At 31.0% G+C, this 144179-nt stretch overlaps 1 protein-coding gene and 1 long non-coding RNA gene across 3 annotated transcripts; one reads left to right on the top strand and one right to left on the bottom strand.

Moving 5' to 3' along the window:
* Positions 1 to 52332: 52332 nt before the first annotated feature.
* Positions 52333 to 56674, top strand: LOC107441605 (uncharacterized). Its single transcript, XR_015433561.1, has 3 exons — positions 52333 to 52542; positions 54562 to 54844; positions 56555 to 56674. It is a non-coding gene; the product is annotated as an uncharacterized LOC107441605 (long non-coding RNA).
* A 15205-nt stretch (positions 56675 to 71879) lies between these two features.
* On the bottom strand, positions 71880 to 133153 carry LOC107451354 (cell adhesion molecule Dscam1). 2 transcript variants are annotated; one of them, XM_043053688.3, is made up of 15 exons: positions 132860 to 133153; positions 124786 to 125067; positions 116483 to 116602; positions 114839 to 115006; positions 104340 to 104487; positions 99508 to 99656; positions 96704 to 96835; positions 95070 to 95234; positions 92969 to 93039; positions 89383 to 89620; positions 86801 to 86908; positions 84081 to 84275; positions 77377 to 77556; positions 75259 to 75485; positions 71880 to 73373 (listed from the first exon to the last, which is right to left on the bottom strand). In XM_043053688.3, exons 1-15 carry the CDS (start codon positions 132915 to 132917, stop codon positions 73284 to 73286), a joined length of 2331 nt encoding a protein of 776 aa, XP_042909622.1. In that variant the 5' UTR covers positions 132918 to 133153; the 3' UTR covers positions 71880 to 73283. The 2 variants fall into 2 exon arrangements, with proteins under 2 accessions (XP_042909622.1, XP_042909623.1); XM_043053689.3 differs by having other exon boundaries at positions 84081 to 84272; positions 132860 to 133142.
* Between the last annotated feature and the right edge of the window lie 11026 nt (positions 133154 to 144179).

Here is a 144179-nt window from a genome sequence, read left to right as displayed (position 1 = left end):
AAGTATCGAAATCGGCAGAATTTTTTTAAGTACCGAAATCGTCAGAATTTTTCTAAGTACTGAAATCATCAGAATTTTTCTAAGTACTGAAAACGTCACAAATTTTCTAAGTACCGAAAACTTCTGAGTCTTTTCAAAGTACCGAAATCGACTGAATTTTTCTAAGTATCGAAATCGTCTGAATTTTTCTAAGTACCGAAAGCGTCTGAAATTTTCAAAATACCGAAAAAGTCAGAAATTTTCTAATTACCGAAATTTTCAGAATTTTTCTAAGTACCGAAATCGTCGGAATTTTTCTAAGTACCGAAATTGTCAGAATTTTTCTAAGTACCGAAATCGTCAGAAATTTTCTAAGTATCGAAAAGGTCAGAAATTTTCTAAGTTCCGAAATCATCAGAATTTTTCTAAGTACCGAAAACGTCAGAAATTTTCTAAGTACCGATAACGTCAGAAATATTCTAAGTAAAAATACTTCTGATTTTTTTCAAAGTACCGAAATCGACGGAATTTTTCTAAGTACCAAATTCAACAGAAAACTTCTGAGTCTTTTCAAAGTACCGAAAAAGGCAGAAATTTTCCAAATTCTGAAATCATCAGAATTTTTCTAAGTATCGAAAACGTCAGAAATTTTCTAAGTACTGAAAACTTCTGAGTCTTTTCAAAGTACCGAAAAAGGCAGAAATTTTCCAAGTTCCGAAATCATCAGAATTTTTCTAAGTACCGAAAACGTCAGAAATTTTCTAAGTACCGAAATCGTCTGAATTTTTCTAAGTACCGAAATCGTCTGAAATTTTCTAAGAATCGAAATCGTCTGAATTTTTCTAAGTACCGAAATCGTCAGAATTTTTCTAAGTAACGAAATCATCAGAATTTTTCTAAGTACCGAAAACGTCAGAAATTTTCTAAGTAAAAAAGCTTCTGAGTCTTTTCAAAGTACCGAAATCGACAGAATTTTTCTAAGTACCGAAAACGTCAGAATTTTTCTAAGTACCGAAATCGGCAGAATTTTTCTAAGTACCGAAATCAACAGAATTTTTCTAAGTACCGAAAACGTCAGATATTTTCTAAGTACCGAAAAGGTCAGATATTTTCTAAGTACCGATATCGTCGGAATTTTTCTAAGTACCGAAATCGACAGAATTTTTCTAAGTACCGAAAAAGGCAGAAATTTTCCAAGTTCCGAAATCATCAGAATTTTTCTAAGTACCGAAAACGTCAGAAATTTTCTAAGTACCGAAAACTTCCGAGTCTTTTCTAAGTACCGAAATCGACAGAAAGTTTCTAAGTTCCGAAAAGGTCAGAAATTTTCTAAGTACCGAAATCCTCTGAATATTTCTAAGTACCGAGAAGGTCAGAAATTTTCTAAGTACCAAAATCAACAGAATTTTTCTAAGTACCGAAATCGACAGAATTTTTCTAAGTACCGTAATCAACAGAATTTTTCTAAGTACCGAAATCGGCAGAATTTTTCTAAGTACCGAAAACTTCTGAATGTTTAATAAGTATCGAAATCGGCAGAATTTTTTTAAGTACCGAAATCGTCAGAATTTTTCTAAGTACTGAAATCATCAGAATTTTTCTAAGTACTGAAAACGTCACAAATTTTCTAAGTACCGAAGACTTCTGAATGTTTTCTAAGTACCGAAATCAACAGAATTTTTCTAAGTACCGAAATCGGCAGAATTTTTCTAAGTACAGAAAACGTCAGAAATTTTCTAAGTATCGAAAAGGTCAGAAATTTTCTAAGTTCCGAAATCATCAGAATTTTTCTAAGTACCGAAAACGTCAGAAATTTTCTAAGTACCGATAACGTCAGAAATATTCTAAGTACCGAAATCGGCAGAATTTTTCTAAGTACCGAAATCATCAGAATTTTTCTAAGTACCGAAAACAACAGAAATTTTCTAAGTACCGAAATCGGCAGAATTTTTCTAAGTACAGAAAACGTCAGAAATTTTCTAAGTATCGAAAACGTCAAAAATTTTCTAAGTACTGAAAACTTCTGAGTCTTTTCAAAGTACCGAAAAAGGCAGAAATTTTCCAAGTTCCGAAATCAACAGAATTTTTCTAAGTTCCGAAATCATCAGAATTTTTCTAAGTACCGAAAACGTCAGAAGTTTTCTAAGTAAAAATACTTCTGAGTCTTTTCAAAGTTCCGAAATCGACGGAATTTTTCTAAGTACCAAATTCAACAGAAAACTTCTGAGTCTTTTCAAAGTACCGAAAAAGGCAGAAATTTTCCAAATTCTGAAATCATCAGAATTTTTCTAAGTATCGAAAAACGTCAGAAATTTTCTAAGTACCGATAACGTCAGAAATATTCTAAGTACCGAAATCGTCTGAATTTTTCTAAGTACCGAAATCGTCAGAATTTCTCTAAGAATCGAAATCGTCAGAATCTTCTAAGTACCGAAAACGTCAGAAATTTTCTAAGTAAAAAAGCTTCTGAGTCTTTTCAAAGTACCGAAATCGACGGAATTTTTCTGAGTACCAAATTCAACTGAATATTTCTAAGTACCGAAATCGACAGAATTTTTCTAAGTACCGAAAACGTCAGAAATTTTCTAAGTACCGATAACTTCAGAAATATTCTAAGTACCGAAATCATCAGAATTTTTCTAAGTACCGAAAACGTCAGAATTTTTCTAAGTACCGAAATCGGCAGAATTTTTCTAAGTACCGAAATCAACAGAATTTTTCTAAGTACCGAAATCGTCAGATATTTTCTAAGTACCGAAAAGGTCAGATATTTTCTAAGTACCGAAATCGTCGGAATTTTTCTAAGTACCGAAATCGACAGAATTTTTCTAAGTACCGAAAACGTCAGAATTTTTCTAAGTACCGAAATCGGCAGAATTTTTCTAAGTACCGAAATCAACAGAATTTTTCTAAGTACCGAAAACGTCAGATATTTTCTAAGTACCGAAAAGGTCAGATATTTTCTAAGTACCGATATCGTCGGAATTTTTCTAAGTACCGAAATCGACAGAATTTTTCTAAGTACCGAAAAAGGCAGAAATTTTCCAAGTTCCGAAATCATCAGAATTTTTCTAAGTACCGAAAACGTCAGAAATTTTCTAAGTACCGAAAACTTCCGAGTCTTTTCTAAGTACCGAAATCGACAGAAAGTTTCTAAGTTCCGAAAAGGTCAGAAATTTTCTAAGTACCGAAATCCTCTGAATATTTCTAAGTACCGAGAAGGTCAGAAATTTTCTAAGTACCAAAATCAACAGAATTTTTCTAAGTACCGAAATCGACAGAATTTTTCTAAGTACCGTAATCAACAGAATTTTTCTAAGTACCGAAATCGGAGAATTTTTCTAAGTACCGAAAACTTCTGAATATTTCTAAGTACCGAGAAGGTCAGAAATTTTCTAAGTACCAAAATCAACAGAATTTTTCTAAGTACCGAAATCGACAGAATTTTTCTAAGTACCGTAATCAACAGAATTTTTCTAAGTACCGAAATCGGCAGAATTTTTCTAAGTACCGAAAACTTCTGAATGTTTAATAAGTATCGAAATCGGCAGAATTTTTTTAAGTACCGAAATCGTCAGAATTTTTCTAAGTACTGAAATCATCAGAATTTTTCTAAGTACTGAAAACGTCACAAATTTTCTAAGTACCGAAAACTTCTGAGTCTTTTCAAAGTACCGAAATCGACTGAATTTTTCTAAGTATCGAAATCGTCTGAATTTTTCTAAGTACCGAAAGCGTCTGAAATTTTCAAAATACCGAAAAAGTCAGAAATTTTCTAATTACCGAAATTTTCAGAATTTTTCTAAGTACCGAAATCGTCGGAATTTTTCTAAGTTCCGAAATCATCAGAATTTTTCTAAGTACCGAAAACGTCAGAAATTTTCTAAGTACCGATAACGTCAGAAATATTCTAAGTAAAAATACTTCTGATTTTTTTCAAAGTACCGAAATCGACGGAATTTTTCTAAGTACCAAATTCAACAGAAAACTTCTGAGTCTTTTCAAAGTACCGAAAAAGGCAGAAATTTTCCAAATTCTGAAATCATCAGAATTTTTCTAAGTATCGAAAACGTCAGAAATTTTCTAAGTACTGAAAACTTCTGAGTCTTTTCAAAGTACCGAAAAAGGCAGAAATTTTCCAAGTTCCGAAATCATCAGAATTTTTCTAAGTACCGAAAACGTCAGAAATTTTCTAAGTACCGATAACGTCAGAAATATTCTAAGTACCGAAATCGTCTGAATTTTTCTAAGTACCGAAATCGTCTGAAATTTTCTAAGAATCGAAATCGTCTGAATTTTTCTAAGTACCGAAATCGTCAGAATTTTTCTAAGTAACGAAATCATCAGAATTTTTCTAAGTACCGAAAACGTCAGAAATTTTCTAAGTAAAAAAGCTTCTGAGTCTTTTCAAAGTATCGAAAAGGTCAGAAATTTTCTAAGTTCCGAAATCATCAGAATTTTTCTAAGTACCGAAAACGTCAGAAATTTTCTAAGTACCGATAACGTCAGAAATATTCTAAGTACCGAAATCGGCAGAATTTTTCTAAGTACCGAAATCATCAGAATTTTTCTAAGTACCGAAAACAACAGAAATTTTCTAAGTACCGAAATCGGCAGAATTTTTCTAAGTACAGAAAACGTCAGAAATTTTCTAAGTATCGAAAACGTCAGAAATTTTCTAAGTACTGAAAACTTCTGAGTCTTTTCAAAGTACCGAAATCGACAGAAAGTTTCTAAGTTCCGAAAAGGTCAGAAATTTTCTAAGTACCGAAATCCTCTGAATATTTCTAAGTACCGAGAAGGTCAGAAATTTTCTAAGTACCAAAATCAACAGAATTTTTCTAAGTACCGAAATCGACAGAATTTTTCTAAGTACCGTAATCAACAGAATTTTTCTAAGTACCGAAATCGGCAGAATTTTTTCTAAGTACCGAAAACTTCTGAATGTTTAATAAGTATCGAAATCGGCAGAATTTTTTTAAGTACCGAAATCGTCAGAATTTTTCTAAGTACTGAAATCATCAGAATTTTTCTAAGTACTGAAAACGTCACAAATTTTCTAAGTACCGAAGACTTCTGAATGTTTTCTAAGTACCGAAATCGATAGAATTTTTCTAAATACCGAAAACGTCAGATATTTTCTAAGTACCGAAAAGGTCAGAAATTTTCTAAGTACCGAAAACAACAGAAATTTTCTAAGTACTGAAAACTTCTGAGTCTTTTCAAAGTACCGAAAAAGGCAGAAATTTTCCAAGTTCCGAAATCAACAGAATTTTTCTAAGTTCCGAAATCATCAGAATTTTTCTAAGTACCGAAAACGTCAGAAATTTTCTAAGTAAAAATACTTCTGAGTCTTTTCAAAGTACCGAAATCGACGGAATTTTTCTAAGAACCAAATTCAACAGAAAACTTCTGAGTCTTTTTAAAATACCGAAAAAGGCAGAAATTTTCCAAATTCTGAAATCATCAGAATTTTTCTAAGTATCGAAAACGTCAGAAATTTTCTAAGTACTGAAAACTTCTGAGTCTTTTCAAAGTACCGAAAAAGGCAGAAATTTTCCAAGTTCCGAAATCATCAGAATTTTTCTAAGTACCGAAAACGTCAGACATTTTCTAAGTACCGATAACGTCAGACGTATTCTAAGTACCGAAAACGTCAGAAATTTTCTAAGTATCGAAAACGTCAGATATTTTCTAAGTACCGAAAAGGTCAAAAATTTTCTAAGTACCAAAATCAACAGAATTTTTCTAAGTACCGAAATCGACAGAATTTTTCTAAGTACCGTAATCAACAGAATTTTTCTAAGTACCGAAATCGGCAGAATTTTTCTAAGTACCGAAAACTTCTGAATGTTTAATAAGTATCGAAATCGGCAGAATTTTTTTAAGTACCGAAATCGTCAGAATTTTTCTAAGTACTGAAATCATCAGAATTTTTCTAAGTACTGAAAACGTCACAAATTTTCTAAGTACCGAAAACTTCTGAGTCTTTTCAAAGTACCGAAATCGACTGAATTTTTCTAAGTATCGAAATCGTCTGAATTTTTCTAAGTACCGAAAGCGTCTGAAATTTTCAAAATACCGAAAAAGTCAGAAATTTTCTAATTACCGAAATTTTCAGAATTTTTCTAAGTACCGAAATCGTCGGAATTTTTCTAAGTACCGAAATTGTCAGAATTTTTCTAAGTACCGAAATCGTCAGAAATTTTCTAAGTATCGAAAAGGTCAGAAATTTTCTAAGTTCCGAAATCATCAGAATTTTTCTAAGTACCGAAAACGTCAGAAATTTTCTAAGTACCGATAACGTCAGAAATATTCTAAGTAAAAATACTTCTGATTTTTTTCAAAGTACCGAAATCGACGGAATTTTTCTAAGTACCAAATTCAACAGAAAACTTCTGAGTCTTTTCAAAGTACCGAAAAAGGCAGAAATTTTCCAAATTCTGAAATCATCAGAATTTTTCTAAGTATCGAAAACGTCAGAAATTTTCTAAGTACTGAAAACTTCTGAGTCTTTTCAAAGTACCGAAAAAGGCAGAAATTTTCCAAGTTCCGAAATCATCAGAATTTTTCTAAGTACCGAAAACGTCAGAAATTTTCTAAGTACCGAAATCGTCTGAATTTTTCTAAGTACCGATATCGATAGAATTTTTCTAAATACCGAAAACGTCAGATATTTTCTAAGTACCGAAAAGGTCAGAAATTTTCTAAGTACCGAAAACAACAGAAATTTTCTAAGTACTGAAAACTTCTGAGTCTTTTCAAAGTACCGAAAAAGGCAGAAATTTTCCAAGTTCCGAAATCAACAGAATTTTTCTAAGTTCCGAAATCATCAGAATTTTTCTAAGTACCGAAAACGTCAGAAATTTTCTAAGTAAAAATACTTCTGAGTCTTTTCAAAGTACCGAAATCGACGGAATTTTTCTAAGTACCAAATTCAACAGAAAACTTCTGAGTCTTTTTAAAATACCGAAAAAGGCAGAAATTTTCCAAATTCTGAAATCATCAGAATTTTTCTAAGTATCGAAAACGTCAGAAATTTTCTAAGTACTGAAAACTTCTGAGTCTTTTCAAAGTACCGAAAAAGGCAGAAATTTTCCAAGTTCCGAAATCATCAGAATTTTTCTAAGTACCGAAAACGTCAGACATTTTCTAAGTACCGATAACGTCAGACGTATTCTAAGTACCGAAAACGTCAGAAATTTTCTAAGTATCGAAAACGTCAGATATTTTCTAAGTACCGAAAAGGTCAAAAATTTTCTAAGTACCAAAATCAACAGAATTTTTCTAAGTACCGAAATCGACAGAATTTTTCTAAGTACCGTAATCAACAGAATTTTTCTAAGTACCGAAATCGGCAGAATTTTTCTAAGTACCGAAAACTTCTGAATGTTTAATAAGTATCGAAATCGGCAGAATTTTTTTAAGTACCGAAATCGTCAGAATTTTTCTAAGTACTGAAATCATCAGAATTTTTCTAAGTACTGAAAACGTCACAAATTTTCTAAGTACCGAAAACTTCTGAGTCTTTTCAAAGTACCGAAATCGACTGAATTTTTCTAAGTATCGAAATCGTCTGAATTTTTCTAAGTACCGAAAGCGTCTGAAATTTTCAAAATACCGAAAAAGTCAGAAATTTTCTAATTACCGAAATTTTCAGAATTTTTCTAAGTACCGAAATCGTCGGAATTTTTCTAAGTACCGAAATTGTCAGAATTTTTCTAAGTACCGAAATCGTCAGAAATTTTCTAAGTATCGAAAAGGTCAGAAATTTTCTAAGTTCCGAAATCATCAGAATTTTTCTAAGTACCGAAAACGTCAGAAATTTTCTAAGTACCGATAACGTCAGAAATATTCTAAGTAAAAATACTTCTGATTTTTTTCAAAGTACCGAAATCGACGGAATTTTTCTAAGTACCAAATTCAACAGAAAACTTCTGAGTCTTTTCAAAGTACCGAAAAAGGCAGAAATTTTCCAAATTCTGAAATCATCAGAATTTTTCTAAGTATCGAAAACGTCAGAAATTTTCTAAGTACTGAAAACTTCTGAGTCTTTTCAAAGTACCGAAAAAGGCAGAAATTTTCCAAGTTCCGAAATCATCAGAATTTTTCTAAGTACCGAAAACGTCAGAAATTTTCTAAGTACCGAAATCGTCTGAATTTTTCTAAGTACCGAAATCGTCTGAAATTTTCTAAGAATCGAAATCGTCTGAATTTTTCTAAGTACCGAAATCGTCAGAATTTTTCTAAGTAACGAAATCATCAGAATTTTTCTAAGTACCGAAAACGTCAGAAATTTTCTAAGTAAAAAAGCTTCTGAGTCTTTTCAAAGTACCGAAATCGACAGAATTTTTCTAAGTACCGAAAACGTCAGAATTTTTCTAAGTACCGAAATCGGCAGAATTTTTCTAAGTACCGAAATCAACAGAATTTTTCTAAGTACCGAAAACGTCAGATATTTTCTAAGTACCGAAAAGGTCAGATATTTTCTAAGTACCGATATCGTCGGAATTTTTCTAAGTACCGAAATCGACAGAATTTTTCTAAGTACCGAAAAAGGCAGAAATTTTCCAAGTTCCGAAATCATCAGAATTTTTCTAAGTACCGAAAACGTCAGAAATTTTCTAAGTACCGAAAACTTCCGAGTCTTTTCTAAGTACCGAAATCGACAGAAAGTTTCTAAGTTCCGAAAAGGTCAGAAATTTTCTAAGTACCGAAATCCTCTGAATATTTCTAAGTACCGAGAAGGTCAGAAATTTTCTAAGTACCAAAATCAACAGAATTTTTCTAAGTACCGAAATCGACAGAATTTTTCTAAGTACCGTAATCAACAGAATTTTTCTAAGTACCGAAATCGGCAGAATTTTTCTAAGTACCGAAAACTTCTGAATGTTTAATAAGTATCGAAATCGGCAGAATTTTTTTAAGTACCGAAATCGTCAGAATTTTTCTAAGTACTGAAATCATCAGAATTTTTCTAAGTACTGAAAACGTCACAAATTTTCTAAGTACCGAAGACTTCTGAATGTTTTCTAAGTACCGAAATCAACAGAATTTTTCTAAGTACCGAAATCGGCAGAATTTTTCTAAGTACAGAAAACGTCAGAAATTTTCTAAGTATCGAAAAGGTCAGAAATTTTCTAAGTTCCGAAATCATCAGAATTTTTCTAAGTACCGAAAACGTCAGAAATTTTCTAAGTACCGATAACGTCAGAAATATTCTAAGTACCGAAATCGGCAGAATTTTTCTAAGTACCGAAATCATCAGAATTTTTCTAAGTACCGAAAACAACAGAAATTTTCTAAGTACCGAAATCGGCAGAATTTTTCTAAGTACAGAAAACGTCAGAAATTTTCTAAGTATCGAAAACGTCAAAAATTTTCTAAGTACTGAAAACTTCTGAGTCTTTTCAAAGTACCGAAAAAGGCAGAAATTTTCCAAGTTCCGAAATCAACAGAATTTTTCTAAGTTCCGAAATCATCAGAATTTTTCTAAGTACCGAAAACGTCAGAAGTTTTCTAAGTAAAAATACTTCTGAGTCTTTTCAAAGTTCCGAAATCGACGGAATTTTTCTAAGTACCAAATTCAACAGAAAACTTCTGAGTCTTTTCAAAGTACCGAAAAAGGCAGAAATTTTCCAAATTCTGAAATCATCAGAATTTTTCTAAGTATCGAAAAACGTCAGAAATTTTCTAAGTACCGATAACGTCAGAAATATTCTAAGTACCGAAATCGTCTGAATTTTTCTAAGTACCGAAATCGTCAGAATTTCTCTAAGAATCGAAATCGTCAGAATCTTCTAAGTACCGAAAACGTCAGAAATTTTCTAAGTAAAAAAGCTTCTGAGTCTTTTCAAAGTACCGAAATCGACGGAATTTTTCTGAGTACCAAATTCAACTGAATATTTCTAAGTACCGAAATCGACAGAATTTTTCTAAGTACCGAAAACGTCAGAAATTTTCTAAGTACCGATAACTTCAGAAATATTCTAAGTACCGAAATCATCAGAATTTTTCTAAGTACCGAAAACGTCAGAATTTTTCTAAGTACCGAAATCGGCAGAATTTTTCTAAGTACCGAAATCAACAGAATTTTTCTAAGTACCGAAATCGTCAGATATTTTCTAAGTACCGAAAAGGTCAGATATTTTCTAAGTACCGAAATCGTCGGAATTTTTCTAAGTACCGAAATCGACAGAATTTTTCTAAGTACCGAAAAAGGCAGAAATTTTCCAAGTTCCGAAATCATCAGAATTTTTCTAAGTACCGAAATCGACAGAAAGTTTCTAAGTTCCGAAAAGGTCAGAAATTTTCTAAGTACCGAAATCCTCTGAATATTTCTAAGTACCGAGAAGGTCAGAAATTTTCTAAGTACCAAAATCAACAGAATTTTTCTAAGTACCGAAATCGACAGAATTTTTCTAAGTACCGTAATCAACAGAATTTTTCTAAGTACCGAAATCGGCAGAATTTTTTCTAAGTACCGAAAACTTCTGAATGTTTAATAAGTATCGAAATCGGCAGAATTTTTTTAAGTACCGAAATCGTCAGAATTTTTCTAAGTACTGAAATCATCAGAATTTTTCTAAGTACTGAAAACGTCACAAATTTTCTAAGTACCGAAGACTTCTGAATGTTTTCTAAGTACCGAAATCGATAGAATTTTTCTAAATACCGAAAACGTCAGATATTTTCTAAGTACAGAAAACGTCAGAAATTTTCTAAGTATCGAAAACGTCAGAAATTTTCTAAGTACTGAAAACTTCTGAGTCTTTTCAAAGTACCGAAAAAGGCAGAAATTTTCCAAGTTCCGAAATCAACAGAATTTTTCTAAGTTCCGAAATCATCAGAATTTTTCTAAGTACCGAAAACGTCAGAAATTTTCTAAGTAAAAATACTTCTGAGTCTTTTCAAAGTACCGAAATCGACGGAATTTTTCTAAGTACCAAATTCAACAGAAAACTTCTGAGTCTTTTCAAAGTACCGAAAAAGGCAGAAATTTTCCAAATTCTGAAATCATCAGAATTTTTCTAAGTATCGAAAACGTCAGAAATTTTCTAAGTACCGAAAACTTCCGAGTCTTTTCTAAGTACCGAAATCGACAGAAAGTTTCTAAGTTCCGAAAAGGTCAGAAATTTTCTAAGTACCGAAATCCTCTGAATATTTCTAAGTACCGAGAAGGTCAGAAATTTTCTAAGTACCAAAATCAACAGAATTTTTCTAAGTACCGAAATCGACAGAATTTTTCTAAGTACCGTAATCAACAGAATTTTTCTAAGTACCGAAATCGGCAGAATTTTTTCTAAGTACCGAAAACTTCTGAATGTTTAATAAGTATCGAAATCGGCAGAATTTTTTTAAGTACCGAAATCGTCAGAATTTTTCTAAGTACTGAAATCATCAGAATTTTTCTAAGTACTGAAAACGTCACAAATTTTCTAAGTACCGAAGACTTCTGAATGTTTTCTAAGTACCGAAATCGATAGAATTTTTCTAAATACCGAAAACGTCAGATATTTTCTAAGTACAGAAAACGTCAGAAATTTTCTAAGTATCGAAAACGTCAGAAATTTTCTAAGTACTGAAAACTTCTGAGTCTTTTCAAAGTACCGAAAAAGGCAGAAATTTTCCAAGTTCCGAAATCAACAGAATTTTTCTAAGTTCCGAAATCATCAGAATTTTTCTAAGTACCGAAAACGTCAGAAATTTTCTAAGTAAAAATACTTCTGAGTCTTTTCAAAGTACCGAAATCGACGGAATTTTTCTAAGTACCAAATTCAACAGAAAACTTCTGAGTCTTTTCAAAGTACCGAAAAAGGCAGAAATTTTCCAAATTCTGAAATCATCAGAATTTTTCTAAGTATCGAAAACGTCAGAAATTTTCTAAGTACCGATAACGTCAGAAATATTCTAAGTACCGAAATCGTCTGAATTTTTCTAAGTACCGAAATCGTCTGAAATTTTCTAAGAATCGAAATCGTCTGAATTTTTCTAAGTACCGAAATCGTCAGAATTTTTCTAAGTAACGAAATCATCAGAATTTTTCTAAGTACCGAAAACGTCAGAAATTTTCTAAGTAAAAAAGCTTCTGAGTCTTTTCAAAGTACCGAAATCGACGGAATTTTTCTGAGTACCAAATTCAACTGAATATTTCTAAGTACCGAAATCGACAGAATTTTTCTAAGTACCGAAAACGTCAGAAATTTTCTAAGTACCGATAACTTCAGAAATATTCTAAGTACCGAAATCATCAGAATTTTTCTAAGTACCGAAAACGTCAGAATTTTTTAAAGTACCGAAATCGGCAGAATTTTTCTAAGTACCGAAATCAACAGAATTTTTCTAAGTACCGAAATCGTCAGATATTTTCTAAGTACCGAAAAGGTCAGATATTTTCTAAGTACCGAAATCGTCGGAATTTTTCTAAGTACCGAAATCGACAGAATTTTTCTAAGTACCGAAATCAACAGAATTTTTCTAAGTACCGAAAAAGGCAGAAATTTTCTAAGTACCGAAAACTTCCGAGTCTTTTCTAAGTACCGAAATCGACAGAAAGTTTCTAAGTTCCGAAAAGGTCAGAAATTTTCTAAGTACCGAAATCCTCTGAATATTTCTAAGTACCGAGAAGGTCAGAAATTTTCTAAGTACCAAAATCAACAGAATTTTTCTAAGTACCGAAATCGACAGAATTTTTCTAAGTACCGTAATCAACAGAATTTTTCTAAGTACCGAAATCGGCAGAATTTTTCTAAGTACCGAAAACTTCTGAATGTTTAATAAGTATCGAAATCGGCAGAATTTTTTTAAGTACCGAAATCGTCAGAATTTTTCTAAGTACTGAAATCATCAGAATTTTTCTAAGTACTGAAAACGTCACAAATTTTCTAAGTACCGAAGACTTCTGAATGTTTTCTAAGTACCGAAATCGATAGAATTTTTCTAAATACCGAAAACGTCAGATATTTTCTAAAAACCGAAAAGGTCAGAAATTTTCTAAGTACCAAAATCAACAGAATTTTTCTAAGTGCGGAAATCGACAGATTTTTTCTAAGTACCGAAATCAACAGAATTTTTCTAAGTACCGAAATCGGCAGAATTTTTCTAAGTACAGAAAACGTCAGAAATTTTCTAAGTATCGAAAACGTCAGAAATTTTCTAAGTACTGAAAACTTCTGAGTCTTTTCAAAGTACCGAAATCGACGGAATTTTTCTAAGTACCAAATTCAACAGAAAACTTCTGAGTCTTTTCAAAGTACCGAAAAAGGCAGAAATTTTCCAAGTTCCGAAATCATCAGAAATTTTCTAAGTACCGATAACGTCAGAAATATTCTAAGTACCGAAATCGTCAGAATTTTTCTAAGTACCGAAATCGTCTGAAATTTTCAAAGAATCGAAATCGTCTGAATTTTTCTAAGTAACGAAATCATCAGAATTTTTCTAAGTACCGAAAACGTCAGAAATTTTCTAAGTAAAAAAGCTTCTGAGTCTTTTCAAAGTACCGAAATCGACGGAATTTTTCTGAGTACCAAATTCAACTGAATATTTCTAAGTACCGAAATCGACAGAATTTTTCTAAGTACCGAAAACGTCAGAAATTTTCTAAGAACCGATAACTTCAGAAATATTCTAAGTACCGAAATCATCAGAATTTTTCTTAGTACCGAAAACGTCAGAATTTTTCTAAGTACCGAAATCGGCAGAATTTTTCTAAGTACCGAAATCAACAGAATTTTTCTAAGTACTGAAAACGTCAGATATTTTCTAAGTACCGAAAAGGTCAGATATTTTCTAAGTACCGAAATCGTCGGAATTTTTCTAAGTACCGAAATCGACAGAATTTTTCTAAGTACCGAAAAAGGCAGAAATTTTCCAAGTTCCGAAATCATCAGAATTTTTCTAAGTACCGAAAACGTCAGAAATTTTCTAAGTACCGAAAACTTCCGAGTCTTTTCTAAGTACCGAAATCGACAGAAAGATTCTAAGTTCCGAAAAGGTCAGAAATTTTCTAAGTACCGAAATCCTCTGAATATTTCTAAGTACCGAGAAGGTCAGAAATTTTCTAAGTACCGAAAACGTCAGAATTTTTCTAAGTACCGAAATCGGCAGAATTTTTCTAAGTACCGAAATCAACAGAATTTTTCTAAGTACCGAAATCGTCAGATATTTTCTAAGTACCGAAAAGGTCAGATATTTTCTAAGTACCGAAATCGTCGGAATTTTTCTAAGTACCGAAATCGACAGAATTTTTCTAAGTACCGAAAAAGGCAGAAATTTTCCAAGTTCCGAAATCATCAGAATTTTTCTAAGTACCGAAAACGTCAGAAATTTTCTAAGTACCGAAAACTTCCGAGTCTTTTCTAAGTACCGAAATCGACAGAAAGTTTCTAAGTTCCGAAAAGGTCAGAAATTTTCTAAGTACCGAAATCCTCTGAATATTTCTAAGTACCGAGAAGGTCAGAAATTTTCTAAGTACCAAAATCAACAGAATTTTTCTAAGTACCGAAATCGACAGAATTTTTCTAAGTACCGTAATCAACAGAATTTTTCTAAGTACCGAAATCGGCAGAATTTTTTCTAAGTACCGAAAACTTCTGAATGTTTAATAAGTATCGAAATCGGCAGAATTTTTTTAAGTACCGAAATCGTCAGAATTTTTCTAAGTACTGAAATCATCAGAATTTTTCTAAGTACTGAAAACGTCACAAATTTTCTAAGTACCGAAGACTTCTGAATGTTTTCTAAGTACCGAAATCGATAGAATTTTTCTAAATACCGAAAACGTCAGATATTTTCTAAGTACCGAAAAGGTCAGAAATTTTCTAAGTACCAAAATCAACAGAATTTTTCTAAGTACGGAAATCGACAGATTTTTTCTAAGTACCGAAATCAACAGAATTTTTCTAAGTACCGAAATCGGCAGAATTTTTCTAAGTACAGAAAACGTCAGAAATTTTCTAAGTATCGAAAACGTCAGAAATTTTCTAAGTACTGAAAACTTCTGAGTCTTTTCAAAGTACCGAAAAAGGCAGAAATTTTCCAAGTTCCGAAATCAACAGAATTTTTCTAAGTTCCGAAATCATCAGAATTTTTCTAAGTACCGAAAACGTCAGAAATTTTCTAAGTAAAAATACTTCTGAGTCTTTTCAAAGTACCGAAATCGACGGAATTTTTCTAAGTACCAAATTCAACAGAAAACTTCTGAGTCTTTTCAAAGTACCGAAAAAGGCAGAAATTTTCCAAATTCTGAAATCATCAGAATTTTTCTAAGTATCGAAAACGTCAGAAATTTTCTAAGTACCGATAACGTCAGAAATATTCTAAGTACCGAAATCGTCTGAATTTTTCTAAGTACCGAAATCGTCTGAAATTTTCTAAGAATCGAAATCGTCAGAATTTTTCCAAGTACTGAAATCATCAGAATTTTTCTAAGTACTGAAAACGTCACAAATTTTCTAAGTACCGAAGACTTCTGAATGTTTTCTAAGTACCGAAATCGATAGAATTTTTCTAAATACCGAAAACGTCAGATATTTTCTAAAAACCGAAAAGGTCAGAAATTTTCTAAGTACTGAAAACTTCTGAGTCTTTTCAATGTACCGAAAAAGGCAGAAATTTTCCAAGTTCCGAAATCAACAGAATTTTTCTAAGTACTGAAATCATCAGAATTTTTCTAAGTACTGAAAACGTCACAAATTTTCTAAGTACCGAAGACTTCTGAATGTTTTCTAAGTACCGAAATCGGCAGAATTTTTCTAAGTACAGAAAACGTCAGAAATTTTCTAAGTATCGAAAACGTCAGAAATTTTCTAAGTACTGAAAACTTCTGAGTCTTTTCAAAGTACCGAAAAAGGCAGAAATTTTCCAAGTTCCGAAATCAACAGAATTTTTCTAAGTTCCGAAATCATCAGAATTTTTCTAAGTACCGAAAACGTCAGAAATTTTCTAAGTAAAAATACTTCTGAGTCTTTTCAAAGTACCGAAATCGACGGAATTTTTCTAAGTACCAAATTCAACAGAAAACTTCTGAGTCTTTTCAAAGTACCGAAAAAGGCAGAAATTTTCCAAGTTCCGAAATCATCAGAATTTTTCTAAGTACCGAAAACGTCAGAAATTTTCTAAGTACCGATAACGTCAGAAATATTCTAAGTACCGAAATCGTCAGAATTTTTCTAAGTACCGAAATCGTCTGAAATTTTCAAAGAATCGAAATCGTCTGAATTTTTCTAAGTAACGAAATCATCAGAATTTTTCTAAGTACCGAAAACGTCAGAATTTTTCTAAGTACCGAAATCGGCAGAATTTTTCTAAGTACCGAAAACGTCAGATATTTTCTAAGTACCGAAAAGGTCAGATATTTTCTAAGTACCGAAATCGTCGGAATTTTTCTAAGTACCGAAATCGACAGAATTTTTCTAAGTACCGAAAAAGGCAGAAATTTTCCAAGTTCCGAAATCATCAGAATTTTTCTAAGTACCGAAAACGTCAGAAATTTTCTAAGTACCGAAAACTTCCGAGTCTTTTCTAAGTACCGAAATCGACAGAAAGTTTCTAAGTTCCGAAAAGGTCAGAAATTTTCTAAGTACCGAAATCCTCTGAATATTTCTAAGTACCGAGAAGGTCAGAAATTTTCTAAGTACCAAAATCAACAGAATTTTTCTAAGTACCGAAATCGGCAGAATTTTTTCTAAGTACCGAAAACTTCTGAATGTTTAATAAGTATCGAAATCGGCAGAATTTTTTTAAGTACCGAAATCGTCAGAATTTTTCTAAGTACTGAAATCATCAGAATTTTTCTAAGTACTGAAAACGTCACAAATTTTCTAAGTACCGAAGACTTCTGAATGTTTTCTAAGTACCGAAATCGATAGAATTTTTCTAAATACCGAAAACGTCAGATATTTTCTAAAAACCGAAAACGTCAGAAATTTTCTTAGTAAAAATACTTCTGAGTCTTTTCAAAGTACCGAAATCGACGGAATTTTTCTAAGTACCAAATTCAACAGAAAACTTCTGAGTCTTTTCAAAGTACCGAAAAAGGCAGAAATTTTCTAAATTCTGAAATCATCAGAATTTTTCTAAGTATCGAAAACGTCAGAAATTTTCTAAGTACCGATAACGTCAGAAATATTCTAAGTACCGAAATCGTCTGAATTTTTCTAAGTACCGAAATCGTCTGAAATTTTCTAAGAATCGAAATCGTCTGAATTTTTCTAAGTACCGAAATCGTCAGAATTTTTCTAAGTAACGAAATCATCAGAATTTTTCTAAGTACCGAAAACGTCAGAAATTTTCTAAGTAAAAAAGCTTCTGAGTCTTTTCAAAGTACCGAAATCGACGGAATTTTTCTGAGTACCAAATTCAACTGAATATTTCTAAGTACCGAAATCGACAGAATTTTTCTAAGTACCGAAAACGTCAGAAATTTTCTAAGTACCGATAACTTCAGAAATATTCTAAGTACCGAAATCATCAGAATTTTTCTAAGTACCGAAAACGTCAGAATTTTTTTAAGTACCGAAATCGGCAGAATTTTTCTAAGTACTGAAATCAACAGAATTTTTCTAAGTACCGAAATCGTCAGATATTTTCTAAGTACCGAAAAGGTCAGATATTTTCTAAGTACCGAAATCGTCGGAATTTTTCTAAGTACCGAAATCGACAGAATTTTTCTAAGTACCGAAATCAACAGAATTTTTCTAAGTACCGAAAAAGGCAGAAATTTTCCAAGTTCCGAAATCATCAGAATTTTTCTAAGTACCGAAAACGTCAGAAATTTTCTAAGTACCGAAAACTTCCGAGTCTTTTCTAAGTACCGAAATCGACAGAAAGTTTCTAAGTTCCGAAAAGGTCAGAAATTTTCTAAGTACCGAAATCCTCTGAATATTTCTAAGTACCGAGAAGGTCAGAAATTTTCTAAGTACCAAAATCAACAGAATTTTTCTAAGTACCGAAATCGACAGAATTTTTCTAAGTACCGTAATCAACAGAATTTTTCTAAGTACCGAAATCGGCAGAATTTTTCTAAGTACCGAAAACTTCTGAATGTTTAATAAGTATCGAAATCGGCAGAATTTTTTTAAGTACCGAAATCGTCAGAATTTTTCTAAGTACTGAAATCATCAGAATTTTCCTAAGTACTGAAAACGTCACAAATTTTCTAAGTACCGAAGACTTCTGAATGTTTTCTAAGTACCGAAATCGATAGAATTTTTCTAAATACCGAAAACGTCAGATATTTTCTAAAAACCGAAAAGGTCAGAAATTTTCTAAGTACCGAAATCAACAGAATTTTTCTAAGTACCGAAAAAGGCAGAAATTTTCCAAGTTCCGAAATCAACAGAATTTTTCTAAGTTCCGAAATCATCAGAATTTTTCTAAGTACCGAAAACGTCAGAAATTTTCTAAGTAAAAATACTTCTGAGTCTTTTCAAAGTACCGAAATCGACGGAATTTTTCTAAGTACCAAATTCAACAGAAAACTTCTGAGTCTTTTCAAAGTACCGAAAAAGGCAGAAATTTTCCAAGTTCCGAAATCATCAGAATTTTTCTAAGTACCGAAAACGTCAGAAATTTTCTAAGTACCGATAACGTCAGAAATATTCTAAGTACCGAAATCGTCAGAATTTTTCTAAGTACCGAAATCGTCTGAAATTTTCAAAGAATCGAAATCGTCTGAATTTTTCTAAGTAACGAAATCATCAGAATTTTTCTAAGTACCGAAAACGTCAGAAATTTTCTAAGTAAAAAAGCTTCTGAGTCTTTTCAAAGTACCGAAATCGACGGAATTTTTCTGAGTACCAAATTCAACTGAATATTTCTAAGTACCGAAATCGACAGAATTTTTCTAAGTACCGAAAACGTCAGAAATTTTCTAAGAACCGATAACTTCAGAAATATTCTAAGTACCGAAATCATCAGAATTTTTCTAAGTACCGAAAACGTCAGAATTTTTCTAAGTACCGAAATCGGCAGAATTTTTCTAAGTACCGAAATCAACAGAATTTTTCTAAGTACCGAAAACGTCAGATATTTTCTAAGTACCGAAAAGGTCAGATATTTTCTAAGTACCGAAATCGTCGGAATTTTTCTAAGTACCGAAATCGACAGAATTTTTCTAAGTACCGAAAAAGGCAGAAATTTTCCAAGTTCCGAAATCATCAGAATTTTTCTAAGTACCGAAAACGTCAGAAATTTTCTAAGTACCGAAAACTTCCGAGTCTTTTCTAAGTACCGAAATCGACAGAAAGATTCTAAGTTCCGAAAAGGTCAGAAATTTTCTAAGTACCGAAATCCTCTGAATATTTCTAAGTACCGAGAAGGTCAGAAATTTTCTAAGTACCGAAATCGACAGAATTTTTCTAAGTACCGTAATCAACAGAATTTTTCTAAGTACCGAAATCGGCAGAATTTTTCTAAGTACCGAAAACTTCTGAATGTTTAATAAGTATCGAAATCGGCAGAATTTTTTTAAGTACCGAAATCGTCAGAATTTTTCTAAGTACTGAAATCATCAGAATTTTTCTAAGTACTGAAAACGTCACAAATTTTCTAAGTACCGAAGACTTCTGAATGTTTTCTAAGTACCGAAATCGATAGAATTTTTCTAAATACCGAAAACGTCAGATATTTTCTAAAAACCGAAAAGGTCAGAAATTTTCTAAGTACCAAAATCAACAGAATTTTTCTAAGTACGGAAATCGACAGATTTTTTCTAAGTACCGAAATCAACAGAATTTTTCTAAGTACCGAAATCGGCAGAATTTTTCTAAGTACAGAAAACGTCAGAAATTTTCTAAGTATCGAAAACGTCAGAAATTTTCTAAGTACTGAAAACTTCTGAGTCGTTTCAAAGTACCGAAAAAGGCAGAAATTTTCCAAGTTCCGAAATCAACAGAATTTTTCTAAGTTCCGAAATCATCAGAATTTTTCTAAGTACCGAAAACGTCAGAAATTTTCTAAGTAAAAATACTTCTGAGTCTTTTCAAAGTACCGAAATCGACGGAATTTTTCTAAGTACCAAATTCAACAGAAAACTTCTGAGTCTTTTCAAAGTACCGAAAAAGGCAGAAATTTTCCAAGTTCCGAAATCATCAGAATTTTTCTAAGTACCGAAAACGTCAGAAATTTTCTAAGTACCGATAACGTCAGAAATATTCTAAGTACCGAAATCGTCAGAATTTTTCTAAGTACCGAAATCGTCTGATTTTCTAAGAATCGAAATCGTCTGAATTTTTCTAAGTAACGAAATCATCAGAATTTTTCTAAGTACCGAAAACGTCAGAAATTTTCTAAGTAAAAAAGCTTCTGAGTCTTTTCAAACTACCGAAATCGACGGAATTTTTCTGAGTACCAAATTCAACTGAATATTTCTAAGTACCGAAATCGACAGAATTTTTCTAAGTACCGAAAACGTCAGAAATTTTCTAAGAACCGATAACTTCAGAAATATTCTAAGTACCGAAATCATCAGAATTTTTCTAAGTACCGAAAACGTCAGAATTTTTCTAAGTACCGAAATCGGCAGAATTTTTCTAAGTACCGAAATCAACAGAATTTTTCTAAGTACCGAAAACGTCAGATATTTTCTAAGTACCGAAAAGGTCAGATATTTTCTAAGTACCGAAATCGTCGGAATTTTTCTAAGTACCGAAATCGACAGAATTTTTCTAAGTACCGAAAAAGGCAGAAATTTTCCAAGTTCCGAAATCATCAGAATTTTTCTAAGTACTGAAAACGTCAGAAATTTTCTAAGTACCGAAAACTTCCGAGTCTTTTCTAAGTACCGAAATCGACAGAAAGATTCTAAGTTCCGAAAAGGTTAGAAATTTTCTAAGTACCGAAATCCTCTGAATATTTCTAAGTACCGAGAAGGTCAGAAATTTTCTAAGTACCAAAATCAACAGAATTTTTCTAAGTACCGAAATCGACAGAATTTTTCTAAGTACCGTAATCAACAGAATTTTTCTAAGTACCGAAATCGGCAGAATTTTTCTAAGTACCGAAAACTTCTGAATGTTTAATAAGTATCGAAATCGGCAGAATTTTTTTAAGTACCGAAATCGTCAGAATTTTTCTAAGTACTGAAATCATCAGAATTTTTCTAAGTACTGAAAACGTCACAAATTTTCTAAGTACCGAAGACTTCTGAATGTTTTCTAAGTACCGAAATCGACAGAATTTCTCTAAATACCGAAAACGTCAGATATTTTCTAAGTACCGAAAAGGTCAGAAATTTTCTAAGTACCAAAATCAACAGAATTTTTCTAAGTACGGAAATCGACAGATTTTTTCTAAGTACCGAAATCAACAGAATTTTTCTAAGTACCGAAATCGGCAGAATTTTTCTAAGTACAGAAAACGTCAGAAATATTCTAAGTACCGAAATCGTCTGAATTTTTCTAAGTACCGAAAACGTCAGAAAGTTTCTAAGTTCCGAAAAGGTCAGAAATTTTCTAAGTACCGAAATCCTCTGAATATTTCTAAGTACCGAGAAGGTCAGAAATTTTCTAAGTACCGAAATTTTCAGAATTTTTCTAAGTACCGAAATCGTCGGAATTTTTCTAAGTACCGAAAACGTCAGAAATTTTCTAAGTACCGAAGACTTCTGAATGTTTTCAAAGTACCGAAATCGACAGAATTTTTTTAAGTACCGAAAACGTCAGATATTTTCTAAGTACCGAAATCGACAAAATTTTTCTAAGTACCGAAATTAACAGAATTTTTCTAAGTACCGAAATCGGCAGAATATTTCTAAGTACCAAAAACTTCTGAATGTTTAATAAGTAACGAAATCGGCAGAATTTTTCTAAGTACCGAAAACTTCTGAATGTTTCATAAGTATCGAAATCGTAAGAATTTTTCTAAGTACGGAAAACGTCAGATATTTTCTAAGTACCTAAAAGGTCAGAAATTTTCTAAGTACCAAAATCAACAGAATTTTTCTAAGTACCGAAATCGACAGAATTTTTCTAACTATCGAAATCAACAGAATTTTTCTAGGTACCGAAAGCGTCTGAAATTTTCAAAATACCGAAAAGGTCAGAAATTTTCTAAGTACCGAAATCCTCTGAATATTTCTAAGTACCGAGAAGGTCAGAAATTTTCTAAGTACCAAAATCAACAGAATTTTTCTAAGTACGGAAATCGACAGATTTTTTCTAAGTACCGAAATCAACAGAATTTTTCTAAGTACCGAAATCGGCAGAATTTTTCTAAGTTCAGAAAACGTCAGAAATTTTCTAAGTATCGAAAACGTCAGAAATTTTCTAAGTACTGAAAACTTCTGAGTCTTTTCAAAGTACCGAAAAAGGCAGAAATTTTCCAAGTTCCGAAATCAACAGAATTTTTCTAAGTTCCAAAATCATCAGAATTTTTCTAAGTACCGAAAACGTCAGAAATTTTCTAAGTAAAAATACTTCTGAGTCTTTTCAAAGTACCGAAATCGACGGAATTTTTCTAAGTACCAAATTCAACAGAAAACTTCTGAGTCTTTTCAAAGTACCGAAAAAGGCAGAAATTTTCCAAGTTCCGAAATCATCAGAATTTTTCTAAGTACCGAAAACGTCAGAAATTTTCTAAGTACCGATAACGTCAGAAATATTCTAAGTACCGAAATCGTCAGAATTTTTCTAAGTACCGAAATCGTCTGAAATTTTCAAAGAATCGAAATCGTCTGAATTTTTCTAAGTAACGAAATCATCAGAATTTTTCTAAGTACCGAAAACGTCAGAAATTTTCTAAGTAAAAAAGCTTCTGAGTCTTTTCAAAGTACCGAAATCGACGGAATTTTTCTGAGTACCAAATTCAACTGAATATTTCTAAGTACCGAAATCGACAGAATTTTTCTAAGTACCGAAAACGTCAGAAATTTTCTAAGAACCGATAACTTCAGAAATATTCTAAGTACCGAAATCATCAGAATTTTTCTAAGTACCGAAAACGTCAGAATTTTTCTAAGTACCGAAATCGGCAGAATTTTTCTAAGTACCGAAATCAACAGAATTTTTCTAAGTACCGAAAACGTCAGAAATTTTCTAAGTACCGAAAACTTCCGAGTCTTTTCTAAGTACCGAAATCGACAGAAAGTTTCTAAGTTCCGAAAAGGTCAGAAATTTTCTAAGTACCGAAATCGGCAGAATATTTCTAAGTACCAAAAACTTCTGAATGTTTAATAAGTAACGAAATCGGCAGAATTTTTCTAAGTACCGAAAACTTCTGAATGTTTCATAAGTATCGAAATCGTAAGAATTTTTCTAAGTACGGAAAACGTCAGATATTTTCTAAGTACCTAAAAGGTCAGAAATTTTCTAAGTACCAAAATCAACAGAATTTTTCTAAGTACCGAAATCGACAGAATTTTTCTAACTATCGAAATCAACAGAATTTTTCTAGGTACCGAAAGCGTCTGAAATTTTCAAAATACCGAAAAGGTCAGAAATTTTCTAAGTACCGAAATCCTCTGAATATTTCTAAGTACCGAGAAGGTCAGAAATTTTCTAAGTACCAAAATCAACAGAATTTTTCTAAGTACGGAAATCGACAGATTTTTTCTAAGTACCGAAATCAACAGAATTTTTCTAAGTACCGAAATCGGCAGAATTTTTCTAAGTTCAGAAAACGTCAGAAATTTTCTAAGTATCGAAAACGTCAGAAATTTTCTAAGTACTGAAAACTTCTGAGTCTTTTCAAAGTACCGAAAAAGGCAGAAATTTTCCAAGTTCCGAAATCAACAGAATTTTTCTAAGTTCCAAAATCATCAGAATTTTTCTAAGTACCGAAAACGTCAGAAATTTTCTAAGTAAAAATACTTCTGAGTCTTTTCAAAGTACCGAAATCGACGGAATTTTTCTAAGTACCAAATTCAACAGAAAACTTCTGAGTCTTTTCAAAGTACCGAAAAAGGCAGAAATTTTCCAAGTTCCGAAATCATCAGAATTTTTCTAAGTACCGAAAACGTCAGAAATTTTCTAAGTACCGATAACGTCAGAAATATTCTAAGTACCGAAATCGTCAGAATTTTTCTAAGTACCGAAATCGTCTGAAATTTTCAAAGAATCGAAATCGTCTGAATTTTTCTAAGTAACGAAATCATCAGAATTTTTCTAAGTACCGAAAACGTCAGAAATTTTCTAAGTAAAAAAGCTTCTGAGTCTTTTCAAAGTACCGAAATCGACGGAATTTTTCTGAGTACCAAATTCAACTGAATATTTCTAAGTACCGAAATCGACAGAATTTTTCTAAGTACCGAAAACGTCAGAAATTTTCTAAGAACCGATAACTTCAGAAATATTCTAAGTACCGAAATCATCAGAATTTTTCTAAGTACCGAAAACGTCAGAATTTTTCTAAGTACCGAAATCGGCAGAATTTTTCTAAGTACCGAAATCAACAGAATTTTTCTAAGTACCGAAAACGTCAGATATTTTCTAAGTTCCGAAAAGGTCAGATATTTTCTAAGTACCGAAATCGTCGGAATTTTTCTAAGTACCGAAATCGACAGAATTTTTCTAAGTACCGAAAAAGGCAGAAATTTTCCAAGTTCCGAAATCATCAGAATTTTTCTAAGTACCGAAAACGTCAGAAATTTTCTAAGTACCGAAAACTTCCGAGTCTTTTCTAAGTACCGAAATCGACAGAAAGATTCTAAGTTCCGAAAAGGTCAGAAATTTTCTAAGTACCGAAATCCTCTGAATATTTCTAAGTACCGAGAAGGTCAGAAATTTTCTAAGTACCGAAATCGACAGAATTTTTCTAAGTACCGTAATCAACAGAATTTTTCTAAGTACCGAAATCGGCAGAATTTTTCTAAGTACCGAAAACTTCTGAATGTTTAATAAGTATCGAAATCGGCAGAATTTTTTTAAGTACCGAAATCGTCAGAATTTTTCTAAGTACTGAAATCATCAGAATTTTTCTAAGTACTGAAAACGTCACAAATTTTCTAAGTACCGAAGACTTCTGAATGTTTTCTACGTACCGAAATCGATAGAATTTTTCTAAATACCGAAAACGTCAGATATTTTCTAAAAACCGAAAAGGTCAGAAATTTTCTAAGTACCAAAATCAACAGAATTTTTCTAAGTACGGAAATCGACAGATTTTTTCTAAGTACCGAAATCAACAGAATTTTTCTAAGTACCGAAATCGGCAGAATTTTTCTAAGTACAGAAAACGTCAGAAATTTTCTAAGTATCGAAAACGTCAGAAATTTTCTAAGTACTGAAAACTTCTGAGTCTTTTCAAAGTACCGAAAAAGGCAGAAATTTTCCAAGTTCCGAAATCAACAGAATTTTTCTAAGTTCCGAAATCATCAGAATTTTTCTAAGTACCGAAAACGTCAGAAATTTTCTAAGTAAAAATACTTCTGAGTCTTTTCAAAGTACCGAAATCGACGGAATTTTTCTAAGTACCAAATTCAACAGAAAACTTCTGAGTCTTTTCAAAGTACCGAAAAAGGCAGAAATTTTCCAAGTTCCGAAATCATCAGAATTTTTCTAAGTACCGAAAACGTCAGAAATTTTCTAAGTACCGATAACGTCAGAAATATTCTAAGTACCGAAATCGTCAGAATTTTTCTAAGTACCGAAATCGTCTGAAATTTTCTAAGAATCGAAATCGTCTGAATTTTTCTAAGTAACGAAATCATCAGAATTTTTCTAAGTACCGAAAACGTCAGAAATTTTCTAAGTAAAAAAGCTTCTGAGTCTTTTCAAAGTACCGAAATCGACGGAATTTTTCTGAGTACCAAATTCAACTGAATATTTCTAAGTACCGAAATCGACAGAATTTTTCTAAGTACCGAAAACGTCAGAAATTTTCTAAGAACCGATAACTTCAGAAATATTCTAAGTACCGAAATCATCAGAATTTTTCTAAGTACCGAAAACGTCAGAATTTTTCTAAGTACCGAAATCGGCAGAATTTTTCTAAGTACCGAAATCAACAGAATTTTTCTAAGTACCGAAAACGTCAGATATTTTCTAAGTACCGAAAAGGTCAGATATTTTCTAAGTACCGAAATCGTCGGAATTTTTCTAAGTACCGAAATCGACAGAATTTTTCTAAGTACCGAAAAAGGCAGAAATTTTCCAAGTTCCGAAATCATCAAAATTTTTCTAAGTACCGAAAACGTCAGAAATTTTCTAAGTACCGAAAACTTCCGAGTCTTTTCTAAGTACCGAAATCGACAGAAAGATTCTAAGTTCCGAAAAGGTCAGAAATTTTCTAAGTACCGAAATCCTCTGAATATTTCTAAGTACCGAGAAGGTCAGAAATTTTCTAAAAACCAAAATCAACAGAATTTTTCTAAGTACCGAAATCGACAGAATTTTTCTAAGTACCGTAATCAACAGAATTTTTCTAAGTACCGAAATCGGCAGAATTTTTCTAAGTACCGAAAACTTCTGAATGTTTAATAAGTATCGAAATCGGCAGAATTTTTTTAAGTACCGAAATCGTCAGAATTTTTCTAAGTACTGAAATCATCAGAATTTTTCTAAGTACTGAAAACGTCACAAATTTTCTAAGTACCGAAGACTTCTGAATGTTTTCTAAGTACCGAAATCGACAGAATTTCTCTAAATACCGAAAACGTCAGATATTTTCTAAGTACCGAAAAGGTCAGAAATTTTCTAAGTACCAAAATCAACAGAATTTTTCTAAGTACGGAAATCGACAGATTTTTTCTAAGTACCGAAATCAACAGAATTTTTCTAAGTACCGAAATCGGCAGAATTTTTCTAAGTACCGAAAACGTCAGAAAGTTTCTAAGTTCCGAAAAGGTCAGAAATTTTCTAAGTACCGAAATCCTCTGAATATTTCTAAGTACCGAGAAGGTCAGAAATTTTCTAAGTACCGAAATTTTCAGAATTTTTCTAAGTACCGAAATCGTCGGAATTTTTCTAAGTACCGAAAACGTCAGAAATTTTCTAAGTACCGAAGACTTCTGAATGTTTTCAAAGTACCGAAATCGACAGAATTTTTTTAAGTACCGAAAACGTCAGATATTTTCTAAGTACCGAAATCGACAAAATTTTTCTAAGTACCGAAATTAACAGAATTTTTCTAAGTACCGAAATCGGCAGAATATTTCTAAGTACCAAAAACTTCTGAATGTTTAATAAGTAACGAAATCGGCAGAATTTTTCTAAGTACCGAAAACTTCTGAATGTTTAATAAGTATCGAAATCGTAAGAATTTTTCTAAGTACGGAAAACGTCAGATATTTTCTAAGTACCTAAAAGGTCAGAAATTTTCTAAGTACCAAAATCAACAGAATTTTTCTAAGTACCGAAATCGACAGAATTTTTCTAACTATCGAAATCAACAGAATTTTTCTAGGTACCGAAAGCGTCTGAAATTTTCAAAATACCGAAAAGGTCAGAAATTTTCTAAGTACCGAAATCCTCTGAATATTTCTAAGTACCGAGAAGGTCAGAAATTTTCTAAGTACCAAAATCAACAGAATTTTTCTAAGTACGGAAATCGACAGATTTTTTCTAAGTACCGAAATCAACAGAATTTTTCTAAGTACCGAAATCGGCAGAATTTTTCTAAGTACAGAAAACGTCAGAAATTTTCTAAGTATCGAAAACGTCAGAAATTTTCTAAGTACTGAAAACTTCTGAGTCTTTTCAAAGTACCGAAAAAGGCAGAAATTTTCCAAGTTCCGAAATCAACAGAATTTTTCTAAGTTCCGAAATCATCAGAATTTTTCTAAGTACCGAAAACGTCAGAAATTTTCTAAGTAAAAATACTTCTGAGTCTTTTCAAAGTACCGAAATCGACGGAATTTTTCTAAGTACCAAATTCAACAGAAAACTTCTGAGTCTTTTCAAAGTACCGAAAAAGGCAGAAATTTTCCAAGTTCCGAAATCATCAGAATTTTTCTAAGTACCGAAAACGTCAGAAATTTTCTAAGTACCGATAACGTCAGAAATATTCTAAGTACCGAAATCGTCAGAATTTTTCTAAGTACCGAAATCGTCTGAAATTTTCTAAGAATCGAAATCGTCTGAATTTTTCTAAGTAACGAAATCATCAGAATTTTTTCTAAGTACCGAAAACGTCAGAAATTTTCTAAGTAAAAAAGCTTCTGAGTCTTTTCAAAGTACCGAAATCGACGGAATTTTTCTGAGTACCAAATTCAACTGAATATTTCTAAGTACCGAAATCGACAGAATTTTTCTAAGTACCGAAATCATCAGAATTTTTCTAAGTACCGAAAACGTCAGAATTTTTCTAAGTACCGAAATCGGCAGAATTTTTCTAAGTACCGAAATCAACAGAATTTTTCTAAGTACCGAAAACGTGAGATATTTTCTAAGTACCGAAAAGGTCAGATATTTTCTAAGTACCGAAATCGTCGGAATTTTTCTAAGTACCGAAATCGACAAATTTTTCTAAGTACCGAAAAAGGCAGAAATTTTCCAAGTTCCGAAATCATCAGAATTTTTCTAAGTACCGAAAACGTCAGAAATTTTCTAAGTACCGAAAACTTCCGAGTCTTTTCTAAGTACCGAAATCGACAGAAAGATTCTAAGTTCCGAAAAGGTCAGAAATTTTCTAAGTACCAAAATCAACAGAATTTTTCTAAGTACCGAAATCGACAGAATTTTTCTAAGTACCGTAATCAACAGAATTTTTCTAAGTACCGAAATCGGCAGAATTTTTCTAAGTACCGAAAACTTCTGAATGTTTAATAAGTATCGAAATCGGCAGAATTTTTTTAAGTACCGAAATCGTCAGAATTTTTCTAAGTACTGAAATCATCAGAATTTTTCTAAGTACCGAAGACTTCTGAATGTTTTCTAAGTACCGAAATCGACAGAATTTCTCTAAATACCGAAAACGTCAGATATTTTCTAAGTACCGAAAAGGTCAGAAATTTTCTAAGTACCAAAATCAACAGAATTTTTCTAAGTACGGAAATCGACAGATTTTTTCTAAGTACCGAAATCAACAGAATTTTTCTAAGTACCGAAATCGGCAGAATTTTTCTAAGTACAGAAAACGTCAGAAATATTCTAAGTACCGAAATCGTCTGAATTTTTCTAAGTACCGTAAACGTCAGAAAGTTTCTAAGTTCCGAAAAGGTCAGAAATTTTCTAAGTACCGAAATCCTCTGAATATTTCTAAGTACCGAGAAGGTCAGAAATTTTCTAAGTACCGAAATTTTCAGAATTTTTCTAAGTACCGAAATCGTCGGAATTTTTCTAAGTACCGAAAACGTCAGAAATTTTCTAAGTACCGAAGACTTCTGAATGTTTTCAAAGTACCGAAATCGACAGAATTTTTCTAAGTACCGAAAACTTCTGAATGTTTAATAAGTATCGAAATCGTAAGAATTTTTCTAAGTACCGAAAACGTCAGATATTTTCTAAGTACCTAAAAGGTCAGAAATTTTCTAAGTACCAAAATCAACAGAATTTTTCTAAGTACCGAAATCAATAGAATTTTTCTAAGTACCGAAATCGGCAGAATTTTTCTAAGTACCGAAAACGTCAGAAATTTTCTAAGTATCGAAAACGTCAGATATTTTCTAAGTACCGAAAAGGTCAAAAATTTTCTAAGTACCAAAATCAACAGAATTTTTCTAAGTACCGAAATCGACAGAATTTTTCTAAGTACCGTAATCAACAGAATTTTTCTAAGTACCGAAATCGGCAGAATTTTTCTAAGTACCAAAAACGTCTGAATGTTTAATAAGTACCGAAATCGACAGAATTTTTCTAAGTATCGAAATCAACAGAATTTTTCTAAGTACCGAAATCGGCAGAATTTTTCTAAGTACTGAAAACGTCACAAATTTTCTAAGTACCGAAATCAACAGAATTTTTCTAAGTACCGAAAACGTCAGATATTTTCTAAGTACCGAAAAGGTCAGAAAGTTTCTAAGTTCCGAAAAGGTCAGAAATTTTCTAAGTACCGAAATCCTCTGAATATTTCTAAGTACCGAGAAGGTCAGAAATTTTCTAAGTACCGAAATTTTCAGAATTTTTCTAAGTACCGAAATCGTCGGAATTTTTCTAAGTACCGAAAACGTCAGAAATTTTCTAAGTACCGAAGACTTCTGAATGTTTTCAAAGTACCGAAATCGACAGAATTTTTCTAAGTACCGAAAACTTCTGAATGTTTAATAAGTATCGAAATCGTAAGAATTTTTCTAAGTACCGAAAACGTCAGATATTTTCTAAGTACCTAAAAGGTCAGAAATTTTCTAAGTACCAAAATCAACAGAATTTTTCTAAGTACCGAAATCAATAGAATTTTTCTAAGTACCGAAATCGGCAGAATTTTTCTAAGTACCGAAAACGTCAGAAATTTTCTAAGTATCGAAAACGTCAGATATTTTCTAAGTACCGAAAAGGTCAAAAATTTTCTAAGTACCAAAATCAACAGAATTTTTCTAAGTACCGAAATCGACAGAATTTTTCTAAGTACCGTAATCAACAGAATTTTTCTAAGTACCGAAATCGGCAGAATTTTTCTAAGTACCAAAAACGTCTGAATGTTTAATAAGTACCGAAATCGATAGAATTTTTCTAAGTATCGAAATCAACAGAATTTTTCTAAGTACCGAAATCGGCAGAATTTTTCTAAGTACCGAAATCGGCAGAATTTTTCTAAGTACCGAAATCAACAGAATTTTTCTAAGTACCGAAAACGTCAGATATTTTCTAAGTACCGAAAAGGTCAGATATTTTCTAAGTACCGAAATCGTCGGAATTTTTCTAAGTACCGAAATCGACAGAATTTTTCTAAGTACCGAAAAAGGCAGAAATTTTCCAAGTTCCGAAATCATCAGAATTTTTCTAAGTACCGAAAACGTCAGAAATTTTCTAAGTACCGAAAACTTCCGAGTCTTTTCTAAGTACCGAAATCGACAGAAAGATTCTAAGTTCCGAAAAGGTCAGAAATTTTCTAAGTACCAAAATCAACAGAATTTTTCTAAGTACCGAAATCGACAGAATTTTTCTAAGTACCGTAATCAACAGAATTTTTCTAAGTACCGAAATCGGCAGAATTTTTCTAAGTACCGAAAACTTCTGAATGTTTAATAAGTATCGAAATCGGCAGAATTTTTTTAAGTACCGAAATCGTCAGAATTTTTCTAAGTACTGAAATCATCAGAATTTTTCTAAGTACTGAAAACGTCACAAATTTTCTAAGTACCGAAGACTTCTGAATGTTTTCTAAGTACCGAAATCGACAGAATTTCTCTAAATACCGAAAACGTCAGATATTTTCTAAGTACCGAAAAGGTCAGAAATTTTCTAAGTACCAAAATCAACAGAATTTTTCTAAGTACGGAAATCGACAGATTTTTTCTAAGTACCGAAATCAACAGAATTTTTCTAAGTACCGAAATCGGCAGAATTTTTCTAAGTACAGAAAACGTCAGAAATATTCTAAGTACCGAAATCGACAAATTTTTCTAAGTACCGAAAAAGGCAGAAATTTTCCAAGTTCCGAAATCATCAGAATTTTTCTAAGTACCGAAAACGTCAGAAATTTTCTAAGTACCGAAAACTTCCGAGTCTTTTCTAAGTACCGAAATCGACAGAAAGATTCTAAGTTCCGAAAAGGTCAGAAATTTTCTAAGTACCAAAATCAACAGAATTTTTCTAAGTACCGAAATCGACAGAATTTTTCTAAGTACCGTAATCAACAGAATTTTTCTAAGTACCGAAATCGGCAGAATTTTTCTAAGTACCGAAAACTTCTGAATGTTTAATAAGTATCGAAATCGGCAGAATTTTTTTAAGTACCGAAATCGTCAGAATTTTTCTAAGTACTGAAATCATCAGAATTTTTCTAAGTACCGAAGACTTCTGAATGTTTTCTAAGTACCGAAATCGACAGAATTTCTCTAAATACCGAAAACGTCAGATATTTTCTAAGTACCGAAAAGGTCAGAAATTTTCTAAGTACCAAAATCAACAGAATTTTTCTAAGTACGGAAATCGACAGATTTTTTCTAAGTACCGAAATCAACAGAATTTTTCTAAGTACCGAAATCGGCAGAATTTTTCTAAGTACAGAAAACGTCAGAAATATTCTAAGTACCGAAATCGTCTGAATTTTTCTAAGTACCGTAAACGTCAGAAAGTTTCTAAGTTCCGAAAAGGTCAGAAATTTTCTAAGTACCGAAATCCTCTGAATATTTCTAAGTACCGAGAAGGTCAGAAATTTTCTAAGTACCGAAATTTTCAGAATTTTTCTAAGTACCGAAATCGTCGGAATTTTTCTAAGTACCGAAAACGTCAGAAATTTTCTAAGTACCGAAGACTTCTGAATGTTTTCAAAGTACCGAAATCGACAGAATTTTTCTAAGTACCGAAAACTTCTGAATGTTTAATAAGTATCGAAATCGTAAGAATTTTTCTAAGTACCGAAAACGTCAGATATTTTCTAAGTACCTAAAAGGTCAGAAATTTTCTAAGTACCAAAATCAACAGAATTTTTCTAAGTACCGAAATCAATAGAATTTTTCTAAGTACCGAAATCGGCAGAATTTTTCTAAGTACCGAAAACGTCAGAAATTTTCTAAGTATCGAAAACGTCAGATATTTTCTAAGTACCGAAAAGGTCAAAAATTTTCTAAGTACCAAAATCAACAGAATTTTTCTAAGTACCGAAATCGACAGAATTTTTCTAAGTACCGTAATCAACAGAATTTTTCTAAGTACCGAAATCGGCAGAATTTTTCTAAGTACCAAAAACGTCTGAATGTTTAATAAGTACCGAAATCGACAGAATTTTTCTAAGTATCGAAATCAACAGAATTTTTCTAAGTACCGAAATCGGCAGAATTTTTCTAAGTACTGAAAACGTCACAAATTTTCTAAGTACCGAAATCAACAGAATTTTTCTAAGTACCGAAAACGTCAGATATTTTCTAAGTACCGAAAAGGTCAGAAAGTTTCTAAGTTCCGAAAAGGTCAGAAATTTTCTAAGTACCGAAATCCTCTGAATATTTCTAAGTACCGAGAAGGTCAGAAATTTTCTAAGTACCGAAATTTTCAGAATTTTTCTAAGTACCGAAATCGTCGGAATTTTTCTAAGTACCGAAAACGTCAGAAATTTTCTAAGTACCGAAGACTTCTGAATGTTTTCAAAGTACCGAAATCGACAGAATTTTTCTAAGTACCGAAAACTTCTGAATGTTTAATAAGTATCGAAATCGTAAGAATTTTTCTAAGTACCGAAAACGTCAGATATTTTCTAAGTACCTAAAAGGTCAGAAATTTTCTAAGTACCAAAATCAACAGAATTTTTCTAAGTACCGAAATCAATAGAATTTTTCTAAGTACCGAAATCGGCAGAATTTTTCTAAGTACCGAAAACGTCAGAAATTTTCTAAGTATCGAAAACGTCAGATATTTTCTAAGTACCGAAAAGGTCAAAAATTTTCTAAGTACCAAAATCAACAGAATTTTTCTAAGTACCGAAATCGACAGAATTTTTCTAAGTACCGTAATCAACAGAATTTTTCTAAGTACCGAAATCGGCAGAATTTTTCTAAGTACCAAAAACGTCTGAATGTTTAATAAGTACCGAAATCGATAGAATTTTTCTAAGTATCGAAATCAACAGAATTTTTCTAAGTACCGAAATCGGCAGAATTTTTCTAAGTACCGAAATCGGCAGAATTTTTCTAAGTACCGAAATCAACAGAATTTTTCTAAGTACCGAAAACGTCAGATATTTTCTAAGTACCGAAAAGGTCAGATATTTTCTAAGTACCGAAATCGTCGGAATTTTTCTAAGTACCGAAATCGACAGAATTTTTCTAAGTACCGAAAAAGGCAGAAATTTTCCAAGTTCCGAAATCATCAGAATTTTTCTAAGTACCGAAAACGTCAGAAATTTTCTAAGTACCGAAAACTTCCGAGTCTTTTCTAAGTACCGAAATCGACAGAAAGATTCTAAGTTCCGAAAAGGTCAGAAATTTTCTAAGTACCAAAATCAACAGAATTTTTCTAAGTACCGAAATCGACAGAATTTTTCTAAGTACCGTAATCAACAGAATTTTTCTAAGTACCGAAATCGGCAGAATTTTTCTAAGTACCGAAAACTTCTGAATGTTTAATAAGTATCGAAATCGGCAGAATTTTTTTAAGTACCGAAATCGTCAGAATTTTTCTAAGTACTGAAATCATCAGAATTTTTCTAAGTACTGAAAACGTCACAAATTTTCTAAGTACCGAAGACTTCTGAATGTTTTCTAAGTACCGAAATCGACAGAATTTCTCTAAATACCGAAAACGTCAGATATTTTCTAAGTACCGAAAAGGTCAGAAATTTTCTAAGTACCAAAATCAACAGAATTTTTCTAAGTACGGAAATCGACAGATTTTTTCTAAGTACCGAAATCAACAGAATTTTTCTAAGTACCGAAATCGGCAGAATTTTTCTAAGTACAGAAAACGTCAGAAATATTCTAAGTACCGAAATCGTCTGAATTTTTCTAAGTACCGTAAACGTCAGAAAGTTTCTAAGTTCCGAAAAGGTCAGAAATTTTCTAAGTACCGAAATCCTCTGAATATTTCTAAGTACCGAGAAGGTCAGAAATTTTCTAAGTACCGAAATTTTCAGAATTTTTCTAAGTACCGAAATCGTCGGAATTTTTCTAAGTACCGAAAACGTCAGAAATTTTCTAAGTACCGAAGACTTCTGAATGTTTTCAAAGTACCGAAATCGACAGAATTTTTCTAAGTACCGAAAACTTCTGAATGTTTAATAAGTATCGAAATCGTAAGAATTTTTCTAAGTACCGAAAACGTCAGATATTTTCTAAGTACCTAAAAGGTCAGAAATTTTCTAAGTACCAAAATCAACAGAATTTTTCTAAGTACCGAAATCAATAGAATTTTTCTAAGTACCGAAATCGGCAGAATTTTTCTAAGTTCCGAAAACGTCAGAAATTTTCTAAGTATCGAAAACGTCAGATATTTTCTAAGTACCGAAAAGGTCAAAAATTTTCTAAGTACCAAAATCAACAGAATTTTTCTAAGTACCGAAATCGACAGAATTTTTCTAAGTACCGTAATCAACAGAATTTTTCTAAGTACCGAAATCGGCAGAATTTTTCTAAGTACCAAAAACGTCTGAATGTTTAATAAGTACCGAAATCGACAGAATTTTTCTAAGTATCGAAATCAACAGAATTTTTCTAAGTACCGAAATCGGCAGAATTTTTCTAAGTACTGAAAACGTCACAAATTTTCTAAGTACCGAAAACTTCTGAGTCTTTTCAAAGTACCGAAATCGACTGAATTTTTCTAAGTATCGAAATCGTCTGAATTTTTCTAAGTACCGAAAGCGTCTGAAATTTTCAAAATACCGAAAAGGTCAGAAATTTTCTAAGTACCGAAATTTTCAGAATTTTTCTAAGTACCGAAATCGTCAGAAATTTTCTAAGTATCGAAAAGGTCAGAAATTTTCTAAGTTCCGAAATCATCAGAATTTTTCTAAGTACCGAAAACGTCAGAAATTTTCTAAGTACCGATAACGTCAGAAATATTCTAAGTACCGAAATTGTCTGAATTTTTCTAAGTACCAAAAACGTCAGAAATTTTCTAAGTACCGAAAACTTCCGAGTCTTTTCTAAGTACCGAAATCGACAGAATTTATCTAAGTACCGAAATCGGCAGAATTTTTCTAAGTACCGAAATCGGCAGAATTTTTCTAAGTACCGAAATCAACAGAATTTTTCTAAGTACCGAAAACGTCAGATATTTTCTAAGTACCGAAAAGGTCAGATATTTTCTAAGTACCGAAATCGTCGGAATTTTTCTAAGTACCGAAATCGACAGAATTTTTCTAAGTACCGAAAAAGGCAGAAATTTTCCAAGTTCCGAAATCATCAGAATTTTTCTAAGTACCGAAAACGTCAGAAATTTTCTAAGCACCGAAAACTTCCGAGTCTTTTCTAAGTACCGAAATCGACAGAATTTATCTAAGTACCGAAATCAACAGAATTTTTCTAAGTACCGAAATCGGCAGAATTCTTTTAGAAAGTGATTGCATTTACAATGCGAACGAAACAAGAGTTGAATACTGCCCTTAAGCGGGAAAAATCTTTGGCCGTAAAAATTATAAGGATTTATACTCTAAAGTACCTAGGAAAGAAAAGTACTTCCATTCGTAGTTTTTCCTTACTGAAAAATTCTTTGAGATATTACTGAATCAGTCCCTCTGCTATATATTTCATAGGAAAAAGTGATTTATGAAATGAAACGATGACCGCAGCAACATTTTACAAATATACAGCAAATGTTTCTACCCATGGCTAATTAAAAATGCTATCAAATTCCCAATTTTGTTTGCTTTGGATAGGTATAAATTTTATTTCAATTTGAAACTGAGCAAGTTTTGTTCATCAATACAAATTTTCTGGTTTAGTTTTCTACATAATTCATGGAAATCTCCCGTTAGATCTTGAAAACAAAAGAATTGCAAAACAATATGTCAAATTTTACATCCAATTTTAAATAAGAATTTGAGGCATCAACTGATTTAGTTAAAATGCTTTTATGAAAGGCGATATATTTCCATTCGATGTAGAAAACGTTGACTTTAACAAATGCATGCAAAACAGACACCAAGAGTTAATGAGCAAGACAGCTTATCAACAAAACACATGCTTCGAGAGTAACGATGCACTATTTCTTCAGAAGCTTGAGAAGGAAATCTCACAAGTTATGTTGCAAATTTTTAAAGGAACTTTGACAGAAAAGTTTAATCTCCCAAATATCCGATAGCCTGTGCTTTTCTCATTATTGAAGAAATAATTTCAAAAAGAACATTTGGTTAATCAAATTTTTGCACTGAAGCTGATACAGATAACACTGATAATGAAAGTATCTTGAAAACTGATTTTGAGATAAGTCCTCTTAAGGCATAGTTAGTTGCATAAACAATTGGTTCCATAAGTAAATGGTAAGTACTACTGAAGGCCCACTGGATATAAGTCAATGAGAGATGGATATTACTCAAACTTCGAAACTCTTTTTTCTCATTTATTATCCAGTGAGGAATTCTGGAAATGGTACTGTAAAATCAAAAGAAATTTCGAAGATACATTTACATTGGCCAAAAATTTGGAAAAAAGAGGAAGGTTAAATCAAAAGAAAAAGAAATAAATTACTTTTTTGCATTAACTTCAGAAAAAGAACTAAAATTTAAAGAGATTGAAAGAGCTGAAAAAAAGTTAAAGCAGAAAGTATGACGAAGAGAAAAAAAAAATACTTAAAAAGATTTAAAAAAAAAAAGATTAAAAAAATATGGGGAAAAGAGTAAACAAAAAAGTGATCTAATTACAATAATAAAAACATCATCGGATTGCACAATGATAAACATTCATAATTTAGAACGGACTATTAAACTGCGAGAAAAAAAAAATGAAAATTTTGTTTTTTAAATTATGTATTCAAACATATTTTACTTTCCAGTCCATTCCATGACTGAAAAAAAAGTAACATTTTCCACGTTAACTGTGGTTATATGTCGTAATTTCAAGAAAAATTTTGTTTTTAAACGTCTGTGTGGCCTGTTCATTCACTGGAAAATTTAGTGCTTATTCACTCATAAGAACTGTTTCTTCACTTGATTATCTTATTATTTTAACCACCAAAAGCTTAAAACATTATTATGTAAGTTATCAATTTTTTTACATAATTTGCATTTAATAACAAATATGTTGACAGCATCATTTAGCTAAAATTGCAAATTTTGAAATTTTTAAGATTTTTTTTAAAGGCTAGCTAAGCTTAAGTGTTCCTTCATTGGTTAGTTTACCCTATAAGATGTTGCGAAATTTGCGATGTTGAGGGAGATGGTTAAGAATGTTGACTACGTATTTTTATTAATATTTATAAAATATATATTCAAGAAATTGATAAATATATTATTCCAAATCTATTTTACAAATCTATTATCTAAGTGTTTTTTATTCAAAATGTTTTATTCAAATTTTTTTACTAAAATGCAAATAAATTGTTAAACGATTAAAAAATAAACATCGTATTTTATAGTTTGAAAGAAATAAAAATAAAAAGATTAGCTAACGATTATTAGCGAAAGAAAATATGAATGAAATTTTACGCTACGCGTGCGAAGTCAAGTTCCTCGCAACTTTATCACATTTTAATATTAATCGCCCCATTTAATTATTTCTTTATTGTCGCCAAATTATTTTTTTTTAAATAATTCATTTTAATTTTTCTCAGCTTCTAATAAATAAAAACAGTTGAAACTTTGGATTTTTCAATGGAAAAATATGTAGATTAATATGGTATAAAAAATTCATACCTTATAATTCAAATCTTTTCATCCTCAATTTAATTAAATAATAAAAAATAATTATTATTAAAAATTATTTTTTTCATGAAATTATCTTTGGGTAAATAAGTTTTGTGACTGGGTGAAATTTTCTTAGAATTGCTTTATTAGTTTTAAAAATATGACTAAAAACGTAAAAAGTTAAATTAACATTAAGGGGTACGAACTTTGGATCACTCTCCTGAACAAACTATGGGGACCATAATTCCCAGATTGCGGCTACCCCCTATATTTTGAGGGTTAAGAATCCAAATATGTAAAAAGAAATGTATGTTCATTCAGAGAAAGTGCGTTTTTGTGTCTGGTTTCGTAACTTAATTAATAGTTGGCACTAATTAATTAGCATATTTGAGGTCACCCCCAGGAACCATTAAGATTGACACTTAGTTTGTGAAAATCCGATCATTAGAACGAAAGTTGTTCTTGGTGATTCGTTTATTTCTTTTTTGCGGACTGTACATTAATTCGAAATGTTTTTGAGTTAAGATATCTCATGACAATTCTGGACGAATGTGGTATGACAGATCTTTTATGATGAATTATTTGTACAGTTCTTGTTTTCTCTTGGTTTTTGTTGGCAGAGAAGGAATTTGTAAAGGTAAGTACCTAAGCCTACATTACTTTCTTATATGTATGTAAGCGTTCGTTTAGTTATTTTAAGGGGACACTAAACGTTCAGAATGAGAAAAATCCATTATTTGAAGAAAAAAATTTACACTTTACAAACTAAAAGGCAAGAATTCTTGATTAAATCAGAGTTTTTCTTACTTAATTATAAGGAGATGAATTTTTAAAGATCCATATATCAATATGCAGTTCTCGTTGACAAAGTTGCTTCTTCTGATATTAGAATTTTTCAATGTTTTCTCACGACTTCAAAAAGTTCTTCGCTCACCAGCTTTCGGTTTATTATTTTTTTTTAAATTTTCAGATGTTCTTCGACGTTTAATTATAAATTCATTTCATTAACTCAATATCCTAATTCAAATTTTTAATAATTGAAGAAACATAATGTAAGCGTGTTTTTCGAAGACATTTTTGATGACAACATGGAAATATGTTAAACGTTCTGTTTGATTGATCAAGTAAACACTTAAATTTATTCAAATGCGAATAAACAACGTATTTAAGTAAACATTTAAATAAAAAAAATTAAATTTGTCCAAAAGGAACTTTTTAATTACCAACATCTAAAAACCATGCTTTTAGCTGCAATTTTAAAAATAATTATTTTTCTTAAAATTTTGTACACAGACTTCTATTAACGCTACCTCTGTTCTTAAAAAAATTGAAAATCATCGAATAAAAATTGTACTTTTTGTTTTGTTTTGAATATCCCCTTAAAAGCTAAATAGTTCTATCAGCGAAATATCCATTTTTTAAAGGTATTATCTGTTGTTGAAAGAAAATGATATGGAAGGTTTAACTATTAACAAACAATAATCATTATTTGTAATAGGTTTATTTTATGAAAGTGTTTGTTTTTTAGGAATTGAAGAACAATAGTTTTATCAAAATATGTATAATTCTAATGATACTGCAATTTTTTTATATATTTCATTAGATAATTCGTTATTTTAATAATGGTCTTTAATAATAATTTTTTACTTATTTTATGTATAAATTATAAATCAAAACGTTTTGGAATCATAAACGCAGTTTCACGTGTAACATAATAATTATTGAAATATAACGAAATTGTATTTGAATTTTATAAAAATAACTTTTTTTGTTCATTGTTTCATCAATACTTTATTTTAGAACCTCCAAAAATAACTCCAATCAATAAGCAAAATAGATGTCAACTGATCTATAAATTTTTAAAAGTAATATCTTCTTGTAAAAATAGATCATTTTGTATATAATTTATTAATTAGCATTTATAATTTGAAGTAAAAGGTTTATTTTATAGATTATAATATTGGAATGGATTGTAAATAACACTATTATAAAGTAATAAATTCCAGAATTTTATGTATCTTTTTTAATTAAAACTGTTTTTAAAATATTTTATACAGAGTATGTAATTCTTAGATTTTTCAAAAATCTGACCATACTATAATAGAGATATGGATATAGATCTAGACCAGTGATTCTCAACCTTTTTTTTGTGGCGGCACACTTTTAACGATTTCGAAATTTGACGGCACACAAAAAAAAAATTAGTTTAAAACTTGTTTACTTACCTATAATACACTGTGTTAATAGTCTGTGATAATAATTTTGAATGTGAAACAAAATAATATGTACTATAAAAGCACGTTTATTAAGGGATTAATTATTTCCATCGACTAATTTTTTATTAGTTAGTAACAATTATTTTTTTTGCTAGTTATTAATTGCTAGCTTGTTTTCTATAGTTATTAACTGTTAGTTTTTACAATGGTATTTTTTGTGATTTCTTGTTAACTAGTTTTTTTGCTAATTATTAATCGTTAGCTTATTTTTTTGTTAGTTATCCTTTGCTAATTTGCTTTTATAACTATGAATTGCATAGCTTACTTTAATGATCAGCTTTTAATTCCGTTTGAAAGTTAATATTTAGCTTTCTTTCTTTCTTTTGTTAATTAAGAATTTTAATAGTCATTAAATTTTCTACTTATTTCAACATTTTTTTAAATTGCCAAAGAGACAATTTAAACGCTTCCTTCTTATTTTAACTTGTTTTAAGATTGTCAGAGACAAAACAATAGCGACAAAGATGTTCAGGCGGTATATATATATATATATATATATATATATATATATATATATATATATATATATATATATATATATATATATATATATATATATATATATATATATATATATATATATATATATATATATATATATATATACTTTTCTTTAATTTAAACTTCACTCGTAATAAAAAAAGCATTTTAATTTTTATTGTATCATTTCCAATATTTAGCGGCACATTTTAAGAATTTGGCGGCACACAAAAGTGCCGCGGCACAGTGGTTGAGAATCACTGATCTAGACATTCTATAATATTGATCATCAAATAAAAATATATGAGCAACGCTTGTAATTTTTTTTTAATTCAAATATAATGCATTTGTGAAGTATAACGAATTTGTATTTACATTTACTCAAAAAGTAAAATGTGTTCATTAATTGTTTTCATGATTTGTTTATTTTAGAACCACCAAAAATAACTCCAATGTATTTTAATCCATTGATTTATGTTGGAGGCAAAGCTTCTGTTGGTTGTGTAAGTGGTGGTACAACTCCAATAAAGTTTTCATGGTTAAGAAATCAAAACGAAGTCATTCACGAATCTTCCAAGATTGAAGTTTCAAACTTGAAAGACGCCAGCATTCTCACCATAGAGCCCGTCAGCTTGGATGATGCTGGAAATTACTCTTGCATTGCTTAAAACTCATTTTGAAATGATTCGGTTACAGCAACTCTGGTCGTAGAAGGTAATACACTACTTGCACAGTATTTTAATAGATTATTATGTTTAAGTAACTATTTGGTTTAGATGTTTATTCAAAAATCTTGATTGATCCACTAAATAATTTTGATAGTTTATGTTGGTCAGTGGAATTTATGATGGACCAACATAATTTGATGGTCATCCAACATTTTTCACAATTGCTTTCATGGTTTCTTATAAGCTAGGAAACTTCCATCATTCAATGTTGGAAAATAATACTTTAATACTATGATGGTTAACCATCAAGAAAAGTTTGATTCTCAGGGACCAGCAATCCATGGTGACCCGTGATGGTTCCAAATATGCATTTCCATGATTGATTAATGGGAATTCTTGTTGGTTCTCAGGAATATACCATCAAAACAATTTTTTTATGTTGGCCCATCATCAAAAATCATTCCGAATTCTTACTTTGGGATGATGGTTGTTCATGATCGTTCTCAACATTTGATTTCTAAGATACTAGGTTTGAAATTCTTGATAGTTCAACAAGCCATCAAAACAAGTTATCTTATGTTGGACCATCATAAGTCAGTCCAAATTCCTACATGGGGGTGATGGTTACTTATGTTGGTTACCATCAAAAATATAATGGTTCATGATGGAATTATGGATGGTTACCATCAAGATTATGTTGGTCCATCAAAGGAAAACAATAAAAAACTCTGACTTGGGTTTTGTGTAACAGTTTTTTGTGACTGAAAAACTTTAGAAACAAAACTATGTAATCTTTCTTTTTTCTGCTTTAAATGAACTTAAGTAGAAAATTAAAAGGACCGAAATTTAATAAAGCTAGAAGACTCAAATAATTCTTAGTTGAACTGATTTTGTTACATTTAGTTTCTTTGTTGAATTGGATTATTTTTGAAATTAATTATTGTTTGGAAGCATTACAGTTGCAATATAGAAATTTTTGAAATAAGCTGATTTCCATTCATATGGTTGTATAATGTAATATGGATTTCTTAATTAAAAGATCGACATTTTTTTCTGTGCAATATAAATTCTACTGTTGCTAAATCAAATTTGTTGATAAATAAATATCCTCTTAAAATTGTGCTCTTTTATTTTCTATTAAAAAGAGAAAAATTGTGAAGAATGACGTAAATACCAACTTCTAAAGAGAATTTGTGCAGTTTTAGTAAAAACAATAATATTTACATAACTATTTTAAAATTTGCAAACATCTTGCTTCAAACACGAATGGATAAATACCGAATATTTTATTTATACGTCTAAATTGTTGTATAGCGTTACGTGAGCATAGAGTAATTAAAATTAGAATGAAACCGTGAATCAAAAATAAATGAATGGATTTTACTTTTATTTTAATATTAAATGTTTAGATAAGTTCAAATAATTCAGATAATTTGAAATATTCTGTTCAGATAATTTGAAATTATTGAAAGCTATGGTATCATGATACTTTAATTTGTTGTCAATGCTTTCGAACAGAATTATTTTTAAAAACAAAATATTCTTGTCTAGTTAGACAAATGCATCTTTATACGGAAATCCTTAATTGCGATACAAATAATAAGGAATTGAAAAAATATTTTTCGTAAATTGTTGAATTTGACAAATTTCGAAAAATTCTTTTCTTTAATACTTTACGTTTGCTCTTTTAACGCATAATGTTTACGTTCTTAACGTATGAATGTTTGCGTTTTTAACGTATGAAAGGTTAGAGAATTCCTTCAAAGGTGGAAAATATTGCTTTCATAGATTTTACATTGTGACATACGTGAAATCTTTTGCACTTAAATGATTACTTCAATTTAAAATATACTATCTAACTAAAGGTTACCGGTCACCTGGTTGTTAAAGTGGTGGAAGCTTAATGTTGCGGGGGATCGTTGTTTGGCCTGGGTTCATTAGTTCCTGTGGCAGGAACTCTGAGATGTGGACAATGCTGCACTCTATGTCAATATTTCGTCCCATTTCTCTTCCAGCATCGAGGCTTGCGCAGACGATGAAATGGGTGTTCAAAAACTGGCCTTTTCAGAGGCCATGGAAAACCTTTGGGACGAATTGGAGCACAGATTACGCGAATAGCTAAAATCCTCAGTAGCACTCATTTCAGTGGTGATAGGAATTCCTATTAATAACTGGTCTTCCCAGAAGGCTGTCATGGATGCAAAAACCTATTAACATGTGCTTGTACCACTGGGTGTCCAGATACTTTTGGCCACAGAGTTGATTTCTCTAAAATTTAATTTCTTGTCTATCTCCCCTGCCATTCGATGTTGAAGTTACTGAGGCTCACTTAGTGTGTATTGATAGTGGATCTCCTCAACCTCACTACACATGGACAAAAATTGAAGGTAATGCATTACCCAATAAGAGAGAGAATTATATTACAGTCAAATCCCGTTTTAGCGAAATCCCGTTTGAAATTTCAATGTAATGAATATTTTCCGAATCCCGCGATGAATCTCCATGGAAACAATGAATTAAAAATACTTATTTTGCGAAATTAGAAATCCAATTGAAGGAAGATGAAAATAAGCAACCATTCTCAATTTCTCTCATGATTAAAGAACTTTTCCATTCGTCAAAAGAACATAATGATTTCAGAATTCAAATATTTCTACATCTTCAAAATAAAAAGTTTCAGACAGGAAAGGCAGAAAGGGGATGCGGAGACGAATCACTCGGAACCCCTATCCATTCATGTGGCTTTCCAAAAGAGTGGTTTCCAGTTCAGTTGTTCCAAAACGTGCATCATTTCGAGAAGTTTTTCTGATAAGTAATCTGCTAGAGTAAATCCAGTGTTCTTTTTAATTCACTTGTTTTCGTGAGCTTTTAAAATATAGATGTGATATTTTCTACGTGTAGATTAATAATAGATCAATTAAATGCAATATTTATTATTTTATATGTGCAACATTGCAATGTAATAGAATAACTTTGGTTAATGTTGAAGTTCGTAATATCCGTATTCCGTAGCGATTGCTTCGGTCCCTGGGAATTCACTGATACGGGATTCGACTTCATCCCTCACATTGTCTTTTATTAAAACGCTCTTAATGTATACCCTGACTTTCTTAACTTAGGCTTAACTCAGAAGACAATGTGTGTCGCGCGTTAATTGTAAGGTAGATTTGCGGAGAACTTTTCAACTTGAAATTTACGAAGAAACCCTTGATACCTCTTTAGGTAATCTAAATAAATAGGATTTTAATCTACATAACCTGTTTTCAAAATTCGATAAGAGTTTTTATAATTATTACTATTAATATAAAATTGCACTAACAAGGGAAGTTCACGAATTCACCAAATTAATTCATTTTTGGTGCATCTTAGGGGGATGAACAAAAAATATGTTTGACTCTATTCTTTCTTTCAAATTAATGATATTTTTAATACTTTTTTTCCAGATTATAATCACGAGAAAAGAATGATAATCAACTCCGGGGATGGCCATCTCACTTTTAAAGAAAGGAAAATAGGTGACGCCGGTACTTATACTTGTCGAGTACAAAACGGTGTTGGAAAACATCTTGAAAAGTCAGCAAAAGTTGCTGTCCACGGTAAGATGATGCGATAAAAACAATGTTTAGTTATGCCAAAGATGTTTAGACTTTTTCCCTTTTTCTTATTCTTTTTTTTTGCTATAGGCATTTATACATTTTATGTAAACAACCATCACAACTACCTTTAAAAAGTTTGATATTTCTCTGCATTTTGATTCATGAAGTGACACTGACGAATTTCAGCGACGACTCAAATTATCTTTATTGACAAATTCTTGTTGGTTGTAGTAGTTTTTATACTTTAGTTTATTTATTATCCGTTATGTGGCGCTAGCTATCTGTTTCTCTATCACATTTAGTGCTTCTGATTTTAACGAATGCGTACTAATTCGAAATGTTTTAGAATTAAGACGTAAAAAGGGCAGCTATCGCATCACGGCAATTCTTTAAGTACTTCAACAATTGAATGTGATATGACAGGCGATACTTTATGATGAAGCAGAAATATTTGTGCTGCGTTTTTTTTTTTTCTTGGTTCTTCCTTGCACAGAAGCAAATTTCAAATTGAAGTACCTAAGCCTACATTTACTTTCTTATCTGTATGTCGTTTATTTTAAAACAAAATATATATATCATTTGCTGATTTTTAAAAGAAAAGTTTCATTTTAAAAGGGGACGCTTTTGAATCTTTTATTTTTTACTAGGAGGCTTCGCCCCCTGCTCGCTGGCGCTCACCAGCCCCCGGAACTGCTTTCACAGTTCATTTCAGATTGCTTCGCAATCCAATGCTCGCTCATTGGATACGTTCTTAACGTCTAGTTTTTGTATACTTTTTTGAACACTGAAGTTCCGAAAACTTTTCACTGTAGAAAATTCTAAACCTGTGCATTTCAATATTAATTGGAAATTGCAAACAGTTCACATATTTTCTTAATCACACTATTCTAAATTTCAGTTGTTGAGAAAAGTAACTGTTGTAAGTTTTGTTTTAAAGTCTTTCCCACCAGAGGGCTAAAGTCATGTGTTGTAAAACAATATGAAATAGTAGTCTGCCACTGATCGCCGGATGTAAAGCATCAGCTTTGATGAAGATAATTTTGTATTTTTAATTCTCTGAAGGGCGCCACCTTAATAACATGGAATTTGTAAAATAAATGTATATATCTTTGATTGTTGATGAAGCCCATCATTTTGTGTTTTCATCAGTGTTCAGAAGCGGAACAACTATAAGTTTTTTATTTTATCACAAAAAAAGAAAATGTATAAAAAACAAAGAAAAGAGTAAGAAAATGAGTATAGTCATAAATAAAGTTAAAATTATAATATAGTATGTGTCAGCTAAAATAAAACTTTTTGTTTAAGTCATTGCTAACAATTCTAATTTCTCCGAGGCAATTCTAAAGTATAAATTAAGGTAGTATTGTTAAGTTGAAACACAATATTTTTAGTTTTGATGTCAACAATACAATTCAATTTTTCATAAAAACGATTCTTTCCATTGTTAAGTTCAATGCCAACAATTCAAATTTTTCTGAGGCTACTCTTAACCTCTAAATATTATTTTTTTATGTACACATTTCTAAATGTCAGTATTCAACCACAAAACAACTTAAAGTCCTCAAATGTAGCATGAAGTTGTAAAATGTAATGAAAGATGGTCATAGCAATAATGAAAGTAGAAGTAAAGTTAGTACTGTAAAATTAAAACAATATTTTTAATCAATGAGCCAAGTTCTTCAAGAAGCAGTTGTAGAATAAAATTTTTTTATATAAAACTTTTTATAGAATTTCTTTAAGAACACAATTGTTAATTTGGGCATTTGGCGATACAACACTTTTAGAATTGAAGGATTTGTTACGTCAAGCGCTCAGGTATCATAATTTTGATCTAGTTGCGCTTCTATGTCATTTTGATTTATGTTGCTAAGTTAACTTTCAAAAAATTCTATGACTGGCAACAGCATTTTTATTTTTTAAGTTGTTTATTTTTATTTCTTTTAGAATTCTTTAATTTTTTAGCGAAATGTTTTTTAACCTAACAGAATCCTTTGCCGACTGTTTTCTCTATGAATGAAGAAAATAAAGTAAATATTTAACTGTTGTGAAAAGAATTTTATTTAGTTGTACAAAGTACTTCAGACAAAATTTGGGAGCCACGTAAGAGAATTATATATATTAGATCAGAAACACATCATTAAAAGGCAGAATGCTTTGGTGTTTTCAAAATAAAGCAAACGTTGCCACCGGCTGAAAAGAAATACAGCCAAAATTTGGGAGCCAGGTAGGAGAATTATATATAATAGATTAACACTAATCATTCATAATTAATTGTAAGAAGTATCGTTTATTTTACGGAATTAAATTGAATATTTTTTAGGATATATAAATAACAGTGCTGTTATGAAAGTACGAAATTAGACTTTTTAATCTTTCATTCAGCATTTTACAAAGAAATATTTAATTTAAAACATTAGCTCTGTCTTACACCGACAAGGTACTTTTAAGTGTACTAAAATATTAGACGTAAATCGGTGATGGAACAAGAGCCAAAGAATGCAAGAAAAGCTGTCCATCCATCAAGAAAGCAGTAATTAATAAAAAAATATTGACACTTGCAAAGTTACCTTACTTATTCTAATTTATTCTTCAGAAGGAAAACTTGCTGGAGTATCAACCCAATTATTCACATTCTTGATTATGTTTGCACATGTTTGTAGTAACAAATTAACTATTTTATTGAGACATCTAATGTAAATGTACAAGAATTCTATCATTTTTTAAATTTTAGGTTCGCATTCTGTCACTGTATAAATGGAAAAGAAAGATACAGCTATATGAATAACATATAGATATAAATTTTTAATAAATATTCCATTGAGTATTTTAAATGTAATGAAATGATTTAAAAAAACATTTATTGTTTATTAATTACATTCTCCCTTGCTGATTTTCAGAACCTCCAAAAATACCTCCAATAAGCTTTACTCCGATGATTTATATCGGTGGTAAAGCTTCAGTTGTCTGTTTATTGAGCGGTGGAGTAAATCCTATAAAGTTTTCATGGTTTAAAAATCAAAAAGAAATTATTCATGATTCTTCCAAGATTGAAGTTTCAAACTTGAAAGACGGCAGCATTCTCACCATAGAGCCCGTCAGCTTGGATGATGCTGGAAATTATTCTTGCATTGCTTAAAACTCATTTGGAAATGATTCGGCTACAGCAACTCTGGTTGTCGAAGGTATTGTATTATTTATAATATTTTTTTAATATTGTCTATGAGCATAAATTTGTAAAATGCTTCGTATTTTGTTTTAAAATTTTTCGTGGGAAAATACTTTTGAAAGGGCACTATATGATTCATCCTTTTAGCGAACTTATAGATATAATTTTAAAATTACCGCATGATAAAAATGAGTTCACAAAGTTTGAAGATTTAAATGAAGTTTTGTTGTTCAATTAAACTTTTTTTTTACGATTCATATTTTTAGGCAGCAAAATTATTGAGTTAGGTGGGCATCTTATTTACGTCACGCTAGAACTGCACAATTGGGAAGAGTCTGGGAGAAATCCTTAATCGTGACATGCCATCCTTTGCAGACTCCTCCGCTTTGGTAGCTCGGTGACCTGCGAGCGAAGGACCGATGCCGCACACCCTCGGTCCCTAAGCAAACTGTTAAAAGTAGTCCCTCTTACTAACCGCTGTCAGTGATGCTTGACTTCGATGGGAACCGTGTCCTTAGGATCAGTCCACTGCAAGACCAATATTATTGCGAAATAAAATTTTATAAAATGAAAAGCAATAGATGGACATTAAAATTTGCATTCAACAAGTTGTTTAATTTAAACGTTATTACTTAGTTTAAAAACAGTCATCATTTATGCCGTTTTTATAATTAAATCAAAATTGTAACTAAATCAATATTCTAAAAAGTTTTTCAACGTGTATCTCCATTTTTAAAAACTGAGGGTACACATTTATAAAAAAAATGATATAACTACCAATTTTCTAAGGAAATGTTTGCAATGTTAGCAAAACAACAATTTAATTGACGACTATATACAGGAATACTATAAAATTAACTAACCCCTTAAAATTTGTACGTTTAAAATAATTCTATGTAATGTGATATAAAAATAGTGTAGAAAGAATATGGTCATATGATTATTAAATCTCGGACCAAAAATGAATTTTGCTATTATTTTAATAATAAAAATAGAACATTCCAGAAAATCCGAAACAGTTGGAATCTACGGAATAATGATTCCTTAATTTCTATTACATTACAATTATTTTTTTATAACAAAAATATTATTGTCTTGTTAGACAAACATGTCTCTATCATGTAATAACACTTAATTCCGATACAAATCAATATAGATAATTTTGTTTACGTAATTAAATTTTAAAATATTCTTTTCTTTATTGCTTGGTGTTCTTCTTTTTAAATCAAATCTCGTTTAGTTATATTGTATGTAAAGTTTTAGTCTCATTTTTACCTCCAAAATATATGCAATAATACTTCAAATATACTTGACTATTAAATAATGAGTAGTTAAATATTTAAATTTTTGATTTTGTGAAAACGTTGCAGGCATTAATGAATGTATTTTTATCTAATCCAAGATAGTATGATTTTATGCATTTAATCACTTACTTATATTTACAGTTATATAAATAGAATTATGCTTTTCTTTACAATGCGTCAATCTATTATAATTCTGGACGAGAGTTTATATCGCACAAAACCCGATAAAGACTGTTTTCAAAGATAATGAAAATAAGCTTTCAAAAAGCATGCGATTTGAAATTTTTTCAAAATGATTATTTTTTTAAGAACGGTAAGTTTTGTTTAAAAATTTACATCTTACCTAACTATTTTTTAATGAATTGTCAAAGAAATTTGCCTCGATAGAAAAAATGGATATTATTTATTAAAAAAATAAATGTAATTGCGATCATGTAAGCGCAGTGCAATGATCAAATTACAGTATATTTCCTTAAAGTGTTCTAAACTTTTGCTTAACCATGCAATAAATGTGCAATTTGGAAAAATAAGAAAAATATTTTGAACTGCTTAATTGTGACTCTTTCACGTTTAAAATAATACAGACTTCTCTCAAAGTTAGGAAATCTTGCTCTCATACAATTAAAATCCTTTTATTCTTTATTTTGTTTCCAATGCCTACCTGTGTTAACCTTTTGTCAATTGAGGCATTTATGGGACAGATTTGTTGGCCACTCTTTCAAGGGCACCCTATTGGGTGGGTAAACGTTGCTCCCACAGTAAGGAGAGATAGTACAAAATGAAACAACATCCCTGCCCTGCTCGGGATTCGAACAAAGAACCTTTCCCATGCAAGGCCAGTTCTCTGACCCCTACTTAGTTCGGTCGGCAGAATGTTGACCAACGTATTCTTTCATCATACCGTACTTTACTGCTTTCTTAAATTTTAGTTAAGCTTCTTTTTTTTTAAATTTAGATGAAGATTTTTATTATCTATTTTCAGCTCCCCTACAATGGTTAAAAGAACCATTCGATGTTGAAGTTATTGAGGGCTCACATTTAGTTTGTGTTGCGAGTGCATCGCCTCTACCTGACTACACATGGACAAAGATTGAAGGTATGTGGCCACCTCTTATTCAGCAGTAGTAGTAGTTTCCTTACGTCGCACTAGAGCTGCACAATGGGCTATTGGCGATGGTCAGTGAAACATACCTGAGGATGATCCGAAAACATACCATCACAATTTCGATCCTCTGGAGAGGGGATGGCACCCCCGCTTTGGTACCACAACGAACTACACGCGAAGTCGAGCACTTTACGGTAAAACAGTTTAACGAGGACCAATACAGCACACCCTCGGTCCCTCTTATATAGCATTACACATTTTATATTTTAATTTTATAACCATCGTTAAACTGCCGACCCACTTTTTGGGGATTACGACTCCTAATGTTTAACTCGAAAAGACAAGGGAACTCCTGCATCAAGTAATGGGAGAAATTTGGCTTCATGGTGGACTTTTTGCTGAAACTAACCAGCATTTGCGTTACATGGAAAGGGAAGACGCGAAAACCTCTCACGGTTTACCTGACGGCAAAAAGACTCTAACCCATGACCTGTCTACCACTGAGGATATTTCACGTCAGCACTGTGGTGGGTGCAAGCCGGATGCGGAATTCGTATAGGCCAGCCATCATTGAGATTCGAACCCGGTTCACAGCATTAAAAGGCGAACGCTCTATCCTCTGAACCATCGAGGCTCACATTTTTTAAAATAAAAAATTTAATTTAAATATCAAAGAAAATTCTCGAACTCTCATTCATCAAATTGATTTATTCGTGGTTCATCTTAAAATTTTTTGATAATTACCTTAAGTAGAACAAAAAAGCTCTTAGTGTATCTATACGTTCTTACTATTTACTAATTTCTAGAATATACTTTCTTTTTCCAGATAATAATCACGAGAAGAGGATTATAATCAACTCATTGGAGGGTCATCTCACTTTTAAAGAGACGAAAATAAGTGATGCCGGTACTTATACTTGCAGAGTACAGAACGGTGTCGGCGAACATCTCGAAAAATCGGCAAAAGTTGTTGTCCACGGTAAGATGATGCAAGAGATACAATGTTCTTAAATCAATGATGTTATTTACATTTTGTTTGCTGTAGATATTTATAATTTTTACGTAAGCAACCATTCTTTTTATGATATGTAGCGCTATTTCATGATTTAAAAAAAATACTCACAACGCATTATTTTAAACAGTTGTACACTTATTTTCATAATTGATTTTGCATATATAAATATTGTATGAGAGCTTATTTTGTTTCATTGACATCGATGTATTACTTTATTCAGAGTATGAAACGTGGTAGCAAAACAGACAAAATTCATTCTTTAAATGTTGTTCAATACAAATGAATACCTGTGTATAATTTTTTACATGAAAACTTAATTATGCTGAACTTTAGCAACTTAAATTATCTTGTTTCCCTCTCACGTATTGTTGATTAGTGAATTGTTATATTTAGTTTATTTATTATCCGTTATGTGGCGCTAGCTATATGCTTTGCTGTCACATCAAGCAATTTTGATTTGCACGAAAGTGCATTAATAAAATGTTTCGGGATTAAGATGTATTCATAGCAGCTATCTCAAAACTTCAATTCTAGAAGGATTTCAATGTATGAATGTGGTATGATTGAACCTTTATGATGAAGCAGAAATATTTGTGCTGTGTGTGTTTTTTCTTCATTCTCGCTTACACAGAAACAAATTGTAAAGGTAAGCCTACATTTTTCTTACGTATATGTGAGCGTGACTTCATTTTTAAATAAAAATAAATGTAAACCGCTTTAACAATTTTTAAAAGCAACCTTTTGAAAAAAGATGCTATGGAAGTCTGTTAACGTTAATCTTAATTTTTTGAAAGTTGCATTGTTTACTTTATGGATTGTAATTGAATCGGGTGTATTCTTAAAATAGCAATATAACTTTAATTATACTACATTATTTGAATTTTTATTATTTTACCAAATAATTCTCTAGATTTTATTTAATCTTATATCATTTATTAAATATTTTATGTATACTATATATGTATTATTCCTAACATATATCTAATAGAGACCAGACCAGAGAGATCAGCTCATGACGTGATCGAGTAAAGACGTGTTTTATCTCAGCGCAGCAATGCCGTATCATAGAACTGGACGAGGTGGAAAAGTCTACCCGGCCACCGGCCGAAACAGTGCACTGAACAAAGTTGACCAAACTTCAACAGAGGAATTTCTTGAGAAAAGTGGGATTCCCCTAAAATACTTTCACCCGATTACGAGTATGGAAAAGGATGAAGTAATAGATTACTACCTACAGTTTACCCTGGAAGAACTAGAAAGATGGTATCACCCATACTGTAGACTCCGAAAGGGATTAGACTGGCGCGCGAATCCTATATATTTCTATCTCATGCATGGAGCAGCAGGTTTTCTCAACTCCATGGAAAAGAAGCAGAAGGAAGAGAAAGATCGACAGATTGAAACTCCAATTGCCAATCCAGTGCCCAACGCTCAAAAGCCTGAAGAAGAGCACACTATCAAAGACTCAGTGCCTACTCCAACGATTGAAATGGACACTACAGAAATTCCAGACCCCACTGTGAAAAGAAACAAGAAGAAGAGAAAAAAGGCGAAAACGAGTGTCAACCAGGCGACGCTCCCTGACATTACTTCCGATAGCGAGCCCACTCAAGTCCCAGCTCCCGATATCCCAGATGATACACTACCGACGGAGAGTATGGAAACTGCCGATTCGGTGGGCCCCAGCTCTACCCCCAGCCCAACCCTGGACATGGCTCCAAATCCAAAACTTAAAACCCTCATCAGAGGACTGCTTGCAGAAACGGATATTTCAGCCCTCGAAAAATATCTCATCGAATATGGAATTCATCCAGAAAAGATCATTCAGCTTAGTAAAAGAAGTGGGCAGGAGCTTAGGCCCCTCCCACTCTTCCTCGTCATACAGATGGACACGCCCACCAGCAGAAAAATCTACAACATTAGCTCCATTTTGGAGAGAGATGTGATAGCAGAAAGATTCAGAGGAGGAAGATTCCAGACACAATGCTTCAGGTGTCAGAAATATGGCCACACCCAGCGCAACTGCCAAGTCACCGAACCAGCCTGCATGAAATGCGCAGAAGCTCATCTTACGTACCTTTGTACGAAACCCAGATCCATTCCCGCCAAATGCATTAACTGTGATGGTGAGCACCCGGCCTGTTTTTCGGGCTGCGGTGCAAGACCCAGGAAACCCGCTCATAGAAGAAGAGCCCAACCCAAGACTACAAAAGATGCTGCCAGCAGATTCCTGCTCATCTTCAAAGAGATGAAAGAACTACTTCAAAACGAAGAGCTTGTTAAGCTGCTCCGTTCCCTACTTCCAGAGCCACAGAATTGATTGTGTTCTGCATCCTCCCAGGACTCCACCATCAGGACTTACAGTGTTTCACTGTAAATTTTCTCATCACATATATTTCATCTTGAAATTTATGCCCATTCAACTTAGGACTCTACAGTTTAGACGAATCAGTTAGCGGCGCTTCGCGCCGAATACTGAGATTTTCTACATTTCCAACGTTCCATATATCTAATAGAAAAAAGAGCTTTATGACTAATATAAAAATACATTTTATTTCATAGGAATTTAAAAGCAATTGTGAAATATAATGAATTTGTATTAAAATTTACTCAAAGAATAAAAATTCCTGTTCATTAATTATTTTTTATAAATCATTTATTTCAGAACCACCAAAAATAATTCCAATGAATTTTGCCTCAAAGATATATGTTAGCGGCAAAGCATCTGTTGGCTGCGTAAGTGGCGGTACAACTCCCATAAAGTTTTCATGGTTTAAAAATCGCAAAAAAAATTATTTCTGATTTTTCCAACTTTAAAGTTACAAGCTTGAATGATGCCAGCATTCTCACCATAGAGCCAGTCAGCTTGGATGATGCTGGAAATTACTCTTGCATTGCTAAAAACGCATTTGGAAATGACACTGCATCAGCAACTCTTGTTGTTGAAGGTATTATATTCTTTTTACAACATTTTAATAGATAATTTATTTCTTTGGCCTTTAGTTGATAACTATTTGTTTCGGATGTTTATTTTTTAAACAGTTTTTCGCGTGAGAAAAACTTTAGAAGCAGTAAATAACACTATATAATGTCCTTTTAGTAAACTCATAAAAACGTAAGAAAAAAATTTAATTTGAATCTAAATCAATGTTTAATGAGTCCTTCTATTTTCTCTGAAAAGGAACATATTATGAAAAGCAATATATCTCCCAACTATCAAGTAAAACTTTTGTGGAGTAAGTAACACAGATTATTTAATGATTATATAAATAAATGTTTTGAAATTTAATAAAATTTTAAAAGAATAATTAATGAATACCGGTACTTTCAAGTGTATAAAAATACTTATACACAATAGATTTAAATAACATTCTAACAAAAATTATTAAATGGATATTAGAAATTAAAGGAATTTTGCTCATAGTTGAATAATAAAAATTTCCAGAATTTCCGAAATGTTTGGAAGCTATGGATTTAGGAATATTCAAAGTATTTATTATTTTTTCATTTGATTTATTTTCTTAAACAAATATTTTTCAAAATCAAAATATTTTTGTTTTGTTTGACAAATAAATCTTCATCCTCAATTGCGATACAAATTATAGATATTTTGTTTCCATATCAGTAAAATTTAAAACCTTTCTTTCCTTAAATTTCTAGTTTTTTTTTCCATTTAAAATAAATCATGGGACTCTTGAAATTTTATTTGCGGTTTTTAGATAAAAATGCACCCAGTTATTACTTAACAATTAACTTATGAATGTTTGAATATTTGCAATTTCGATTTTGAAAAAGAGATGCAGATATAATGAATTTATTTCTTTATCTGTGGAAATATTATTTGAAGTCTTACTTACATTTAAAAATTGTTTTAAATGTGAGTATGCATCACTATTTTACCACTATGAAAACAGTTTGTTTTCAATGTATAAAATCAGAAATACAATTCCAGCAGAAAACAACAAAACTTTTAAGATATAAGTAGTACAGCACTAAGTAGGACAGCACTTCACTACCCCTGATGAAGTGGTGTCCTACTAACACACATATTTTAAAATTTGTGTTGTTTTCTGCTAGAATTGTATTTTTGATTTTATAAATTATAATAAAACAAATTTGGATTCAGCTGCTTTATGCGCTTTTATATTTTGATTTATTATTTTCAATATTACCTACTTATTTTGTCTTTTATGAATTTGTAAATTAATTTCCTTTTTTGATTAAACAGTTTGTTTTCTTTACTTCGCAAACGTTAAAAACACTGTTTAAAAAAATAATGATTGTAAAGCTTTCAAAATTCATGCACTACAATTTCGTTCCAAATCATTTCAATTTAGATCTTTTCTTTTTGGAAAGCAGTTTGTTTTATAGAAAAACTAACACCTAATTTAATTATCTTGTTAAAAAAAATTTTAAATTATTTTTTATAAATAGAGTGAAATTTTCCTCAATGGTAAAAATGAGTTTTGCTTTAAAAATTTCAGTCATGTAAATTTTTCTAGAATTTTCAAACTAGCTTATTTGAAAAATAAGGAATGTATTATGCTTTTACATCGCTTTTGCTTAACATTATTAACATAAAGTTTGTATAGTTTAAAGAATTATTTATTTTAATAAGCTTAACTGTGACTTTTCGTGTTTTTTAATTCCATTTTCAGCACCCCTGCGTTGGTTAAAAGAACCATTCGATGTTGAAGTTACTGAGGGCTCTGAGGCTCACTTAGTTTGTGTTGCCAGTGGATCTCCTCAACCTCACTACACATGGACAAAAATAGAAGGTATGTGGCCACTTCTCACATAGCATTGTTTAATAATATACCTACATACCATTACTTATATACTGTAACTTTCTGGTAGATATAAATTCCGTATCAGGCTCGCATCGACCAGTGCTGACGTAAAATATCCTTATAGGTAGACGGATCATGGGTTCGAGTCCCCTTGCCTTCAGGCTAACCGTTTTCCTCTCCGTGTAACGCAAATGTTGGTTAGTTCCAACAAAAAGTCCTCCACGAAGGCAAACTGTCTCTCATTACTTGATCCAGAAGTTCCCTTGTCTTCTGGATTGGGTTAAAAACTACAAGGATACGGATTTGAACATTGGTAGTCGCAAACCTGAAAAATTGGGTCCGCTGTGCAGCGATGGTTATGAAAGGCTTGTGAAAGGATGATAATCATAAAAATTAATTTAGACTTATAAAATAAAAATAAAATACTGTAACTTTCTCATTTTAAGCTTAACTCGAAAAACATTTGTATAGGATTAATTCGTGGGAATTTCTGTGGCAAAGAAATTTTTGTCCAAGATCATGTGCAAGAATTTGTGGCAAGATAATTGTGGCAATAAGTTGATTTACGTGGTGAAGAAAGCCTTGTAAGCATATGACTGGTAGGGATGAGATAAAAACAGAACAGAAACATAGTAGCAGAGGCGAGGACTCTTATCTTAGAAATTCAAGCTGTTGTTTTTTCGCTGTTTTGGGATTTCAACCTTATGTTAAGTTTTTTTGTGCTAAAACTTCTAAACTTGAAATTATGCAGGAAAAATGTAGAGATGGAATCAAAGCATTTGATTATCAGAATAATTTATTGATATGATAAGACTTGAAAATCTTGACATAAAGGAAATCTCAAGAATTCGCGAAAATGGTGTGAAACAAACATGCAGATTAGATCCGAGACAATTAACCACTGTTGAGATTAACATATAAAAGACTTTATTTTCGAGTTCCGGTAAGATTTTTTTTAAATAACACAGAACAGAAAATAACGGTTCCTTGGGGTATTCATCCACTTTTAGTTTAATAGAGGTTAATATCTTCTTTACTTGTACTATGCATGATTCTTTATCGCCTTACGAGATCATCGCCAACAAAACCAATTATTTTTATTTTTTGAAATGCTGGATGCTATTTAGGCAAAGTATGAAATAATCGTCCTGATGAGGTTATTATGTAAATGATGTGCATGTTACTGTGAATGACCGAAATCGGTGGTTGTTGACTTTTACCGGTGAATGTTGACAATCAAATTAGTCGTTTTGGTGAATGTCCGAAATATTTATGACATCCGATTTGATATTAATTTATTCGTGGATATAATTACATTTATTCAATATTTTAATACTTACTGACGATAGATTGGAACAAACATCAGTATTTGGAGTATCGGGCGAATATATACCGGGCACTGGCACTTGACTTTAAAAAAAAACATCAGTGTAGGGTATACCGGGCAAATGTATACCGGGCAGTGGCACTTGATCTTAAAAAAACATCAGTGTAGGATATACCGGGCAAATTCATACCGGGCGCGAATTTCCAAAACATACCGTAGATTATAAACTAGGCGATTGCAAGTGGAATTGGCGATGGATTACGCTTAAATGTGGTGGGAGAACGAAATTACATTAACCTAAACAGTGAAATTCGATATTTTTTTCTCCTCCTCGACTAGCCATGATGAATAAAAATAACTCATTAATTCATTTTAGTAGAGAATTAAAAAAGAAAATAACCTTTTTATTCTTAGGATCACGTTACAAATAAACTGTATTTATATTTTATTAAGCGCAATAATTTATATTTTATAAAACGACGCTAATTTATATTTTATAAAATGACGCTAATTTATATTTTATAAAACGACGCTAATTTATATTTTATAAAACGATCCAGTTTTTTTATATAACTGATTTAATTTTTTAATTTTTTTTACAAGAATTGTGTTTGTGAAGAAATAAAAATAATTTATTAATGAACCAATCACAAAAAATAACGTAACATTTTAATACCATGTTTTATTGGAACGCTATTTTGAAGAATTATTTCTATTTAACTTTTATTGTAAGAAAACATAACCTGTTTAATTTAGTGATTTTCTCTGTTAAATCAATCTTGATAAAAAAATAATGTAAACTTTTTTATGAACATTTTTTTTAGAAATTAACAAAGACATATTATTTATAAGAAAAAAAAATTGGAGTATTCAAAATTGTTATCACGCTTTAAAGTAAAAATTTCTTGCAAATGAAAAAATCGATATTTTTAAAATTTTAAAGTAATCGGAAATTTGCTAGTGGAAAAAGAAATATGTGAAATAATTTCAAGAAGGGAAAAATGCACAAATGAAGGGATTTTTCTTCAATGACCTATATCGCGTTTGTTTTATTACTAGAAGCATTTATTGTAAAAAAATATTTATTAAATAACTTTTTTTTCAATTGGATGAGATCTTAAACTTCGTGAAAAATTGATTCAGTTCCTTAATATATATAAAAGTCCGTAAATACTTCATTTATTATGGAGGTCATAGATACCTTGATACTCTTTCCGTATAAGAATAATAAATGCAAATAATAGAAAATGCACAATTTTAAAAATATATTTTATTTACATATATTGTGTACAGGTTATTCTGCAACGATCATACGTAGCATAAATTTATAGATTCCTAAATACTGTTATATGAATTAGGTAATTAAAAACATAATAAAAAAATAACATAATTAAAAATAACATAATTAAAAAATTTTCAACCTTTAATTAAAAACTTCCTGTTGTCAAGTATTAATAATAATTATAATTTGTAACAACTTTTTTAAACAAAAATTTTTAATTCTCAAACTATCCTTCATATGAAAATATCCGAAAATTTGTAAAAGAAAAACTATATTTTAAAATTGAGCCATTGGCGACAACAGAGGTCAGATGTATATACTGAGTTTAAATAAATTATATATAATAGTACTCACATTTAGGACTTAGATCAATTTATTATCAGTTCATAAGAGTGTTTTTTAATAAATAAATGTAGTGATTGTTTGATTTATAATTGTAAGTCCTGAGTGTTTAATGTTAAGTTATGTTTCCTTTGAAATAATTTTTGGACTAATCAAAGCAGGGCGACATTCATTTCAACTTAAAATATATCAACTTAACTTTCAATAACTATAGATAAATAAGAAACAAAAATTAGATAAAAACTTTAAATGAAATACTTTTAGAAAAATACCTTCTAAATAAGATTTAAATAAAACGCAATCACTTCGCCTGAGTGATTTTGTAAAGAATTCTAAACTTTTAAGTTTTACAAGTTAGGTGAAAAGTAAATATCTTACAATAGTGGTAGGGAATTAAGGAAATTCTAAATTAAATGAACATTAAAACATTGAGTGCAAAAATTTTTCAATTCACTTAAAAGTTCACTGGAAAGTTCCCAAGATATGGTGAAATGCGCAAAAAGTAAAGTTAACACTAAGGGTCCTAACATTGCATTGCTTTCCTGACCAAACTATTGGGATAATATTTTCAGATTGCGGCAACCCCTATATACTGGGGATCAAAAACCGAATACGCAGGAAAAAAATTTCTCAAAGTAGGCTCGTTTTAGTGTCTGATTTCCGAACTTAAAATATATTGTCTGCTATAATTAAGCGGCATATTTGAATTCACCCTCTCGATCCATTAAGATTGAGTCCTAGAACGTAAACATCTGATCATTAGATCAAAAGTTAGTTTTAGATTTTTGTTTACTGCTCACTGTACACTAAAACGTGATTTTTTTTTTCTTTTGAAATTTCGATTTTAATGCCATTACTTCAATCTCCTTCGGGTTGTGCTTACTTCATAAATTTAATCTCAACTATATTTTTTCTCTTCACTTTTAAACTGTAAAAACTTTTTATCCATTTGTAAATTATGAAAAAAAGTATTAATCTGATTGCTTAAACAGTTAATTCATTAAAATTGGACATTCTCAATTAATTCCTTTCAATAGTCATTTATATTATTAATAATTATTATTTACACAAAATTATAATGAAGGAAAGTTTGATTAGAAATTTAAAAGTTTTTGCTGCTATAATTAGGGAATTTCTATCGACAAAATTCAAGTAATTTTTTTTTCCGGAGCAAAATGCATTTTTATTTAAAAGGGAACAATACTGACTTAATATTTATACGATAAAAGACTCTCTAATCGCTAACACCGATGACAGGAGAAATTTTCAATTCTTTCTTTTCAACAAAAAGTTTAAAACTTAAATTGTTGTTCTTTCATTATAAAGCAATCGTATAATATTCTCGTATCATGTAAAACTTTACAACGAAGTTACTTATCTACCGTTTTGCAGTTATAAAATGAAATAATTATTAAATTATACTTGCATTTTAAAATGTAATACTCAATTGTTCAATGAATTTTAAGATTATTATTATAAAACTGCGTATAAATGAACATTTCAATTAAAATAATTAGTACAAAATAGCTGCTAAAAATTCTCTTAAACATTTATAAATATTATACATTTATAAATTTCAGCTTTTCGCGTTATTGCTAAATAATCTCTACGTCGAAAAATATTTAAAGAATTTCATAATAACAGAAAATTAAATAATATTTAAAAAAAATTGTAAATGGTTATCGAACAGAACCATTAAGTTTAATTAATGAATATAGAATTGGAAACTAAGTCTCTGCTAAACAATAAAATTTTTTTTTTAATCTTTTAGTAAACAAACTTTATTATAATAATCATTTCATTAATAAGGATTAAAGGTCATTGTGAAATTATTAATTCTAATTGGTGGATGAGAAGGAAAAGAATTTCACTACTCGAAATACATTTAATGAAAGTTATGAAACTATAGAATATGTAATAATGTGTAATTTTTCTATCTTAGTTCTATTACGACCTTTTAAAAAACGCTATTAAACACAATTTAGTCAACAGATACAAACGATTAGGTCGCCGCTATAACAAAAAAATACGCTTTATATTTTATTTGATGCAGAAGAATCAAATGAAGACCCGCTTAATTGAAATGTCGCACGCATATCTAACTTGTTGAATGTTATGCGATACCGAAAACAAAGCAAAAACATAAGCACACAGCTGTTTGGCGATTTGCGAGAACGCTCCTTTAACGCCAATAGAAATTTTCGCCAACCCTTTGCAATCTACGGTATGTTTTGGCAATTCGCATACCGGGCAGTGGCACTTGACTTTAAAAAAACATCAGTGTAGGGTATACCGGGCAAATGTATACCGTTCAGTGGCACTTGACCTTAAAAAAACATGAGCGTAGGGTATACCGGGCAATGGCACTTGACCTTAAAAAACATCAGTGTAGGATATACCGGGCAATGGCGCTTAACCAGACCTAGTATGACTAGACCTTTGGTAAATGTCCGAAATATATACTAGGTCTAGTGCTATAGCTTAATTATTAAGAATAAATTAAACAAAGCTTTTGAATCAATTTTAAACTGATAACGAAATTATTGCTTTAAAATTAAGAAAATAATAATAAAAACTGCGCCAGATAAGAGTAATTGCTTTATACAGCGCAAGTGCGGAAAAAAATTAAAAACAAAATTATCCAGGTGCATCTGAAAGTGTATGAATATCCCAAGGCACCGATATCGGTGGAGTATTCTCGTGGACAGGTCTACTTCATGAGTAGAGTAGGGGTGAAGCTTCTTCCGTGCTATCAGCCAATAAAAATGCTCGAAGCATTCTGATGCATTTCACGCGCCACAAGCTGTTGAAAAAGACATTTTGGTTCAGTATCTATTTGAGATAAAATATTGTCTTATAAGATTTATTTGAGATTTTGAGATTAAATATTGTAAAACTTTACTTTTATTTTATTGCAATAATACTTGATATTTACATTTACCAGCGGGTGACCGAGCTCCGCTCGGAGAAAACAGGTATCGAAGCTAACTCGAAGATTTAAATTTTCAATTGTGATTTATCAAAACAATACATGCCATAAGAAAATTTGTGAAACCATTGGTGAAAAGATAACCGGTTAAAGTGCACCATTGTAAACTATCTAAACAGAGTTTGGAAAGGGAACTATTCTATACAAAGGTAAAGTTTGAAAAGTCATAGGAAATAAAATGTAATTGATAACAAAAAATTATACAATTAAAGACACTGTTCACAACGAATTCGTAAATTTGCTTCCGTTCATCCGCTTCTTGAAAATTCTTGTCCAGGAAAAGGCGTCGATGAGAGAGGTATTGTCGAGCATAAAAGACGATGTAAACTCCGCCGGAAGACGCGTCATCTTGGTGGTTGTAAGCGTTGCGAGGTTTCACGATGCATCCTTTCAGCTTTTCATTCGTAACAACGGTATTCAAAACGTGTCGCAGTATTTTTCTCAAAACAGCATCGATGGGCAGCGGGTTGTCGACTGGATCGCAGACTAATAGTTGACGTTCTCCATAGCTTGCTTCGTAAATTCCTAGCATCCAGTGCTCGCCTCTATCCATTTGAGCTCTCTTGTGAATGGGAATGAGTAGCACGTCGAATCCTTGTTGAACGCCGCATAGATAGTTGGAAGCCTTGTTCTGGTCGCTGATATCGTTGAGAAGAGCCATTCCTTCATAAGCGCCATCCGCTGTTGTAACGTAGAAGCGTGCGACAAATTCAGGGTGAAGTACACCAACTTTGACGGTCGGGTAAGCTTGTTCGGCGTAATGGAGAAGCATTCTGACAATGACGGTATCTTCTAGTTGTCCATTTGCGGGTAGAATTGAGTTGATCGCTTGTTGCTCCAAAATTCCGGCGCCTTGAAGAATTTCATGTAGAGGTGCGTTCTGCATGTTGAAAATGTAGCTTGAAATCTGACGAATGTTGAAATTTCGGACTTTGTTGACGGCGATTTTAACACTAAAGTTAAACTTTTCTCCACTTTGATAAATGTATGCTAATGCGAACCTTACAATTAAATTATTAATTCCTTCGTATATATTGGTTTAAGTTGTCGAAAATTAATATTTCAATTGTAAGGTTCGCATTAGCATACATTTATAAGAGTGGAGAAAAGTATCTATGGCGAACTAATAAAGTTTGAAAATATCCTATCTGTAACTCCGAACTGCTCGACCGTAGCGCTTCAAAACCGGCGCCAATCGATTCCTCGTGGCCAAAAACCCCAGACCCCCAGGTTTACCGGAGTTTATTAATTCTGGGGCGATTTTCGACTTGACAACCATTCCTCGTATTATAGTATAAGATTAAATAAATTTTATATACATCTCCGAAATGATAAGTTTTTTTTGTTGATAATGTTAAACATTGACCTATTAGATAAATTTTATTTACAAGTCTGATAATTAAAAATCTAATATGCACTATTATTATTAGTTTATTGAGTTGCAATCAGATCTTTGGTTTGTTTATTCTAATAGCGATTAAGAAACCAAACTTTGTTTTTCAGAATTGTATTACAGGAGTACATTGTATTGGCATATCACATGTATGCTATTTTTTTTTAAAAAGAAATAAACTTTTAATTGCATTTAATATTATGTGGATAGTAGAAAAAAGATCCAGGAAAAAAAATTAAAATATCAGAATTTTCAAATGTAAACAGCATTCTTGCTACTAACTTCTAACCACTTTATATTGCTAAACAGATGGTTTTCACTTTGCCTTTTGAAAATTACGAATTTTCTTAATTATGATTTAATAGAGGTGAGTGCAGGCTTTTTTTTTATTTAAGAAGATAATATTTATATCACTTTATTTGTGTTGATAATAAAAGAAAGTATAATTTGCAATTTAAATTCTATTTTCAACTAAGCTTTTTGTTTTATGCTTCATTATTCTTATACGAGTGAAATTTGATAAATACCAATCAAATGATGAAAAGATAAACATAACAGTTCATTATATGGACCTCCTTGTTACATGAAAAAAAATTTGAACTCTCTTTAACAAAACTTTTATAAAATTTTAGCTATAAGAAAAAATTCACTTTGAGAGATTCGAAATATTTAGTTATTAATTTGTCCAGCAATTTACGTACTTCATATTGCAATTACCATGTTCAGCAATATTAGTTTTATGTTAAAATAGATTTTTCAAATATTTTAAGTATAGTGAATTATATATAGTTTCATTGTTATAAAATACTTTATTATTCACTTAAGTATTTGTTTATATCCCATTTTCAGTTTTTATGGCAATATTAGAACCACTGTATATTTGATTTGAATCTAAAATTTGACTAGAGCTGCAGAATGGGCTATTGGCGACGGTCTGGGAAACATCCCGGAGGATGATCCGAAGACATGCTATCACAATTTTGATCCTCTGCGGAGGGGATGGCACCCCCTTTTCGGTAGCCCGACGACCTGCGCGCGAAGTCGAGCGCTTTACGGTAGCACAGTTTAACGAGGACCCATACCGCACACCCTCGGTCCCTACGCAGACTGATCCAAGTGGTCACCACCCGCACACTGACCGTAGCCAGTGATGCTTGACTTCGGTGATCTGCTGGGAACCGTGTCTTAACGATCAGTCCACTGCGGGACATATGCTCATGATATTGAAAATAAATTAAGTTTAACGTATGTTTCTACTGAAATCACGTTTCCTCGCCTTGCTTTTTTTTCCCAAGTCCTCTGTTAGTTCCACGCAAAAATACTGAACAAGATTTTCCGTTAATCGAAAAAAATCATAAAATACATCATCATGAAGACTAAAAGCATATTTTCTGTTTCTATACATCGGTCTCTTCCGAGGACTTAGCCGTGTAAAATAATTACTAATCATGCGCTCGCCATTACTCTACTGAAAATACCAGTGATTTTCGCTTCGACCGAAAAGAGAGCTCAAGATCCACTAAAACTTGCTAGGAATACCAAAAATCGAGCAATGGGCGGGGAAAGTAGAATATCAGGTAAAGCGCCCCCTGGTGCTGCTTCCAAAAACTCAAATCGACGGTCGACTCGAGCTCAGAATACCACCCCTGAATAGGGACTTATTCAATTTATTAATTTCAAATACTCCATTTATGTATAAAGAAGAAAATAAAAAAATAGATAAATTTAAAACTAAAATTTTTTTAATACTTCTTTGTGAAAATTTTCTATCTATTCTAAATGAATTAATTTTGCTGCATACATGTTAAATTAAACCCAATTTTCACAATAATAGTCTCTCCCTGATATTGTAGGCTCACAGAAAACTTATGAAGATTATTCAGTTAAGTTCTTCTTTTACCGCTTTTCGTAGAAGTTACTTTTCCATTGAAAGTTAAAACAGTAATGCTTCATTTTCTTATAACAGTAAAAATGCTTTTTTCCCCTGTTAATACAGAGGGTTGACAGCCCTGGAAAATACAGAGAATTTAAAAATCATCTACAATAACAGGAAAAATACAGGGTATTTTGATTCTTTCTTTAGGAATTGGGAAAATACAGGGAATTTGGTTCTTATTTTAGTCTTTTAAAAAATGGTGACCACTCAAAGCCTAATCTATGAGACATTTAAGTATGATATTCAGTTATACTAAACTATTTCATTTACTATAGCTTTATTTAAGTACATTCAGCTGTTTTTCCAGCAATTAAAACTAATAAATATAGTTAGCCCAATATAGCTCACACAAAAGAACAGTAATTGAAGTGCTTCCTCTTAATGTACTGTGTAAAATATGTAAAAGGGAATCCGGGGAATGTTTTTTTTTCTTTCAGATTTGTGTGGTAACCCTTTTATATTATTAGTACAACTTTAAATTTTCGTACGTGAATCTGTTTTATTAAAAAATTGATTTTCAATGCTTAAGATTATTTTTCCATTTCTGTTACAATCAGTGGCGTAGTTTTGGGGAAAATACCTCTCCAAAATTATTCATTATTTGACTAAAGAGCTATTCGGTCAGTAAGATGTAAACATAAAAAATTTTAATTATTCATTTTTCTCATAATTTAAACGTTTAGAATACATATAGCTGCAAACTTGTACGGCCGTTGATAGAAAAAAATCTTTCTTAGTAATAGAAGCAACTAAAATTAAATAAAATGCTCTTACACCTAGAAAATTAGGAGAGATTCTGAATTTACAATGTTCTTAGATAATAAAAATCAAAATAATCTGTGGAGAGATTTAAAAAAAAAATCCACTTTGAACATTTTTGCTCACGAAGTAGGTTCAAAAATGTTAGCATCATTTTATACTTATAAATCGAAAAAATAAAACATATTTGTATTAAATACTCATAATAACCGTTTATAATAAATTTTATAATAATTGGAAGTTTTTTAATTGTTAATTATAGTCGATGAACCACTATTAAAAAAACAAAAATAATAAAAACTTAAATCGATTTTAGCGACACAAGCACTATGAAATTAGCACAAGCACTGTGACTTTAAAAATGGCAGCTTCCATTCGTGTGTGTACATGAAGTAGAAAAGCAATTGAACCAAGATTAAAAAACAAAACTTAATATCACAGCTCATTCTGTCGACGATTATTTTGATTTTAAGGAATTTCCTTTCGTTCGTATAAAAGGCGATGAAGTCTCGGATGCTCCTGTGCTTGGAGTTTACTGCAAAGATGTTCCTGCTTTTGTTCAGTATGTGAAAAATAAACGAGATGTACTAGATGTTCACTTAAAAATGGGTATTGATGGAGGAGGTGGATTTTTAAAAATATGTCTTTCTGTACAAACAAATGAATTGGACTTCGAGTGCAGCGGTAAGGGTGCTAAGTATGATGAGAGGATAGCTGAAAGGAAATTTAAGGATTCTGGAGTAAAACGAATATTCATTCTAGCAGCCGTTCCGAGTGCACAAGAAAATTATAAGAATGTAGATCAACACATTTCGACGATGTCCTTTCCGCGGCACAATTGCAACCGATTTGAAGTTAGTGAATATCTTAGCAGGTATAATGTCGCACAGCAGCGCATGCCCATGCACTTATTGTTATGCCAAGAAAGATGAGCTAAGCAGCTGTGGCGAATTGAGATCCCCCGAAAATGTTTCATCGTATTATACAAGTTGGCTGACTGAAGGAAAAGGTTCAAAAAACAAATCGAAAGATTATTTCAATTGCATTCATCCATCGCTAATTGCAACTGTTGGAGACAAAACATTCCTAGACATTATTCCACCTTATGCTTGGTGTTGTTAACACTGTTTTCACGCATATGTTGAAAGAGTGTGAAAATGAATCGCTGACATGGACAAAAGCCTTGTCACGTTCAGCGTGAAATCAGACGAGGATGTTCTGGGTTTAAAGGAAATGCATGCAAAACACTTTTGGATAAAGAACTTCTGCACCAGTTTAAAAATCAAGCAATACTGAAATACGTTAAAGTATTTGACGACTTCAAAAAAGTGGTTTCTGTATGCTTCGAAAATAATCTTGACCAAAATTACAAAGCATGTATAGAAGCTTTCAAAAAGAGCTACATGGACTTCAGCACTACACCAAAGGTTCATGCAGTTTTTTTTCACATTGAACAGTTCTGTGACAAAAATGGTGAAGGATTAGCTTTTTTTGGGGAGCAGGCGATGGAGTCCGTACATTTTGATTTCTTAAAGTCTTCCTGGGAAATTAATAAGGCAAATCACCTGGATTATTCTAAACATCTGTTTGTAGATATAATGCTTGACATGTTTAAATTGATGTAATTATAATTAAATTATGTTACATTTTCATATTTTATCAGCAGTAAAATGCTTAAATAATAAAAGTTTAATAGAATTACAACTGAAAAATCATTATTATATCATTTTTTTCCTTTCTATTGATATAAAACAAAGCCAGATTTTCCAAAATATTACTTTGTGCGCAAAAATGTTCAAAGTGGATTTTTTTAAAAATCTCTCCACAGATTTTGATTATCTGATAACATTATAAATTCAGAATCTTTTCTATTTTTCTAGGTGTAAGAGCATTTTATTTAACTTTGGTTGAGGCGCACCGTGAGCAACATTAGTTATCAGCAGTTTGCGCATTAGCAGCGCGTCATGCGCATGTCAGCAGTTTGATGCATTAAATCTTAAATTTTGAAGTTTCAAAAAAACATTTTTTTTTCAATCTACTACAACAAATTAACAATTAAAAAATCTTTCCAACTTTACTTGTTCAGTTACTACCTCTTTGTAAAATCTATTTTAGCGACTGGTATATATATGGCAGGTATATAAATATATATGTTAGAAGGCATAAGCCCATCCACAATAAAACTACGCCACTTGTTACAATGAATTTGCAAAGTGTCAGAAAAAGAAGGCAAAGTAAAAAAAAGAAATAATTTTATTGAATTTGTAAAGAAAAGAAGTTTCCTAACAGTCATCAAAGACTTTCATACATCGTGTGCTTAATATCAAATTCAAAATAGAATACTGACATCAATATATATATATAGACAACATTTATTATTTGTTTACTAAAACAAAACACATTCATACATTTATAGCAAACATAACTTCTTTCATAAAACAAAAAGTCTCTTCAGACATTCATGCGATCCATCGAGCAGCACTTTTTTTTCTTAAAAAAAACTTTTTTTTTTATTGCACACTTCAGTTCAATTTGCAGACCAGCTGGAAATTGAAGAAAGAGTTTCTTTTTTAAAAAAAAATGAAAAAAGAAAAAAAAGAAAGACATCAGCCAGTTGTGCAACAATTTCATAACAAACTTGCAATAGAAAGATCGGAGGGAAACAACATCTGGCACTGTTAGAAGATATCTACTATACTTAATATCTATAATAACTGGATTGCCATTACAAAAAAGACTATTTAAACTGAATAAACAATTTGTTATGACATTTAAACACAATTTGCAAAATAACACCCATCGAAAATTTGAAGTTAATTCTCAATAATTTCTCAGTGGAACTACAGTACACATAAATTATTTTGAAGAATGACAGGTGTTCTACCACATCAATGTTTTTTTTTATTTAAATAAATTAGGAAAAACTTCACTTGAAAGGTGACATATTAATAATCAAGTAAGAGAACAAAAAAAAGTTTCCAAACTGTGTAAAATTATTGTAAAGTTCAAAAAGAACAATGGAGGAATTAAGATAATCAGAAAGGAATACTGAGGCGGTACCTCAAAAAAAAAATAAAAAAAAAGCAAACGCATTGCAGTTTTCTAAGACAAAATAAAAAAAAAGATTTTAATATTCCTGGTTTTATGAGGTCAATATAATTAACAAACAAATAAGAAAATTAAAACGAATAACAGCAAATTGTATTACAACTTATGTTAAAATTGTAGACTTTTAAATGAAGGTCTATTCACCTTTTTTACTTATTTATTATTATTTTTTTTATAACTTTACAATATCAGCATATTTTTTTTCTTGAAAATAAGCTTTATTTCAAGAAGTTTATTTCTTAGTATAGCATGTTTTAAGCTATATTTAAAATAAAAAGTCTAGTTTGTATAAATGTTATGTAGTTTATTCTGCATTAATTTATGTTTTTCTTTTATAAGAACAAAAAGATAATGCTACTTTCCTTTTGCTGACATTAATAATTTCTCTTCGATGGTGCTACGCCAACATATTAACCGTGTCTCTTTTTAATCAGTTATCTAAAATTTTAAAAAGTCCCTCACACATTTAAAGTCTGTTTATTTCTTCATTTAAATTGTTGACTATGTCAAAAGTGAGGATTTAGTATGACATAAGGCAAATGTATAATATCAAGCAAAATTATTAATGAATTAAAATAATTCTTCCAACAAATGTACACACTACTGACTAATCAGTTATTCAAATGATAAAAAGGAAGAACTAATAATTAATAAAAACTAAATATACAGTATATCCTGGTATTTGAGCCGAAACCCTATTTTTGACTGCAAGATAGTAAAATTCTTGTACGTCGAGCGTATAATATAGTCGAACCTCGTTAACGCAAAAACAGGGGGACTATCAAGATTATTTCATGGGAACCAGATTTCGTTTTATCCAATACATCATGAACACAATCATGTATTACATTAATGTAAGCAAACAATAATATTATGAATCAAACAAATTAAAATAAGCTTTAAAGTTTTAACCATTTTAATCAAACTATTTTATTTATTTGCCCATCTGCTCTCCTAACAAAGCAAAAAAATGGAAATAGCATTCCTCAAAATGACTGATTGGGATTTAAATCACCATTCATTACAATAACTTCGTCTGGGGCCTGGGATAACCTGGTTGGTAGCCCCAGGTCCAAGAGGTTGCGGGTTCAATCTCCGACAGCCGAAGTAGTAAATGGTGACTGATGCACTTTAAATCTGTCGAGTCACTAAGTTCCCCATGTTACCATAGCAAATCATACCTCTGGGGGTACTGATCCAGGAGTTTCCTTGTCTTTTGGATGGGTCCAAACTGACAAAGTCTCAGAGTTGAACATTAGTAGTCGTAAACCCAAAACAGGGTCAGCTGTTCAACAGCGGATATGAAATTTTAAAAAAATAACTCGGTCAGGTATTATATTACAACATACTATACTACCAAACCTAATTATTTATTACTGTGCTGTGTCTAGTTTCCTTTTATCTTAAGCAATAATCAGCTTAAAAATTTCATGTTAAACACTGTAAAATACAACAATAATTGACTGCTGACCCAAGAGATCAAACATGCCTTTCATCAAAAGCAATATTTCACATTAACCGGTTTCACGTTAATCTATCTCATTATTTATAATGCATCGATATTTCACAATCGACGGATGTCCAACAATATTACCGATTTATAAGTAGACCCCCAGATAGTTTGTAAAATTTTGACATACCGGGATATACGGTAATAATTAAAAATATTTATATATACAGTTTTTTGTGCTAAATCATAAATAGAACATATATAATTGCAATCCAGTTTTTATAGAACATTGTTATCTGCAAAAAGGAAAAGAAATGCCTATTGCGGGTCTCCCCCCCCCATAAATAAGGAAAAGTAATTCATGTCCCTATAATAGTTCTGTGCGTAAGTAGTGAAGTCATTCATTTATTAAATGTTCATTGTTTTCAGTCCAAAATCGTTATCACAAAACTCACAAATTATTCAGCACCTAAAGTTGAAGCATAACATTCCATTGGTTTGAAATTCTTTAGAAACTACTATTTTTGTTATTAAATATGTTTGCAGCATTATGAAGTATCACATGACACACAACTTGAATGGAAAGAAGGCACCACACATGAAAATATTTATGAAGTTCATAAAATTTATATCTGCTTTCAAACAGAATTTTTCATACAAATAATTTCAATTATCTATACATTTTTATCTAACAAAATAGGTAAAAATTCAGAATCATTCTTTCATCATTATTTTTTAAAATTTCTTCACTGTTTCTGAAAATCAGATATTCAAATAATTTACATGTTTTCAACAGGCCGGGATATCCTGGTAGGTAGGGTGCTGGGCTTGCGTTCGTGATAATGGGAGTTTTAATCCAGCCGGCCAAAAACTCCCCTCATAATAAATGGTGACTGGTGCACGTTAAATCTGTTGGATTACAAAATCCTCCCAGTTCCCATAACACATTATACCTCTGGGGGTACTGAATTAGAGATTGATCGTTCTGTTTTAGTTCAAAATTACGATCTGTGGATGAAAGGATGGGTCCGCTCTATAAACGGGTCATAGATAGCGCCACTGGAAAACTAAAACAATCGCACCTCATTTGCTTTAATGGCCGACAACAACATGTTTTCAATTAAGGATTTTTATTATGATATATTTAATTAGTTAATCATAACTTAAAATAATAATAAAGAAAATTGAGCAATTATGATGTCATTGAAAAATAATAACAATATTTAGTAGTGTGATGTGACACTGAATTATGATAGATAATAATTAACCTAGATAATTTTCTGGACAAAGAAGATTTTTCTTTATGTTGCATTTGACTAGGAATTTATGGCTTAAAAATGAGTAACAATGACTATAATATAAATGAACAAGAAATAGTGACTATAAACTTGAAAAAAAGGGAGTCATAATAAACTATAAGCAATATGAGCTCTGAAAAAAAAAGAACTGAATGCGAGTACTTCATGAGCTGAGACATGTTTAATTGAAGAGCTGCAATAGTATGAGATATGTTAGGAGACAACATTTTTGTAAATAAAGACAATGTTTTCATTAGCAATTGCTAAAGTTTTAATTGAACATTTAAATAATTTTTTTTTCTACTGTTCCATATCAAAATACTATTTGTGTTGATTTATGTACATGATCATCGATAAGGAATATAAGCTGTATTAAGTTTTTAATATCTATGAATATATATTTGCTGACATTTGAGGTTTCATTTATGCTAGTTTTTTAAAAGCCTTCATTTGAATTAATACTTTGGTTTAAATTTTGAAAAGAAGATCCAGATTCTTGGAGAAGACACAATCATTCCATTTTCTTCCATTAGTAGTGTAGTAGTACAAGAATATTTTTGGAAATCTATGTTTTTGTACTTATAGATGACACACGACATCTAAACTCGTGAATACACTACGACATTAGGAAATGAATTTTTGGACTAATTGCAGTTGTTTAGTTTAATAAAGCTGCTTCTAGTCATGTCGTAATGAAGGAGGAGGAAATCAAATCAAGCTGCCATGTCGTAGTGGTGGACTTCTGCAGTTTCCTGAATGGTGAGACCACCTGCTGTGGCCATTCGCTTACGATCCATGGTAGCCTGTAAAAAAAAACCCACCTCAAATGAGAATATTTTCAATTCAATGTATAATATGCCACTAATGAAAACAGGGTATCTACTACATTTTAGATTTTCAAATTCATGACTAATTCCAAAAGTTTTTCATGACTTAACGAAGTTACTATTTTCTCCGACAAAAATACAACAATAAATTAAAAAAAGCATTAAAATAACATCAATTGAAATGATAGGTATAATCAAAACTACATCTTCATATTTATTTTAAATTTAAAAAACAGAGTAAAGAAAGAGTTGAAGCAATACAATAGCTGAAAAGAATACAAAAGCAAATTTTTCTTTTCTTTTTATCTGCAGAATTATATTCTTAAGATACTTTTCTTGTTTATAGGAAAGGAAAGAAATACTGATTTTTCTGATTTCATTACGGAATAAAAACAATTAGCCAATGACTGGCTTGTTTCAGGTAGAATTTTAAATTGATGAAATAAAAAAAAAAACGAAAACTCTGAAATCACAGAAGTTTAAAAGATAATTCGCTCTTGAAATTATGTTTTTTCTTTCATTTTTTGAAAAACACCATACTTTTAAAGAACATGATTAAAACATTTCAGATTTTAATAAAATATGACTGTGGGTGGGGACTTTGTTACAAATTAAGATATTCGGAACACTATGAAATGGGGGGGGGAATCAATCTTAAAAAGTAGACTTTTCGGCGACCTAAATCCATGATTTTTAAAAAAAAAAAAAAATTGCTAAAATCATGACATTTCATAACAAATTTTGTTCAATACCAAAATTCATGATTTTCCAGGTGTGCAGATAACCTGTAGCTTGTATTGATATTGTTAAATTTTTAAGAGTGGGCAAATATATAAGTACATACCTGCCAACATTGGAGAAACAATCATGCAAGTTAAAAAGAGAAATTCGAAATATAAGCACTTACATTTAGCGAAGTAAAAAATATGTATATAAATCTTAATCTAAAGAAGAATTTTAAAACCATTATTTATAATTACTTAACCATTAAAACTCAACATACTGGAGTACTGGCAATAGTACTATCTGTAGAGGAATAAGAGAAGTATTTTTGCCATCAACAGATATTTTATTACCAATTGTTTTTTTATTTTTGAATTTCTTCAACAAATACAGAGAAATTTGAGAATATAAGGGTGAACAGGAGATAATCATTAAGTACAGAAGTCTTCATTAAACAACAGGAGACTTGGCAGGTATGTAAGTACTGCAGAAAGAACGTGCCAAAAAACAAAATCCCTCAATTTACGCTTTTAGCTCCATTTGAGCATCTGTTTTCATATTTTGTAATCTAGCAATCATATTACGATAATATTTTGAGTCATTCTTTAAAGTTTCCTGCGCATTCACAACTTGCTTTACAGTTTTTGTTTTGTTCCGTTTTTTCTTCACATTTATTTTCCGTTTTTTATGTGATATATTTTTTACGCAATATGTTCTATTTTGTTTAAACTTTTTTTTTTAGTGCTAACCAAAGTTATAACCAAACTTGAAATAGATATACAAAAATTTTCTTTTTTTTCCCTTCATTAATAGGTATAGGTGAAATAGAAAATTAGAATAAATTTAAGTATCATATTACAGATGCAGGTGTTAGATCAGTCCTAATTGAATCATTTAAACGTCTCCTTCGTTAGGAGTTCTATGTTTTGTCTATCAATTGATAAAATAATTATGCCAAATATGGATGATGGATAAAGAGATAGAATAGTCCTATTTTAAATAGGAACCCTCAGCTAGTAGAAAGGGATCCAGAAATTCTAGTGGAATCACTCCCCTGGATTTATATTCAAGTGTTTAAACGTCATGGAGTGTTAATAAATACCAACAACAAAAGATAAGTCAAAATAAAACAACTCACATGATGAAGCATACGGCCGACAACGATGGCTCGTTCAGAAGGTCGCCTCCTTTCTGTTGTGGTAGAACCGTTCCTAATAGGCATAGTGGCATAAGGAAGTGGATAACCTTCAGGTGGTGGATGGGGAGGAAGGGGAATTCGTAGGAGAGGGGGTCCAACATCCTTGAATCTCTGCTGCTGAGAATGAGGCAAAGTAGAACTGCCACTGTAGGAATAGCTACGAGCATCTGCACAAATGTAAAAATTATCAGGGTTTGCAAGAAAGAGTTTTTTTTTTCACATATATTCTACATAAAATAAAAATGAGAATAAGATGTAGTATAACACTGTAAAAATATTGTTTGATTATAACTAAAGGGTAAAAAAAAAAAAAAAATAGAAATGGTACAACAGCTTTTGCAAGCACTTTTCAGCCTAATAAATAACTAATAAAGTTACTCAAATGATTCTTTGTAAAATGTAAAGCATAATATGTTATGTGATTAGTTTTAAATAAACACATAATTTGCATTTAAGGACTCGAAAGTATTTCATCAAACATGTAAAATGATTGGCGCCTTCATGTGCTATGGGCTGATGGAACACCAAAATTTATTGCGGTTGAATAAATTGTGAAAACATTGAATAGAACAATGTGGAAACCACGCTTTTTGCATAATACATGACAAAAATCGACATGGTAAAGAAAAACATTTTCAAAAAGAGAAAATAAAGTACTTTTTCTAATTTAAAGGCTTTCAAAAAACGAAAATAAGCACCTTTAAGCATTTTTTAAAAAAGCTACGAACCATGTAGCATATTTACTAGGTTAACAATTTTTCTTTTTTTACAAATGCAACACAAAATATTTAGCTCGTTAAAGAGAGTTTGAAACTTATATAAATCAAGTTAGTGAATAAGTAAAAGTCTTTTTTAAATTGAAAATACATTCATTTTATAAGGATTTAAATGATGGGGGCTGGGTCAAACTCCCAGGTGGCATATATCTATATGTGATAGATGAAGGATACCATGTCTGTGTCCTGTGGTACATCCTGTTAAAAAAACACCATGCCCAACTTCCTCCAGAGTTAAACAGGGTGCATAGCCAGATTTTTCAACAAAAAATAAGCACCTTTTAAGCACTTAAAAAAATATTTTTGAGCACTTTCCAAAAAAAAATTCATAAATAGGATATGCGCAGTAATAAAAATTATTTTTTTCTATCGTTTAAAGTTCTTAATTTATAAACATTAAATCAACAAAATGCAAAAACATTTTCAAAAACTTTACATAGTCATGATAATTTTCAAATAAATATTGCAGAAAAAATTCTGAAAATCCAGCTTTTTGAAATTTATGACAACAATCGACACTGAAAAGAAAAAATCTCTTAAAAAAAGAAGGAAAATTAAGCGATTTTTACATACCCCGGATAAAAAAAAAAGCACATTTAAGGGCTTTTATAAATTGTAAATCAAAAATGAGCCTCTTTAAACACTTTTTAAAAATGCTACACACCTTTTAAAAGATATGTTCTTTTGCTTTTTTATAAGGAGAGAATTTTCAAAGTAGCTTGTTGGAAATATGAGATTTTTTTTAAATTTCTTGCTTCTATTAAATAATTTTTGTTTACTTATTATTTTCAAAAGGAGTTATATTGCAGAATAGCTGCAAACAACTAAATTTCATAACTCTCAGTAGCTAAGGGAGAAAAAGTTATTTATCCAGATGGAAATCCTCAATTGTCCTTTTTTTCCACCCAACCCTAAAACCTTGATATGCCTTGAATGTGAGTTTCATATGAAACAGGATTGTAGTTGTAGTTCATTTACACCACACTAGAGCTGCACAATGGGCTGTTGACGACGGTCTGGGAAACATCCCCGAGGATGATCCGAAGACATGCCATCACAATCTGCAGAGGGGATGGCACCCCCGCTTCGGTAGCACGCAAAGTCAAGCACTTTACGGTAGAACAGTTTAACGAGGACCCATACAGCACACCCTCGATCCCTATGCAGACTGATCCAAGTGGTCACCCACCCGCACACTGACGCTTGACTTCGGTGACCTGCTGGGAACCGTGTCTTAACGATCAGTCCACTGCGGGACCATATGAAATAGGGAAATAAATACCTGGCACAGCTGCTTTGTAGCGCTTCTCCACCCTTTTGACGTAGATGCAAGCCCCAATGAGCACCAGGAAGATGAGGCCAACAGAGGAGGCCAAAGGAATCAGGACAGAGGAGTGGAGGTAAATGGGAATTTCTTCCCCGCCTCTCTCCACCACTGGATGGGAAGACATGTCAGACAGAGCTATAAGCATGGAAAAGAATAAATAGATCATTGTGAAGTGGAATGAAGTTACACAATTGTTATTTTTAATTTATTATTATCTCAGGGTTGCCACTCAAATCTGTAAAAAAAATTCCCATAAACAATATATTAAGAGAAAACACACAATCACTGTGCTCCTGGGTGAGCTATATTGGGCTATCAGGTGGCCGAGTGGTCAGCGTTCCTGACTGTGAAGCCAATGGTTGAGGGTTCGAATCCTGCTCAAGGTATGAATGTTTCTCTCTGTGTGTTGTTCTCGATTGTATAATGCGTGAATGTGGCCCACCCTATAAATGGGTCTCTGTGACTTAGGTTCACAGGTGCCCACTGAGTAACATTAAATGAGCAACACTTCTGAGGTAAAGAACGAAAGTTCATTGCCAGCCGTAAATATATATATATATATATATATATATATATATATATTGGGCTAGCTATACTAGTTCCTAACTTAGAACATAATTAAAACAAATAATGCTATAGTAAATGAAATAGTTTAGTATTGCTAACCCTGTGGCAGAATTTTTTCTGGCTTTCTGCGACAAACCTAACTAGAACCAATATCTTTCTGCAAGATATTTTTATCGTTATAAATATATGTGTAATGAATTTATAATAATAGATGCACTTCATGTTTATAAAAAAGCCTACATGCATAGAATAAAACTATGTAGATTTTTTTTTCTTCATGTCATAATATAAGTTTAAATTTCTTAATAAGTTTAAATGTGCATAATCTTCGATAATAAAGAAAAATTGTAAATGTATAGATCTGCAGACAAAAATGCTTACTAGAGCATAAATAAAGATAACCCAGAACCTGTAATAAGATAGAACTTATAAAAATAGCTAAGAATGGACAAAAAGATTAAATTTATAAAACAGCATAACTGAATTTGAAGTATCAGCTTAAAACAGTATGATTTAATGTTTCATTATAGTAATTGTATCAGGTACAGAAACAAATCAGGTGAAAAAATTAATATTGAGGTTGAGTAATCAAAATCAAAATAATATTGACTATAACCGAATTCTAAAAGCAAAAAAATTAAAGCAATCTATTTCCATATGAAAACAATTAGATTCGATTAATTTTGTGCTGACTTATTGAAAAAATTTTATAAAAAAAAAGAAGGTAAATAAAACTTTTTTCGTGATCAGATTAAGTTCAGAAAGAAAAAAATACACAGTGCTTGCGATTTGTAACAGAAGTCTCACTGTATTGTGTAAATATATAGCATTGATTCCACACGAAGTACGCAGATGCGGTTTCCGACTCAATACGCTCAAGACTATTCAACATCTCGAAACGAAATCGTCTTCATCAGTGCTGAAACATCGGTATTAGAGCCATACTCATTGGATGCGATTTTTTTCACATGCGTATGGAAACCTATTTGAAAGTGTTTCGCCAATAAATATTTTCCACCAATCTGGTTTTCATTCGCATGCCAAAAAATCGTAGATAGTGAGCTATCTTAGGCTTTATTTCATTTATCGTTATATTGCAAGTGTTTTTTTTATATCGACTGCTTAATTCAAAAGATATAGGCATTTTATCATCCATTTCATCCTTGCTATCAACATCGCTACTAGTAAGAATATTTGGTTTGAATCTAGAACGTTTTTTTTTTCAATATTAGTAGCGTGGAAAGCTTCTTTCCTCTTTTCCTGTCGCTTTGCAGAAAAAAAAAATCTCTGACATCGCTAGATATTGTCATTTTCCATCTTATTTCTTCTTCGAAATGGGCCTTGAAAAATAAGTTCAAATTTTTTTTTTATAATTATTGTTGCTTCACAAGAGCAACAAATAACCTTTTCACTAGACATTATTTTTTTAAAAAAGAAAAAATCTTTTTAGGCATGAAATTTTCCACATAAGAGCAAAAAATATAAAATGCTCTATTCTCGCAAGAAAACACAAAAAGCAAATTACTGCGCTAGCGATAAAGGCCGAAGTTGGCAAATGTCCCAAAAATAGCTTAATAAAGGGGAAAAAAATTTCTCCCCTTTTATATCCAGTTACTGTTTGTGTTGGACACGGACTAGGGAGATTAACGGAGGATTACGAGTGCTTTCCCCTTCCACGGTACGCTAGAAAAACAATTCTGTAAGAAAATAATTTTGCAGAACCATTATTGCTTCTGCAGAAATTTTCTGTTTCTGTCGAAATTATTTTTTTGTAAAACAGTTTCTGTTTCTGCAGAATCTTTTTTGAGAACTTTTGTTTTTGCCAAACCCAAAAATTTTGTTTCCCAAATAAGAAAATCTTTCTGCAAGAACTCAGTCCCTTTCTGCGACAATGTCGCTGTGTCGCCGTGTTTCTGCCACGGGGATTGCTAAAATATCCCATAGATTGTACTTGGAGTGGTCACCAATTTTTAAAAGACTGAAATAAGAAATAAAATTCTCTGTATTTTCCTAGTTATTTTAGGAGACTTTTAAATTCCCTGTATTTGCCAAATTTTCCATGTTCTCCGCAAGGAGTGACAATCCTGTCTAAAAATAAATAACAGGATGGCCACTCAAATCAGATTTCAAATTTCCAGGTTTTAGTTTCTTTATTCTAATAAAGTGTAGGATGTGGGTACAAGAAAAGTGTCTATATTATAAAATATTTTATTCAAAATGTTATTTTTTTTAACATATCTTGAAAAAAATAATTTATTTTGACAATTTGGCAAGATTTTTTATTCATTTTTTTAATGTTTTGGTACAAAATTTTGAATCAAAAATCATATATTGACCAACAAAAGAGTAAAATTAAATATTGTATATAGTTAGTTCTTAAAAAAAAAAAAAACTTTTTTGAAATTAAAATATGTTATAAAAGGTTAAAATGAAATAGAAAAAATTAGCATTAATGCAACAATTGCAACAATTTGTCGACAAACATTGCTGTTAGCGATTGTAAAAAAAATGTGTGATTGGTTGGTTTACTGAGAAAAAATAATTCAGATTTCTTTTAATGGGAATACAAAAGCTTTCAGAAAAAGAGTGCAATATAAAATCTATTATTATAAAATTATAAGCAACTAATTTTTGGAGAATTTCATAAAGTTAAAAATACAAAAACATTTTGTCAAAATGGAAAAAAATAACCATGAAAGCATTGGAACAAATTGAAGCCATAAATGGATTCAGCCCAAGGACAGAATTTAAAAACAGAAGTTAATATCCTAATCCCTTCTTCCACCTCCACCACAATCTTTCCTAAATTGCACAGTCCACAGCGGTCAAAGGTTCCCACATTCGTTTAGCAACAGTGGGAGAATTTTATGTGGCATTCTAGTTCAACAGAGCTGTAATGGAGCAAATTTTGATGCAAGCAAAGTATTGCAAAGTTGATGATATTTCAACTGCTTGAAGATACATTTCCGTCAAAAGAAAGTGGGTATAATGGATGAAATAATTTAAATCAAGAAAATTAGTAAATAATTTAAATTAGTGAAATTAAAAAAAATTCCAGCTTTTCTTTAAAATTCCCTGATTTTTGCAGGTTTTTTCCAGTATAAAAAAAAATCCCTGATAATTCCAGGTTTTCAAGGTGGGTGGCCACCCTGAATAAGTAAAAGGATCAGAAGTAGAGTAAAGCACAAAAGTTGCAGCTACATAATATGTGTTTAATTTCATAAAATCATATATATTTTATAAAGGGAGGAAATTTTCACACCTAATTTATGAGAATGATTATACTTTTGAATGCAGTGGAAAAACAAACGCAATCTAATCAGGAAATGTTGACATTCAGAGCAAATTTGAGGTTTACAACGTTTGGAGGTCCTGAACCAGACTTTTCTGTCAACTAAAGGTGAAATTCTAAAATGATTTAAAGCTGCCAAGACTGGGAGTTGAAGGAATTAAATGTCCTTGAATTTTTGGAAATGTTTGGTTCAGGGGATAGAGCGCTAGCCTTCTAATGAGTTGAACCAGGTTCAAATCCCAGCGATGGGGGATAGATACGAATTCTGCACCCAGTTCAAACCGACCACAGTGTTGACGCAAAATATCCTCAGTGGCAGACAGATCATGGGTTAGAGTGCACTTGCCGTCAGGCTAACTGCGGGAGGTTTTCCTCTGCGAGTCACACAAATGTGGGTTAGTCCATAAAGGCAACATTTCTCCCAATATTTGATACAGGAGTTCCCTTGTCTTCTGGATTGGGTTTAAAAGTACAAGGCTGTGGAGTTGAACAGTAGTATTAAAATCGAAATTGGGTCGCCTCTTCAACGACAGTTATATAATATTAAAATAAAATATAGCTTTATTAATATCTCTTAGCAATTTGATTTGAAAAATAAGCCTTTTTAAACATTCTTTAATAAGCTAAATATTTTTTATTCAATTTTAAAGCACCTACTTCTTAGTAGACACAGTTCATTTTAAAATTTGTTGTAAAATATTAAAAAATTAGTTTTGTTAAACCTTAATTTAATGAATGAATAATACAATGGAATATATGACAGGAAATTAGTTTGTTCTGTTTCCAAAAATACATTTCATTTTTTCTGAACCCTAGACTGTCAAAACAGTTTCAAACATTGATTAAGATAGTGTGAGGCAAAAAAATTTCGTAACATATTTTGTTTTCACTCAATCAATATTTAAATTCCCAGAAACAAAAATGTTTGTTATAAATCTTTCACTGAGAGGTGCATTTAAACTTCTAGGGACGATAGGTGAAAAAAAAATTTTTGTGAAAAAAAGAAGCATAGAAGAATAAAACCAATAATCTTTCAAATCAGCAAAAACTATTGAAATGTATACATAAGTGTTATGATATATTATCATTTATGTAACTAGCTTTCATTACATAAGCAATTTGAAATCAGCAAAAATCAGTTGATTTTTCTCAATTTATTTCAAGGTGTTGCAGCAATTTCCGAAACACATTTATAAAGTTTTAGATGAAAATAACTTAAAAACTGCTTTTGAGTCAGATACAATTTTCAGCTGAGCAGGAGTTATAACCATTGCCAATACAAGTCAAGAAAAAAGAAGATAAAAATCTGTAGAACCAAAAGAATGTTGAGACACCAACATATACCCTACAAATCGTCCCTTCTGGGCACCACGTGTGAGAAAATTCAATTATAGTTGTAAAACATTGTGCTTTTCTTAAGTACGGCCTAAACGTTTTTAAAATTCGATCTGATCAGTTAAGCTATTTCCTAGGGGGTTCTGAATTCCGAAAATCACAGCGAAAACTCTTTAACTTCCCTTTATTTTTGAAAAATTACTTTGACATTGGCCAAAATGAACAAGTGAGAAAAGAGTTGAATAGGGAGAAAGAAGGGAGAACTACAACATAATTTATCGCATTAATTTTAACTAAACTTGATAAGTCTTATAAAATACTCTTTATGTTAGCTTTAAGGATTTTAAAAATACATTGGGGGAGGAGGACCATTCGACTTACACTGTGCACACTCTAATGAATTACGCAAAATTGGCTGTGAATGAAATAATATAATATAGCTGAACTATCCTCTTTAAATATCCCATAGATTGTGCTTTGAGAGGTCTGTATTTTTTTAAAGACAAAAATAAGAAATAAAATTCCCAGTTTGTAAGGAAAATTTCAAAATTCCCTGTATTTTCCCTGTTATTTTAGCTAATTTTTTAAATTTCCTGTATTTTTCCTGTTATTTTAGTTGATTTTTTAAATTTCTTGTATTTTGCAGGATTTCCCCGTGGAGTCACAACCCTGAAATCGCCAGCTCAAATATTGTATGAGTCAAAAAAATCTCCAAAGCGTACTAGTTATTTAAACATTTTCTAATTTTTTTTAACATGAGAAAAAAACTGTTTCGTTGAACCACCAGAACTCAACAAAGGCAAGGACATAAGGGGTTGTTGCCCCGGGCCCCCCAAATCGAATAGAAAGTTCATTTTAGGTTTTCCTCTTTAATGAACTTTTTTTAAACAAAATATGAGTACAGTGTAAAATCCGTCAGTTTTGTATTAGCTTCTCCATTAATCTATCGCATGAACACAAAAAATCTATATTTCGTAAATCCGTGACCTTCTAATGCAGAATTCAGCTAAATTTTCACAATTACGATGGACAAATTTGGCCAATCAAAAGCCTGTATTTTTACATATCGCAAAATGCGATATGTTTACAAAAATACAGTCTTCTGATTGGCTTAAGTGAGCAATTGTAATTGCGAACATTTAGCTAAATTCTGCCCAAATGTCAGCTAGGATATCAATCAGAAAACTGCATTTGTCATGATGTACATAGAATTGTCAGAAAATCAATAAAATGGACATAACAATATTTCGACTTACCATTGGTTATTATTATTATTACATATTAGCTATTTTTAGGTTCTAGTCAATTTTCTTGTTGTATATGTATAATGAGGTGAAAAATTTAAATACCTCGATAAAGTTCAATTCTTCATTACTGAAGTAATGAAGCTGAGGGGCCCCCAAATAGGATAAGTCGGGCCCAGTGAATCACCTATATACTCTGCTCATAAAAAAAAAACTCTTACCGCCTCCTTCCGTTTTGAGTGTGAGCATGTCGCTGGGATCACTGTCTCCTGTCTCTGAGGTAGACTTCATGTATATCTGATAGCGTGTCCCTTCTCGAAGACCCCCCAAAGTATACGTCTTTTCCGCAGATTTTGGCACAGTGATTTCACTCCATGGTCCATATTCGTCTTTATAATACAGGATATAATAAACTGCTGAAATAATAAAAAACAATTTTACACACAAATCATTTAAAATAAATATAGAAAAATGCAAATACATAATAAATAATTTTAGTTTCGAGGGGGGGGGATATATTTTGATTGTCTATGAGCTAAATGTTTATGTTGTTTCAATAGTTTTAATTTTTTTCATGAAAAAAGTTTTTTTTAATCGACCCACAAAGTATATTTTTAGAATCATTGTAAAAAATAAAGAGAGAAAATACGAACTTCAGGCATTGCAAACTAATATTTATATTTAAGAGATGAAAAAAACAAATTAATATTTAAGAGATGAAAAAAAAAACAAAATCAGACTACCAACCATCAAATCAGCAGAAGATCAAATACGGGACTGAAATCATTAAAATTTAGATTATTTGTCGAGTGAAACTTAGAAGCAATTCATTTTGTTAGAAACCACCTTTCATCAGTTTCCTCCTCAATAAAACAGTTCATGAAATTTTGAAAAGGTAAATTTCTTCTTACTATAATAGTCTTGGACATTAATTTAGTCAGAGTTTGATTATGTATTTCCTCCTCTAAAACTCTACTTATTACTACTACCTATGACTTTTCTATTGTAATGAGAGAATTAATTCACAACTCTTAACATCTTTATTACAACTTAATTATATTACTCTTACACCTTAACACCATGTATGAAATGAAAGCTTTTTTACGATTTCACACTTTTAACAATTTCAAAATTTAACCGCATACAAAGAAAAAAAAGTTTAAAAGTTGTTTACTTAACTATAATACACTGTGTGAATTGTTATCAACTGTTGCTAGTTATTAATTGCTAGCTTATTTTTCATAGTTAGTAATTGTTAGTTTTTTATATTAATTATTATTTTTATGTGATTGCTAGTTAACTTGTTTTTTTTACTAATTATTAATTGCTAGCTATCTTTTTGTTAGCTATTCTTTGTTAATTTGTTTTTATACCTCTAACAATTGCATAGCTTTTATTTCCTGTCGTTTGCATACAATTGTTAGCTTTTATTTCCTTTTATAATTTAATATTTTGCTTGCTTTATTTTGTTAATTAATAATTTAAATAGTCATTAAATTTCAGCCTTATTCTAATTTTAACATTGTCAGAGACAGGACTATCACCAACAAAGATGTTCATGCAGTTTAAGCTTGGAAAAATTATAAAAAGTATGTAATTACATAATATAATATATATTCTTTTCTTATATAATATAATATATATACTTTTCTTTAATTTGAATTTTACTACATCATTTATAAAAGTTGGTGCAATTTAAGAATTTGGCGGAACACAAAACTGTTGCGACACAGTGGTAGAGAATACACTGCTCTGCATATTTAGCGGAAGGGCTGGTCAAACATTATTTAAGCACAAAAGAGGGGTTTGTGATTTGCTGATAAGGGATGAGACAATTTCCAAAAGCATACTTACATAATATTTCAACAATCCCTAATACAGGGCATTCAAAAGTGTTTCAATTGGGTACCCACACTTGTAACTTATGACGTCAGCTAATCTTTATCAGCAAAATGGAGTATTAAAGTCGAGTTTCTCTACAATGTTAATTAAGATTGTAGAGATAGATGTTATATAAGATAGAGAGATAAATGTTTAATTCTCTAAGTTAGAATGTTAATTAAATGCAGAGCCCATTGAATTAGTTGAAATATAATTCTTTCTTGTCTTTTACTTAACTTAGACTTATTATTTGTTTAAGTATCTTATTGTAACGGTGATATATTTTTGTGTGTCTTTGATGCATAATTAGTTTATGTTCCACATGGCTTAGTGCCTGTCTTTGCGTAAATACACACGTTATTTTATTACCGTCGTTGAACAGCCGACCCAATTTTGGGTTTACGGCTACTAATGTTCAACTCCACAGCCTTGTAATTTTTTAGCAATCTAAAAGACAAGGTAACTCCCGGATTAGTACCCCCAGACGTACTGATTTGTTTGAGAACATGGAGGACTTTGCGACTAGACAGATATAATGTGCATCAGTCACCATTTACTACACTTCTTTGGCCGGCCTGGGATCGAACCCACGAACACTTGGACATGGGCCCAGAGCCCAACCAACCAGGCTATCCCAGCCTATGTGTGTAAATATATAGTGAAAAATTAAAATCCGTGAGAAAGAATCTTTGCGAAAAATTTAGAATGTTTCACTTAAGAGATTTGATACTTGACTGGCTTGGCTTACTCAAAATAGAATGGAAAGAGTAGTTGCTAATCTAAACACATGCCACGTTTCAACAACCAATCAGAATTGAGATATCCACATATACTAACTGCGGGCCAAAATGAAGCAAAATTGAAAGTGAACATGAACGTACGATTGGAAAAACGTTAAATATTGAAAATACGTTTAAAATATGAATAACTAGGGTCATATTTTCATAGGGTTTATGGATTTTTTTTGAATAATTTTTATTTCAAAAAATGAGAATGCACTTAAATAGAACATAATTTTACAAATGATGTAAATGATTGAAAAGAGAAAGAATAAACTTACGTATATCAGATGTGCCATTTTCAGAGATTTCCATTTTATGTTTCCATTTCAATCCTATGCTGGAACGAGATTGGAAATCCACCCACAAGAAAGGGGGTGAAGGGGGATCTGAAAAAGTTATTATTATTATTACTTTTTCTTTTTTATTATCATTATTATTATTACTTTTAGCAACATCATTAAACACGCTAGCTCTTAAAAAAAAATTATTATAATTTGGATGTAGTTTTATTTCAGATATGTCATTTCTATAATAATGACATGTCTAAAATAAAACTACATCCAAATTATAAATAAACACATTATTTTCTAAAAGAAAAAAATTTCCTCATAATTTGGATGTAGTTTTATTTTAGTAGTCTCTTCAAGTTTTAAAAAAAAATGCAAATTCTTAAGAGCCTTTGAAATAGAATTTAAATTGGGAAAAAACATGCAGCAACATTAAAATGAAATGCCCGTGAGAGAACCACGGAAGAAAATTTTCATTGCAAATTCTCTTTTTCCTTCATTCTTAATTTAAAAGAAGGAAAAAGTAAGTTCAGGCACACCTAGAATTCAATATGAAGTTGCAATTGCTGAAAAAAAAAAATACTTCAAAATATTAAAATGCAAACAAATTATTAGAAGAGAACTTTTTCATTGGGTAATCTTAAGTTATCATCTCATAATTTATTTTCGTTTGTACATTTTAAAATTTTCTTTACAGTATTTGAAACTTCATGATTTACTCTAGATTTGTCTGAACTCACTTTTTCTACACTTTAAATAAGTAATAAAGGTGAAAGAGAATTAGCGACAAAATTAACCCCCACGGTATGGCATCCTCTTAAGAGTTACCTCTTACTAGCAATTGATCAATCACAATCAAAATTCCACGAGTGGTACTAAATGCAACTTTCAATGAAAGTTTGAACACTGTGTGCTTTCATTATTTTAGGTTTTTCAACAAGGTCTCTAGATACCACAATAGATTCACAATGACCTTATTAGTGATAATATTATATAAAATCGTTTTAATTCTCTGACTTTTAAAAATTATGTATTTTTCTACTAAAAGCTGGTTCCACTAGTAGTAAAAAAGTTGCGAAAAGAAAATAATAATAAATTAAAATAATTCACAAGTTTTTACTTGCACCAATGCAATTTTACATCATAAAAGGCAAGAAAAATGAGAGCTTTTTTGAGGAATCAGAAGCAAAGACACTTCCTCTAAAACTTTTAAATGCATTTAGAAACACTCTATTGAAAGGTTTTATGAACACATAATTTTCAAACTAATTTAAATTATTGAGGGTGGTCGCACACCACGTAGCAGAATATTTTTGGGCTTTCTGCGATAAAACCCTTTAGTACTAATATTATACCTGCCAACATTGGAGAAATAAAATAACGGAGATTTAGCTAGTGATATTTTTTAGGCTACGAGAAAAGTTTTGATATATCATGTAAGTCAAAAAGAGAAATTCAAATTTGGAAATAATATAAGCAATTACATTTAGCAAAGTAAAAAATTTATATATAACTCTTAGCCTAAAGAAGATTTTTTTAAACCATTATTTATAATTACTTAAACTATTAACACTCAACAAACTGCAGCACAATCAGTTGAGGAAAAAGAGAAGTATTTATGCCATCAGTAGATATTTTATCCCAAGCTTATTATTTTTTTCCCTCCAAATTTCTTCAACCAATACAGAGAAATTTGAGAACAATCTGGTAAACAGGTGATAGTCGTAAAATACAGGAGTTTTCGTTAAAAAACAGGCAGGTATGTAATATCTTTCTGCAAGATACTAACAAAGATGTATGTTACTGATTTAAGATAACAAAAACGGTGTGTTTACAAGAACAAAAAAGACAATTTTTTTAATTGAATATGTAATATTTTTTTATATATGTAATATTTTCTATACATGTAATAATTTTATTCTAATATTATGGGCGACACTTTAGCATTTTGCTGGGAGGGGGGGGCACACACGAATTATTTCCTTTATTGCATTTTGCAAATCCTCATCATAATTAAATATCATAAAATCTGTAATTACTGAAAAACAGATCGACGACAAAATCATGTGAATCACACTCTTCAGAAATGGGTTACTCAAATGCATGTTTCGTTTCAAGATTTGATTGATGTAATAAATAATATCACATAGAAAATATTGGTTACAAAAACTATGTGGAAATCAAAAGCAATAACTGCCAAAAAAAAGCGATGGAATCATTGCCTTAAAAAGTAAACAATTCGATACACAATTAGAGTCTTCCATATCACCTGAAATATATTGGAATATCTAAAAGCCACGTGAAAATCAATGCCAATAACTGACGAAAATACAATCAAAATGGATTTACGATATCAGCATAAATTGAGCATTTCAGAAAGTAATAACTTAAATGTGCGATTCATATTTCGTGTGTACATTTCGGCAGAAAAGCAAACCAAAATTTTTTATTTCACAAAAGAAAAATCTTTCTGCAAGAGCTCTGTAAAGTTCTGCAACAATGTCCCCACGGTTCCACAATGGAAATGAACAATCATCACCTGAAATAGTTTTTACTGATGGGGGTGAGGGTACCTTTAGAGGAAGTTTCAGCCAGAGCATCCTGGGAAGGTGGCCCACTGCCAGCACTGTTGAATGCCTGTACAATAACCTGATACTCTGTGGCTCTCAGAAGATTTGTGAGACGGTATTCTTCATCCCCTTGTTTGCTGAATTCCACAGTTTTGAAGGAGTAAGGATCAGTACTTGAAGACACTTTATAGCCTATGTAGTAACCTTTCAACTGACCATTCCACTGATCTCGGGGAGGGGTCTGAAAGAAAGAAACTATTCGTAATTGTGGAGACACTTCAACTAGGAGATTACAACATAATGTCATTTAAATTTGCTGTAAATTTAAGGAGGTGTAATGTCCAATATGTATTCAAAATGGGCGACTTTTGAAGATTAACATATATTACTACATTTAAAAGAAAAAAAATAGTACTGTATTTTGCTATTTTAGTAATAACTTCTTGATGATAGGGGGTACACTTTTCTATTCGATAGGGGATAATATATCTAACTACCTAACTATGCAACTAACGTACGTAATATATGTAAAAATTATGCAAGCATACATTGTTATTTAAATAAATTTGATATTTGTCACATTTGATACTAGTTTCAGCAATTTGTTATATTAACGATGCTAAAACTTTAAAGCAAGATTTGTATGATAACAATGCTGTCAACTATTAACTTTTTTAAAATAAAATAAGACAAACATTCAATGAAATTATGATTATACATTAGTTAATGAATTTTTATTTGACAAAATTTCTGATTTAACTTTATTTTAAAAACCAGAATGGTATCATATATGGATATGATATGATGGAATATCTATTCACATTAATTGTGTATTATAAATACCACAATGCAATTTTTAATGTCATACAACTTTTAAAATAACACTTATAAAATATTTATATGATTTCATGACTGATTTCATAGCTGTCACAGGACTGCTCAAGATAATTTTATTTTGAAATGGTCATATATATAGAATTTTTAAAGGTTCTTTAAAGAAAAAGAAATAAAATAGAATTTTCTAGCATAGCAAAATCTGTTCTAGCAAAATCTGAGGTATTTACTAAATATTATTTCACATTAAATTTATGCATGTTACTATTTATAAATTTCCCCCTAATATTTAATTTTAAGCTGAATGTCACTGCCGTTAGCCCTAATATTCAGTCAACAGGCAAAATACGTACTGCTAGGTGGATTTCGTTGCATACCAAGATAATATTACATTTGAAAGAACATCTTTGGTTAACATTTATTTTTGAGGAAGATCTATCTTTTAAGTACAGATAAGCCGTAGTGTATCTACTGGAAATTACTGTAATTTTAAATGAAATAATTGTTATAATATTCCCAACTAATTAAACAAGTTTCGAGAATCTATTATTAGTTTTTCAAATTATAGAAGCTTGTTTTTTATTCATGCATTCTTTTAATTTTAACTTATAAGAACAACATTTTTCAATAGACTACACCTATTATTAACCAATTTACATTATATGATGCATAACCTATCAAACACTGCCAAACCAAGCTGAAGCATAGAGTAGGAAACATAAGACACTGAAACTAATAAATTGGCATTTTATGTTCTAATTGTGACCTATATTGATCACTCCAAAAATATGTTTATAAGTTGAATGAGACATGTACATAAATTATAAAGTGTATTTAAGTCTTTCTTTTATAAATAAAACAAATATTCCTGCCAATGACATTATTTTGTATTTATTAAAGCTCCAAGAGGTAATTGATTGATAAAGGATGAGAAATATTTTTTTTAAAAAAAGTAATAATAATAGGTAATAAGTTCTATGTTGGTACTACTCCATTTCAAAAGTCAATGAAAAAAAATAAAACAAAATAATAGTAAGAAAAAGAAAAAAATATCTAGATCTTTATTTTTTAAATTAGAAAATTTTAATTGAATTAAGCATTGATAAACCTATATATATATATATATTTTTTGCAGCTTCTCAAAAAGGAGAAGAATCGTGCTTTTTAAAGCCACTAAATTGAAATATTTTTTTTAAAACTTAAAGTTTATTTTATTTCAAACCTTAGTAGCAGAATTGCGACAACATGGCAACATTGTCGCAGAATGTTACAAGGTTTTTGCAGAAAGATTTTTAATTTGGAAAGGGAAAATTTTGGTTTTCCTTTCTACATAACTTTTTGAAAAACGTTTTTTTTCTTTCAAAGAAGTCTTCTTTGCGCATTAGGCACAGGGTTGCCATAGAAAAAAAATGAACAAAATAGTTGCATTTAGTAGCCTAAAGCATGAAAATAGTTGCCAAAACCAATGAAAATAGTTGCCTAAATAACAACAAAAATAAGACTATAAGACCATGATCCATTTAGTCAAGTTGGTAGCATATATGATAATTTTTATATAAACGTTAATGTTCTAGTACTAAATTTTTATATAAAAAAATTTGTATATTTGCAGAAAATTAAATACTTTTAATTACTAAAATTCATTCAAAAAATACTTTTTCATTAAAAAAAACACACTTATTCGAAGAAATTTTCCCTTTTATCAATAATTAATTTAGCAAATATTATATATATGTAACATAAAAAGCTTTTATTAATCTTTTTATGTTAGTTTCTTTGCGATAAAACAACTCCTACTTTATTACTAATTAATTATTCAAATCGAAATACTTTCTCACACTTTTAAAAGCTACATCCTGTTTCTAAATCTATTTTTGGCCCAACTATGCATAAATTGAAATAAAGATCATTTTTCCCTTTTAAGCCGTGGGAATCACTCGAGCAAGTTCATTAACCAATAGTAATTTCTGAGATTTCCCTCTTTTCCCTAAATAGAGACATTTTAGGATTTTTTGCAAGATTTTCCCTACCACAAAGACTGTTTGCTGATGGAGTAAACATCACTTCTTCGCTCCCACTCAACTAAGAATGATGAAATAAAAGTTACTCTGATTTAATTAAAATCCTGTGTCTGTTTTCCTGCTCGGTCCGACTGCATCATTTTACATATATATATATATATATATATATATATATATATATATATATATATATATATATATATATGTAAATAAATATATATATATTGTGAAAAGTGATTACTCAAATTCAAAATTCATGCATTGTATTATATGGTATTAAAAATTTTGTGTTTTAAAATAGTGCAGAATTTCGTAGCAAAAACTGTTGAAAAGGCGATCGAGAAACGAAATAGACTTACGATGGAATCTGTGCAAATTGAAAGCATTAAAAAGTGATGACTCAAACTTGCAATCTAAAATTTTTCATTTTTTAATGTTTTAATTATTTTTATATTTTATTATAATACAGGCGATATTTTCGCAAATGCGAGAATATCGCCTATAATATTAGAATTAAAAAAATATTACTTTTAAAATCTAAACTTTTTATTCTATATTTTCTTCTCTATGCACAACGTTTCTATTATTTTCAATTAGTAATTGTAATAATTAAAAATATCTTAAATCAAAATATTAGTGCCAGGTAAGTTTGTTGCAGAAAGCCCAAAAAACTTCTGCCACAGGGTTTCAAACATTTGTGCAAAATTACAAATATTTATAGAAAAATAACTTACCTTCCATTTCACTCGTAATGTACCAGCACCACGAGCTTCAACGGTAACATCAGTTGGTGGGGACGAAGGCTCTATTAAATGAATTCTCATTAAATGGTTTAGTAAGAGTTTCAATCAATAACTAAAGGAACACTCAAATGATAAAAACTCAGAAATTTTTTAATGCATCTCAGTGCCGATTGCATTATTTTAAAAGCAATCGGCACTAAACAAAATACACATAAATCTTTAAAAATGAAACAGTTAAAAACACGCTATTGAATAAATTGTAAAGAACACTGTAATTGTAAGGAACAGGGTTGCCACCCAAATCTGGAAGAAAAAAAATTTCTTGTACATATTATACATAATATATTAAGATGAAACTGTGCTCTTGTGTCTGCTATATTGGGCTAACTATAATTTTAATAGAGGGAAAAACTTAAGGAACTTAAATAATGCTATAATAAATTAAATAGTTTAGTGTAGCAGAAATATCAACCTTAAATATTACGTTTTGAGTGGTCATCGTTGTTTTAAAGACAAAAATAAGAAGAAAAAAATCCCCAGTTAGTAAAGAAAAAATAAAAACTCCGTACATTTTAGGTGATTTTTAAATTCCCTGCATTTTCCAGGTTTTACCTGTTCTTCCTGTGGAGTGGCAACCCTGAACAACTGTTTAATCACATATTTCTGACACAAAATTCCTTTTCATTAAGCTTCTAAAGTGAACAAATGTTCATAAAACATATGTATGAATTAAATTATTATTATATTATGTATGAAGTAAATTAAATTAGAGAGATATGTTAAAAAATAAAAAGAGTTTTGCATCAGAATTTTAATAAGATGTATGGAATATGAAATAAAAAATTAGCCACCCTGAATAACTTGTGGTTCGGATCTTCACATTCTAGGACTTAATCTTAAAGGTTCGAAGGGTTCAGAACAGACATTTTAAGTTACAAAAACAGACACAAAAATGTACTTTTTCTGAATAATTTGGATTTTTGACCCTCTAAATATAAGGGGTGGTCGCCATCTCGGAAATAAGGGTCCCGATAGTTTGGTCATGAGAGCGGTTCAAAATTTGGACCCTTTTACGTTAATTGGACTTTTTGAGTATTTTGCCATATCTTCACTTTTTTTTAAAAAGTGAATTATGAATTTTTTGCATACAATTATAAAATTCATTTAGCCAAAGATAATTCCTTGCAAAAACAACTTTAAGTGAGTATTTGCTATTTTTTTATTAATTTATAATAGTCGAAAAAACTTTGAATAGTAAGGCTTAGAATTTTTTTTACATAATTTTAAAGAATGTATTTTTCCATGGGAAAATACAAAATTTGAGCAAAATCAGTTGAACAGTTCCTGAGAAATTGAATTTTAAAAATCTTATCTTCTTCAAAATTTAATTTCTCATAAATTACTCTTGTTTTCGCTCATATTTTGTATTTTGCCACTTAAAATTGCATTATTTAAAATGGTGTGAAAAATTATATACCATATAATTAAAAATTTTTTCAACTATTAGTAAATAAAGTAATAAAAAATAATAATTATGTACTAAAAGTTATTTCAACTGATTAGGATTTTTGACCCTCAAATTACAAGGTGGCTGCAATCTTGGAATAGAATGGGCACACATCCCCATGTAGTAACTTAAATGGATGCTTTGACCGATTTATTTGAAAGAAACTCCTTTGAATTTTGCCATTTTACAGTTTTCACAATTTACTCTCTCATATTTAAATATAGGCAAGCCTCTTGACCAGCATGAAATAAGTATTCAGAGTTTGTATGACAAAATCTGTTGTGCCAAATTTTAATTTCTCAAGTTTCAACATTGTTTATTATCAAAACAATTACTGCGGTTACTCAAATTATGATATAAAGGATTAAGGAAATGCAAATCATTATGACGTTTAGTAAAAAATATATTATTACCAGTATTTTGTTTTTAAACCACATAGTTCCATTTCGACAGTGAAAATTGCAATTATTGGATTCGATATTTGAAATAAAATTCCCTTTCAATTTAGAGATGAATATATTATGTCATTCAACTAAATGGCATGTGGACGCAAATAAATTACCTTAAATTAAAGAAACAAAGTACCTGCTTCTTTGGTGAGAAACTGCTGTGATTCAGAAGGGTTCCCTCTTCCTACTTCATTCTCTGCCAGGACTCGGACAACGTACGATGTACCCGGTTGAAGGTCTTTAAGCATGGTGAAGGTTTGGGAGGCTGAAACTTTCTCTTCTTCTAGTTTGTGAGGTGCACCTGAAAGGTGGGTAATTTATCATTGAAGGTGAACAATAATTTAGAAAACTTAAGTGAAAAGTGAATTTAAAAGATATTCTATATTCACTTGTTATTTAACAGGGTTGCCACTCAAATCTGGAAAAAAAGCAATTCCCTGTACATATTATACACAATATATTAAGAGGAAAAACTCAATCACTGAGATCTTGTGCCAGCTGTAATGGGTAAACTATACTAGTTATAATTGTTGAAAAAGCTTAAGAGGAAAAAAGGAACAGCTGAATATACTTAAAACAAATAATGATCCTTATATCATCCTTAAATATCCCATAGATTGTACTCTAAGTATTTACCATAAGACGAAAATAAGAAACAAAATTCCTTGTATTTTCTGAATAAATCTGTTTAAATTTGAAAATTAATAAAGATTTTTTTTTTTTAAAAAAAAGCCTTTTTTTAAAACACAGTATTTTAACTTCTATTGATTCTTTAATCTTTTTAGAATAGCAAAAAAGAATTAGCAGGTCTTTAGAAAAGCAAAATAATATATTTTAAAAGTAACAAAACTTATTTAAAAATCACCAATTTATAGGGATTTTCAACTTAAATGAAACTTATCATTTCAATTCAACTCCCAATTTTTAAAAATTTCTATTTGCAGAGATAATGCAGCTTAAGTATTAAAAAATTTGACACAAATGCGTTACATTTTTACAAAACTGTTGCTTTTCTTCATATAGAAATTGTGCATCATTTTCAGCACTAGCATAGAAGGCAATGGCTAAAGATAGGATAAACTTGGAACAGCTACCAGACAAAAGAGCCTTAAATAAACAGTCTTAATAACAAAAGTAAATAAATTAAATTAGTTGAGTCGTGATGGCTCAGGGGATAGAGGTTTCGCCTTCTAATGAGGTGAACCAGGGTCAAATCCCAGCGATGGCTGGTTGATACGAAGTTCACATTCGGCTTGCACTGACCACAGTGCTGACGTAAAATATCCTCAGTGGTAGATGGATTATGGGTTAGAGTCCCCTTGCCGTCAGGCTAATTGTAGGTGGTTTTCGTGGTCTTCCTCTCCATGTAATGCAAATATGGGTTAATTCCATTAAAAAGACTCGTAGGAATGCAAATTTATCTCAATGCTTGATCCAGGAGTTCCCTTGTGTCCTGGATTGGATTCAAAACTACAAGGCTACGGAGTTGAACATTAGTAGTCGTAAAACCTGAAAAGTTGGGTCGGTTGTTCAACGAGGGTTGTAAAATATAAAAATATTACACATTAACATAAATGCCAAAATTTCGCTTATCTTCCACATACTAATGAATTTTTGCTTTTAAGATTGAAGAGAGGTGAAGGTTATCAGAATATATTAAGAGTGTCAGAAATAATTCTGCTATCATTACTACATTTCCAAGACTGTATAATTAATTCAGTTCAAAAGTATGAATAAAAATCAAAATAAGAGAAACAATGGATAACATACCCGCATCTCTCCAGAACTGGACAATGAAAGAAGTGATAGGGCTGTTGCCACCATAAGGAACGTTCCACCGAACAGTAGCACTTTGACTCCAAGTCTGCTCCACACGAACATCGCTTGGGGGACCCGGAACCTCTGCAACACATTCCATTCTTATTATTTATTTGTTAATGGATAAGTTAATGCAGGTTTCCCACTCTTTCAACAAAGCAAAAATTAAGCACTTTTAAGGACCTTTTTTTGAAAAAATTAAGTTCTTTTTTTAAAAATTAAGTACTTTTAAATTGTATGCAGTGCAAATTATTTACCTTCCTAAATAAATCAATAAATAAAAAAATACTAAAAAACAATATTATTAAAATGTAAGCACTGATATAATTGTATTATGCAACAGTGCTCGCCAAAGAATTACCAGGGAATTTTTGCAAACCGGGGTCAGGTTTTCTTTAAAAATATTTTTAGATTGTTACAAGTTAACATCATTCAGATTGTAAAAGTTAACGTACGAAACTAATCTGCTTTCCATTTTTAATGATTTCATTGATATTGAATTGTAAAATTAAGTGCAGAAATTTGCAATTTCTTTTATGTATATTAAAAAAAAAAAGGGTAAATAAAGAAATTTGTCTGAAACATTTAATAAATTATTTCAAACAAATTTTAATATTTCGTTACTAGACCAGCAAATGAGTTATATTTACTTTCATAATGAACTTAAAGAAAGTCATTTCCACCCAAACCTGTTATTATGAATTAACTTTACATAATGTAACTAAACATTTTGGTGAAAAACATGAACTAATTTTAAAGCAACCAAAAATTAGAACAAAAATTAAAAACAGTATATTAAGTTGCAATGTTAACTGAATAAAATGATTATTAAAATCTAAGGATTTTTTAGTTGAGTAGATTTAAATTTTTATGTAACAATCTGCTATCCTTAAGAAATAAAAATAATAGTGTAACAATCTAAACTTTAAAAAAGAATTTTTGAAAAAAAAAAGGTTTTTGATAAAAAACTTAGGTGGGCTGGGATTTTTCAAACCTTATTTCTTACAACTCTGTTTAATTTTTAGTACAATTATGAATTTTAATAAATGTTGAGCTTTCTATAAATTTACAGTTACTTATTACACATTGAAATATTACACGAATTTATTTAATTCTTCAAGATTTTAGGAAATAGTTTTCGTTACGGATTCTAGTTCAAAAATCTTTTCTGATACTTCTTTTCTTAGGGTTTTATCCAATTCCTTTAAGATGATGCGTTACCAGCAGGGTTGGCAAGTTTTTGACACATGACGGTTTTTGCACAAGTTTATACCATGGTTTTTACCGTCATGTCAAAAACTCCTCTGTCAAAAACCCATAGTTTTGGTAAAACTGTATTTTTATTTGAGTTTAACTGCTTATAATTTAAAATTAATTCATTTTTGGGCAATAAAATTAGAAAAAAAGTTGTTAAAAGATATTTAAGAACAGATTCTTGCATTTTCCCAACATGATTATATCAAAACATACTATTTGAAGTAAAATATTAGGATACTAAACAAAATTTTCAACATTTCTAAGCATCATTTTGTTTGGCATATTACATTTCTGAAGAATGTCAAGTCATTCTTGACTTAGAGTTTGTTAGTAGTTACAAGTTTTGAAAGTTTTGTTTAGCTTATTTCTAATATTTAAGAAATGCCAAATTTTACATTCTTCTTTTTAGTTCTTGAATTTATTAATAGTTCCAAACTTTTTTGTTTGTTTGTTTATTTCTAACAATTTAAAAGTGCAAAATTTTGAATCTTTTGCAAATCAAGCTATAATGATAAAAGCATCACTATTTTCAATAAGTATATTACAATATTTCTATATGAATGTATATCCTTCTATAAGAATACATGTATATAGTTTCAAAATCAATAGCAATCATTTACAACATTCATTTATAAAGGCAATTATGTGAAAATAATATATTGTCCGCTATATGCCATAAATGAAAGAAAACAGTAGGTTTTTAACGGTTTTTACCAATGTCATGTCAAAAACCAGTTTTTGACGGCAAAAACCCAACCCTGGTTACCAGTAAAACTGAATTTCTTGAATTCTGTCAATTTTGAAGGTTAGTGTTGGTCTTCTATTTAGGTACCTTAAAACTGCCCCCCCCCCTGCAAAAAAAGCACTATCTCTTCCATGTGCAGTATTCCCCTTGTCCGCACTATTCTTTTCTTTTAGAAAGCTTCACTCTCCCCATAGAACATAATTCTAGGCAAAGGGCAGAATATATTAATGAAAGAACTAATATATTAATGAAAGGACTTGCTTTCTTCCCCTTGCCTGTAACACCCCCCCCCCCACAAACACATTAATTTTTGTCTCCCTAAAATGCTTTACCCTCAATGCATAGTCAAATTCTAAGTGATAAAAGAACGACATTTCGTTTTAAGACATTGAACTGAAAAATTAAGGTCTTTTAAAAACCTTGAACCAAAATGAAGTACTTTTAAGGGCCCTTATTTTCCAAAATAAAAATTAAGCAGTTTTTAAGGACTTTTAAGGACCGTAGGAACCCTGTAATGAAATGTAATTAAAAATAGGTCATTTTTCAAGCACCAAGCTATTGCGTGATTTATACTTCTACTTTTCGCCTTTTTGTTTGCAAAATAAATAATAAAGTAAAAATTTTTTCCCTTATTTTTTAGATCAAAATTCAAATCCTTTGATACTTCAAATCAATAATTTAAAGTTTGTATTAAAAAAATGGTTCTGAAAACCCACAAAATTTAGAAATATGAAGGCTGAGTTGAAAAACTTACCGAGTACAACTAGTTTGAGAGTTCGTTCGTCTTTACCAAACGCATTCTTTGCAATACAAACAAATAATCCATTGTCTTCGCGGTCCGTCACTTGTACATGCAGTTCTGAAGTGGCACCTGTTTCAGTTGAGCTATCGTATACCTCATATCTGAAAATATAAATATTTTTCTCCATTTAAATGAAATAACGCGTATTTTAACACAGGAACATTTTGAATAAACATATCTTTAGTCAAAATAGGGAGCAATCATAATCCTTAAAAAAGGTACAAAAATCAGAGATACTGAAGTGATGATTGACATAACCATGGAAATTTCTTCAGGGTCTACAATGACTTTTAACTATGTTATTTTATTTTATAACCCTTGTTGAACAGAAGAACAATTTTGGGTTTATGACTACTGATGTTCAACTCCGTAGCCTTGCATTTTTTAACCCAATCCAGAAGACAAGGGAACTCCTGGATCAAGTATTGGGAGAAATTTGTCTTCGTGGAGAACTTTTTGATTAATCGAATGCGCATTTGTGTTACATGGAGAGGAAAATCATGAAAAGTTTCCAAGGTTAGCCTGACGGCAAGGGGACTCTAACCCGTGATCCGTCTACCACTGAGGATACTTTAAGTCAGCCCTGTGGTCGGTGCAAGCCGGATGCAGTTAGTTATTTAAAATTGTAACTGATGAAATTATTCTAAGACAGTTAATGAAACTTTTCAAGTGGGCTAGGCACCTCTTGACTTCTTTCGAATAATACCAATTGATAAACATCCTTAATTTAGGTAAAACTTAGATCCTTGAATGTTTGAATTTACTTATGGTTTATCTTTGCACAAATTTCTTGCATGGAAACTTAAAATTTGCTTACTAGAGAATTATTTCATGAAAAAATATAGTATTTTTCATTTCTTAATCATCTGTCAAAAAAGAAAATTTGAATTATAATTTACAAAGAATAAAAGTTTTTGAACCATGTTAGCGGACACGAACTTGAAATAAGAAAAACAAAATCAATATCAAAATATGCGCAAGATAATATTATACTGGATAATTTAAAGTTTATAATTAATAAAGTTTATATTTAACCATACAATTTTAATGATTTTAGAAAATTATCATTTATTTAAAAAAAGAAACATGATTTTCCCGTTTTGCGCATATTTGCCTTAATTGGATTTGCACATGGTATAAATATAAATTAACAAATAAGTTTTTTGTAAATTTATTAAAAATAACATACAATTAACTCAATGATTTTAACTAGAACTTAATCACATAAGTTGGGTATCCATTGTTTTTTTAAATCAAATTTTGAAGTAGTTTGTTGATTGTTTTTTTTTTTTTTTTTTTTGGATAAATACACATTAATAAACATTCTTTTAATTCTAGTCATTTGATTAATAGTTTATTCATATTAAAATAAAAATAATTAAATTAATTTGATCGTATAAATAAACAAAGCAGATATTTTCTTTTTTAATACCTAAATCCAAAAAATTAAATTAATATAATCATATTGATTAATTAAGGATATTATTTAACGAAAGCAGGATTAATTGCTTGGTGCAAATATCATTTAACGATAATGTATAATCTTGAAAATTAAAGATAATTAAATAGTCAATAAATCTGAAAACAAATTTAATATTAAGAGTATAATCTTTTTCATAATAGTGTAAAAATAAGTTAGCTAAGAGAGATGGAAAAATTAGACCCTTGTGGTACTCCATCAATTTGAGTAAAAACAGTATTTCCATTGGAAAGATAATTACTAAAAACTAGATTTTCCCAATAATCAAAATCGCAATTAAGGATATTTTTAAAATTATTGCAATAACTCAAAAGAACATCTTTTAGTTTTGAAAGGGGAACGCTATTAAAGCGATGGAAATCAAAAGTCACAATAGAATTAATTTTATTTTGTTTAATAAATTCTAAAATCGAGATAAAATATTAAAATTAAACAATATTAAATATCAATTTTTTTTCTTCATATTTTGTCTATATTTTTAACTTATTTTATGAGTTCTATATACTTGCATCTTATGCACAGTAAATAACACTTATTAATTTTCTTCGTTTTTTTTGTTGCTCTTTTTGTGCTTTATATACATATACATAGATGGATAATTAAAAAAAAAACATGACATAAAAATGAATAATATTAAATACTTTCAAAAATGTAAAATCAAAGACTAATTATTGTCTTTACACCGTATCTTATTGATTTAGAACTTTTTCTGCAATTAATAGTCACAATCGGATGTTTATGTAATTGCTAGACGCATTAATCTTTTTTCATGCATTGTTAAGAACACTTGAAAAAGCTAAATCTGTACATAAAGAAAAAAGATTAATGCTAGAAAAATAATTATTCCAAAGTAAATAGGAAAAAAAATTAAACAATATTTAAAAAAAAAAAAATTAACATTGGGAAATATGTAGAGAATTTTAATTTGTAGGTAATTAGCTTTTAAAATAGAAGTGTTGGCGAATGCATTTAGAAAAAAAATAGAATTGTTTTCTAAAAGTTAATTGGATTTTTAACAAATAAGAATGTTTGGTTTATCATTGAATGGAAACAACATAGAAACAAGTGTTTAACCCCTTTTACAGTGACATACATTTCAGAAAAATGGACTAAAAATTGAAATTTTCTTTGACTGTTTAATTTTGTTCTTTATATTATTATAAAAGTTAGCAAATGGTTTTTTATTACAAAAATAAAATTTCAAATGCAATAACAACTGTATTTATGATTTTTACAAACACATAAAAAAGTAATGGATTACACACACATCTTATTTAATTAGACCAAATTAAGCAAAATTTTGAAGCTAAATATAATATAATTGGTATAATATAATATAAAAACACAACAATATGATTTTCAATACACAAATTTTACAAATCTTTCATAGTATAGTATATGCCAAAACTCCCACGCACATTTCCCTCCCTGGACTGAAGTCGTAATCGGTGAAAAACTAGGACCACTAATGCCATCTTTTAGGAAAGTAGTCAATTAAGAATCCTAAAGAAAAAACGAACCCAGCTCGAACTTCAGAAAATCGAAACAATAATTTTTCTCCTGCCCGAAGTCAGTTCGGACATCACAAATAATGCACAAAGTAGTTGTTCGAACTGGATTTGGGTGACACTAGCAAGGGTTTAAAGATGTTCTGAAAGGTTTTTTACTCGCACAGCAGGAAGTTAACTTTTAAAAAGGAGTTAATATTGCATTGAAAAGTAAAAGAAAAATCATTAAAATGGTGATAGCTAAATGCCATTTTAAGCACCCTTAAATGTTATTGATACAGAACATAAAATTAACACGTGTGTGGGAAGAGGAGTTAAAGTGTAACTACCACTACAATAATCTATTCCAATTCATTCGGATATAAAACAATGCCAACCTTCATCTATCTAAAGGTGCCTCAAGATAAAATAGAGTTAACACGTCTTATATACTAGAGAAATAAAATAGATTATTGTAGTGGTAGTTACACTACATTACCCTCCCACCAGAATTTTATCTGGGACAGAATTCGATAAATGGGCAGCACTAATTGATTCATTGCCATTTTGTGAAAGACCAGGAGAGCTGTATTAAGTTCACTGAATTTGGAGCTCAGGTCGTGAGAGCTGTATTAAGTTTACGGCTGTGTATGTGGTCATTCCAGTGTAAGTGTAGCGATTAGCAATCAAGTGTGCATGAGCTCCAGCGGTGTATGATCAAGACTGAGTAGCAACAGTGTGAGGACGCTGTCACCAATAGCAAGTCAACTGTTCAATGTTTATTTTCCCTCAAAGTAGGTATGTTTAAATCAAAGTCGGCGCTACTGTCAAGATGGACGTGTTCAGATCACGTCTGAAGGTCAACAATGTCGGAAGGAGTTATGAACAATGTCGACCTTCATCTATCTAAAGGTACCTCAAGATAGAATCGAGTTAACACATCTTATATACTACTGAATTGGAATAGATTACTGTAGTGATCGTTACACAAAAAGTGGTCATTAACCGTTTCCCTTATCAATTTTTTTGAAGAAAAAAAATGCAAAAATCAACATATTTTTTTCTTTCATTAATAAATACAGGGAACTAAAACAAAACATAAAACACAAGTTAAATTAAAATTTGAATTTTTTTTTGTGTAAAACATGTTTATTTTACCATCCGTTTACTATCCCAAACTATCTAGGGCAAATGAAAAAAGTTAAATATTAGTCTTTGTATAAGTTCACATCATCTACATTACATTCACTTTCGCTCGTTTTTCTATATAAATTCAACAACAATATATACAATTGCATAAAACACGCCTGCAGTCCCCCAAACAGCAACACTCGCAAACGAAAATTGGCACACTTCCAATCAATGCAGATTATTATTATTTTTTTATTTTGCTTCCGGCAGAGTAAAAACGTGATAAAACAAAATATATTGACGAATTCGGCTGTGCCCGAGTTTACTCGGGATAATAAATATTTGCAATAAATACATACCCGAGTTAATTCGGGATAATAAATATTTGCAATAAATACATACCCGAGTTAATTCGGGATAATAAATATTTGCAATAAATACATACCCGAGTTAATTCGGGATAATAAATATTTGCAATAAATACATACCCGAGTTAACTCGGGATAATAAATATTTGCAATAAATACATACCCGAGTTAATTCGGGATAATAAATATTTGCAATAAATACATACCCGAGTTAATTCGGGATAATAAATATTTGCAATAAATACATACCCGAGTTAATTCGGGATAATCAGGGAATCTGTTAAGGAATTCTCATAAAAGTGAAAACCACAAGTATACCTGGAGCTTTCTTTCTCAGAGACTGGTGCTTCATTCTTGGTCCAAGTTATACTGATGGGATTGTCACCCAGGGATTCACACCGAAGTATGGCCGTCTCTCCCCATCTCACACTCTCCACTTTAAACTTTTCTTCAAAACGAGCAGGAACTGAAATATACACACACAATTAGTTTCTTCATTCAGAGAAAACTAAAGGACTTCCAAATTTTTAGGTTAATATAACCGTACTTAAAATTATATAAGCCATTTAAAACATTCTAAATTTTTAAAAAGTATGAAATTCGATGCTGAAGTAAAATGAATTTGTGCTTCAAATGTTTAAACAAAAATAATTGTTTCTGATATTGAGCAGATGATAATATCTTTATCCATTTATCAATATGCACAATTATAAAGATTTCATCTATTGATAGAAAAAAACAAATTCGGGAACATGGGAGGTTTGACCAGTTTTTTACAAAAATATATATATTTTTTTGTGTATTATAAAATTATCATTTGATAGATTACAATATTTGTCATCTGTTTATGTTATTTCTTTCCACCTAAATTATAATTTACATTTTTTATCAATGATTTTCCAAGAGTGTACAAACTAGGTCAAACCTCCCTTCTCGAAGGTGGTTGAACCCACAGAAATAAAAAGTTATTAAAACCTATACAGCAATACTTAAAATGCAGTTACAAGCCGTAAATGCTTTAAAAAAAAATAAAAAGAAGTATCTAGCAGAACTCAAAGCCTTTGCCCCCACCAATGAAAGATACCCTAGTAACAATTGGGCACACACAGATGGCTCAGCTGAGTGACCTACTGGATGAGCCGGTGCTGGCATCTTTTCAATTTAAAGAGCCTTTAACTCAGATAATAGCAACAGAGAAATTTTTTGCCATTTACCTCGCTCTTTAAGAGATCTTGGAGAGACCTGAGGAGAATTGTGTCCTCTTTATAGATTGTCAAGCTGCAATACACACTATCTCAAATTATGCAATCTCGTCCTACAGCCATTGAATTCAATTATAAAACTGCCATTTTCTTCAATGGATTCCCAGCCATTGTGGCTTGTGTGGAAATGAAAATGCAGATGATCTCACAAAAGAGGCAACCTTCCTTGACTCTGCTAACCTGAGAAATATCCAACTCCAAATAAAACAAAAAATCCAAAACCTCCAACAGAGATCAAGCTGTCGGTAAATCTTGGTAGGGCCTTCTAACATCTTGTCTTCCGAAAAGGCTTACTAGAGCTATTGGAGTCTCATCCTTTGGATTGCTCACTGGAGATGACTACCTTCAGACACATCCTGCTTACTCTCCTGACTGCATTTTGTGTAACAAATAATTAAAGATGAATGGCGAGCGTCTTCATTTTGTTTCATCCTCAAAGATCCTCATAGTTCTTTTTATTTCAAGATACTCTCCACTCCCGGAGATACTTCTTATTTGTGTTGGACTACAAGACTTCTCATGCTCGAAAGAGTAACTGAAGGACGTAATTATAAAAAAAAAATCTTTCCTACAGATCTTGTGATGTTTTTTTAAATTTTATTTTACTTAGTTTTTTTTTTATTAGTTGTAAATATAAATGTGCATGCTTGCTTCTTTCAATTCCTTTTATTTCAAACATTTTTAAGAAACAGCAATTCAATAATTTGAATAATAAGCTTTATTTTCAGGGGGAGAAGAGGAAACAATGGGAATAGTTTCCTAACGCGATTTGAGGCTGAATAATCACCAAGCCTCCCCTTTGCAACTTAAAGTGTAATAAATCGTAGCCACAGGTTTGATTGCAACACCAAGAGAAAAACCCCGAAGATTTTACGTACAAAAACGTGCAAACAAGATATCAATTTGTATATTATTTGCATTTAATATTATTTTTTGAACTAAGCTTTATAATTAAATTACCGACTCAAGAAGAATAACAAGCGTTTATAGTAACTAATTTAAGAAAAAACTTAGTTCTTACAATAATCGTGATATTGGATTTTAAAATAGTGTAAATACAAATCGCGACACTGGATTTTGAAATCACGTAAATGCGAATCACGATGCAAGATTTTTAAATCAAGTGAATACGAATCGCGATGGACGATTTTTAAATCGCGTGAATACTATTCCAGGGTGCGTAGCCAAATCTTAGAATCAAAAATAAGCACTTTCTAAAAACTTTTCAAGCACTTTACAAAAATTTTCAAGCATTAAAAAAATTCATATCCAATCAATGATAATACTGAAAAAGAAAAACTTTTTATAAACAGTTTTAGCTTTAAAAAAAACCCAAAAAGAAACGGGCGTAAATCGAAACAATCAGTACTTTCCCACATCACCGAGTGAATTCAACTTGACCCTGAACTCAGAACAAAAGTACCCTTACCCCCTACGTCAAAAAAAAGTGTTAGAAGTAAAATAAAATAAACAAGAACAAAATTAAAAAGAAAACTATTTCATAAGGATCGCCATAGAAAAACATTTCATAAGGATTCTCTATCCGAATTGGAGTACTCGGGTTTCGGTTTAAAGTGTGCGCGCATGCACAAATCATAACGTGGGTACGACATGAAGTCCGCATGAATGATTACGTAGCAAACTCCCCATTTTTCGTGAAATGCATGGGATCTACCAGATATCACTGAAGGGAGAAAAAAAATTTCGGAAAAAAAGCACTTTTTAAAAACGCCAGCTGAAAAAAGCACCTTTAAAAGCTTTTAAAAACGAAATCCCGAAAAAAGCACCTTTAAGTACTTTTTACAAACGCTACGCACCCTGTATTCATAATGTGTGGTTTTTAAATCAGGGAAATACTAAAATCGATGCTTGATATACCGCAATATTAGCGACCTCCACACGTAGTTTCAAAATTTAAATTTTAGATTGCAGAACTCTAAATTCATACTTAAAATCTTAGACTTACTTTACATTTTAGTTTGCGATGAAAATTTCGCCAGATTATAAGTTTTGATTCGCGGAAATTGTCTTGGTTTACGCTGAATTATTCTAAAAAAATCACATGTCCTACTCCTTCTGTCCTGTCCTTCCAGCAAAATTGCAATCTATTTGGTGCCATAGCAGTTGTAGTTGGCGTAACAGATTACAACACGGAAATATCCTTACAAAAACCGAAATAAAGGTGAGAAATTATTCACAGACTCGCCGCTGTAAGGAATGCTAAGTGACACTTTAATTAGAACTAAAGATAAACATTTTCACCATAAAGTAATAAGCTTTAAAAATCAAAATAAGAAATCCTAAATTATTAAATAGGGATTATTCCTCGAAATTTTTTAATTTGAACTGAAGGCAGTGAGAAAATTTCAGCTTAGGTACCAAAATAATCAAGTTCTGTCAATTTCGAAGCACTGGAAATTCAGAAAATTAAAAAAAAAAAATATCACATGACGTGAGCCAGCACCGATACGGAAATAACCCCACGAAAGTTATGAATAAGAAATCAGCTTCACTAAAAGAAAAGAAAAACGCGTATATAAGATACTAATAATAAAAAATGAATTGTTTTTATTAAAAATAAACACTGATTTACTTCTTTTCCACGCTTTGCAGTTACGATCTATCAAAAGTTAGAAATCAAAACCATCTTCATCAAACTTGATTTTATTATAAATATCCTGTTTCCACTAATAAGTTAAGAAATCTTAAACGTCCAGAAAATCGGTTCAAGAAAAGCTGTGAGAATAAACAGTTTTTAAATACACTGTCCAAAACATTTAAAGGATATTGTAAGTCTTGTATTAAATAACGACGTAAGCAATTTTTTTGTGTGTGCATAAAATGGAAGAAGATAGTCACAAATGCAAAGTTTTCCTATTTTCAAACTTGGCAGTATGCAAATTTTGAGTATACGTCGAAGACGACGTTTTAGTGCTAGCGAATTTGATTTGACTCTCAACTTAATGTTAGACAAAGCGGAAAAGAATAATCAAGATTCAGTAAGCGCTCTGTTTGTAGGAGTTCGATGTCTCAACGAAGTCACTTAACCGAATTAGAAGCTTGGATAGTTGTTGGCCGGTTAGAGGGGGACCAAACACAAGCCGAAGTCATTGGAGTTTCACAAAATATGATTCACAGGATCAGCTGGAACCGTTTTTTGGAGACTGGAAATGCAGGCCGAAAATCAGGCTAAGGGCGTAGACGTGCAGCAACTACTGGCACCACAGTTTCGACACAAACTGTCCGAAACCACCTTCACGCTGTAGATCTGTATGCTCGTTGATCAATGGTGTGGATCCCATTAATAGCACGACACCGTCGCGGGAGACAGGGTATGTGAGTGACGCAATTTTCTTTTCTCTGACTAGTCCCGTTTATCCTGATAATAGGCGTATTTTCATCCGGGAGGGACCGTAGCACTAGAAACAATCCTGCGTTCGAGCACGAAAGAGTAAAATTTGGTGGTGGGGGAGTGATGGTCAATGCTAACATTTCTATTGATAGGCGCACCGAGCTCGATATCATTCGAAATGGAGATCCGGCCGGTCACCGATATAGGGATGAGATCCTGAGACCTATTGTAGTCCCTTAAGCTGCAGCAACTGGAGATGACTTCATGTTAATGGATGGCAATTGCAGGCCACATCGGCTAAACTTGGTGAATGATTTCCTTTTGGAGGAAAGAATCACACGAATGGATTGGCCAACGTGTTTCCCGGACATGTTTGGGACATTCTAGGCAGACGAATTGCTGGTCGCCTACCCCCTAGCAAACTCTCCAAGAACAGGAAAGAGCTCATCTGGAGGAGTGGGGCAGAATACCCCAGATCCTCATAAATAGAAACACTTTTTTTATTTGTTTTTCTCATATGCACAAAATCTGTTTTTTTTTTTCCTTCCTTTTGTACAAAATTGCTCAATAAAACGAATTTTTTTCTGCTAAACAAATGTCATTTTTATCTCATATGCCTACGACGCTTGTCGATAATGTATCAATCATTCAAAAAAAAAAAAAAAAACTCCAAGTGGTGCAAGATAAACCCACAACCTCAATATCCTTTAATTGTTTTGAGCAGTGTATATCATATTTTGCCTTTGAAGACATGTAAAATGAATGAGAACATGATTATTACAATATGTTTATTTTTTGCTGAATTATTTTATAACGTGTTTGGCATTTTCGTAGGTTTGCTTCAGCATGACGCGTCTTTGTATTTTCTGTAAGACGAAATTATCGTGTTCTTTTCTTTTAAAGAAAAAAAGTGTGTTTCTGATTTCTTTTTCTTTTTGATATTTAACTGCACATAAAAGACATCAAATGTTTTCCGAGAAATTCGAGGACACATGTTAAAATTCGGGAAAATTTTCTGTCCTTTAAGAGTTAGAAAGTTTTTGAGAATTATTAATAAAATTCGAGGACTGTCCTCAAGATTTGAGTGTGGGTAGTCTCCTTCCCACCTACTAGTAGCAGTCGTGCTTTACTTACGACACATAAGGTCATTTTCATTGCATGTGATTCACGCACCTCCTACCGCCGTCGAGAAAAAATGAGAATGCGCAATAGAAATGGTCCTTATGACACTGTTCCTAGTAAATCACCAAACTGAAAAATCGCTGGTTGCTGTCAGTGAGCAAGTGGTTTATCACTTTGCTCAGTCTGCGAAGAGACCGACCATGAGCGGTATCAGTCCTCTTTAAACTATTTTATCGTTAGGTGCTCAGGTTGCAAAGCCACCACCACATCGTGATGAGTGGATGGGCATCCCCTTTGCAGAGGATCAAAATTGCCATCGTATCATCATCCCGGATGTTTCCCGAATTGTCGCCAAAATATATATGGGCTACAGATGGCGTAAAGCAGAACCTATGGCAACACTTCGCATGCTTTCACCAGTAGCGTGTGGAGAGTCATAGGAGAAGGAAGTACGTCAGTTCTTGTTTTGATTTTCAAATAGATTGAAAATTTTCGGATTATAAAACTATATGAAACTGAAAACTACACTGAATATAGTTCTAGAATAAAGAGTTGTGGAAATTTTAAAAAATATTTTTATTAGTTAAATATGAAAAATATTACGGGGAAAATATCATAGTACATTCCTATATAACTAAGAAAAGGAGTAGAGGGAAACGGGGGGGGGGGGACTGCAAGTCACGGAATCGGTTTTCTCCACAGATTGCGTTTTCAATATGCAATCACGAATTGTGCAGTCTTAGTGGGACGCAAATTAAGTATTACTACTACTCAATTTCTAATGAGTCCCGCAGTGGACGGATCGTTAAGACACTGTTCCTAGCAGATCACTGAAGTCAAGCATGCGGTCAGTTTGCGGGTGGATGACCACTTGGATCAGTTTGAGTAGGGATCGAGGATGTGCGGTATGGATCCTCGTTAAACTATTCTACCGTAAAGTGCTCGACTTTGCGTGCAGGTCGTCGGGCTACCGAAGCAGGGGTGCCGTCCCCTCTGCAGAGGATCAAAATTGTGATGGCATGTCTTCAGTTCATCCTTAGGGATGTTTCCCAGACAGTCGTCAATAGCCCATTGTGCAGTTCAAGTGCGACGTAAATGAACTACAACAACAACATTTAGAATGAATTTTCAACAAAAAAGGATATAAATAAAAAAAGGGCCAAGCAAAAAAAAAAAAAAAAAAAAAATGAAAGCAATAAATTCTCTTAAAAAATTTAATTACGTTTTAAAGCAAAAGAATAAAGAATAAAAATGTAACAGCGAAGGGAAGCGGCACTGCTTAAGTGCGTAGGCGAATCATAAGATTGAGTTGCCTTCTTCGAGATCTCGCTCTGTCCCTGCATTTAAAAAACAAAACAAATTATAAACCACTGAAAACTAAGCGCTAAATCTAACACGAAACCCGATATTAAAAAAAATTTTCCAAAGCCACATTAACGACTGTTTAATTATTGTTCACAATTAAATTTTTTAAGACACTCATTTTTATTTTATTACATACTGACTGAACTGACACAACTAACTTCATTTAAAAAACCCAAGTTAAAGCTCTTATTTTGTATGTTACATTATAAATCTTCTTTACTTAGATTTGCTAATTAAAAAAAAAAATGCGCTATTTATCTGAACATTCTATAATCAGTTTAAAAATAACATTTCTTATCTTCATAAATTTTTTAGTACGAAAATATTGGAAGTGGTACGTAATTGTTTTTGGCCTTCTTTCAAAAATGTTGACCACCCCTTTCTGTGTAAGCAGACAGTAGACAAACTTAGAGTGACGTAACACTTTTCTCTGTGGTTGAAAACAACGAACAATTACGTCATATCCTCATAATGAACACACTGGGTTGTTTGGTAATTAAGAATTAGTTTTCTTTTTTGATTAAATTTTAAAAAAAAATTATTTATTTTTATAATAACAGATTCTGGGATGACAGATTTATAAATTTAGAGGGGAAAAAATCGAGACATCAACTCATAGAGGGTTTTTCAAATTATTTTATGAAAAAAAAAAACACCCCTAAAAATAATGGCTTTTAAAGAAAAAAGTCACTTAGCCAATAGGAGAAAAAATTAGTAATAAAAATTCCAAAGTGCTTTGTTTGTACGCAATGGGCCACGATTACGAAAAATATGTAAGTCAAGGAGAAAACAAAAATCGAAAATTTTCAATTTTTACATTTAGAGCCCTGTTGCAGAGTTTTTTCAAGGTATTTGTGAGAAAACTCTCTGGCACTAATATCTTTCTGCGAGGTACTTTTAATAATAACAAACATAAGTAACTAATTTAAAATGACAAAATCGCTATGTTTACAAGAAAAAAAAAATCTATTTATAACTTTCTAAAATAAGAATGTAATAATTTTTTACTCAAATACTATGGGTAATATTTACGTATTTTGTTGCAGAGGGGGGGGGGAGCACAAGTTATTTCTTTCTTTACATTTTGTAAATAATTGTCACACTAAAAAAATAACTAATAATCATGAAATCCGAGGAGTAAAAAATTGTCGAAAAAAAGATCGACGACGAAATCACGCGAGTCGGACGAGATTAGGTTGTTGTATTAAATTATATCGCACAAAAAAAGATCAAATTAAAAAAACTATGGATAGCAATAACAACCAAAAAAATCGATAGAATGATCATTGCCTTACAAATTAAATACACAAATGCACGATTCAAATTTTTCATATTGCTTGAAATATATCCGGATACTTAAAAACCACGTGAGAAAATCAATAACTGCCGAAAATACGATCGAAACATTACATGGATTTACGATACTATCGCCGTAAATTGAGAGAACCAAAAATTGATTATCTAAATGCATGATTCAAATTTTACGTGTAAATTTCTGCAGAAAAGAAAATTAAATTTTTTTACCTTTCAAAAGAAAAATCTTTCAGCAAGATGCCTGTAACGTTCTACGACCATGTCACTGCGATTCTGCCACGGGAAAAAAAAGCTAAAGCCAAACAATTTTATGCAAACTGTTATAATTCATATTCCCTTGTAACAATGACCCGTAATATCCAAACATCGCATCCTGGTTAAAGATATTATACCAATTTTTTTTTTTTTTTTTTAAAGAAAAATAATAATGTTGCGCCTTGAAAAATTGTCTAGTTAGTTGCAGGTTAAATCAAAACTTTTCTCCTTTTATACTTAGAGTGTTTTTTTTTTAAATTTTTATTTATTTATAATTATTTTAAAAAAAACAACAAACAAAAGCAGCTGAAGCCAAACAATATCATGTTAACCTGTTATAATTCATATTCCCCTATATTAACATTGATCTATAATATCCAAACATCGCATCGTGTTTAAAGAGATTATACTAGTTTAAAAAATAATAATGTTTTGTCGTGAAAAATTGTCTTGTTAGTGGTAAGAAAAATCGAAACTTTTCTCTTTTTATAATTAGAGTGTTTCTTATTTTTACTTATTTATTATAATTTTTTTATTTTCAAAAAAAAGCTGAAGCCAAACAATTTCGTGCAAACAGTAATAATTCATATCCCCTTGTAACCATTATCCATAATATCCGAACATCGCATCGTGGTTAAAGAGATACCAGTTTAAAAAAAAAATAATAATGTTTTGTCTCGGAAAACTGTTTAGTTATATAGTAGTATTTCAAAGTATAAAATAGTAGACTTTCAAAACTATAACTAAATAAACCGAATCATAAAAAAATGTTTGATTTATCAATGAAATAGAAAGGGGAAAAACATTCAGATGAAAAAGAGACATTTTGTTTCAAATGAGACAGCTACAAAGTTAACGCTCCTTTCTCATCCCACTACTCCCATCTCTAAAACGTCATCGATTGTAAAAGTGACGTCATACTCGAGGCAGGCTCATATCGGGAGAGGGGTGGAAGGAAGAGTAAGAAATATTGATTTAACGTAGATAATGAAATTTCTTCCGTAACGCACACACCTAGGATAGAAATAAAAAAGAAGAAAGATGCAACGCCGTTTATGCTATAAAATAATAATAAATTTCTTGCAATTTCGAAGCATATTTTCGATTGTTTGAGAACACTCATCCAAAAAAATATCCTATAAAAATGAAAGTTTTGTTATTTATTATGAGTTATTTTTGAAATGTTTTCTTATTTCTTCTGTTTCATTTATTAAAGGGTACCTTCTACATTTCCAAATCCATGACTTTTCATGACTAATTCCAAGAATTTTTCAGGTCATAACGAAGTTACTATTTTCTCCGACAGAAACACAGCAATAAATTAAAAAAAGCATCATAATAACATTCATTGAAATGATAGGTATAACCAAAACTGTTATACTCTGCATCTTCATATTTATAGATTTTAAATTTAAAAAAACAGAGTAAAGAAAGAGTAGAATCAATAAAATAGCTGGAAAAAATACAAAAGTAAACTTTTTTTATCTTTTCTTTTCTCTGCAGAATTATATTCTAAAGATACTTCTCTTGTTCATCCGAAAGGAAAGAAATACTCTTGATTTTTCTGTACTCATTTCCGAATAAAAAAAAAAACTCGCCAATGATTGGCTTACTTCAGCTAGAATTTTATATAAATAAAATAAAAAATAAAGAATAAAAATTCTGAAATCACAGAAGTGTAAAAGATAATTCGCTCTAGAAATGATGTATTTTCTTTCATTTTTTGAAAGAAAACCATAATAAGAACAGGATAAAAACATTTTATACTTTAATAAAATAGGACTGCCTCTCTAAAGAAATTACTTCTCTAAATAACTAAAACAAAATTTTACTTCAAACTCACCAGAATGACTTCATATCATTCACATCTTACGAAATACAGCAGATTTGAGCCCAGAAATTACACAATTTATTTCTTTTGTTTAAAATAAAATTATCTGTTAGAAAACATCGGCTAGCAGAAAAAGCTGTTGTAAGCAGCTGTATACTTTTTAACCGGAAGTAGAGGAGGTCAAGAGATTGTTATTGTTTACATTTATATCGAAAACACTATCCATATATGCCTTTTAACTTTGTGCACAATCAACTTTGCGCACAATATAGCGTGGTTGTGTTTAAAATTAAAAGTGTAAAGGAATAATGAGTACCGTGTACACTCAGAGCTATCTTCTTGCTGATGGCCGCACCGATGTCGTTAGCTGCTTTGCATTCGTAGGTGGCCGCGTCTTCTGGTTTCACGTCTCGGATGATGAGGGAACCATTTTCAGCCACCTCGAATCTCTTCCAAGATGGCTTCAATGGTATCCGATCTTCACCTGAAAAAAAAAAGAAACCCCACATCCTATCATACCTTTCAACCACCACATTATACCCTTCAACCTTTCAAGCACTTCATAACAAAAATCATTATGTGCAGCAATAAATATTATTTCTTTCGATTGTTTTAAGCTCTTAATTTATAAACATAAAATCAGTAAAATGCAAAAACATTTTCCAAGACTTTACACAATCATGATCAGGGTCCGTTAACGAACCCTTCACAAAATATCTTTTCATAAAAACGGACCCTTCACAAATTTGTTTATCTTCACTATTGTTTTGTTAATCGAATAAACCCTTTCCAGGAAGGGGGGGGGGGGAGAAAGACAGATGTAAAAGAACTAAATTTTGTTTTCGGCAGACGCTTCTTACTTTATTCGTCCGAAATGAATATTCTGCGTTCAGCACTATAGGCTAAATACCAAATATTTATATGTTGCATCGCTAATTTAGTAGCTGCAATTGCTGTTTATTTTTTAAAATTTAATTTTTTTAATTATAATTTTACAGTGTCCAGCATAAACTTGTATGTCTTTACGATTTAAAAGCTCCTTGAAGAAGTTTTTTTTGCAATAACGGACCCTATTTGCACAAATTCACAAAAGCGGACCCTGGTTGAAAGAATGTGACTCAACGTTTATTTTATATTCACAAATGAAGAGTAATTTTTTCACAATTTTACAAAAACGGACCCTTCACAAAATGTCTGGACAGACCGCTGATGATAAAATAACTAGTTTCTGATGAATATTAAAAAGAAGATAGAGAAGATCATGCTTTTATTGTAATTTATGACGACAATTGACAGGGCAAAGGGAAAAAAAAGAAAACTCATTTTGAGAGATTAAGCACTTTTTACAAATCCCCAATAGAAAAAGCACTTTCAAGCACTTTTTTAAAATGCTACGAACCTTGTTATAGTTTAAGAGGATGCTAGACCGCTGGGGTTTTACCTCCGTTGGTGCATTAGTATTTAAAGTTTAGAAGGAAGAAAAAAAATGAATCGAAATATACCATGAAATTCAAATGCTGAAAGAAAACAGAAAAAATTTCGAAACATCAAAATGCAAACAAATCATTGCAAGATAACTTCCCTGCTGTGCAATTCTGACATAATTTGTTGTCATTTTAATATTTGTTTGCTTTTTGACATCGTGGTTTACTCTTAAGTTTACTATATTAAATTATTTGTAAACAGAGCTTTCCGTGAATGGTATAAAGTCCTCATAATGCAAGATTTGTACAATGATTGCGGCACTTTTCTAAACAACAGCAGTTTTAAAATTTTGTAAATATTATGTAATTTGAGCATTTCGAAAAGTTATTATTTAAATGCGTGATTCAAATTTTATGTGCAAAATTTCTGCAAATCAATTTTTTTTTTTTACTTCTCAAAAGAAAAATCTTTGTGCAAGTAAAGTTCTGGCCAATTATGTGTTTGCGGCAGCAGCAGAGAATAAATGACTACGAACCGTCAAAGCGGAACCATCGGATGGTAGGCCTTGGATGTCCACGGACTTCACAATCTAGGCTGACACGTCCTTCCAGTCCAACAGATGAATCTTGAGGTTCTTTCAACCACTTGGGAGGAGCTGCAATTAAAATAAGACAATTCAATAACAAATGATTGTTTTACAACAAATACCGTGAAAAAAGAATGGAATCTTGGAACTTTTTGTTTACCTAAACTAAAACGTTAGAAAAAGAAATTTACCTGGTCAGTAAAAAAAATTTTTTGCATTCTTGTGTCAAAGTATTATGATCAGTTAAGTGCTTAGAAAGAGTTAATATAATAATAATAATTAATAAACAAATAAAACAAAAAAGTTGTGATCGTCATGTTACGATCACTGGGCTACCCATGGGTCAAATGTTTTTTCTTTCTGGATGGACTCCGTTAAACAATTCAAATCATGGGTTGCAAAAACTGTCTCAATGGATGTTTGTCATCGGATTGATTTTCATATCCTGTACGTGTTTCAATACTTTTCCTTCTTTAGCATTCATGTTTATATTGAAATCACCGTCATGACAATAATTATACGTTAATAATAAAAAGAATATAAAAATACTTTAAATTATTATTACGTAAATACATTAAAAATTCCTGCTACTGAAAATAAAAATAAAAACAGCAGCGGTCGCCATAGCAACGCATGCAATGACGGCAGATGATTACTCTTGAACACAGTAGAAAAGTGTGTGGACGCCATCAAAGCCAAACCAAGACCCATTTTGCCAATGGGTAGTAAATAAACAAATTATTTTAAGTAGATATTTCTATATGGATGGTGTCTTTAATATGAATGTAAACAACAATAATCTTCAGCTCTTGACCTGCTCTACTTCCAGGTAGAAAGTATACAGCTGCTTACTAAAACTTATTCTGCGAGGCGATATTTTCAAACAGATAATTTTATTTCAAATTAAAGAAATAAATTATAAAATTTTTGAGCTAAAACTTGCTGTATTTCATACGATATTCATGATATTAAGTAATTCTGGGGAGTTTGAAGTGAAAATTTAGATGTATTCTTAAAAAAGGTGACATGGTTGCTAGCTTTAGAGAGAACTCGCTTTTTTTGGAAGTCTTTATTTGTTTATTCTTGTTTATTCCTGTTTATTCTTGCTGGAAGCCATGCAGTGTTTTCACTACAGCGCGAGAACGCGAGAATCTCGCATATTTTTTTTTTAATTTCTCGCATTAAAAAATGATTAACGCGAGAAATTCGCGCACTCTATTAATCAATTTTAAAAAGCTCGAATTTTGGAAAAAATTTCGTCTTCCGCCATTTTGAAAAAGACAGGAAAACAGCTAGGATAAGTGTTGAGAGAAAAAAATAAGTCCTTTATAATAAGTTGTTTAAAATTAGCTCTATTTTTAGCTGTTAATGAATTACCAAACTCCGACAATTTACAGCAATTTGTAAAAGTTAAGTCTGTGAAAACTATGCTGAAAGACCTAGCAAGAAGTATGAACATAGAAATAACTTCAACGAACTTCACTATTCTATAACAGAGATAATTGAAAAGCCTATGCTGGCAGAGGATAGGAAAGTGTGTGCACAATGCTACAAATTTAAATAGTTATTCCGAATAGTTCAGCATCTGTTGCAAGGTCATTTAGCACCCAAAATCGAATTAAAACAAAATATCGTAACAGGTTGACTGATGAGCATTTGAGCAACCTAATGAGAATAACAGATAATGTAGATATAGAATATTTTCTATATGATGATGCAGCAAAAATATTCAATGGTTTAGAAAATGGATTATAATTAAAGAAATATTTTTTTTTCTAGTGTATTTTTAATTTTTAGAAATCTCGCCCTGTTTTAGAGAAAGATTGAGAAATTCTCTCTCATTTTTTTTCTGTAATGAAAACACTGCGCATGCACCATCTTAAGTTCGTGTCACCATACTGCTCGAGCAGCGAGATTAAGTTCATCTTACAAATATATTTCTTTGAGAAAAAGGCAATCTCGTGTTTTCCTAATGTTAGAGGCTTTCCTAAATGTTTCTCAATATTTTTTCTTTCTTACTTAAATGTGAAAATACATTAGATATAATTATGAGCCTAACAAAAAATAAGCCTTTTCACTTAGTTTTTTGCATTTCAACACAAGCATTTTCGCTTTTAAAGTGATATTATAAGTAAGTAATAAGTGTTAATATGTAGTAAATTTCAATCCTGAATAATTTCCGACTTCCATCCTACCAAAAAGAAACATATATATTCTAGCATTTCTTCTAATTCATTACGAATTTGAGATTATATTTTTGTTAACAAACACCCGCTGTGAAGATATTAATTGACTCTTCATTACACAGCAACTAAGGTCTTAACTACATATAACAAATTATATTTGCTGTTAGAGACCATAACTTGTTTTGTCTCGATTTATTTGTTCTCATTTACTTCTTTATGATTTATAACTTTATTTTTATTATTTATTTTTGACAGACAAACGTGCAGGACATGTTTGTTTCAAAGTGAAAAAAAGAAAGAAAAAAGATAAATAAAAACAGATTTTTCAGTAAACTGTTACAACCGTGTTTTCATAATTATATCCTAAAGAGACTTTCTAACAAATGTATTCAGAATGTAACTTTTCTCACTGATATTCTAATGGGTCGAATAAAAATTATAGGCTAGTAAGTTGTTTCTTACTCTACGTTGTACAATACGTAGATGAAGTGTTTTTAAAAAATATTCTATCCTAAGAACTTTTATGACGCGTTTTGTGAAAGAATGTTTGTTATTTTCAAAATATATGTCAGCAAAATTTCGTAATTCCACTTCTTAGGACAATTTATGACTGTTAAAAGGGTTTGACATTCTTTTAATAGGATTTCAATTTATGCAATTACATATAACGAGATTCCAAAAAATTATGGATTTTAAAAAATCGAATAAGTTTTTTATTTCATTTTTAGGTGAGTAAAATTATAGAAACCAGCTATAAATAACCTGTTAGCAAAAGAAGGACAGTCGTTGATGACATCAGACATGATAAGGGTTAAGTGATATAAAATATTTTTGGCATCTTGCCAGCACAAGAAAGATTTCACTCCGGTGGTTTTATTTTCTGTTATTTTTTCAGAAGACGCGTTACAATACGCTTTTAGATTAAATAGAAACCAGGGTTCTTATATAAAAACTAATTTACATCGTACAACAAATAAAACAAACGTATCGATACAGATTTTCTCTTTTTCCGAGATTTTCCGACTATCTAGCACTAATATCTTTTTGAAAGATACTTTTAATATTAACAAACATAGATGTTACTAATTTAAAATAACAAAAGCGCTGTGTTTGCAAATAAGAAACTATATAAATTTTTTTTTTTACTTGAACATGTAATAATTTTTTATTCTAATATTACGGGTGGATGATATTCTCGCGTTTTGTTCGGTGGGGGGAGGGGGGAGACGCATACATTATATCCCTCTTCGCATTTTGTAAATAATCATCACAATAAAAAAAAAAAAAATCATTGAAAATCATGAAATCCGTAGTAGTAATCGTCGTAAAAAAACTGATAACGATATCGCGCGAATCAGTCTCCTCAAATGCATTTCCAGATTAGGTTGTAGTAATAAATAATATCGTATAAATAATATCTGCTTTAAAAACTATGGAGAAATCATTAGCAATAACAGCCAAACAATCAATAGGCTCATTTCTTAAAATGGTTAATACTCAAATGCAAGATTCGAATTTTCCATATACATTTTTTAAATATATCGGGATATTTAAAAACCACGTGAAAAAACCAATAACTGCCGAAAATACGATCGAAACATTACATGGATACTATCGCCGTAAAATTTATTATCTAAATGCATGATTCAAATTTTACGTGTAAATTTCTGCAGAAAAGAAAACTAAAAATTTTTACCTTTCAAAAGAAAAATCTTTGAGCAAGAATTCTGCTACAATGTCGATCTGATTCTGCCACAGGGCAACTCATAATATTTAGAGATCATAATATTAGATTTAGACTCATAATATTAGAGTAAAGAAAATTTTTAATGAATGAATTCATCCTTAACGTATCGAAGACTTTTCACAAATATTGAGAGCAATACATTTTTTTTCTCTCTATGGTTTTTACATCAAAGTTCTTCCTTATACTTTGATAAAACCCGAATCATGAAAATAAATCACATTTTAATAAATTATAAAAGTTATTTAAAGAAATATTAAAATTCAATTTCATGTCAAAAATATTTTTTTTTTTTGGTAATTTTTTAAACTGGTTAATTTTTTTAACTGAATATAAAAAATTAAAAAATATTATTACTATTTAAAATTAAATGTTTGAAACTTTAGGTTTGAATTAATTGGAGTTTCATTTTAAGATGCAAACACCACTCTTATAACTGCTTTTTAGACAAAAAATAATAGACAAGACAAGATTTGAAAAAATAATAAAAAAAGGGGAAAAAATGCGTACCATTTCAAAATATATAATTATTTCAAAAGTTATTGTAGGGGTGCACAACCTTTTTGAATGACGGGCCACATGCACAGAAGATTGACCAACAAAGGGCCACATGCCAAAGTATTTAGACAAACATGTTGATAGCAATTGTAGGTAGCAATTGATATATAAACATTATTGCTCTAGACACTAAATTCTTTTTATCAGTTAACCTTGTAATATGAACATAATAATAAAATTAAATGCTTTTAAATGTTCACAATTAGAAACTGAAAAACTGATTACTTAGAAAATAAAACAGAATCAATGTAAAAAAAAAAATCCAGATGAATTAAAATAATTAAAAACAGTGGAAAAATGTAGTTTCTTTTATTTTTTTTATCAAATACAAAGGTTCATCTAAACGTTAATTTTAACATTAAGAAATTTGTTCATAGAATTAAATTTTAAAAAATAAATGCAAGTTAAATATTTTGATTTAAAGAAAGTTTAAAGTTTTTTTTATAAAAAAGTGTAAAAATTAAAACAAAACCCTTTCAGCTTAAAACAAGATTCAATATTTAGTAAAGAAAATACTTCAACTTCGAATTTTTTTTTTATTTTAAATAAATTATAAGAGGCAGGGGATGAGAGAGAAAAGAAAAAGAAAGAAAGAAAACATTAATTTTGAGAAACTATTTTTCTTAATAACAAAAAACTATTAAGATTGTTGTTTAATCTTTATGACCAATACTTTTTTAACATGACACTTACTATTTACAATTAATACACAGATATATATTAACAATTAATTACAGTTTACATTACTTTATAATGCTTATCTTGATAAAAAAAAATTTCAGTTAAAATTTAATGATATACAAATCATTTCCTAGCATAAAATCATAAATAATATAAAATGCTCCACATAGGTAGAAAATTGTTAAAAAAATTTTCTTAATTGCTATCTTGCAATTTGCAAAATTTTCAAATATTGTGATAATTTTATCTACTTGATCACTATCTACTTGAATTTTATCTATATTTTCAGGCCCATTAAATACAAAATGAATGATTTTGTTTAAAGACTGCTCCTTAATTTTGAACATGCTTAATTCATTTTGGAAAACAGTCTTTCCACAGAAGCTGCTGTTGTGGACAGTATTAAACTTAGGGCAAATATCTTAATCAGTTTGGGAATTTGTCGTAGATGGTGCTCCACGTTTTCTGAAATCACGTGAATACGAACACCGATGCGTTATTTTTAATCGCTTGAATACGAATTGCTATGAGCGACTTTTAAATTGCGAGAAGACTCACAACGCATGCATTTTAAAACGCTTGACTATGTATCGCGATACGTGGTTATTAAATCGCGTGAATATGTATGATTTTTGAAATACGAGAAGAGTAGCAACGTATGACTTTTTAAATGCCAAAACACGAATTAGGATTTGCGATTTTAAACTGCGGGAATACGAATCACGATTTTTAAATTCCATTTATTTTAATACGAAATGCGATTTTTAGATCGCGTGAATACGAATTACGATGAGTAATTTTTAAATTGCGGTAAGGATCAATACTTATGATTTTTAAAATGAGTAAAATACGAATCACGATATGTTATTTTAAATCACGTGACAATGAAAATGAATAGGTTGGGTACGTGTAGCTAAACTTGCACCTGTCCATGGGACTATAGAAATAGGCAGGTGTATTGAATTATTTTTCGGCAAAAGGGACCGAAACCATCAAAACAATCTGCTTTTTTTTATTATTTATTTTCTAATGTTAGATCATCATAAATCAGTCCGAATTCCTACATAATGGTGATGATTGTTCATGATCGTTCCAACATTTGATTTCTAAGAAACAATGATGGAAATTCGTGATGATTCAGAATGATACAACAATAAATTTCCATGATGGTTTTATAAAAAGTATTGTTGTACCAGGAGAAATCAAAAAATTATCATAAAAAAAGTAGTTTTTTTTATGCTGGCCAGCCCATCAAAAATCTGTCCAAATTCTTTCATTGGGGTGATGGTGGTTCACAATCATTGCAACATTTGATTTCTCGGAAACTATGATGGAATACATTTAAGTTGAAGTTTATGTATTTTAAAACAGAATTCTTCTTAGTACTTGCAGAGTTCTCCCTATCGTGAACTGGGGCAGAATAATGCGCCACGTCTTGGTAACTTGGCCAAGTTTTGGTTAGTTATCCTTTGTTGTTTTTATAACTATTCATTGCATAACTCATTTTAATTGTGAGCTTTTATTTCCTTTTGTAAGTTAATAGTTAGCTTGCTTTCTTTTGTTTGTTCATAATTTTAATGGTCACTAAATTTTCTACTTATTTAAACATTTTAAGGTTGTCAGAGACAAAGATGCTTACGACGTTAAAACCGTGGAAAAATTATATGAAGTATATATATATATATAATATTACATAAACTAGGTGGCCAAAAGTATTCGGTCACCCGGTTGTTATGGCGGTGGAAGCATTATGGTGTGGGGGGGCTGTTTCTCGTGGTTTGGCTTAGGTTAGTTAGTTCCTGTGGTTGGAACTCTGCAGATGTGTATGTGAACAATGCTGCACTGTCGATATTTCTGGCCCATTACTCTTCAAGAATTCACACATCGAGGCTTGCACAGACGTGGTATGATGAAATAGGCGTTACAAAACTAGCCTCCTCAGAGCCCATAGAACACCTTAAGGATGAATTGGAGAGAGAGCAGATTCCAGCCAAATCCTCACTGCAAGCACAGCTATGATGGAAGTCCTATTCAAAAACTGGTGTAAAGTCTTCCCAGAAGGCTGTCATCGATGCAAAAGGGGGGACCCACATCATCCTATTTATATGTGCCTCTAAGTCCATAACCACTGGGTGTCCACTAAGTCCATAACCCCTGGCTAAATTATTCGACGGACTCTAAGATTCCATGTAAAGTTTTAATAATCAGGTGATACTCTATACAGCTTTATTGTTTTCATGTAACTGTTTCCACTTGTTTACGTTCGTGTATCAATTAGTTAAATGAGACGATCTATTATATAAATTCGACGATTGGATCAATTAGACTATATATTGTATAAACATAGAATATTTATTATATCAGGGAACATTCTATCAGTACATTATAATAATAAGACCACATTATGAGGCGCACTGCATTGTTTTAATAATGACATGCTTCGCACGAGTTTATATAGGCAATAGTTTTATATTTAAACATACATGCAACGGGTTTTTATTCGGAAGATTTTTTATATACGTCCTATTTCTATTAATTTTTTAACGCATGGCATTATAATGTTAACCAATTGATAGAGGAGTGTAAACAAATTCAAACCGGTTGCAGCCGCGTAAAAACAATAAAGCCGTATAGTTATCACTCGATAATTAAGACTCGATAATTGGCCAGGGACTTTATATATACTTAAAGAAAAAGCATAACTATATCATTTGGTAGCTGTGGTGTGCCTCGGCAAACACCCAGTCCCCAAGTATGTGCCTCGACAACCCTCCTGACCACTCCAAAGCGAACTGAAGTGAGGTAAATCCAGCCAGCATAACCGGTTGAACCCCCCCCCCCCTCATGCTCACTTCCAAACTGACTCGCATGGAGAGAGGACGCGTTCCTCAAACCTTCTTTACCATTATCTAAATTCTTTACAATGTAAGTTTTCATTATATGTTTTTGTTGCACATTAAATTTTTCCTTAACTTAAACTTTTTTATTCTTCATTTTTAATAACACAATTTAAATATAGCATGTTATTTTTGACTTTAAAGCACACACATGCTATAGTAGCGGTAGAGAATAATAAAACTCACCTTGTATAAGGAGTTGAGCAGTGTAAGTGGCATATCCCTCTGAATTCTTGACTATACATGTATAATTTCCAGGACTGTTGTAATCGACAGGTGTGAGGGAGACTATGCTAAAATCGTCATGCGTTTGTATTTTAATATTGTGCGAGTTATGTGTTAAAGGCAATCCATCTTTATTCCACTGAAAAGATAGTGGTTCCTTTCCAGTGGCTGTACACAACGTCTTTATCGTTCGACCGAATGTCACATTCTTCGAAAACGAGAAAGGCTGGATCGTTGGAGCACCTGGAAAAAATGAAAACAATCATCATTACAACACATATAGTTTGTCTACGGTAAGAACTCCCCCCACCCCAAAGTCTGCTGCTATGGAAACAAGAATAGCGCATTTCAGGGAGGGTAGCTTCTGTTCACTCCAGGGCTAACACTGAAGAAAAAGATTCCCTTTCACTCGCTTACCCGAGACAAAACCGGTTCTACACTATGAACCCACACACCCTCTTGAAATAGTTATACCTCGTTACCATAGTGACCGCTACGGGTCCCAGGCGAATAGCTAGGGGAGTTCTTACTTTAGAAAAACTAAAGTTAATGTCAAGTTAGCCATTAAAACGAGTAAACAATGAAATTATCCCGTTTAATCTGATTAAAAAAATCTCTTAAATTATTTTAAAAAGCACATCTGCACTGCTTTTACTTATAGATTGTATACTGTAGCCCTGTACTTTATGAAAGTCAGAAATACTAAGAAATTTTTCTATTGGTTGGGAGTACACACAAAAATGAAGAAAAAAAAAAAGAAATGAAATAACGCGACTTTATTTGATGTCTGTGACTATTTATAATTTTCACGAAAAGAAATAATCTATAGATATTTCATTTTATAATCGCCGTCGAACAGCAGACTCAATTTTGGGTTTACAACTACTAATGTTCAACTCTGTTTTTTTCGAATCCAATCCAGAAGACAAGGGAATGAAGTACTGGGAAAAATTTTGCCTTCGTGGAGGACTTTTTGATGGAACGAACTCACATTTGGATTACACGGATAGGAAAACCACGGAAACCTCCTACAGTTAGCCTGAGGGCAAGGAGATTCTAACTCATGTTTAGTCTTCCTCTTTACGTCAGCACTGTATTTGGTGAGAGCCGGGTGCGAAACTCGTATCGTCTTACCATCACTGGGATTCGAACCCGGTTCACGTGAGTCATTGTAAGGCGACAGCTCTATCTCCCGAGTCATCGACAGATATGTGGTCAACAAAGGGTACATTTTTCTGAAGCTAAAAGTAAGGGAATTTTTCGTTCATTGGGAAGATTATTTAGGCGGTGGTCGACGAAGCATTGTTTTATGAAAGCAAAGGGTTAATATAGTAAGTTGGATATGTTTTTTCTCGCTCTTCTGCATTAATGCTAAAAACAAGTAAAAATGCCTCCCATTGAAACTTTATTATATTTAATATTGCTCACTTCAACAGCAGAAAAATGGATTTCTTTAAAAAAAAAAACTTTTTTCGTAATACCGGAAGGCTAATCATTTGAAACTCGTTATAACCATGCAATTTTCCTGTGTCCACTCTATTTCCACCGTTATATTGACCAGTATCGTCTTTACGCATGGGCAGTGTCTGGGGGGACCTTGAGAATCTTATTTTTAATAAATTGTATTTGAAAAAAAAGCTATAAGAATAAACAATGCCTTACATATTTTTTAAAATAAATATCCTGCCGTATAAAGTGTGAATTTTTTTCCTGACCAATAATGCTTATCATGCCAACACCATTCATTTGAATAGTTCATCACCTTGAAAAACTTAAAAAGGCAAACAAAATCTATTTTTCTACATTCCAATGAAAACTTGAGATACTCGTGAAAATTTTTGGTACTTGGGCATTGAAAGATGTTTTAATAACTGTTTAGTTTGAGAAAATAATTCATTCCTTTTGATTTGTTATACCTTAATGTTTATTTAATTTAATTAACTTCCATGATTTTAAAAATTATCTTATTATTTGAGGATTACAGCTGATTAGCATATCATTTTTTTAAAAACTAAGCATAATTTAAAAATACGTTATTTGAGTTTTTAGGGTAATCAAAATGTGTTTAAATGTGTTAAAATTATTCCATCATTATTTTATGTATGTGAAGTTTTTTAGTTCATTTTTAAACATGATGGCATGTTAAAGAGATATAAAACATTTTTGTGCCCTGCATGGAATTAAGACGATTCTGACTTCAACTTCGGTAATGGATCGTAAAAGCCGACCTGTCGAACTGTATATCGAACTTGTTGTTGACAACGTTTTACATTATGGCTGATTTTTGATATAATTTAGATTATATAACAACTTTCTCTCGCAAATTTTACAATATTTCAGAATGCTCGATCAGGTTTTGCTTTTTTAGACTAGCGACCACTATTTTAATCCCGAAAATGGTGCAAAATCGAAGGAAACTTTCGTGAAACTTAATATTTATTAAGATTAGGATTAATATTTTTTTTTTAAGATTAGGCTTAACATTTTCTTTTTTTTTTAAGATTAGGCTTAATATTTCTTAAGGTTCATAAAAATTTTCGAAATATAGATTTTTCCTAAGTGCAAAAATCGAATCTATTGATCCGTTCTGAAACCCAATTGATTGTATATAGTTTAAGCCGTCATTTAAACTGTACCTTGGTAAACATCGAAAAACCTCCCTGAAAGGTTGATCATGTTGGAAGAAACTCTTGTAACACGACTTAAACTAGATCATCGGTTCCCAATTTCTCAGTCTTCTTCCGACGGAATCTCAATTTTAGAAATAAAGTTCTCTCGACATCTCCAAAAACCTTTTTATGTCCAAAAGATATTTATCCCATTATACATCCAGCTTAAGTTAATTTGAATTTCTATGTCGAAAGAGTTTCTTCTCAAAAACCTTGTTATGCCGAATTTTTTTAGAAATAGAAAAGCAATTTTTTCCGGAAAAATCCCAATGTACGTTCATTGTAAATCAATTATTTTCTATTTATTGCATAATTATTTTTTTCTTACTTTTAAAAATAACCTTTTTGTATTTAGTCTTATAGTCAACTATCATCCCTTTCATATTTATTGGTAGTTATTCTTATGTTTCATGACTTTTTAGAGCAATATTTTAGAACGTATTTTCCCTACTTTTCAGAACATATTTAGTTCCGAACTTATTATCTCGAAATTTTTTTAGCGTCCCTTCAACTTTGAGTATACTGAATTTAAAATAACTTGAAAGTATTTACCAGTAAAGAAAAAAAAAAATTATTCATTTTGAAAATATTTAGTAAGAATCATAAAACTAGGTAAATTGGGTTTTCTGTCCGACAGTTGAATTTTGTGTCCAGGAATCTGTTTGTGGTGACCGTGAATAATCGAAATCAAGAGAATGTCGACTTTCACCGGTGAATGTCAACAATCACAGATGTCAGAAATATTTGGTATATACGACTTGATATTAATTTATTCGTTGATATTGTTATATTTATTCGATACTTTAATATCTGCCGAGGATATATTTGGAGAAACATCAGTGTTCGGAGTATCGTTAAAATGCAAGCTAGGCAGGCATACCGGGCAGTGGTACTGAACCCTGAAAAAAATGGTGTAGGGCATACCGGGCAGTGGCACCAAGTATATATTTCGGATATTAATCATAGCGACTACGTGATTGTCAACATTCACGGGTGGAGGTCAACAACCACAAATTCCGGTCATTCACCGTTAACACATACATACAGAAATTGAAAAGGAATGTAATGACGGTTTTCGTTCGAATGAAAATTAAAACGATGTGTTTTAAACGTTTGAAAGGGGGAAACATAAATCTTTATGAATGAATTGATATATTTCATTTTGATTTGAAGAGCGAGATAAGCAACACAAATGCAACTGCTAATAGAGGAATTTAAGTACTAAAAAAAAAAAAAAATTTCCATTTATTTTTCACTTGTAATTTATTTTAAGCAATTTTGTAAAAGCCACCGAAATATTAAATAAATAACAGATAGTTAAGTAGATTTAAATGTAATTACAGATTTCAAAAAAGAACTGTTAACAAATGTCCTGGCTTCCGGGCCCCTTTAAACATTAAGCGCGACACCGTTAAGGAACCCTATATCTTGTGTCCAGTATGTATTGATTCTCTTTTTTATTCCTTCTATATAGTTATTAAAAAATTATTATAATTATTCCTTAAGCCGTGATGGCCCAGGGGATAGAGTGTTCGCCTTCTAATGAGGTGAACCAGGTTCGAAACCCAGGGATGGCTGGTCGATAAGACTTCCGCATTCGGCATGCACTGACCACAGTGTTGACGTAAAATATCCTCAGTGGTAGCCAGTTCATGGGTTAGAGTCCCCTCGCCGTACCGCTAACCGTGCTAGGTTTTCGTGGTTTCCCTCTCCATGTAACGCAAATGCAGGTTAAGTTCCATCAATAAGTTCTCCACGGAGGCAAATTTCTCCCAATACTTTATCCTGGAGTTCCCTTGTTTTCTAAATCGGGTTCAAAATGACGAGATGGTTTTCTTAGCTCTATCATGTCAAAAACTTCAGAGTAAGAAACGTAAAAAAAAAGTTTTACATTCTTTTTCACATTTTTCATTTTATTTCAACTAATTAAAATTTATTAAAGAAACTAAGTGCGTTAAAAAAGGACTTAATATTGTTGATAAAAAATGATAAATAACTTTTTCAATAAGATTATATCAGAATTTCAATTATCTTAAGAAAATTTATTTTGATATTTATATAAAAGGTCAATATTTTAGGGCCCGCGTGAAGCATTGGCTACCTCACCAAATACAATAAAAATCATAAATTTAGCGAATAAAATTGTATTTTGGCGAAATATTTTTTCCACGGTAAAGAAAAATATATATTTAACTAGATCCCCAAAAATTACGTCAAAATGAATTTTTCTAAACAAATCAATTTTTTATTTAATTGAATTACAGTAATTTTTGTTTTTTGTAATGCATAACCAATTAGAATTGGGTATAAATAATATAAGACAAACTATCGTTGAATAGCTTTCTATGGGGAAAAAAATTAAACATAAAAAATTTAAGATTTGCATTTGGCGAATACTTTTGAGATTTGGCTAATTTACTGGCTCATAATTTTGAAATCCTTAGCGCGGGTCCCTGTATTTATATGTGTTATTTCATTCTACACATATCATTATTAATTTTAAATATCGAAACATTTCGTGCATTGCAGAAAATTACTCTGATTTCTACAGATTGAGATTACTCTGATTTCTATAGAAGGGGATAGACTCAGGGAAGGGGAAAAGGGGGGGGGTGCTTAGCCCCCTCACTTTTTCTGAAATAAGGTGGCACAGTCCCTTCTAAAATTAAAATTTTTCACTCAATATTAGTGTCATTTATTTTACAATTTAAAAAAAAAGAAAGATAATTTTTTCGTATATGAATTTAAAAGAAAAATGTCTTTAACTCAAGTGAGCATTTCCTTGCAGAAAACTGCTACCAAATAATCCCTTACTCACCCTCCCACAAAGGAAATATTCCTTCCACAGGGGGAAAATTCATGGTTTCATATGTCACAGTGAACAGAATAATAATGATATATTTCTTTTAAAAAAAAGTGATCCGGAAAATTACTAAATATCGTAATATATATATACATAATAATTAGACAAACTATAAGATTTTATGTAAAATCTTAATTATCAGTTGATATTATACAGCTTTGTTGTTTTTACGCGGCTAAAACCGGTTTGCACTTGTTTACGTTGGTGTATCAATGGGTTAACATGCAATATGTTAAAAATAAATGCAAATAGGAACTATATAAAAAAACTCCCGAATAATAATCCATTACATGTATACTTAAATATAAAAGTATTGCATATTAACGCGTGCAAAACTTGTCATTATTAAAAAACTACAGCGAGTCTAATAATTTGATCTAATTATTACAATATAATAATATAATACCGGATATAATAAATATTATATATTTATATAATATATCGTCTCATTTATCCAATCGTCGAATTTATATTCTTTATCACCTAAATAAACCAACTGATACACGAACTTAAACAAGTTCAAACCGGTTTCAGTCGCGCAAAAACAAATAAAGCTGTATAGTATCACCTAATAATTAAGATTTTACAAAGAATCAATTATAATAGAGCGTCGAATGTTTTGAACAGGGACTATTTATACATATATACATATATATATATATACATATATATATATATATATATACATATATATATATACATATATATATATATATACATATATATATATATATACATATATATATACATATACATATATATATACATATATATATATATATACATATATATATACATATACATATATATATACATATATATATATATATATATATATATATATATATATATATATATATATATACATATATATATACATATATATATATACATATATATATATATATGTATATATATACATATATATATATATATATATACATATATATATATACATATATATATATATACATATATATATATATACATATATATATATATACATATATATATACATATATATATACATATATATATACATATATATATACATATACATATATATATACATATATATATATATATATATATATATATATATATATATATATATATATATATATATATATACATATATATATATATATATATACATATATATATATATATATATACATATATATATATATATATATACATATATATATACATATATATATACATATATATATACATATATATATATATATATATATATATATATATATATATATATATATATATATATACATATATATATATATATATATACATATATATATATATATATATATATATATACATATATATATATATATATATATATATATACATATATATATATATATATATATATATATATATATATATATATATATATATATATATATATATATATATATATATATATCGCACAATAAAGATAAAAAAAATATATAACTATAAATAAATATAAAGAAAAAAAGAATAAAAACTAAGAAAATTAATAAATTGTTTTATTTACTGCGCATAAACTGCAAATATATAAGACTCATATATAAGTATATATAGAGAGAGGGGAGAGAATCCCCCCCCCCTTCTTGAGAAATTTTCGCATTCACAGAGGAGACTACAAATTATCTAGCTCCAGAATTCTTTTGTAATATCCTTGCTGTAATAATAGACTAGAAAGCAGGCAGAATTCGCAAATCATACAAAAAAAAAAAAAAAAAAAAAAAAAACAATTTAAAAAAATTTGTTTTTTTTTTTCTTTGAAAAATTTGTTTTTAAAACAAATACTCCAAAAGAAATTCATTTTCAACATTTGTAGGTACACAAAAAACTTTCAATCCAACCTTTTTTGTATTCCTAATTCTCCATAATAACAGAATAAAATTATTTATTCGCTAGATAAAATATATGCATATATTTCAAAATAAGTTGTATTCAAAAGAACTACCAACATTTTTTCACATCTAAATAATATAAAAAAAATAAAATAATAATATAAAAAAATGGGTAATGGGTAATAGCATTGCGGTATAAAAGTATTTTATACAAAATAACTTTGTCTAATTTTTTTGTATTTTATTTCATTTTCTCCAAAAATAGTAGAATAAAATTATTTATTAATTTATTCACTAGATAAAATATATGCATATATTTCACAATAAATTGTATTCAAAAGAACTGCCAACGTTTTTTCACATATGAATAGTATAAAAAAATAAATATATAAAAAGGTTTTTTTTATATCAAATCTTTATAGAGCCCTAGGCAGATTTGTAAAAATTTCTACTTTATTTCAAGGGAAGAGGCTGTTTTTTTGTCTCTAAATAATATCCTTACATTGTACTTTCGGGATAAGAATTAGATTAAAATAATATGTTCCAATTAAAGAAAAATGGGTAGCATTGCAGTATAAAAGTAGTGATAGAATACTTAAAAGAGTTGTGTGCGCAAAGAGAGAGAGAGATGGACTTACCATTGGCGTCGGCGATACTCCATAGAGCACAACAACACACTGTAGCAAAAATCCACATTCTCGTTCCACTAAATTCTCTTTTAATCCACTATCATTTCAGTTATGTTCCCATGATATCATCTCTTTTATTCTAATCTAACGATACATGGTGTTAGCGTCATGGCCATTCCTTCCATAAAACTACTACTGCTGCTGCTGTCTGTTCTCTGCTGCTGGATCGTGGTGGCAGAAGAGAGGGGTGGAGACGGAAGTCCCTTCGCAGCGCGCGCCATCCTTACTACTCATTCCCTCTCCTCCACCCCCCCCCACGTCGGTTTGGGTACTTAGTAAAACATAAAAAATGAGAGGATTCTTTTTCTCTCTAGGGCGGCATGGTCGACTCAAAAAATGCTCTGCGAAACAATAGTGTTCCATGAAAGGGTCGAAGGGGTTCCTTTAATTTAGACTACTTATGATGGTCAGGGGCACCGGGATGGGAGGTCATTGTGACCTCCCAAAAATTGTCATCATCTTGTCCAACTATTCGGCACATTTACGAAATTTCATTTTCTATTTCTCAAATTTTTTTTCTTTCGTGTTTATAAAAAACATCATTTTATAACCGTCGTTGAACAGCAGACCCAATTTTTCGGCTTACTATTACTAATGTTCAACTTTGTAGCCTTCTCATTTTGAAAACCAATCCAGAAGAAGAGGGAACTCCTGGATAAAGTAGAGGGAGAAATTGTCCTCGTGGATTACTTTTTGATACAACTAACCCTCATTTGCGTTATATGGAGAGGAAAACCGCGAAAACCTGCCACTGTTAGACTAACGGCAAGGGGACCCTAACCTATGATCCGTCTACCACTGAGGATATTTTTGTCAGCACTTTAGACGGTGCCAGCCGGATGCGGAAATCGTATCGACCAGCCATCGCTGTGATCCGAACCCGGTTCACCTCATTGGAAGGCGAACGCTCTACCTCTGAGTCATTACCTCTGAGCTCTTTAGAAAACATTTGTGAAATTCGCAAGTATTTCGAATTTATTTTGACTCTTTTTTTATTAATTTTTTTCCTTCATAATATTGAAAAATAAGATTGGCGTCACGTATTCATTACGCTATTTTTGTTTATAGTGTAAATCTTTACATTTAAAACTAAGACAAATGTCTTATTTTCGAATAAAATTGAGAGAAAATAACGTTTATCGTAACGACGAATGAATATTAAAAAAATAATTTATTTAATTATTCCAGGAATTTATCTGAGTTTTAAAAAATGCAGATAGAGTTTTACTATGAAAAGAACGATACTAAGTTGAATACTTAATTTGAGGAAGTATTTTGTGATAACAAAGGAAAACACGCAGAACTATGACAGGATGGAAATGATGGAGGTAACATCAAATCCTTTCGATGCAGCGAAAAAGAAAGTTAAAACTTATTCAGAAAGCGAATTATTCAAGGTAATTTGAAAATAGTTTCAATTTTGCTCTTTTATTTCATGCTGTTAATTTATTTAAAATATAGAAAAGTTACCCGTAAAGTCAATTAGCATAGTTTTCTACTATGATGATTTATTACCCCGTTTTCTGAATTCAACAAATAAATGTAATTTTATTACATTCATCAAAATTTTAAGCATTATTTTTAAATTTATTATCTGATTTTCTTTATTAAAACTTTTATTTTCCTGTGGCATGAATAACGAAATATTCGATATCTACTCGGTATTTCGTCACATTTCCGATTATAAAATTATAGGAAACGGAATCTGTCGATAGAAAGATTGATAACTTGTATTGTAACTTGTATCACTTACTTTAGTTATTTTCACTTACTGCATAAAGTATCGTAAACCTGGAGTCAATATTTATGAAGACATAGACATTTTTATAAAAAATAAATTTTTTCGCCCTACGTTTTTTCATTATAACTTTATAGTTATTTAATGGAATTTAGCGAAATTTTTTGAGCAATTTAAAATTAATTTGTTAATTAAAGAATTCCTTTAAAAATTGCGCAAGTTATGAGTATTTAAGCTAGTTCTTTAACACTGTGAATACGCTAAAATATTTTTAAAAAGTTTTTTTTCTTCATAATTTTGCAGTAAATCATATTCGCCAACTAATAAGAAATTTGATTTGAATATCTTAAAAATTAAAAAAGTTTCAAGCATTTTTCTAAGTAGTACTTTTTAAAAAAAAGCACAGAACGATCAGAGGTTTTTCACAAATTTCATTTTGTATCATATGACAAAATTTAATAACAATTGATAATACTTTACAATAATAGTCCGGAAACTAAACTTTGATGGAATAGGGAAAGAAAGCATGCAAAATAAAACATGGGGAGTGATCCCCCACAATGACGGTCTCATTTTTAATTAATCTTGCATAATAATACAGGATGAAAGTTGTTGATAATTCCTTATCGTTTTGAGCTTTTTTTCAAAAAAGCACAGAAACTGTTAACAAAACCACTTGAAACTTTTCAAATTTTTAAGTTATACAAATATATTTTTTATCATTAGTTGCCAAATAGGATTTCCTACAAAATGATTAAGGAACTTCTTTAAATTTTTCTGCACATGCGCAATAGTATAAAAGAACTAGCTCTAATACTCATCTTTCGCGCACTTTTTAACGATTTTTTTTTTAAATTTTAAATCAACAATTTTGTAATCAATTTTAAATTTCTTCAAAAATTTTATTCTATTCCATTGAATATTTATAACATTACAGAAAAAAAAAACGCAAGGCGATAAATTTAATTTTTTGTAAAAATGCACACATTTCCATAAATATTTACACTAGGTTTACAAAACTTAATGCAGTTATTAAAAATAACGACTGAAGTAAGTAATCGATACATGTTACAAGTTATTTGTTTGATTTTCTGCCATCGGGTGTTTAAAAATACTTGTTTTCTCTCGCAATTTATTGTTGGTCTTCCAAACTTCTATAAACTTTAAATCATATGGTTGAGTATGAAAAAGGGCATGATCTAAACACCTCTAAAGTTACAAAATAATCCTTTAAAGTATTTCCTGAAAAATTATAAAAAGAATGTCAAAAACTAAAAGTGTCCTTTCCATTTTTGCGGGGTAATGTATAAGTTTTATCCGTAACAGATATTATTACCTTTTTGTCATAAATCATTACTCAATAGATACTTTTTGATATCGCCTAAAATTTTCCGTTTAAACAAATAATAAAAATAAATAATTGATTTCCTTCACATAATAACCAAATAAAAATATTTTTTACCCATATATTCTTCTTTTCACTTATCTTTTATTTCTTTCATTTCATAATTTAATTTTCAGATTTGCTAAAATTGAACAACACCGTTCGAAACTCATGGGACATGATGAATACGATTTAAAATAAAATTGAACATTGTTGGCAAAACTATTGTCAATAACAAACAGAAATCACATGATTAAAACAGAAAAAGTCGTCAATTAATTCTATGTATTATATATATTCCTTAAATTAAAAGGAACTATAGTTACTTTCTTGGATAAACTATCATTGAATTTTTTTTAACAATTTTATTTTTCGATTCTAATTATTTTTATTTAAACAGGTCTTAAACAGAACAGCGGTTACCAATTCTTTTCGGTTATGAAACCATAAATAATTGTCCATTATTTGGTGGAACCCTTGACTTCATAAATAATCTTTATTAGCAATTGCAAACACGCTAACTGAAAAGACTTAATTATTTTGAGAAATATTTGATGTGGAATAAGGTCCAGCTTAGGTCTAAATTTTTTTGGTGTATATGTTACTGTGAATGACCGAATTGGGTGATTGTTGACTTCCACCGGTAAATGTGCTCCAGTCCCACTGCCCGGTATACATTTGCCCGGTATGCCCTACAGCAATGTATATTTTAAGGTCAAGTACCCAGTAGGCATTTAATCGGTTCTCCGAACACTGATGTTTCTCCTAATCTATCCTCAGCAAATATTAAAATATCAAATAAATACATATAACAATATCAACGAATATATTAATATCAAGTCTGATATAACAAATATTTCGGACATTCATCAAAGCGACTGCGTGATTGTTGACATTCACTTGTGAAAGTCGGCATTCTCTTGATTTCGGTCTATCACGGAAACATATAAATGGGAAGCAAACATTATTAAATAAATGAAGATCTGAAAGTATAATTAAACAAATAATAAACTAAAAGTAATATTAGAATAATTTAAATTATGGTTTCGTTGAAATAAAAAAAAAATTGCAAATTTTCAGAATTATGAAACTTTTTGAAGTTTTTGCAGTTTCTTTATTTATTGATTTATTTTATTTTGAATGATACAGACTAATAAATGTTTATCTTTTGTGTTATTCATTTGACACAATGTTACTGGAAAAATATATGCGTATTCATGCTATTAAATTTCGCTTTTTTTCATCGGTATTTTACTGAAAAATTTCATAAAGATAACAGTTGCACTAAATAAATAATAAAGTATTAATCAGATCTAGTAAATCTAATTATGATAACAAGTCTAAATATCATCACTTAATATAATTATAGTTTTCGAAACTCTAAAGATTCAAACAGCTAGTTTTTAAAAAACAATTTCAAAAAAGTTTTTTCTTTTCAAACAGCTACAGTGGAGAATCGTTTATACGACGATCACTTATACGACGTTTGCATTTATACGACGTTTTAGTGTGATCCCAAATCATTCCTATTCATTTTAATGTAAAAATATATCGTTTATACGATGCGCAGAATCGGTTATACGTTGGTTTCTAGATTTTGTTCACGTTTATTTAATTTTTTATTTTTTCTTGTGTATTTTAAAAAAGGGCGGAATTTGCCAACATGAATGATACAGAAAAGGGTGTCAACAAGAATGCTTGGATGACGACCGTAATTTTTACTAGATGACTGAAAAAACTAGACAATGTTATGAAGAGGCAAAAACGAAAAATTTTGCTATTCATCGACCAATGTCCAACGCATCCATCGATACTAATTATTTTGGAAAATGTAAAAGCTCTCTTTTTTCCTGCAAATTGCACAAGTGCGCTTCAGCCATTAGATTTAGCCGTGATTAGAAATTTAAAATTGCGTCATAGAAAGCAGTAAGTTCAACTCGCTATTCAAAGCATTGTAGAGACTAATAGCAAGAAAATATAATTAAAGGTAACATACATTCAAATTGCTCACTGCAATTTTTCTTCTTTGGTCATTTGTTTGTTTTGTTTTGTCTAATTTAGAAATTTATGTAAATCAATACGTTAAACATTAAAATCAACTGAAAACAGAGTTAGTTTCAGTTTTAGAAGTAAAAATCGATTATACGACGTTATCGTTTATACGACGTTATCGTTTATACGACGTTTTTCGGTGGTCCCTTCGGCGTCGTATAAACGATGCTCCACTGTAGTTTTTTCTTTAGCAGAAAAATTTTTTTTTTCTAACTTTCTGAACATTTTGAATATTTCAACGAAACCCTAGGGTTCCGCGGAACACCATTCGGGAACCACTGTTATAGAGATGTAATGAGAATAAAACTTAGTTTAGTACATTCATGATTGCGTCAATGGAGGAAAATAGAAACTTTACCGATAAAATGTTTCGCTGCGACCCGTCGGCACCAACCGCCGTCCTGTAACCGTGACTCACAGTTTCGTCATCACCTTTTTGCAGGTATTTCTCTTGATCTGTGACGCATTCTGCTGTTGTCGGGAGTGATCAGAATAAGGGTTGTCCATCCATGTCAGCATTTGAACAACCCATTCAGACCCATAAATTTATTAATCTTTTTCTAGATACACGAAATCAATAAAAATCTAGTTCGCAATATTAATTTACGAACAAATCTCGTTAAACAAGTTCGCAGAAACCCCCCTCACCCCCAGAAAAAAACACAATGAGAAGGAACGGGCTCAAGGTCGCAGGTTTCCCCACCTCTGCCCAAAACGGTGACTTTGTGATTTCATCCTCCCCACCCTTTAAATTTTCTTTCCCATCTAGAATTACGTTTTATTTTCCCCACTCTTTACATTGAAAAAGAATCGTAAACGGCTGTGTGTTTTGGGTGTTCAACGCTACGTTACTTACAACTTTACGTTATAGATTATTTTACTGCTCAAAAACAAAATCATTCCGAACTAGAAAAACCCAGATGTCCTACGATGAATTTTAACCCCTAGAGCCATCTGTGCTTAGCCATCCATAGAAAAATATACTAGGAGTTCGCTAAATTAAAAAAAATAATTATTCAAGAGTTATTAAGTATGTATTAAAAAATACCAAGTGGGCCACTCTGTAGCTCACAGAAACACAAATAAGTAGTTAAAATTTAAAATGCAAAAAGAGACATATTTATTTGTAAACTAAATCCGAGGTTTTTAGAAATCCCAAAATTCACAATTTTAATTACTTCTTTTGCGAATTATGTATGACGTTACGTTTATTTGCTGCGCAAAAACTATTAATCATAGAGACGAAGGGGTGTAGAAAAATTTACAAGAAATACGATAGAATAAAAAAATAAATAAAAATCGATAATTAGTTTAGGAAATATTCATTGTTAAAAAAAAATTTGTGTCGTCTTTTTGGGAATAGATAAAAACAAAACAATTTTAAATTCCGACAGTAATTTAAAATTTTAAAATTGTTCAATTTTTTTTTAAAAAATCTTTTGTCATGATGTACATAACTGCAAAAAATATAAATGATTTTACGTCAATATAAATGATTAATTTTTTTCCCAAAACAACTATTCGAAACTTAAACAAATGAAACAGACAGCAACGTTTAACGAGAACACACAAACACTTAAGCAAAGTGCGTAGAATTAATTAGGTGTGGGACATCCTTGACTTACTTCAAAAACTGTAAAGTTATAATGAAAAACAAAAACGCTACGGTAAAGAGATATTCAGGTATTTATAACCATACTTTTTTTTTTAAATTCAAAATAATAAAATACTGTATTGAAACATAGCATATACTTCTCAAATTGAAATGAAAATAACTCACTATCTTAAAAAAATTAAATCCAAAATTTAGTTAGGTAGATACTTTTTATGTGGCACTTGAGCTGCACAAGGGGCTATTGGCGACGGTCTGGGAAACTTCTCTGAGGTTGATCGGAAAGACATGACATTGCAATTTTGATTCTCCACTTAGGGGATGGCTCATCTGCTTTGGTAGCCCGGCGACCATTGCACGAAGTCGAGCACTTTACGGTAGAACAGTTTAACGAGGACCGATACCGCACACTCTCGGTCCATACGCAGATTGATCAGGAAGTCATCCACCCGCACACTGACCGCAGCCAGTGATGCTTGACTTCGGTGTTCTACTGTGAACCGTGTCCTCACTATCAGTCCACTGCGGGACCCAAAGTTTAGTCATTATTTACAAGAAAAAGTGGGGGGAAAATGTGCTATAACTTTTGAAGAAAATCCTCTCGATTTTCTGTTTTATTTACAGTGAGTGTTGGGAATTATTTAAGTAGAGTGGATTAAAAGCGATTCCTGTTGAAGAAAAAAAAAGTGTGGGAGGCTTGTTACTCACAGAATAATTGGTTATCTATTTCTATTTTGCCTTTTCCTTCACTTTATTTTTGAATAGACAATCATTGTAATAACATATTTCTCTCTTTTTTAAATAAGTACAGTTCTTCACTCATATTTCCTACGTAGCGTTTTAAATCGTACACAATACAGTCTTGACTGCAATCAATCATTTGCGAAATCTTTTATTGAAATCTAGGCGAAATAATTCGAACTACATTTTATTGAGCATTCAAACTTCTTCTCTCATTTAGCATCCTTTGAAAGGATAGCATTGCGTCATTCTCTTGGAGCTGTTCTGAGTATAAAGCTCTTTTTCCCCTTCCCATCTTGTAAACTTTTTATTATCGTTTTCAGGATGTTTATTTTGTTTTTTACTTAAAAGCGAATCATTCGGCAGCAGCAAAGATTTTTTAATAATAAAATAGAATATATAAGGAAAAATGATGTCTTGATAATTTTACGAGTTTTAATTTATTTTTTTCACAAAAATTCAATTTTCCGATTTTTCTTCTTCTTTTGAAAAGAATAAAATTATACTGTTAACAAAGAGAACTAACTAATTTAATACTATGCAGTTGTCCTTTTCTTATTTTAAAAGTTAAGTTTCATAATGCCTTGAACTAACGAAAACGGATTTGGATGATAGCGCAAAAATAAAGATATGTTTACTAAAAATCAAAAAACATACAAATGTATAATGCTTAACTATAGTGTGTCTACCACTACAAAAATACAATTCCAATTCACTAGTATATAAGACATGTTAACTCGATTCTATGATGGGGTACCTTTCTCATAGATGAAGGTTGACATAGTCGATATGACTATCCCCACATTTTGAAAAATGCTTATCCTTAGAATTGCATTCGTATCATTTTGTCAGAAAGAGAAATACATTAAATTTCCAAAATGATGCCAGCTTTTTTTTTCCCTCATCATTTGGGTGACGATACCTTTTATTTTAAATGTTGTGAAAGATACTGCTGTAAAGATTAAATGCACAGCGTCAGTCTTTTAGTGACAAGCTTTTGATGGTTGAGTTTGGTAAGGAGAAAAGCTACTAAGCAACATTTTTCCGATGAATATACCTTGAAATCTCCAAGAAAGACAACCTCTGTGTAGTGACCACCTCTATTTACGACCACTATTGGGAGGGATGGAATTTTTTCCATTGACTTTATGTAGAAGAAAACGTTTAGGAGTGACCATCAAAACCTCCCGCACCGAACTTCCGCGCCAAATGCGGAAAAGGCCAAACACGGAAACACGATAAAATTTTAACAAAACAAGTAAATTCGAATGTATTCAAAATATTTCTGATTGTCTCTTATTTAGGGAACTCTTTTTGATGATTTTTGAGAGAGATTGACAACCTCGTGTTACTGTCAGAGTGTACGAAAGACGATGCATCAATGATTTAGTCTTAAGCCGTGATTGATCAGGGAATAAAGCGTTCTCCTTCCAATGAGGTGAACTGGGTTCGTATACCGGCGATGGCTGGTCGATACGAATTCCTCATCCGGCTGGCACTGACCACAGTGCTGATGTAAAATTACCTCAGTGGTAAACGGATCATGTGTTGGAGTCCCCTCGCCGTCAGGCTAACAGTGGGAGGTTTTCCAGTCCATGTAACGCAAATGCGGGTTAGTTCCATCAAAAAGTCCACCACGAAGGCAAATTTCTCACAACACTTGATCCAGGAGTTTCCTTGTCTTCTGGATTGGATTCATGGAGCTGTACACAGTATTCGTAAACCCAAAAACTTGTTCAACGACTGTTATAAAGTAAAAATAAATGATTTAGTCTTAGTGTTCAAAGTAAAATTAGAAAAAAAAAAGAATATTTTACCAAAAAACTAAGCATCTCAACCAAAACCCTCATTTCTAAAAGTAAATAAATTTTTATGATATAAAACTAAATGAAAACTTATACAAAAAACATAATTGCCTATTTACTTCAAATAGTTCAATCATTCATAATCGGTACATTTCTTTTTACATATAATTATACCATTAGGAACCATTTTTATTGACGCTAAATTTTGTTTATCGATCTGGTTTTTATGACGCCAACACAAGGGGCATTTCCGCTCTGAGTAAATGACACTGAGTAAAAGTAAAATTCTTTGCAAAAAATCCCGTACCTTCGATAACATTTTACTTTGATTACTTATGTACTTCGATAAAGTGAATGGAGTTAACCTCTAAGAACGGATAACCTCCACTTTATTGTGGAACCGAGAGGTTTTACTAACTTTCTGTATGCACTCTTCTCTCGTTTTCAAGGGTATTGTTTCAGAGTGGGGAAATGGATGAAATGCTTATTGGATTTATGTGGGAGTCGTTTGCAGTTTGCTGGACAGTTGTTTTGTAGTTCATTTACGTAGCACTAGAGCTACACAATGGGCTATTGGCAACTGTCTGGGAAACATCTCTGAAGATGATCCGAAGACATGCCATCACAATTTTGATCTTTTGCACAGGGGATGGCACACGAACTTCGGTAGCCCGACGACCTGCGCGATGTCCAGCACTTTGTGGTAGAACAGTTTAAACTAGGATCGATACCGTTCACCCTCGGACTTGCTGGATAATACTTTGCATTTATTTTGCCAGTGTTGCATTTGTTTATTTAAATGTCGCGAACATTTTATAATACTATGTTCAGATAATATCAATGATAATATACTGTTAATTTCAGCGTATTTAATGGCAACATTGGTTTTACCTGACTTTTTAATTAAATGTCTTAACGAGGGAAAATCCCCCATTTCATATACTCTAGGGAAGAGCTTTCTCTTGTTGTCGGTTCTAAATAGGTAGTGTCAAAACGTTTTTACTTTTTTCTTCATTATCTGGCATATTATGTTTGTTCAACCTGAATGACAGTTAAGCATAAACTTAACACAGGACCACAGAAGATTTAAGCTATGATGAACATTTCCACTTTATGAATAAATTTGTCCTCTTCTTTCACCCTTCTTTATTTTAAACATCTTATAATTATCTGGTTCTTTTTTTAAAATCTGATTTAAGGACCGTTCATACTGCATGCGCTTCGCCCACCTGCGGCTGCTGTCGAGAGAAAAAGACAATCTGATCGGTCAGATTTTCGTTGGAGAATTTATATTATCAATTAGGTTTTCGGAATCTTCGAGGGCGATCGGAGGTGCGTGAATCGCAGCAGTGACATAAATCGGTAGATAGTATTACAATTTTAGACAAAGGATGCTTTACATAGAATTTCAACACTAGGATTACGGGACGCATTTCGAATTTTATAAGGAAAATTACAACACCCGCTTGTGTTTTTATTCTATCTCTTGTCATGACTTTTATCCATCGATCGAGGTAAATATATATTGAAGTTTATTTTCGTCAAAAGCGTTGAAATATTGAAATTCTCTTTGTGGTATACCTATCTCTATGGATATGCGTCAATTTGACGCGATCGTAATTTAGACAAAATTTTGAATAAACATGCAAACATCACATCAATAATAAATAGGAATGTACCGACAATACTTCGATCCGTTATCCAATATCGTTATCTCAAATGAAACAATAATAGACATACCCCAGAAACAATAGCATATTGCAATGAGACAAAGTTTGGAGTCGACGTAGTAGACCAAATGGCTCGCAAATCTACCACCAACTCAGCATCTTCTCGATGGTCTCTCCAGGTGTTCTTCAACTATTTAGATTTAGTGGCAATAAACGCATGGATCTTATACACAGAGTGTACTGGGTCAAAATTACCCAGAAAGGATT

This window comes from Parasteatoda tepidariorum, chromosome 5, assembly GCF_982258835.1.
Source record: "Parasteatoda tepidariorum strain Cologne lab strain chromosome 5, Ptep-v5.0, whole genome shotgun sequence".
Lineage (NCBI taxonomy): Eukaryota > Metazoa > Arthropoda > Arachnida > Araneae > Theridiidae > Parasteatoda > Parasteatoda tepidariorum.
Note: the sequence above shows the minus strand (reverse complement) of the source record. Positions and strands in the feature narration are given on the sequence as shown.

Excerpts from the sequence above, each read along its gene's own strand:
- LOC107451354 (XM_043053688.3), bottom strand. The coding sequence starts at position 132,917 with ATGTGGATTTTTGCTACAGTGTGTTGTTGTGCTCTATGGAGTATCGCC. Across the intron at positions 93,040-95,069 it reads GTTTCTCACCAAAGAAGCAG|AGCCTTCGTCCCCACCAACT; the intron begins GTACTTTGTTTC and ends TTCATTTAATAG. Across the intron at positions 73,374-75,258 it reads TCGGCCGTATGCTTCATCAT|GCTACCATGGATCGTAAGCG; the intron begins GTGAGTTGTTTT and ends TTTTTTTTACAG.